The 144179-nt window shown below is 38.6% G+C and overlaps 1 protein-coding gene and 1 long non-coding RNA gene across 3 annotated transcripts; one reads left to right on the top strand and one right to left on the bottom strand.

The window, feature by feature from the left end:
* Positions 1 to 17161: 17161 nt before the first annotated feature.
* LOC144060875 (uncharacterized) lies at positions 17162 to 19558 on the bottom strand. Its single transcript, XR_013296030.1, has 3 exons — positions 19382 to 19558; positions 18551 to 18614; positions 17162 to 17430 (listed from the first exon to the last, which is right to left on the bottom strand). It is a non-coding gene; the product is annotated as an uncharacterized LOC144060875 (long non-coding RNA).
* A 28755-nt stretch (positions 19559 to 48313) lies between these two features.
* gli2a (GLI family zinc finger 2a) lies at positions 48314 to 142953 on the top strand. Of its 2 annotated transcripts, XM_077579776.1 has the most exons (14): positions 48314 to 48762; positions 68496 to 68628; positions 102133 to 102238; positions 110804 to 111009; positions 115658 to 115864; positions 124335 to 124536; positions 124691 to 124889; positions 127223 to 127333; positions 129031 to 129171; positions 131563 to 131712; positions 132159 to 132323; positions 134231 to 134512; positions 135810 to 136176; positions 136260 to 142953. In XM_077579776.1, the coding sequence occupies exons 2-14, from the start codon at positions 68520 to 68522 to the stop codon at positions 138518 to 138520; spliced, it is 4506 nt and encodes a 1501-aa protein (XP_077435902.1). In that variant the 5' UTR covers positions 48314 to 48762; positions 68496 to 68519; the 3' UTR covers positions 138521 to 142953. The 2 variants fall into 2 exon arrangements, with proteins under 2 accessions (XP_077435902.1, XP_077435903.1); XM_077579777.1 differs by lacking the exons at positions 48314 to 48762; positions 68496 to 68628 and adding an exon at positions 92971 to 94114.
* The last annotated feature ends 1226 nt before the right edge of the window (positions 142954 to 144179 follow it).

Genomic DNA, 144179 nt, shown 5'->3' with positions numbered 1-144179 from the left:
ATGACATGTCAAATCGGTATAGTTACCGAATGAACAATACTGAGCTCTAAAAAACAAAACAAGAAATGCAATATTGAATACTAATTATTTCACATCCATTACTTTTGATGTAATTCAATATTGTTGAGGTTTTTTCCCTATATTATTGCGTTCTATATTCAAAATTCGAATCAAACGCGTTCAGTATATACTGACGTATTCATTACAATTATATACAATGTCACAGGTTCTTCTATGGCAAAAATGGCTTAGTGGTTAGAGCAAATACCTGCCATTAAGGAGGTTCAAACCCTGCTTGTTCCACTCTTTAGTACAAATGCAATTTTGAATAATAATAATTGCTAATGCAGTTCCACAGGTAGAAAGCTGGTGATTTCTCAACCCAACTGTGTGAATGAGCTGTTAAATTCCTATCATCACAATACTGTACATGCCCTTAATCATTAACTCATTCAGCCCTAAATCATTAAACACTGTGTGACTGGGTGAGTACCTTGAAATTAGAAAATCCTATTTACAATTTAGCAACCATTAGAATACCCCACATTTTGCATCCAGTGTAATTCAGCAAAAATTTACATTTTAAAATCAAGTTATTGTATTCATTTATTGAAATATGGGTGGACAGCACATATTGAAAGATTAAAATCTACTTGTGTTAATATTAAAATAGTTTATCAAAATAGGATAAAGAAATTGTGATTACAAATTATGTTTCAAGTCAAAATGGGAATACTCTATATTTTTTGCGCCTTCTAAAGTTGTGATTTCGCGGTAAGCTCCTTTGGTAAATACAATAAATTGTACATTTTAAGATGAAAATGTTGTGCACACATCCACAATACTGAACATTAACGTCAAAATGGGTTGCTTTCGAAAAGACACAAATAAGAATAGTATCACTGTTGCCACTATTGTTTAGTGGGGACTAGGGCTGGGCGATAAATCAATTTTTTAAAAAATTATAAATCTTTTTTTTTTTTTTTTTAGTTGAGTGTTTTGTTGTGGATGATTAAGAAAATTATAACATTTAGTTTTTTTCCCCCTTTTGTTGCACCACACCTGCAGCTTTCGCCCCCATGGGCTTCCTTAGCTTTAACTCTGCTATGTCCTCACACAGTCCATACGGGAGGAACTCAACAACAGCAAACAAACTCCTGCTAAAAACAAACAAACAGTGTACCATGTTACCGTGGAGGAGTCATTAACACAAGGAAACACGTATGAAAAGAAAGGGGCACAATAAGAGCGATCACCAAAGCGGACACGTTGCACCTCACTAATAAGACTCGATTTCACCACTTGCTGAAAATGGGAGAAGCCAGGTATGTGCTACTGCTACCTAACCGCAAGTATATTGCTCAAGTTGCCCCACGCCATTTGTTTAGGCAGTGGTTATTTTGCCGTGACTGGCAACTCAAATGCTAGCGATAGTTTTGCTCTTAACGGCTCCAATATTGGTCAATCGCCGGAGCGAGGAATCTTCAGCCTGCTGTAATTGGATATTTTATCCTGATTGCCTTTAGACATTTACAAGCTTATGTGAATAGCACAAATGTGCACGTTTAGGTCGCTGCGTGCTCGCAACATGTACACTATCTCGCCAAGACGGACTCGCCTTGGAAGCACTTACCGGTATGAAAGACAAGCTTACTTTCACTCGCCTTGTCCATGACGCTTATCAGCCTCTGTGTCGTCCGCGACATAAAATCCTTATAAAATGTAGTATAGTGGGCTGGTAATGCTGATAACAGCCTATTTTCAGTGACAAGACAAATTGAAACGTGAAAGGAGATGTATAGGATGGAGTGAACTTGGTAAAGCGGACTAATCACAGTAAAATATCCGATTTACGACATGCCAAGACTTTCTTACTGGCCAATCAAATAACGCTAAAAGGAAATTTGCCAGTCATAGCAAAACAGCCACCCCAATTTACATAACAGTACTTGCACTTGTAAAATCAGCAGACAGTTGGAGGGGATGACAAGCTCAGACTTTGGTTCCGACATTAAAGCCAAAATGTGATGTTTATTTGTGTCATATTGAGGGACACAAGTAGCATTGTTTAGCTTTTAAAACAAAGTTGACAAAAAAAGTTGTACTTTTCTACTTTATCAACGCATAGATGTACATTTCCAGAAGTATTTGAATGAAGGTAGAAGTTTTGCACATTGATTCCAAGAGAAGAAATATGGTTACTTTTGTTAACTGATAAAATAAAAGCAAAACTTTTTAAGTTCTTGGTTTATGTAAAAAAATATATAATAATAATAAGAAGAAGAAGAAGAAGAAGAAGAATATAAAATTGGGAAAAAAATTGTAAATCGAATTTAAGATTTTATTTTTAGGCAAAATCGCCCAGCCCTAGTGGGGACGGACACACACACACACACACACACACACACACACGGACAGACACACACACGCATGGACAGACACACACACAGAGTCATTGGTGTGTGTAGAATGGTGAGCAGTGTATTTAAGAAGGCAAGACTCTCTCCACTCAACGCTCTAGGGGAGCACAGTGATTTACTGTTCCTCTCAGCGGTGTTATAAATGCTGCTTCGTTTGATAATGAGCTTCTTACACGCTGCATGTTTCCAGTGTGTTTTCCTTTTGGCTCAGTGGCGACGGCTGCCTGATTGCTGCTCCCATTAAAAGGACATTCCTGCTGACAGAAATGCATGCATACACCCTTACGCACTCCCATTTGACAATCAACAATCAACTTTGAAAAGTATTAACTCCATTTTAAAACCATCTCAAATCCACTTACAAAGAATGTATTTCCTGTTAAAAATGCAACAGTGCTTTTCAGATAGTTACCTTCTTTCCTCTGTAATAAATTAAATGTTTATGTTTCACTAAAAGTTGGAGACCCTTTTATTGTACACAATGCCAAAAATAACTGCCCAGATATGATTACGTGCCGATTTTATTTAACTTTGTACATTCATTGTACTGTATTAATAGAATAACAGACCTAAGTATTTACCTGGCCTTATCTGCAGTAATACAATCAGAATCAAATGCATCATCCAGCGAGTTTTATCAGGTAAGTATTGTTAGTAGTATTCATATTGGAACATTTTCATGTTCTGCCAAAGCGTCTCAGTTTGCAAAACTTTGGACTGAAAAGCACATGGTCTATATTAAACAAACATTGTGCAGAGGCTGCATCGTCACCTTCTTAAAATAATGGCCTAGTCATATTCGGACCAAAAAATAAATAAAATCAGTAAGCATTTGGTTCAATTGTTTTGTATTTTCTGAGCAAACTGAAAAATTACTTAGACTATTATTTTAGAAAGGTGCTGAAGTCAAAAGAATTTCAGTCACCTCAGGTATGTATGTACTGTGCATGTAAATGCAGAAGCTCCAAGAGGCAAAAAAATATTTTAAAAAATAGACAATGTGCAAAAACATGAAGATCCCATTCAAACCCAGCTGTTTTACTGGATTTTGACTGATTTTGCAAGGTCCACACATTATTTATTGTTATAAAAACATGGAACCTACCAAAAGAAAAATTAGAGTCTCTTCTTTCATCAGGAAAAAAAGTATATTTGTATCTGTTTCCGTTTTGCAGCAATTAGCATTATATAGCTAAGTTTGATCATTATTCACAAACCTGTTGAAAACACTGGCAAAAAGAGCTTGTTGCAACATGGCCCTGGCTAATCTCTTATACTTTTCTGCCACCTGCTCGTTGTTTTTTGTAATAATTAACATTGCGTTAAGTGACCTCTTCATGTCAGAAGCTACGTCAAAGCCTGGCTTCTGTATGCACTATAAATAAATAAAAAACGTTTTTGTGAGTGAAGGATAAAGTGTTCAAAAACAAACTTAGACGTTTTTGGGTTTGAATGAGTTTGACAGAGTTTGGGCTGAGTGAGACACGAACACGGGACCTTCAGCTTACAGGGTGAGCGTGCTAATCACTACACCACCACAACCACATAATTCTGTTAGCTTCAACAGTGCAGACATTTTTCTTGTAGTTTAAACAAACGTCAGCCACGGAACCTTTCTGGGAATTTAAGACAATTGGCATTGCACTTTGGCATTGCAAATGTGAAGGATGATTGATTGCTTTGAATGTTTCCTGATGAAGGCTACTTTTTTCACTATCCTGCGAGCATGGAGGTCTCAGAGAAAGTGGGCGTGTGCTTAGGAGGTGCGGGGGTTGGTCCGCACCTGATGACGTCATAGAGTGAGAGCTGGTGCTTGGAGAGCAGAATCACCTAGAATTTCTCGTACAGGGACGAATGGAGGAAAACACAACTTTGGTGATATTTTTGGTGGGGAATTAGCATTTTAACATGGCCAAAAGCTCCAAAAAGTAGGGATGCGCCAAAATGAAATTTTTTGTCCGAAACTGAAAATAAGAAAGGCCAAAAACCGAAACGGCGAAAAAATATTATGCCTATTTTTTTGTTATCATTGCATTTATTATAATTAATTAAATTATAATATTATTATAAAATATTTAGGCCTAGCACTGGCATTTTAACAAAGCACAATATAAATGGAAATGTTTCCCCACCACATACATGTTGGCGAATGGTACATTAAACACCAAACGCCGGGTGAGCAACTGAGCATTTTAATGTACAGTAGTTCGCACCTGTGGGCACGGATGTGTGCAGTGCGGTGCGGTGCGGATGGCGCGGATGTTTTTGGAACGGGACACCGTGCGGCGCACTTAAATCAGCACATTCACATATTCACGTATTCAAATGCTAGGATTGTTTGTACTCTGTGCACAAGATGGGCATATATGCAAAAACACCATTGGATTCATTGCTGTTAAAATTATTAGTAGTGTTTGTGTATGACGGCAGTTCCAAGTACGTTGTGTGTTATTTTTAGATTAGATTAGATATCCTTTATTGTCATTATACAAAGTACAATGAGATTTGAAGCTCTGGCTGGCTGCTCTGTCATTATTTGTGCGCACGCATGGTCTGAGGATACAGGATTAATTTGTTTGTACGAAGATATTGATAAATCACCCATTTCATGCTTAGGCTCGTTTTGCGCACAAATTGGTGCGTGCACACGTTCGTGAATGAGGCCCAATGTTTGTCTGGACTTAGCCCTCAGAGCTGCCATTCTGAAAAGATGCTGTCCAGATGTTATACGACACTTGCGCTCTTTCCATAAAGAATGGGTTAGTCTTCAACTACCGGTACTTGTCTGACAGTATGACTACATTGGGCTAAGGCAGTAAAGTGCTTTGGGCACCATACGGTGTAGTTAAAAGCACTAAATAAAAAGCAGTCCATTTACCTTCTCTTATTTCACATAAACTGTACTTTGAAAACATTAAAGATATAAAAAAAAAAAGGTCATTGTTACAATAAAAAGTGATGTCAGCTTTTGTTTTTTTCTTCCCAGATTGGCTTCTTAACTTTGTTTCACACAGAGGTGGACAGATGCACTGATGCCATATTGACTAAGCAGTGAAAACTCCAGACTAGAAGATGACACGGGAGTTGATTTTCACTCTCGTTCCATCCCACTTCCAAAGAAAAAAAATCCCTGTCCCAGTCCTAGACCATTGTAAATAAACATTTTTTATCCTGTCCTGTCCCAAGGGTCTAATTGGCTTGGTTAGTAAGGTAAAACTGGGTGTCATCAACAGTGAAAAGGAATGTTGAATTTGCAGAAAATGGGACCAAACATGAGTATGCTGTAAGTACAAGAAGGGGCCCTAAAACAGAACCTTGGGGAAACTCGGAGGTTGGGATTTGCACTGGCTAAGGTTTTAATGACAAATGATAACAAATACAATGTCTTATTATTTTATCCATTCATTGAGGAATTATATAAAACGCTGTCTTTGTGATTCTACTATAGATCTCAACCTACCAATGAGGATATTGTGAGGATGCTGTATTGAGAGCAAAAAGAATGAGAGAAGATAAATGTCCAAATTTATGAGGAGATCATCTGTGATGAAAGTCTTCATTATAATATTATATATTATATTATTATAATAATATTCATTATATTTCATTACCCATTATTCATCATATTATTGTAAATGTTGCAGTGGGAGCCAAACACATAAATTAACAGCACCTTAATGTAAACGTTTCTTGTCGGTACATGCATATTCAATTTCTCTCTGTCTCTCTCTCTATGTCTCCCTCTCTCTCGCTCTTCGTCCCTCCCTCCTCTGATTCATTTCCACCAATGCTACATGTGTGGTCAAGCAGCCAGTTGTTTTTGGTTAGTCATAGGCAAGGTTATTTTAGTTAACGAAAACTAATGAAAGAACTAAAACTAAAAAAATTAATTTTGTTAACGAAATAAAATAAAAACGAAAAAGCTTTAAAAAAAAGAAAACTAACTGAAACTACATTTTATTTTTACAAAACTAACTAAAGCTATAATTATAGCAAAAATGGCCTTTGTTTTAGTTTTTGGTAATTAATTTAATACATGAGCCTTTGGGATGATTGTAAATATTATTTTAAATATACAGTATTTATTTTGATATTAACCGTAATATAAAGTGAGTCACACAGAAGTGGCATCATCTAGCAGCAGCCAATAGAAGGTGTTTATTAAATATTGTGCTCAAGTAATACACATTCTTTTTTAAACAAAAACTAATACTGAAACTAAACTACAAGTAAACTAAAATTAAACATTTTTTAAAATAACTAAAACTAATTAAAATTAACTAAGTTTAAAAAAAAAACTCAAAATGATATAAAAACTAACTAAAATAAAAATGTTAAAACTATAATAACCCTGGTCATAGGATGCCTGCCATGATATTTGATGTTTTCAATTACTGTATTTCTTCATAACGAATTGGGAATTAATATTTCGGAAGTAGATGCACCGTCTAAACCCTTGTCAACAGTGGTGGACTCCAGCCTGTTTTACACATCAACACTAGTATGTTATGATAGTGATCAGTGCAGTGCAGTTTACAGATTAATAGTCAGTCCCCATTCATTTTTCTTTCACATGTTCTGTTGATGCCTTTTGTGCAAACACTTAAAATTAATATTACACATCCTGAAGACAAATGGTGGATGGATGGATCTCTGCTTAGTACTTCATAAAATGAGGTGGCCAATTAATTTTGCAAAGGGACTACATAAGACAAGGAAAGTTTATTTATATAGTACATTTCATACACAAGGCAACTCGATGTGATTTACACAAGTAAAGCAGCCAACACAGCAGTTAACAACATTCAGAAACTGGAACTCTTGCCCAGGGCCAAGCCTGCATGCTAGCCTCAACTTCATATTAGGGCTGGGCGATATGGCCCCAAATTCATATTCACAGTAAAGGTATATATCACGGTAAAGAATTAAGTGGTTGTTTTGGGTTGTTGTTTTTTTAAACAAGTAATTTTCTTACTGGTTTACGTAGTCATTTAGAGAAGCTAAATGGATTTTTAAATAAAACAATTAAATAATACATTTACTTTGGATAACAACATTTATTGTGCAAATCTCAAATCAAAATTATGCATATGCAGCATGGCTTGCGTTGTGCAGGCTAGCTAGATTTGATGGGGATGGGGGGCGGGGGTGGCGGTGAAGGAACTTATTAGGAAGGAAATATTATTAGGGCTGCAGCTATCAAATATTTTGGTATTCAGATATCCTACTGAAAATACTAGCGAATAATCGGGTATTTGGATAGAAATATATATTCTTGATTGGTTAAAGAACAAGTATAAATACAGAACACAAAAAACACATTTGCACATAATAATGAACAACCAACTGTTTTAAAAAAAAAAAAAATTAGATTATCAACTTTTTTTCTTAAAACCTAAATTTAAACTGTGCTTTAGCACCACACTATTTTCCTCTCTTTAGCACCACACTATTTTCCTCTCTGAATCTCTCCCCATAGATTTTGGTCTATGCAACGATAAATTACATCAGAACCACAGTAGCGATTTTGGAGAACTTTAGCACTGCTAGCTAGTGTAGCTAGCTTGCTTCTTGGTGCTGCTAGCTGGCAGCCTCCGTTAAACGCTGGCGGCTTAACAATCTCAACATCAATGTTAACTGAATATTGCAGGGATCTTTCCCATGGTATACCCTCTTTTTCTTTGCTGTGTTTCTATTTTATTGATCAAACTTGATCAACATATTATGTGCACAGTTCAGTCTAACTATGTGAATGGGTGAAGTTTGTGAAGCATTTGCACTGTTGTGGGCGTAAACACAGCTGACTTAGTAGAAAATGTAATTGAATTTTCTGCCTTCAATAGCTACTAAAGGTAGAAAATTCCATTTAGAATCGCTACTGTCACCTGTTGATGGAAAATGAAACTGCACATATACTTCTTCACATACACAATGCGCACATGACGTCACATCCGTAGACCATGGGCGTCACTAGGTTTCATGGAAAGGAGGGGCTTAGCCCTAAGGACAGGGCTGGGCAAACTCGAGGGCTGGAGTCCTGCAATTTTGGGATGTTTCCATTCTCCAACACAACTGATATATAATCAGCTCATCATCAAGCTCTACATAAGCCTGATAACGATCCTGTTGATTGGAATTATCTTGTGTTAGAAGAGGGAAACCTCGAAAACCTGCAGGACTTCGGCCCTGGAGGACCGAGTTCGCCCGCCTTTGCCCTAGGAGATGCACAGATGGACAGATGTAAAAGGAATACATGTGTAAAAATTAAAGTCATCATTAGACTTGAGGTGTTATTTCTGTCAGTATTTTTAATATGGTACACAAACACATAAAGCATTTTTATGAAATTAACCAAAAATATATATTGTACACATTGTCTACAGTGTACGAAAAACTATATGCAAAAAAAGGTAACTATGATGTCATAAAGTGAGTCTATCATTTTCAATTAAGATACATTGAATTCATTATTAACTGATCAACAGCTAGGCCAATGACATGAATTTGGCTCAAAGCACAGTAACTGCTCCAAAATACTTCTGAAATCACATTACATTTAGGTGCATATGTGACTAGAAGGAAAATATTACTCAACTTCTAAATTAAATATGAAAGTAATGTTAAAGTGTGAATATTTTTTATTTCAGGTTAAAAACTATGCTTTTCGCCATGCCTATGATTGACATCTTTGAAAGTTTTTAACCCCAAATTATTTTTCTTATACTGTAAGTTTTATTTACAAATTTTAGTAAGCTCTAAAATTTAAGTTTATTTCCGTCTTTTGTAGGTGTCTTTAGTTCTTTTGAGGTTTTTTGTTGTTGGTTTTTTTTGCTTTCAAATATTGTACTTTTAATTATGTAAAGCAGACCGAGTTTCCTTGTGTATGACGTGCTAAAGCTGCCTGCCTTAAATTTGTTTTAAATATCTCCACTTTCTGTTCATTACTCTCAGGTTAAATTAGTCTTAAATGATGCACCTTGACTGACATGTTTCATATTCATAATATTAAATCCACATCGAGTTGTACAGACGCTCCCCAACTTACGAACGAGTTACGTTCCGAGCGATCGTTCGTAAGGTGAATTTGTTCGTAAGTTGCTTCAGTGCTATATTTTGTATTATAATTTATGTTTAAAGAGAATACGTACAGTACTGTACTACGTATGTTAGAGAGAGAGAGCGAGAGACACACACAGTATGTACATGTACGTAATAAGATAAATAAAATGAAGTTTAACTTACTTTTGGAAGATGTACTCGATGCTCAAGGATTTGATGGAGGAGGAGGAGGAGGAAGAGGAGGATTTTATATCATGAGAGGTTCTTCGTCGTCGCTGGAATGGGCTTCAAAAGTTACTTCCTCCTCCGTAACTTCAATGTAGGAAGAAGTTGAGGGTCGCGGAGAAGAAGATGAGGGTTGATGAGTATCTTCCTTGGAGGATTTACTAGAAACTGGCCGAAAGAAGCGATCTAACTACGATTGCACAGTTTTCTTCTTTTTTCATCATAAATGATGCGGTAGCACTGTATGGCATCATTCAATTGATTTGCAACCTTTGTGCAACGTTCAATATTTGGGTCTTGCTGCTCGAAGAGTGCGATGGCTTTATCTATGAGCGACAGGCGTTTCTTCTTCTTCCTCCTCCTCGACACGTTGCTGAGGCTCCAATGCTGGGTGAGCTCTCACAGCGCCAAGCGTCGGTATTAACGGCGGAAAGAAGCACTACAGTACTCGGAAAAAGGTGCGCAATAAAAAATCTAACTTACAGCATCTCTTTCCGAACATTTTTTGACATGCGCGCATGCACGCAGACATGTTCGTATGTACCGTTGTTCGTAACTCGAATGTTCGTAAGTAGGGGAGCGTCTGTATATGATTTTTAGACTCTTACTGTCTACACTCACGTCTTCAGTAGGTATTGCTCCACACTTTCTCTCTACTCATTGTACTGTTTCCTACAATTCAACATGGGTGGAGGAGTAGTATTGTCAATGATATTATCATCATTATCTACTGACGACAACCATAAGTGAATGATCTTTTTTTACTTTAGTGTGAATTCAAGCATAAAGTTCCATTTAAAAACCCGCTTCATCTGTCTATCAGCCAGGAACTTCACATGCATTGTAGAGTAATTATTAGACAATATAGCATGGGACTTGCTGTAAGCTGGGCCGTGCCCACGGCTAACTAATTGTTACTACCAGCAGAAAGTGATAAAGACTTACTTTCAAGCAAACAAGCAGGAAAACATGGAATGGATTATCAGTAATCAGGCTCCTGGGTTTGCTCTCCGGCCAGTGGGCCCCGCGAGGCCCGGGAATTGTGCCTTGGCGCTGCCGTGACCTGGGGGGCCCTGGGGGGGTTGTGCTTGCTCTGTCCTGGCCGAGGTCAACGGCTCCCCTCTTTGGTGGTGGTTTTCATGCATGCCAGATCCACCACACCAGTATCTATCGAAATCCAAACACAATCTGCTTCTTCCTCTGGTCGTTGAATCGGTGGAGGCTGATGTCTGTGGCTCTCACTCTGCTTCATCTATCCTTCCTTCTTTTCCTCAGTCTTTCCTTTGGTCTCTTGAGGTCTCCCTAATTTGTTGGAATTTAGATGTTTCTGGGGTTGGTGAAAGATTCTGGTTAGGTGATGTCTGGTCGGTGCTGGATTTCACTTTCCTTTCTTTTCTTTGATCCTTCCTCGGGTCTCCTGACAACTTCACGACTCCAGCTGGATTCTGAAGTATTCGTTTTAGGTGAACGGTATGGGATTTTTAATAGGTCTTAGGTGAATTAATGAGTACACACTTACACGCACGCACATATGCACACACACACATGCTCATACTCACGCACATACAAAAAAGAAAAAGAGGGGGAAAAAAGGCTGACAGAGGTACGTTGAACTGCAAGCATGGTCGCAGTCGACGACGCAGTGAAAACATTGACTGCATTATTACTAATAAAGACGTTTTCGACATGATTAAGTGGAACGGATTGGATAATGACACACGAGAAGCGTGGACGACCTTACACTTGAAAGTAAAGGGAAACCAACAGATTTATGATTATATTTACATGAATAATTAGGTAATAATTAAGGTTATGTGCCTGAATATTTAGTTCACTTCACTTTCTGTATATTACCTATTTACGGTTTTTTGATCTTTTCAGGGAAAAAAATAAAAATAAAAAATATATATAGGGCTTAAGAACATTTTAGGTAGGCTTGAGCCCCGTATAATAGGTCTAACGATGCTATTGCTGCAGACAGAGGGTGAGAAATTCAAACCTGAATCCAGTCTGAAAACTCTTGGCTTGAGGCTTGCAGGAGTACCCATTGTGAACAGCTAAGGTGTTAATCTACTAATTAGAAGATGTTTGAGTCATAAATGGTCAAATAAAAAGGCTAATGTTAAGATATTTTTGGACAAATTGTTACAGAGAGCAGCAGCTTTAGATGAAATAAGGCTATGTAACCCATCTCCCTAGATTATCATGCCGAAGGCCGCTTTAATGCACGGGCTTTATCTGGACTGCAGCCCAGGGGGCTACAGTTGTCAGGGACCTATCAGAATCTTTTTTTTTTTTTTAATTAAAAAACAATTTGTTGATTTTTCTGTCAATCATGCATGAGATGACCAACCTGCGGCCGCAGATGATTCTGTGCATCACTGTGGTCGTAATAGGGTGTGTCCCAAGAGAGGGCCTATCAGAGGTCTTAACAGTTTCATATACTATTGTGCCACTTGTTTAACTGTCACTTCGCCGCTGTACCTATTTACTAACCACGCCCACTCCACCAGGAGGGGATATCAATACAGTTAATGGCAAGCAAGGACAGACAGCTATGTCACCGAAAAAAAAGTTTTAGAGCGGCGCTCAAAAAAAGGTTAAAAACAAAAAAAAGAGCGCAGTGACAAAGAGCTAATGGGCCAAAGTCCCAAGCTCACTGGGTTTTTAAGACGCAAAAACACAGGCTTTGACAAAGAAGGAGCAGGGGAAGTGGTAGGTGAGATGGGCCTAATTGGCAAACAGGCTGCCACGACTACACCTGAGACCGCCGCCGTTGCCGCCGTGGCCACGGCCACCAGCAGCTGCAGCGACAGCACCCAGCCAGTCCGGGGGAGGAGAGCCCGGGGCATTTGACGGAGGAAGAGGACGAAAAAGATGAAGCCACTCCTCAAGAGGATCCGGTTCGTCCTGCTGCTGCTGTAGGAGGGGACACGGACTCGGACGACCCTTATGACACACATCCTGCTCGATAGGGACACCCTTTAGTTGTCGAAGACAAGGTGCGTGCATACTTGGCTAAAATTTTAAACACCAAAGATGTTTTTTCTCTAGAACGCACTTTACACAAACACTTACTAATGGGGAAAATGTGCAAAGAGAATGTCTGCAATTCCCCTCAAAGTGGCAACAAATTTTGCTTTACATGCAAAGTTTGTGGGGGTGAAAAATAGAGCTAAATCAGCATTTTGTGCATCAGGATTTTCTGATTGGAAACAAGAAGATGAGCGATTACGTGAGCATGAATGGCCATGATAGCTTTTATTAACGAATCAGCTGAACACGGTGTGGTGGATTCTGAACTATGAATGTCACTACTGGTCTTGTGTGCTTTTTTTTTTGTCAGTGTGGGGACTGGCTTTTAGAGTAAGCATCCACCAATTTGGTGATGTCCACAATGGTAACTATTTGGGATGTATGAAACTGTTAAGCCAATTTGACCCCTTTTTTTTTTTTATCCCACATAGGAAAAATATGGAAATGCTGGAAGTGGAACACCCTCATATTTATCTTTAAATGTGTGTGAGGAATGTATCGATCTGATGGGGAAAAAAGTGTTATCTGAAATTGTTGGTAAAGTGAAAATGGTGAAATATTTCTCCATTAGTGTTAACATTTCCCATGTTGATCAGAAAACATTTATATTAAGATTTGTGTCACCAGATGGTTGCATTGAAGAGCGCTATGTACATTTTTTGCCAATAGTAAGGCACACTGGGGAAAGCTTGTTCCAGTCACTAACAAGTGTTGTAGAAGAGATGGGGGTTGATATTGCAAATTGCAGGGGGCAGTGCTATGATAATGCCAGCAATATGCCTGGAGCCTACAAAGGGGTACAAGCGCGCTTGAGGAAAATCAACCCCCAAGCTGTGTTGGTGCCATGTGCAGCCCACACACTTAATATGTATTGTTTGTCAATGGTGGAAAAATAAGCAGCGCATTTCGGTTAACGTTTGGGAGGGGGGCCTATATTTGATGGTTAGCCCCGGGGCCTATGAGTAGGTAAAGGAGGCCCTGATAATGCCACACACAAAATGATATTGAATATGGTTGGTTTGTCATGTTTTGGTTCTGTGGGGGTTGGATTTTTGTTTGTTATGGGTGTTCTTGTTGTTTTTGTCAGTGGTGGGTGCATGTTCGATGTTATGTGTGGAAGTTCGTGTGTCTCGTCTTCGCCACAGCCAATAGTTCGTCACAGCCAAGAGTTCGTCACAGCCAAGTCTTCGTCACAGCCACAGCCAAGCAATCGTCTCAGCCGCAGCCAAGTCATAGCCACACCACAGCTAGTCAAGGCAAGTCATGTCCTGTCACGTCACGCTCGTTCCAGTCTAGTCATGTCCTGTCCAATCATGGCGACCAGTCTAGTCACGTCCTGTCCTGTCACTCTAAGTCATGTCGTCTCGACCAGTCACGACGTCCTGTCCAGTCACCACATCCAGTCCAGTTACGTCCTGTCCACACCCATCAAGTCATGGTTGTCTGTTCACCCTTTTTTCTGTGCTTCATTAAAGTTCCACATATTGCACTTGATTCCTGTCTCAATGCCTTACCTGCCTGCATTTGGGTCCATCATCCCTCAACCACAACCATCATGACATGATTAAATCATATAAGCAGTAGAAACGATTTACTTTTTATATAAAAAAAATAACCAGGAGGACACTGTAGTGGCATTGTTTTTCACCCCATCCTTCCATTTCGGCAGAAGCATCATCTGTGAAAATCACGTAAACTTGAGTTCACAGGGGGCAGTTTTAACTTCAGCTTGGCAGAGGATATCCATTTTATCTGTCTGTGTTCAGGTTACAGTGTGTTCCTGTGGTCTCTAATCCACATGTTGATCTGGAGCATGTCTCATAATGCAGACTTTTAAGCAAAAATAATTCTGCTTTGCTGAGGACACGGTGATAAGGGCACAGACAGTGAAAACTGCATTGAAAAAACTGCGTAGAGTTGGTAAATAGCAATGCACAAATGTATAATACAGCTTAGCGAGCAGGATTCCAGTCATTCATCTCGTGTGGTGTATTTTTAGAAAGACAGTAAATCCTCTGCTCTTTCTGTCTAATAGTTATTCGGTGGTTTGATTTAGGTGGATTATTGGATGATGGTTGGCACCATGCATGTGTGTGTGGGCCTGGGTTGGTACGTGTGTGTGTGTGCGTGCGTGTGTGTGTGTGTGTGAACCTATTGCACTCTTAGTTGTATTTGGCGGGTAAAGCTGAAAAATGCAGCTATGTTTTTTTTTTTAATTTTTATGAATTACAATTTAGTACATCGCACAGATCATGCTGTCTAGACTCGGGTAGTCTTCTAATGGGATTCCAGCAGATTATCACAATAATACAGTACTTGTAATTGCAACATGGGCTAGCCAGCGAGCAACAAAGCTCCATTTTGAAGCTATATGCTTCAGATCCTCAATTAATGAGGCCCAGACTGATTGGCTTTTATTGCAGCTTAAGTGGCACAAACTGAATATTCTCAATTTAACACACAAGTTTTCGTATTGCGTATAGTATTGCATTTGGAGTTGTCACGTGTTTACTGTCACGTGAAGTCTGTGTGAGAATTCTGAAAAGCTGAATGCTATTAACTGAATACTAAGATTTGAATGCATGTGCTTATGAAGTAAATTGAAAGATAAATTACTAAAGTACTCAAATGTGATCCAAGCGGAGTTTGAACACAGGTACTCCGTGGTGGAAGGCAAATGCTCAAAACACTGAGCTAACTTGACTTGTTTGAAATCATGGCTAATAGCGTATTTATTTTGAAAAGTGTCATCTGATGCTGAAAGCTAACATGCATTTAATCATTTCAGTGAATTTATAATCCATTTCTTGATATGGTAGTTGGTATAGATGTATAACACTTAGCATAATGGTCATGGATATATTTGCAATATACAGTTGGAGGTGGAATTCAAACCTGCGACCTTTTGGTTACTGGACAATGCACTTTACCAACTGTGCCACTAAGCAGTATGAGACAGGTGGTAATTATAAGTTGTATGAATAGAAATGGGAGTGGAAAGTGCCCAATTGAAAATGAGTGAGGAAAAGTGGATATTTAACATTGAATTGTGTGAATACTGTAAGTAATGTGAAATCAGACAATATAAACCCTGATAGGCATGAATTTTTGTAGCAAGTTGAAATTTGAACTTTGTAAATCGGGAGTATTATGTGGGAGTTGTTACACGGCAAAAAAGTGTGGAGAATAAAAATCACAATAACATACTACTATTAATAATAATCACATCAGAATTACTTACACCTGGCTTGACATAGTCGCACCTGTTCAACCTGATCTGACGTATGTGTACACATTAAGCCAGGAAGGACTGACTAAACCAACTGAAGCCTTGCTTTTGTCTCTTACCCTTGATGTCTCAATTCTACTTTTGTGAAATACCCCCCAGGTGAAGAAACATGTTTATTATGTATTCATTTGATTTTGCCACTGTTCACTGAAATAGCCGATTTCAATAAAACTACTTGTGACATGCCACATTTGGCTTTGACTGAACATTTACTTGCGGGGGGGATTTATATACCATAATATATATCATATATCGTGGGCCCTTGAGAATGAAATATCGATCTCCTGTAAGTTTTACAAATATTGTGGATTGACAATAAAAGCCATATTTGAACAGAAAATACTAAACAATTGGGTTAAAAAATAAAATTAATATAAAGCACCCACTAGATAACTATAGTGGAAAATAATTTCATGTAACCACTGTTTTTTTTGTTTTTGTTTGTTTTTTGTTTGTTTTTTGTATTTTACTCTTCACATGCGTCACCTAACTGCCTGTCCCTGAGTCTGGCTTACCTGGCAAAGATTTTTAAATGTGGGTACTGTACTCCCATGTCTCTGCATGCTAAATGAAGAACCTGTCTTCTTCTTCAGAGAGGAAGTAAACAGTTTTACAGCCACTGAAATGGTAAATGTGGGGAACAAGGTCAAGACCTTATTTGGCCTAGATTTATTTTCTTTTTTTCATAAACCTTTTATTATTTTCAAGTAACTTCCCCTCCAACATGGTGTAATTTATTTAAGGAATAATATTTATTTGCTCTCAAACTGTTTCAGGTCTAAAAATAACCTTTGTTCTCACTGTTGTATTTAAAATACTAACATATACACAGCGCAGCAAAGTGTGAGCTTAGGTAATGTGATATGTAGCTGGGATATGGTATTTTCTTTCTTACAATACAGTATGTATTAATTATCAGCAGAAAATATTTCTACTACTTTAGCTTTTTTCTTCTTCTTGAACATCTTTGAATGAGTCTGTCAAACATTATAGTTTGCATGTCAATACAATTAACAAAACATGAGACATGAAGTTATGTAAGGAATGCAGACACCAAAATTTGTTTTCGGAGTGTCGGAGAGTGTAAACTGTATATTTATATCTCATCCCCATTCACCTATCTAAAAAAAACTGAGAGAGAATCTTTATTTTATTCATCACAGCTCAGGCAAGACATCACAACAAAAGAGTAAATAGGGGAACTACGCAAGCTCTGTTCCTTTACTTCAGCAAAACACCCTTTAGGAACAAAAGCCTTCAGATGTGGCACGCACATGCTCCTTATTTCTATCCCTAGCACCCTCTCCTGTCACAAATGATTTAGTTGCATTTAACTAGTGCTTCTGTTGTTGTTTGTAGAAGTTGCAGGAGGTATGGTGAGGTCTTCCAGATGGATCATATCTGAGATTGCAGAAAGATATGTGTGAGGAACTTGGAGCAATTACAATGTCTTATCAGGAATAATTTAGGTTCCCAGAAAATGTGGTCATATAAAAACAACTCACAAACTGAGCCAGTCAAGCGTGGAAGTTTCTACGCAATAAAATATAGGCCAACTAAAATTACATAACTGGGATGAAGATGAAGAAAACGGCCTTGATGTTATGAATCTTAGCCTGACGTCTCAGAGATAACTGGCTTAACTGACCCAAAACAACACTTTCCCTTCACAATATCAAAATAATCCACACTCAGAGAAAATTATATAAATATTTAATACATTTATCTTATGTATTATACTGTATTATACTTATATACAGTGTTCCCTCGTTTTCTGCTAGGGTTAGGTTTACAAAAAATACCCGCAATAAATGAAATCTGTGAAGTAGTAAGCTTTATGTTTTGCTATATTATAAATGTTTTAAGGCTCTAAAATCCCTCACCACACAGTTTATACACATTTCTCATCGAGGCATTTAAATGTTCTCACATTTTTCTCTTGTTTAAACATTCTCAATGTTCAAATCTTCATATTTTTTTTTATAAAATAGGTACATTACTGTACAAAAAAAACCATGCAAAACTGCACTAATAAAATCCACAATACAGCGAGGCCGTGAAAAATGAACCGCGTCATAGCGAGGGAACATTGTTATATATATATATATATATATATATATATATATATACAGTATATATATGTATATATATATTCCTCCCATATTCAAAACACAAATACATGGCATGTTAATTGAACACTCAAAAAAGAACAGGGGTGCTCCAGTTTGGTCCTCGATAGCCCCTCCTTGAGCACCCCTGCTCTAAAATGTCCCTAGGTGTGGTTGTGAGTGTGAATTGTTGTTTGTCTGTGTGTGCCCTGGATTGGCGTTCAGGGTGTACCCCGCCTACTGCTCTAAGTCAGCTGGGATGGACTCCATTACCCCCCATGACCCTTCCCTTGTGAGGAATAAGCGGAAAATGGATGGATGGCTGGATGTATTGACTCGCATACACAAAACCCCAAAACACAATAACAAATGATGAAACACAACAACATTTCAACAACGTAAGTGGTGTTTACGTGGCGGGAGGGTTAAATGGGTTGGTCTGTCGTGCTGGAGGAAACACCCACCATCACCAAGGCACTGTAAAAAAAAAATAAAAAACAACTCCATTCAGCTCTCCATTTCCTCAAATTTGTCTGCTGACCACTGTTAATCTGTCAGAAACATTCAGGAATCCTGAGCATTGTAAAAACATCTAACCAATGAGAGGGATGACTACCAACCACCACAGGGAGCAATGTCATCCCAGAGATCCCCAGCCCAGATTGACCGTGACTTGCACCACACAAAGTGAAGCACGCCACAATCTAAAAACTTAGTAACAATAACAACCAAATAAAAACACTAACCAAGGAATCGAGCACAGGCATTAAATTCACAGCCCGGGGCCAGGTCCTGCCCACAACATAATTTTATGTGGCCCCGAAAGGCAAATCACGTCAATGTCATATTTCTTGCACGTTAAACAACACTAAGATATGAGATATTGCAAGCAGTTTTTGTGAGCAATCCCTTCCTTAAAATATATTAAAAATAAAAAAGACCCTCGTGAAGATAATTGGTTCAGATAATGGATGGATGGACAGTTAATTATTTATGGGGTTTTGATTTCAACCAATCATCATGCATCAATTTGTTATGTATACGTGACAATATAAGGCGAGTGTGCATTCATATGGGTTTTCACAATTGAAAATGAGTTTGACACCCCTGGAGTGGACTAGCATCTCTCCAAAAACTAGTTGACATTTAGACTTTTGTCCATACATCAACCATGGCCCTCCAGCTCCAAAGCTTAAGTCCTTACAGATGAGCTACTGCCTCCCCAAAATGATTGTTTAACTTACCATTTGACCCCACTTCAATCTGCTGTAGCTTTGAAACGCTTTCAGAAAAATATTACTTTTGACACGTCGCTATGTCAGAGCATCAAAGCGGACATCTAAAGAAACAGACATTTCAAAGTCAATCGTAAAGCAAAAGACGTGAAATAAAGAATTGCTGGTGAGCAATGTGAGGGAAAGATCAAGAGATGAGGAAGAGTTTATCCCTGCCGCTTCATCTTCTGCCCTTTTATTCTCTGGGGCTCAGACCAGTGATCTGTATCTAGATTGGGCCTGCATATTTTGAAATGATCCCTCCCCGAGGTTCCTCAAACTGCCCGTCTGTGTTTGGGCAAGCTTGAAAGCGAGCTGATAGTATTCAAAGTGCTATGACAAGGGACTGACGCACACAGTCGCTGTATTTTATCTTTACATCGGCACCTGGGAATGCGATTTTAGCGCATGCCCATCGTTTCACATTTCTGCAAAAGCAATCCCAGGTGCAAAATGTATTATGAATGAGTTTCATTGGTTAGGTTCTTGGTGATTTAAGGACACTACAATGACAACATATGTTGTAGTGTAGGTCCTGAAATTTCCCCAGCTGTGTTCCCTGAGCCCATGCTTGATGGGATATCTTTAAATTGCTAACTCTTGCAGAAATCCTAGAGAATCAGTCAGATGATGAATTGATTAATCTAGTGTGGAAATGCAGTTGGTCTAATTTCAAACAGATTATCCTGGCCAGAGGACACTAAAATGTGCAGTGAGTTTAACTAAACCCAAACAAGAAGTTATTCTTCATTACTGTCAAGGAAATGGCAAGATCCACAACTGGAACTGATGTCACTAAAATCACCTCAGGTGAAAATGTTTGTTGTTTTCTCCATTCATCTTGTCACTAGCTCACATTACTGCAGACCTTTCAAGGCATTTCATTGCTTCTTTGACGACTGCTAAGATAGTAACTACATATCAGAAGAGGATATAGGACAATCGGTGATATTTGCAGAAAAGATATAGATAGTAAAGTTAGGAACAAATAAGTCTGCATATCGATGCCTTCTTAACTAATTCAAACCCAAAAACGTATAAATGTGTTTTTTTAATACTTTGTCCTTCATTTCCAAAAATGTATATTTTGTTAATGTTTTTTTTGTATGCTAGAGCATAAAGAAGGCTTTGGTGCAGCTTCTGACCTGAAGAGGTCACTTAAAGCAATGGTAGTTGTTACAAAAAAACGGCCAACAGATGGCAGCAGAGTATAAGAGATCAGCCAAGGCCATGTTGCAACAAGCTCTTTTTCCCAGTGTATATTCGAATGCTACTTGCTGCAAAATGGAAACAGATACAAATATACTCTTTTTTTCCTGTTGAAAGAAGAGACTAATCTTTCTTCCATGTTTTTCTAGCAATAGAACACAATAATCTGCGGGGCTTGCAAAATCCAGTAAAACAGCCGGGAGCGAAGGGGGTTGCTTCAGTGAAAATGGCTGGGAGTGAATGAGTTCATATCCCTCCATTATTCAATTTTTTTCCCAGGTTTTTCAGGAAGCACAAAAATTTGATGATTTATGGGGGTTGACAAAAAAATGACTTCGGCAATTATTTTAAGAGGGTGACAATATAATAAATTTTTGGTAGGCTATACGGTGGTATGGTAGCATATGGTATATATGGTAGTACTATAGTTAGACCAGGGGTGCCCAAGTCAGGTCCTCGAGAGCTCCTATCCAGCCTGTTTTCCATGTTTCTCTCCACCAACACCCTGATTCATGATCAGGATCGTTATCAGGCTTCCCGCAAATCTTGCTGATGAGCTGATCATTGGATTCAGTTGTGTTGGAGGAGGGAGACATGGAAAACAGGCTGGATAGGGACTCTTGAGGACATTTGGTATTTTATGCAAAAAACATTGCGGAAGTATTCGACGCAAAGACAAAAAAAAGTAGTAGTGTGTCTGTCAGTCGTGAATAAAACAATCATCTTTAACTTCAAAGGGTCCTCAAATTATTGTCAATTACTAATTGTCAGTGACGAATTATAATTAGTCTGACTGCACGTGAACGAAAGCTGAAGTAGCGGCAGGTGGGAGAGAGAGAGAGACAGAAACAGCGCAAGGAGAACATGCTGAATAGTTAAGAAATGCAGGAAAAGGAAAGGAGTTCTATCTGGGTCTGGACATATTTAAACTTTATTGACAGTACAAAGGCAGAATGTAGACTCTGCAAGGGGGAAAAAACAAGGAGAAACTATTCTATGATATTAATGAAGGTGCCAGTGTCTCTTATGCAAGTGTTGCAACTTGATGCTGGAATTGAGAATGAGCATTGTAGAAGCTAATGTCAGTCCATCCAAAGAGAATATTCTTCAAAACAGGGCAGATATTTTCCAACAGAATAAACCGGATCAGTTTCTCAAACCTGAGGTACTTAACTATGCAAAAGTTATCTAGATAATTTTCCCCTGTTTGTTTTACATATTTTGTGTTTCGGAGTGATTCGGTGTTGTTTGACTTTAAATAATTTTAAGCAGAGAAACGTTAAAAGCATAAATTATTAAAAGTTCAATTAAAAACTGTTAAGGTTTTTGGCACTTTAAATTTCGTTGTAGTGCTACATTAAGCAAATAAAGGAGTATTTTTTTTATTTTATTGTATAAAATTACATTCAAACATTTAAAATGAGTTTAAAATAAAGTAAAATTTACTTCTAGACAAGAAAATAAATTGTTCATTGCCTTCACACATATTTTATTTGATTCTTTATCATTATTATTATTAATTTGTTTTATTATTATTATTATGTTTTATTCTGCCTGTTTTTTGGCATTCAACTACTTCCACATTTCTCACCCCGTTCCAGTGACCCGGAAGTGGCCTAAAATCAACAGGAAGTGACCCAGAAGTGAGCTGATATTAACCAAAAGTGACCCAGAATTGACCTGACTTCAACAGGATGTAACCTGATTTCAACAGAAAGTTGCTTACTTGATTCCTCACTCTTTACTCCATTGATTTTTCTATTCCTCACCCTTTACTCCATTCCTACTCAATTATACGCTCCTTACTTCATTGCTTACTTAATTCTTCTCACCAGGGCTGGACTGGCTCAAAAAAATTGGCCCTGGCATTTTGACTTATGCCCACTGACCATACCTAACATATTGTTCTGCCACTGATATTTTGACTGATGTTGGTTCACTTTGCTGTCTATATTCAAAATGGATTAATGGACTAGTCCCTCTAAATTGTGGGCCAGACTCTTGAGGTAAAATGGAGGAGCTCATTCCAGGTCAATAAATATCATTCCTTGTCATTCAATATCATTCCATATAATTCCACAGGTTTTCATTCAGCCTCACACGCAATTTCTACTGAAATTGCATTTTCTAGTTCATTATATTGTCATATTTTTATTAACTGACACTTTGCTTCTGTTCACTGGGATTAACCTGAAAAATTAGAAATTTGCTGTTTTGCTATTTACTCAGCAAAGAAGAAGAAGAACGACAACAAAAAACATTCAGCTGGCATAGGCTCATCAGTTTGAGGACAAATGGTTAGGCTATACAAACTATAGATGGATGGATACTATCTAAAAAAAAAAAGGTCAACTCAACTATGAACTACAGATTATCCTTAGCAATTGGTCTAATTTAGGCTCGTGGTCAATGGTTATTGTTTATATCATGTGGCTTCACACTCTGGTTAATTTTCCCTTATCAGGCAACACAAATACCAAGCCAGGAGAAGTTGTTTCAGTCTTTTTAATTAAATTATGTCCCTTTTTATCTCAATATTGTTTGATCATATTGATGGCCAGTAGGAACCGGTTTAATTTTGTCAGGGTATAAAAGACTTTCAAGTGATGAATTAAATTATAATGATATTAATATAACTTTCGAAAATAAAAAATATCACCAGAACATGAAAGCAATACGCAAATCAATATTGTTTGATCATATTGATGGCCAGTAGGAACCGGTTTAATTTTGTTATTGCACTGTCAGGGTATAAAAGACTTTCAAGTGATGAATTAAATTATAATGATATTAATATAACTTTCAAAAATAAAAAATATCACCAGAACATGAAAGCAATACGCAAATTAGAGATTTTGAAACATGGTTTTCAAAGGTTGATGAAGAACTTCAAATTATAGATCACTGGTGCCTCCTAGTGGTGGTGAAATGAAATGCAGCTCCCGCACCACGAGGAAGTCTACATGAACGTAAAAGGCTTATCTATCATCTGTACAAAATAAATCCTGGCTCCAGCTGTAAAGCTTCCTCTAATGTGTGATTTCGTGACTTCTCTTTAAACAACAACATGGTATACATTTACTGGATCATTGACAGACATCACAGAAGCCTCCTCCTTTGAGACAGACTGTTTATGTGAGATTACGTGGTCGAGTGTGAGTTGGTGTCTGATTCTCTCCCACAGGCGGAGCTCCTCAGATCTACTCTGTGATTCAGTCAGCTACAGTGCTACACTGGAAGTTGACTCAGCTAGCTGTGACTGCTGTGGTAAAGATTTGGATGCTGAGTTGCCTGGGGCAGTGTCTACAATATCTGGGGTCAAGCGTCTGGGTCTTGTGTGTTTAATGTTCTCATGGCCTACGGAGGGGAGATCACAGAAAGTCCCAGAGTAAGTCATATCCATGAAACACTGCTTTGTCATCGCTCACACTGAGGATCTAAAAAAGTCTAATCTGTTAAATGCATTGAGTCCACCTGCCAGATTGTCAAAGTCAAAGAGCCAGAAATGATCATTTCCTGATGACTTCTGCCAAATGTTTTAACCGGATGTTGAAGGCAGGGTCCTTTGAGGTGGATCACGAGCCAGTGAATGAGGACAGCATTCTCCCACCCCCTCACTTGGTCCCCTCCCACGGCTTTGAAGTGGTGGCAGATTGTGCACAAACAACATAAACCGCCCTGCTACAAACACTGTGATTTATCACCCAAGGCAAGGAAATGGCCACGAAGGCAGTTGTATTCATTTTATAGGGTTGTTTTGTCGCTTTCGTACCTCCAAGTGGACACTCTTTTGTGCAAGCTTTTTTGACAAGATGGGTGGGAAGGATTTACAAAACAAATGCCAAGCCACACACAAAGTGAATCAGAAATGTTTGATACATTTTTTATTTTGATATGAGGCCACCAGAATTTACAGTAATTTATCTAATGGTCAGTCACCACTCATCAATCTAACATTTAGAGAAGTATGTAAAAAAACAAAACTATGTGTGTGTGTATATATATATATATATATAACACACACACACACAGTGTGTTTTGTTTTTTTATGTTTTTTTTTATATATATATATACATATATATATATATATATATATGTATATGTGTGTGTGTGTATTAATGTTAACTGATTGATTAATCACAAAATCCATAAAAATATTGCATTAATCATGTAATAACACAGATTAATCACACTATTAATTTGGAATGCAGATGATCCTAGCTTGATAGTGGTTGGTTATATTAAAGGTACGCAGGTTGTGTTCGAGCAATAAACATAACTACATGCATTCAAATAGAAGCATTTAATAAATGTTTGCGTATGACATTCAGAGTATTTGCTCATGTCAAAAGATTGTTTTTATTTTTATTTTAATGATTAGAAAAAGAGGAGGATGAGAGTGTGCAGTGGATCAAAAATAATGTTGAAGACGCCCTCATAACATTAAATGTAGAAAGAATTAACACATAAGCTCTTCAAATTTGGCGCGCAAAAAAATGTTGATTAAGAAGCCTTATAAATTAAGTAATTAATCATGATTAATAAAAACAATTGTAAGATGTGATTATATTTATGTTTACACACGCACACACACACACACACACACACACATATACGTATATTATTATATATATTAGGAATTGGCGAGTACAGTTACCAGGCGTTATTTCAAAGTATCGATACTAGCGACAATGGCCGCCCTCTTGTGGCCGTTTTCTTACAATCTATTCTAGAAGTTAGAATAATAGAAAATTGCCATTAACTCATTCACTGTCATTTTTAAAGCAATTACCTTCACTCCCGGCAGTTTTACTGGATTTTGACTGATTTTGCAAGGCCCACAGAATATTGTACCAAAAGAAAGATTAAAGTATCTTCTTTCATCAGAAAAAAAAGTATATTTCTTTCTGATTCTGTTTTGCAGCAATTAGCATTAAAATATAGCTAAGTTTCATCATTATTCACAAATCTATTTAGAATTGTGAGTAAAAGAGATTTTCAACATGGTCCTGGTTGATCTCTTTTACTCTGCTGCTACCTGCTGGCCGTTTGTGTAATAACTATTATTTCTTCAACCGTTCTCAGCAGTTGAGAGGCTGCATCAAAGCCTTCTGCATGCTCTAGCATAAAAAAACAACAACATAAAAACCTATAAGTACATCTTTGGGACACTTAAAACATTTAAAATAGAATAATTTATATTTTTTTAGGAGCAAATGAGTTAATTTAATGCAATTTTAAGGAGAAATGCTAAATTGGGTTAGCCTATATGGATATTTCTTTAAAATGATCTGTCTTTGGGTGATTTTCTGTATCAAAAGTACAATTAATATTGGTACTTGATATCGGTATCAGTAAGTTAAGTGCACGTTTGCAGTCTATATTACATTGAAATGATCAGGCATTGCAATTTGCTTCAAAATACGATGCTTTGTTACTGTTCTTGCTGGCCATGCCCTGAAAACCTCACTTGAGGTGTCCAAGAGGCACCCGTAATAGAGCCAAGATCAACTGGCTTCTCTCGATGTAGAAGTGTGGGTGTAAAAGTACTGTATAGGCTGCACCAATCAGTTTTAATTATCATACTGTCTCAAAACAGTTCCCACATGTTTTCTCAACATAATAAAAAGTCTAAACTTCTTTTTCAACCCTCGCTGAACTTAAACATTTTTCTCCAGAACAGTTCTGTTTCATGAGTAAGCCCCTGCTCATTTTGCCCCCTCAACTGTGGTGTGTTGTTAAAAGCAAGTGTGGTCCGGTTCTTCCAACTTAGTGATTTGAACATTGATGTACTTAGCACGTATTGAGACCCGTCTAGCAACTCTTTTCCCACTTGTTTAGACAGCAAATAAATGAAACATAGCATTTATCAAGGAATAATTGAAAACATTTATTCCCAATTTCCACTACAAACACAGACTTCAAGTGTTAAAACGTGTAAAGTAGGCCTACTGTAAATCAAAATAGCCTTCTACAAGTATGACAGACAAACTTGCAATAACTTGATTAATCGCTAGAGGGCAGCATTCTCCAAGGTACCAGAAAAAGCTCCACCAGTCCAAAACCCAGGGCTGCCTCTTCTTTGACTATGCAGTCCACTCTTTAAAAGTGACAACACTTACTGTATGATGGAGTGTATGCACCGTGTGTTGTATGTATATTGTGTTGCAAAGCAATTTTTTTTTTTATATATATTTTTAAACCCCAGTGGTTAGTTGCTTTCTCAGAATATATTTTGTATTGCAAACCTCTCTATCGACTGGTCCCAATTTTTATTTATGTATCAAAGGGACATCTTAAAAATGTATTTATTTTTTCTTTTCTTTTTTTTGGGTCATTTAAATGTTGGGCAGCACGTTGGGAGACTGGTTAGCACGACCGCCTCCCAGTGCAGAGGACGTGCGATCGAGTCCGGGCTTTGGCCTTCCTGGGTGGAGTTTGCATGTTTTCCCCGTGCTTGCGTAGGTTTTCTCCAGGTACTCCAGTTTCCTCCCACATTCCAAAGACATGCATGTCAGGTTAATTGAACACTCTAAATTGTCCCTGGGTGTGATTGTGAGTGTGGATGGTTGTTTGTCTCTCTGTGCCCTGGATTGGCTGGCAACCGGTTCAGGGTGTACCCCGCCTACTACCCGAAGCCAGCTGGGATATGCTCCAGCGCCCCCCGCGACCCTTGTGAGGACTAAGCGGTTAAGAAAATGGATGGATGGATGGTTTAAATGTTTGTAGACAAGACAGAATACAACAACGTAGTTGCCTCACAGTTTACAATATTAGGTCAGGTCATTTCTGTTATTCCGCAATTCCGGGAACTCCGATTGCCTCCCACATCTCAATAACATTCAAGCAAAGTTTTTTTTTTTAAATGTCTAAATGTGAGTTTGTACAGTATGTCTGTTACTTTGTCTCGGTGTGCCCTGTGATGCTTCTCATCCATGAACTGATACACAGTAGAAAATGGATGAAGATGCTTCGGACTGGAAAGACTTTGGGCTGGAAAATATTAAGAAAATATCTTGTGGTTTTTCATTTTTAAGACAAACAAAGTTTGTGCTTTACCTTGACTACATTTGCCTTCCTCAGAAGCTTCTGAGGAAGCTTCGTCGCCGAAACTAGTCAAGGTAAAGCACAACCTTTTTTTGTCTTAAAAAATAAAACCACAGGACAATATAGATTTGTAGCCAAGATTATTTTTTTTTAGACATGAAGAAAACATGATTACAAGCCCACTGAATTCAGGGTCACGTCCAAGGGCATCGCTACTGTATGTCATTTGATGGCTCAAGGAAAATGTCATGGGGTCTTCAATAGCCATGTAGTGCACTGACAAAAGTTGTACTTTATTCTCAACACAAAGTATTAAAAATTTTATTTATTTATAATAATTATTTGGAGGCTGAATTTTTTAATTGCATAACAAATGTATATATTATTTTCTTCTTCAATATTAAAAGCTCCATAGCGTGCTGTTTAAAAGCAACATAAAAACAATATCCAGTAAAATTCCTCTCTGCCAGCTACCATATTGCACACAAAACGGAACGGAAGGGAAAACGTTTTTGAACCATTTTTTATGATTATTATTTTTAAAAGTCACAATCCTCTAATTTCAGAATCTAACATTTGAATGTTTTCTGATTACATACCTTAATTTTCCATGTAAGCGGCTAGGTTATGATAAGAAATTCATTTCGACATTTCAAATCAAATACAAACTCATACTTACTGCAGCCCCCCCAAGAACTCTGAAAACATGTCAATGCCCGACAAAATCTTTAATCAGAACTCTGATCTACATGTAAGACTGTGTTTAAGAAGCAAAGAGGGGAGAGGTTTGAAAATGTGGGGGAGGACCATCTGTTTTCTACCACCTGTTTAGGGTCAGGGTTAAGCAGATGGCATTGTGTCAAAACCCAAAAAGTGGGTCGAGGGCCCATAAGAGGTGGGATGTGAACAGGTAGTTTAAAAAAAAAAGGGGTTTTTTGACTGTCCAACAAATGTTTTGAGGTTCAGAATGGAGCACAATAACACATGGTCAAGTGGCACAAGAAAGCACCCTCACCCTCACTAATGTACTTAATGTTTTTCATTGGAGTGTTTTACATTTAATAGAGCGGTTTACATGAAAATTAAGGAGGGTTTCAGGGTGAGGTCCCTGGCAAATTTAGGGCAGTCGGACCATGTGTCCTTGCTCCTCATACCTTCATATATCCCTCTCAGGAAAAGAGTTCCTATTACATTGAGATCAATAAAGACCTGGCCTGAAGGTGCATCTCAGCAGCTTCAGGACTGTTTTCAGATGACAAACGGGAATGTTTTTGAACATGATGACCTGGGGATTTACACAACATCAGTGATGGACTATATAAAGTTATGCACAGACATCTAAACAGTGGATCGGTCCATCAAGGTTTATCCAAATAAGAAGCCCTGAATGACTAGGGAGGTGCAGTGCCTGCTGAGGGAGAAAACCATTGCTTAAGGAGGGGAAACAAGGTGGCGAATGCTGCATATAAAAGGAGGATAGAAGACTGTTTTAAGAACTCAAGACAGGTGTGGCGCGGGATCCAACATATTACCAACTACAGACCCCTGCAGAAATGGAGTAGGAGCTATCGTGAAGGGGGAGTTTGTTAGGAACGTCCTGTCAGTAAAAAGAGTGTCAGATAGAGTGATGAGCTTGACGCTAGGAATCGAAGGTGTGATGATCAATGTTCTTAGTGGGTATGCGCCACAGGTAGGATGTGAGCTGGAGGAGAAGGAGAACTTTTGGTTGGACTTTGATGAAATGATGCAGAGCATCCCTAGAAGTGAGAGAGTTGTCATTGGTGCAGACTTCAATTGACACGTTGGTGCAGTAAACAGAGGTGATGAGGAGATGATGGGCAAGTTTGGTATCCAGAAGAGGGACGCAGAAGGATAGATGGTGGTTGACTTTGTAAAAAGAATGGAAATGGCTAACGTGAATACTTTCTTCCAGAAGAGGCAGGAGCATAGGGTGACCGAGAAGTGTGGAGGTAGGAGTACACAGGTAGACTACATCTTGTGTAGTCGGTGTAATCTGTAGGAGATCAGAGACTGCAAAGTAGTGATAGGTGAGAGTGTAGCCAGACAGCATAGGATGCTAGTGTGTAAGATGACTCTAGATGTGAGCAAGGCAAAGACGGCAAAGGCAGAGCAGAGGACGAAATGGTTGAAGCTGAAAAAGGAAGACTGTTGTATGACTTTCAGGAAGGAGTTGAGGCGGGCTCTGGATGGTCAGGAGGTGCTTCCAGATGACTGGACAACTACAGCAAATGTGATCACAGAGACAGGTAGGACAGTCCTTGGTGTGTCATCTGGAAAGAAAGGGGATAAGGAGACTTGGTGGTGGAATGAGGAGGTGCAGAAATGGATCCAGAGAAAAAGGTTAGCTAAGAGGAAGTGGGCCACTGAGAGGACTGAAGAAAGTAGGAAGGAGTACAGGGAAGTGCAGCGTAAGGTGAAAGTAGAAGTGGCAAAGGCCAAACAAGGGGCTTACGATGACTTGTACGCTAGGTTGGACAGTAAGGAGGGAGAGACTGATCTATACAGGTTGGCAAGGCAAAGCGACAGAGATGGGAAGGACGTGCAGCAGGTTAGGGTAATAAAGGATAGAGATGGAAGTGTGTTGACAGTTGCCAGTAGTGTGATGGGAAGATGGAAAGAGTACATTGAAGAATTGATGAATGAAGAAAATGAGAGAGAACAAAGAGTAGAAGACGTGAATGTTGTGGACCAAGAAGTAGCAAATATTAGTAAGGATGAAGTGAGAAGGGCATTGAAGAGGATGAAAAGTGGAAAGGCACTTGGTCCTGACGATATATCTGTGGAGGTATGGAAGTGTCTAGGAGAGGTAGTAGCAGTAGAATTCTCTGACTGAGTTGTTCAACAGAATCTTAGATAGTGAGAAAATGCCTGAGGAATGGAGGAGAAGTGTGCTGGTGCCCATTTTGAAGAACAAGGGAGACGTACAGAGTTGTGGCAACTACAGAGGAATAAAGCTGATGAGCCACACAATGAAGCTATGGGAAAGAGTAGTTGAAGCTAGAATGAGGGCAGAGGTGAACATTTGTGAGCAGCAGTATGGTTTCATGCCCCATACTCCTCAGCAGTATGGTTTCATGAAGACTGTAAGACAGTGGCGAGGTGTGCTGTAGGTGTGACGGAGGAGTTCAAAGTGGAGGTGGGACTACATCAGGGGTTAGCTCTGAGCCCCTTCTTGTTCGCTATGGTAATGGACAGGATGACAGATGAGGTTAGACAGCAATCTCCATGGATTATGATGTTTGCAGATGACATTGTGATCTGTAGTGAGAGCAGGGAACAGGTGGAGGAGAAGCTAAAGGCGTGGAGGTTTGCCCTGGAAAGGAGGGGAATGAAGGTTAGCCGTAGCAAGACGGAGTATCTGTGTGTGAATGGGAGGGACCCAAGTGGAAGAGTAAGGTTACAGGGAGAAGAGACCAAGAAGGTGGAGGAATTTAAGTATTTGGGGTCAACAGTCCAGAGCAATGGAGAGTGTGGAAAAGAAGTGAAGAAGCGTGTGCAAGCAGGCTGGAACGGGTGGAGAAAAGTGTCAGGTGTGATAGAAGAGTTTCAGCTAAAATGAAAGGAAAGGTTTATACAACTGTGGTGAAACTAGCAATGTTGTTTGGTCTGGAGACAGTGCCACTGAGGAAAAGACAGGAGGTAGAGCTGGAGGTGGCAGAGATGAAGATGCTGAGGTTCTCTTTGGGAGTGACCAGGATGGATAGAATCAGGAATGAGTACATCAGAGGGACAGCACATGTTAGAGGCTTTGGCGATAAAGTCAGAGAGGCCAGATTGAGATGGTTTGGACATGTCCAGAGGAGAGATAATGAGTATATTGGCAGAAGGATGCTGAGTTTCCAAATGCCAGGCAGAAGGTCTATAGCATAGGTGTCAAACTCCGGTCCTGGAGGGCTATAGTACTGCAGGTTTTGGATGTTTCCGTTCTCCAACAAAGCTGATATATGATCAGCTCATCAGCAAGCTCTGCATAAGCCTGATAACAATCCTTCTGATTGGAATCAGCTTGTGTTGGAAGAGGGAAACCTCCAAAACCTGCAGGATTGCGGCCCTCGAGGACCGGGGTTTGACACCTATGATCTAGAGGAAGACCAAAGAGGAGGTTTTTGGATGTAGTTAAAGAGGACATGAACGAAGTTGGTGTGAGAACTGAGGATGCAGAGGACAGGGTTAGATGGAGGCAACTGAATCACTGTGGCGACCCCTGAAGGCAAAAGCCGAAATAAAAGAAGAAGAAGACCCTGCATCCTTTCAGCTGACAATGCTGGCATAGCGCTAGCAGAAGAGTTAAACAACTTCTCCTGCTTTGAGGTGCCATTAGTGGGGGGGGGGGGGGGGGGGGGGACATCAGCACACTCACCAGTCTGCAACGGCAGCACTATTGTGGTAGAGGAGTTCCAAGTAAGGCGCACGCTGAAAATCCGTATAGCCAAGGAAAGCTGCTGGTCCCGACGGCATCTCAGGACAGGTGCTCAGGGACTGTGCAGCTCAACTGTCAGGTGTCTTTACCAAGATCTTCAACCAGTCCCTGAGCCAGGCCATTGTCCCACCCTGCCTGAAGTGTTTTATCATCACCCCGCTCCCCAAGAAAATACCATGAGCAGTCTAAATGACTATCGTCTGGTTGACACCAATCATTACCAAATGTCTTGAAAAACTGGTTCGGTCGCACATCACCTCCATTTTACACCCCCGTCTAAACCCTCTTCTGTTTCTGTTTTTATTTCTGCATTTAATACTATTCTGCCTGAAAGACTGGTGGTCAAACTGAATGAGCTGGGAGTTTCTGATTCCTGAGGAAGCTTCCGCTGACCGGCGTCCACAGGAGGTGAGAGTGGGCCCCCATATCTCCTCGGTCATCTGTCTCAGCTCTGAATCCCCTCAGGGCTGTGTGCTAAGCCCTTTGCTTTTCAACCTCTACACATATGACTGCACATCTACGCACCTCAGTGTAATGACTATAAAGTTTGCAGACGACACAACGGTGGTGGAGCTCATTTCAGGGGGGATCAGTCCCCATACTGGAGAGGAGTAGAGCGGTTGTCTGTGTGCTGTGCGGAAAATAGACTCCTTAATACCACAAAAACAAAGGAGGTTGTCATAGACTTCAGGAGGAAGAAATCAGAACTGCAGCCTATAACCATCGGTGGAGAATGTGTGGAGAGGGTTTCCAGCTTTCGGTTTCTCAGTGTGCAGATCAAAGACGACCTGACCTGGCGCGCCAACACCAGAGCCATCCTCAAGAAGACCCACCGGTGACTCTATTTACTGAGGTTTGGAGAGCAAACCCAGGAGCAGGAGCGCCCCCCCACCCCAACGCGGCCCGCGCCCCCAACCCAACGCAGCAGGACGGGGCACTGCAGGCCCGCCAGGCACTCCACCGGTCCAAGAGCCCCCCCACCCCCGCCATCCACCCCAACCCAGCCCCAGCCGCCCCCAGCCCCCCCCCCCCCCCCCCAAAAAAAAAATAGGGGGGGGGGTACACGGACAGGGCACCGCAGCACTGATCTATACTCCAAAACCTGCAGGACTCCGGCCCTCGAGGACAGAGACTGCCCACCTTTAGTTTAGGCACTTGCTGTCATACATGTATAAATATGCAATTATGTGTAATAGTGTATGTTTAAATTGCCTTATGCCTTGCCTTGGCTTTAATGTAGGTGAGTGTAAAAGGGTCATTCCAGAATTGTAGGACATTTGGGCTTCAAAATTCTTGAAAAAATAAACCTTCACTTTTCTGATTTTCTGCTACACATTCATCTATGGGGTATATGCCACGGAGGAGGCGGGACTTTCGGCGGAAACGATCATGCGCTTACTCTGTTTCCGGTTACTGTTGCGACATAGGCATGAGCGTTACTTAGAAGACATCAGATCAGATAGTCGACGCGAATGAAAAACATGAAGACATTTAAGTTGCAGCGTATGTTTTGACCTCACATGAAGAGACTTGACATCGGTGAATCGCTGCCAAAAACAGCAGGCATAGCGCCCCCCTCATTTCTGGGGATGAGGGCAGTGCAGACATACCCCAGGACGTGGGATGTCTCCTGCATGGCATGCCATCATGCCAATTTAGTGTTAATTTCGTCAACGAAAACTAAACTAAAATAATTTGGTCAACACACATTTTTCACCAGACTAAAACCCTTATTAATGAACAATAACTGGAACAAAATCTATATGCATTTTCGACTAATGAAGACGAGATGAAAATGTAGTTCACTTAAAAAAAAACAGTAGTAAAAACTACGGACATTTTAGTTCATGAACAAAAATGAGATTAAAATTATTTGGTTTTGTAAAATATGCTAATCTGTCACTGTGACACTTTGATAGACCCCCTTTCAAATCTGCAGCTAGTGAGTGCAACATGCACAAACACATGGAGCAGACAGAAGGTGGATTCACAATGAAAGGTTAAGAAAAAAAGAGTCAATTATAGTTATAACATTAATCCAACGGCTATAATGTTCCAACAATAATGTTAATCCGACCGCTAAATAATGCTGGCTAACTTGCTATCTTATAGCATGCAGCCATAGTAGCTTGCACTTGTTGCTATACTGTAATTGTGTGTGAAGTTGTTTTTCATCAAAACATTTTATGTGAAATAGTTTTACATCCGAAATGTTCAGCATAATCTAAAGTTTTTGTTGACTAAAACTAGATGAATAAAATTATGTTTTCTTGGACTAAAATAAAGACTAAAATGCTAGATTTATGGTTGACTAAAATGGACAAAAAAATGGGTTAAGGTTGACTAACTATGACAAAAACTAACAAGCGTGAATGAAACTGGACTAAAATTGAGACACAATTTAAAAATGGCGGATAAAATTAACGCTACTTACAACGTCATAGCAGAGTGCCACTGGCACTGTTTCGAGGAAAAGTGTTTTACCATGTGAAGATGGACCTAGTAGGACTCCCTCTCGTGGGTTCACTCAGCTCCACTACCATGGTGGACAGGACCACCATATACTGTAAATCAGTGGTCCCCAACCACTTTGGACCAGGCCGCGGCGGGCCGCACAGTTGAAAGAATAAAAAATGTACTATACTTCCAGTTAATTGATTAGCCAAGGCTTAAAAATATTTTATTTTAAAAAGTGACCAGATTCTCTCTGTTTATGACGGACTCTTGATGCATGTCAAGATGCTAATTATCTCAGTCGCCCCCTCAGTATTAGTATTAAAACTAATACTGAAACTAACTAAAACTAAACTAAAACTAAGCAGTTATTAAATAACTAAAACTAATTAAAAAAAAACTAACAGAACCACCCTAAAAATTTATTAAAACAAACTGAATTTAAAAAACAAAACTCAAACCGAAATAAAAACTACCTAAATTAAAAATTCCAAAACTATAATAACGCTGGTCCGTGGTGGAAAAAAGGTTGGGTACTACTGCTGTAAATGATCCCACAAAGGGGGACTCTTCATTCTGAGAAGAGATATGACTGGAAGAAGCAATTGAGAGTCTAGCAACTGTTATAAATGTACATACATTTTATGTTTTGGATTACAGTATTGGAAATTAGTTAATTGGAACAAAATGTATCTCAAGCATGGGGTAGATATTAATGAGTTAAAAATGATCAAGCTACAGTATGGTCTCACTACTCACTAGTCAACCTTAAGTCATCACCATGTTTTCTCCCCGCTTTTTCCCCCTCTCCTACTATGTCCCATTTGCGTTACATCACAAAGTCCTCTGTTTTACTACATTGCAGAAACATTCTTCTTTTATAATCCGAACGCTCCAACAAACTCATTAAAATTCCTTCTCATGAGAGTGTGTACTAGTTGCATGGGTGAGAGGGCCAGTGTGCCTGACACCGTCATTCACCCTCTTTTGAGGACATGCACAAGCACAGAGACACAGGGAGAAATGAAGGCCATTCATGTGCACAGGCTTGTTTTGAAAATGTGCACTCAAGCGTGATGCAATCACAGTGAGAGACAATAGGTGGCAGCACCTCTAGTCCTGACACCAACCAAGGTTGCCGGTCCCCATTCAGACTCTTCATTCCGTCCACTTCTTTTTGCCTCCTCGTGTCTATGCCAAGTTTACATGTTCTTTACACACATTCAAGGGTTTTCACTGCATATGAAGGACTAGTGGGGTCACTTCATTATGTACTTATTTCCCATTTGATTGTTTCATTTGCATGACTTATTCACATTTTCAATTTTTTTAAAAAAGTTTTCTAGGGTTGTGAAAATTAGTGAGTTCATTTTGAGTTAATTTATAGATGTATCGTGCTGTTTAAAAAGGTCATGTTAAAGCTTTTTCTACATCATGCATGCTTCACCAATGCCCAGATGAGTACGAAGAGCCCTGACTGTTTTACTCTAACTGCATTTAACAGCTTTTATCTTCCCTTTATAGTAGAGTGTGCGTACCAACGCACTCCACAGTTTCTTTGAGGAGGAGAGGGGCAGAGTTTTTTTTTTACCTCATTTTAAGTCATGTTTGTTTGTCAACTGTGGCTGTCGCTTTAAGATCGTGCACGTACTCACACGGGCACCATGAACTAGTCTGACACAGATGCTGCAGTCACGCTTTGGGCCAGAGGTGGCAGTCACGAGTAACAAAGTGACAAACTGCACAAAGATCCTTTAAAGTTCCTTTACGCCACAAACTTTTTTAAATACACGATTAATGACCGCCCCTTACTTGGAAAGCCTGTACTGGGGGAATTCCAGTCACAACGTAAATGTAGCAAAATGTAGCTGTAATAAATGTAATAATAATGCATATATTTGTGGACACTGGGGTAAAGTTGTCGTCTACAATTTTAAAAATGTGCAGAATTTCACAAGTTACTTCATGTTAAAGATTAGATAGCTCTTAATATGAAAAGAAAATGCACTGAGCTGTTACCAATGTCTTACAAATGCAATCATACCATTTAGTGGCAGAAACCTCAATACAAATCTAAGTCACAGGAATGAAAAACATTTTGGTTTGTTGAGATTGTATTGCTGTTATTGTTTTATGTTGTGTTTCTGTAAAGCGCTTTGTGACAGCAAATGATTTGTCTTGACTCGTTTTTTACAGTGACTAAAAGATGCAGCCATGTTTCTTTTCGTTTAACATTTTTTCCACTTTTATATTAACAAGAGTATGAAAACTTGGGGGGGGGGGGATTTATTGAACATTTTATTGTAAATTTAGAACAGATCTAAAGTTTGTGCTTAATCACGAGTTAACTATTGAAGTAATGTGATTAATTATAATTACAAATGTTAATTGCTTGACACCCCTAATGTTTTCTCATAGTCTATAGTGTGCAGCAGCTGCCCAACTCTAGTATCTTCTTGATCCTTTAAAATACACACACACGCGCGAGCACACACACACACACACACACGTGTGTTATGTTATTTCTATGTAAGTGGTTTGCAAACCATACTTTACATTGTCATTTTACTTAATTTAAGAGGGTACTTTTTTATAACTTGATATAATCATTCTATTATTATCTATTATTGTAGTACTTTATCTTTTCTAAACAAACAACTGCAGAGTACATAACATTGTTCACAAAATGATATAGTTAACTTAGTTTCTTTGATTCATGATCACTTAGATCAATAATAATAACAGCAGTACCCAGTGCCATATAACAATAAAAAAAGAGTCCACTATTCTTACTCTTACATGCATAAAAATGCATTAGCTGTGTGTTTAATGTACTAAAGTCCAGTGAAATCCAGTGTTCCGTATCAGAGCTGTGTCAACACCGTTGGGCCTCAAATGAGTGGCTCTGCCATTTCAACTGTTCCAGTTAAACAGATATGAATATGGTGGTGTTACTCTCTCTGTAGTCAGCTAATTGCCGTAACATTCTGTTACGCCTTTCTGTCTCTATGCTGTTTACATAGAGTGACAAGACCTTAAACGTTTGTGTAAACAGGGCTATTACCTAAAATAACAACAACAGATGTTTAAGAATCAACGCACGTAAGACATTTTTAAGGCTGTACGTACTGTAACTTGAATCTGACAAAAGTTATAATAAATAAAACCAAAAAACCTTTCCGTAACAGAGGGATACCAGCAATTGCATACATAACTTATGTACAGTACATACAAGTGCATAATGTCAAGCTATAAGTAAGTGGCAAGTAAATTGGATGCAAGTTTGTAGATCATAAGCAGAAGAAGAATAAAACATTTACAATAATTTTAGGACACAATTTATACCTACACAATCAACTGAAAAGAACATGCATACTCCTCACAGGAAGGCTAGAGCACCAGATTTGAACCTACAATCTCTGAACTGTAATGCAGATGCACTAACCTACGGAGCAACTTAAGTGACATGGGGAAAAAACATATATACTGTATGTTTCTCATTAGGACGAGAAAACGCTCTCATTCTAACAAGAAAGTTTTCTTGTCTGTAAGGGAAAAATTCTCGTCAGGATGAGACTCTTTCTAGTTAAGATGAGAAAGTAGTCCATTGCATTGCATGTGAGACCTACACTGTAAAAAAAAACTGTAATATAACAGAATTTTGCTTTTTATTTTGCAATTTTTTCTGTATTTTAAAATATCATTTAATTTACAAAAATAAACAGATTTTAGATGTCAAATGCAAAACAACATGAAATCACTTTAACTGTAAAAACACACAATAATTCAGTTATTTTACAACAACAAAAAACTCTCTTAGAAATACATATATTGATTGTTAAAATACGTTCACAAATGTATCGTAATTACACTAATATTTGTCTGTTATTTAATAGAATGAAATGTAAAATTCAACTTTAAAACCCTTATGTATGTATGTATGTATGTATGTATGTATATATATATATATATATATATATATATATATATATATATATATATATATATATATATAAAAATTATCAATTTCTGTAATGTCCAAGATGGTAGCATTCATTGTATTAACATTTATTTTGAAAGGACATCAAATGAGATATATGTAAAGGGGAAAGCTTAAGAGGGTGAATAATACACAAAGCAAAGAATTGGACTTACGGATGCTGCAAGTATACATTTCATGAGATGTAAAATTAAAAACAACAGTGGCAGCGTGTCAGTGATAGAGTAGTCGTCTGGTATTGCTGAAGTTGTGAGTTCGATCCCCTTGGTAAACATGTTGCAGTATCCTGAGCAAAATACTGAACTCCTAATGCTGTGTTATCAGAAGGTGAATGACTAGTCAAAATGTAAAGCAGTTTGAGAGCCTCGTAAGGTGGAAAATTGCTAAATGCTTTTCAACAGTTATTGGCCATGTTTTGAAAGATTAATCAAAATTTTTTTGTCATATACTACTATATTATATACAATCTTGTTCAAATTACAGTTAAAACTGTACTTTAATTATGGAAAAAAATAGTTTTTACAATAAAGTAATTTTCTGTTATATTACCTTTTTTTTACGAGAAAGTACTTTTCTTTTATTTCACAGTATTTTTCTGTCGCCCCAGCTGCCGGAAAACTTGAGTTTTTTATTATTATTTTTACGAGAAAGTTATTTTCTGTTATTTCACAGTGGGGGGTTTGGTGCCCCACCTGCTAGAAAATTACAGGTTTTTTTATGAGAAAGTAATTTTCTGTTAATGCACAGTATTTTTCTGGTGCCCCAACTGCCTGAAAATTAGAGGGTTTTTTGTTTGTTTTTATGAGAAAGTAATTTTCTGTTATTTCACAATATTTTTCTGGTGAACCAGCTGCCGGAAAATTTGAGTTTTTTGTACGAGAATTTTTTTTGTTTGTTTTTTTAGTTTTGTTTTTTAAAGAGAAAGCACATTTCTGTTATTTCACAGTGTTTTTCTGGCGCCCCAGCTACCGAGAATTTATGTTTTTTATTTATTATTTTTTTTACAAATTACAATTTGTTTTGTTTTTTACAGTGCATAACAGGGAATCCTGGTCCTCAAAAGTCGCTGTCTTGCCTGTTTTCTATGTCTCCCTCCTCCAACACAGCTGACTCATATTATCGGCGCATCAGCAAGCTGTGTAGAAGCCTGATAACGATCCTGTTCATCAAATCAGGTATGTTGGAGGAGGGAGACATGGCAGGAGAGTGGCTCTCGAGGACCAGGGTTTCCTACCCCTGCCCTAGAACTACATTTCAATTTTGCATTGCATGAGAGACATGTAAAACATCTGAAGTCTTGTAGTCTGCTAAATAAGCTACTGCTCGTAAGTGAACATGTTTTCTCGTTAGAACGAGCATTTCTCGATTGAATGAAAACATTTCTCATTTCGATGACAAAGATTCTCATTAGGATAAGAAACTTTCACGTCCTGTCACTTTCGGGGCTCTGTACTAATCTAATACTAATAAAAGCCACCAAGCAGCCCAGTTTTACCACATATGACAAAAAGTGTTTTTTATTTTGTTTGTTTTTCTAAAGCAAATGCCCCCTTTATTTCTTACATGTAACACACACTCGCACGCACGCAAACACACGCAAACACACACACACAGGTTTGTTTTATTATCTTTGTGAAGACATCTCATTGACATAATGCATTTCCTAGCCCCTTCCCCTTACCCCAACCATCAAAAATGATTGCCTACCCCCATTCCTTACCCTAACCATAACCCAATTCAAACCTAAACTCTAAAACCAAGTCATGACAGGTGGGCCCCACAACTCCTTGAAATCCCGAAATGTTGGCCCCACTATGTAACAAAAACAAAACCACACACACATTCACACACACGCGCGCGCACACACACACACACACACACACACACGCACACACACACACACACACACACACACACACACACACACACACACGCACACACACACGCACACACACAGAAAATTAATGTGGAAGTAGGCTACATGTATTTGTTTTATCTAACAAGTACAGAACTATTCATTATTCAGTAAAAATCTGTGTAAAAAGTAAAAATGAATAATGCTCTCAATTTAAACAAAAAAACAACTGCAGCTGAAACAAAGTTCTGTTCATAAAGATTAAATATTTGAACTGTTTTTCATGGAAAACACTTTTTGAGGGTTTATTCCTATTATTTCAAGATTGTTTTGGGTTTTTCTTTTTCAATTACTTACTTACTTACATTAGGCAGCAATTGACACAGACGTTCACTATTCACTTGCCTATCCCTGTCAATAATGAGCGTCCTGTTGGTGATGGATTATAAATATCCATCCATCCAATTTCTTAACCGCTTTTCCTCACAAGGGTCGCGGGGGGCGCTGAAGCCTATCCCAGCTGGCTTTGGGCAGTAGGCGGGGTACACCCTGAACTGGTTGCCAGCCAATCGCAGGGCACACAGAGACGAACAACCATCCACACTCACAATCACACCTATGGACAACTTGGAGTGTTCAATTCTGTCTGTTCAAAATGTCATTGGAATGTGGGAGGAAACCGGAGTACTCGGAGGAAACCCACGCAAGCACGGGGAAAAACATGCAAACTCCACCCAGGAAGGCCAAAGCCCGGACTCGATCTCACGTCCTCTGCACTGGGAGGTGGACGTGCTAACCAGTCACCACTGTGCCGCCTGATTATAAATATACGAATTATAAAAAATTAATTAATTAGTATTTTTGAAATTTAGCAAGAAAATATATTATAGTAAACTACTGCAAAATAATAAGACTTGTCAAAAATAACCTGGAAAGTCCTAAAAGAAATCTTAAGTAAGGAAAAAAATTATAGAAATGATCCATGTTACTTGATCTCTCAGTAATTGTCATCAGGGAAAACAAATTGATAGCCGAAAAATTTAAGGAATACTTTTTGAACGTTGGAAAATCTTTAGCTAACTCCATTCAACCTTCATGTACCACTGATGGTGTGAACATTAATATCACAAATAGTAATCTACATTCAATTTTATAAGATAAACTGATGAAGCAGAAATAATAGATATTGTTCACAAATTTGCAAACAAAAGATCCACTGATTGGAATAGATATGACATGTCGTTGACTAATCCTTTAGTAATCCTTTAGTTAATATTTGCAATCAGTCCCTGATGGTAGGAAAATTCCCCAAATCAATGAAAATAGCAAAAGCCATACAATTTATAAATCGGGGGGCAAACATTTGTTTTCCGATTACAGGCCTACATCACTCCTATCACAGTTTTCTAAAATCTTAGAAAATATATTCCTTAAAAGGTTGAATGATTTTCCTAACTAAACACAAGATTCTCAATGAGCAACAATATAGATTTAGGAGAAAAAAACAGACAACTTCATTTGCCCTGATTGATTTGGTTGAGCAGATTGCAAAAGCTACAGAAATAAATGAATATTCAGCAGGAATTTTCTTGGATCTGCAAAAAGCTTTTGGCACTATTGATCGTAAATTGTTGTTAAAATTGCATAAGTATGGTATTACAGGACTGGCCTATGATTGGCTAACTAGTTATTTAGAAGAACGGCAACTGTTTGTTTATATTAATACCGCAAATTCAAAGATTATTGATGTAACTTGTGGTGTTCCACGTGGATCAGTTCTTGGACCTTTACTTTTTATTTTCCATATAAATGATTTATATTTGGTTACCACTTCATTGAAGTGTGTTTTATTTGCTGACGACACGTTTTTTTGTAGTGGAGATCACCTGAAACAACTCTTGAATATAGTGGAGAATGAATTACAAATTGTAAAAAAAATGATGCAAACAAATACATATCTCTATATACTGGCAAACAAAATCAAATGAGCACAGACAGATTAAAATTAATGAGCTTGAAATTGATATTGTGACCGAAATTAAATTTCTAGGGGTAATAATTGATAGTAAATTATCTTGGAAATCTCATATAAACTATGTAAAAATTAAAATGTCAAAATCTATTGCTTTTTTATAGAAAGCACAACATTTTATAACCCAAAACTCCCTGAAAATATTATATTATTCACTCATAGTTCCATATATGACTTACTGTATTAAGGTTTGGGGAAGCACAAAACAAATACAAATGTTATTTTCTTGTTGCAAAAGAAAACAATACGAATCATTAGTCAAAAAAGTTTAGAGAATCAACCGATCCACTTTTTATCCAGTTAAATTTACTCAAATTTAATGACATGGTAAGTTTTAACAAACTCCAAATTATGTTTAATGCAAAAAAAAAAGGGACAGTTACCACAAAGTATCCAGACGTTGTTTAAAGTCAGAGACAAAGAGTATAACCTCAGAGGATCCTTTCTATTTGAAAAATCAAAAATACGTACAAATGTCAAAAGTCACTGTGTGTCAGCAGCTTTAAGGTTTCACATTTTACATGGTGTGGGAAATAGTTATTAGATTAGAGAGACAAACATGATTCCACTGACCAGTATGAACGTCGGGATCAGGGGAGCAGATGGGATTTTGGAACTGTGGGGGAATTGGACCAAGCTTAAGTTACTTGTATTCAATCAGCATTTTTTTTCCTGGATTGGAAATGACAGTGTCTCCCAGAAGATAATAGTGAGGCATCACTGTGAAAAATATATATATTTCTCAGCTTTTAAATACATTTGAACAAAAAGTGGCACATCCAAAAATATTGCCACTGTCTTATGTTCTAGCCGGTGCCAGTGTTAGAGTAAATGTACATAAGTTATCCCATATTTACTCTTATATTATTATATTTTTCATGGACTCTGATCACCAGTCTGCTCATGTCATTAAAAACTACCTCAATTCTTACTCTCTGCCTCCTCTTTGCTTTTGGGTCCACATTTAGTAAAGCCATGGTAGTCAGTTAAAGGGGAAGTCAACCCCCCTACCCCCAAAAAAATTATTGACAAAAATATGCTCTATGCAGCCCCACTAGTCTAGTACGGTATTCTGGTTAATATTGCGTTAGTGTAATATGAGTTAAACAGCAAAGTCCAGCAGTTTTTATCAATATCACAAGGTGGCCATTTTGCCACTTGCTGTCGAGTGAAAATTACATCACAGTTGCTCAGGTCTCAAGTAACAACCAATCACAGCTCAGCTTCAGAAAAAAAGGTGAGCTATGACTGTTTTTTGCCTGAGCAACTGTGATAAAAATGGCTGGGTTTTGCTGCATAACTCATATTCCACAAATGTAATATTAATCAGAATGTCATGTTTAGACTAGTGAGGTCACATATAGCATATTACTGTCAAGAAATGTTTAAGGTTGACTTCCTCTTTAACTCATTTGCTCAGAAAAACGTATAAATACGTTCATTTTTAAATATTTTAAGTGTTCCAAAAGACCAAGTTCCAAAATATTTATATGTTGTTGTTTTTTACGTTTTTCATGCTAGAGCATACAGAAGACTTTGATGCGGCCTCTCAACTGCAAAGAATGGTTGAAGAAATGGTAGTTATTACATAAACGGCCAGCAGGTGGCATCAGAGCAAAAGAGATCAACCAGGGCCATGTTGAAAAAAAAACCCTCAATTACTCAGAATTCAAAAACAAATAGATTTGTGAATAATGATGAAACTCAGCTATAGTCTAATGCTAATTGCTGCAAAACGGAAACAGATAGAAATATACTTTTTTTTCCTGATGAGAAAAGAGACTTTAATATTTATTTTGGTAGGTTCCATGTTTTTATAGCAATAGAACACAATATTCTGTGGGCCTTGCAAAATCTGTCAAAATCCAGTGAAGGAGTGAAGGGGATTGCTTCTGTGAAAATGTCTGGCAGTGAATGAGTTAATATGGCTAAAGGCTCAAATGTGTTGATTTTGCATGATACAGGCTCTTTAACTTTACTTTACTTTATATATATATATATATATATATATATATATATATATGTATAACTTATACTTAGGGTTTATGTTTTGCCAAAACTTCCACAGTAAAATGTGAATTTAAAACAGCATGTGAATATCTGTGATACAGTAAAAATGCAACAAAATGTAATTTATTTATTTTTTTGCAAATGAATTTAATAATAAAATAAAGTTAGGGGCTACTGTACTCCTTGTAAAAAATAGTTAGTCTGGAGCCCAGATACATATGAAGAGAAACTGAAGGGGGGGAAAAAATCCCCCAGATTGCAGCCTTTATGATTTGAAAATTGCATTCTACTAATTGCGATATGGATTTGAATTAAATGATTTGGTCAGCCCTATTGAGAAAGACAATTAAAAAAAAAAAAATCCAGTAATAAACTGTTAGCGTTAGCTGCAAATGTTGTGTATATAACATGTAAAATAATTAAAGAATTGAAAATGGTGTGTACTTTGCTATATATCAATATATCAAGTACTTATATGGAAAACCAGTGGCGTCACTATTCAAAGCAGACAGTCTGAAGAGTTTCTTCACCAAGAATGGGCCTAAATACCTGTCAATTGGTGTACAAGTCTCAGTGACAACATTTACATGTCAATATTTGTCAAGTGTGTTGGTGTGAAGCTCTTTGAGACTCTTTTATGATTAAGGGCTGTATAAATAAATTTGACTTCACTCTATTCACAAGGAATCTTGGTCTTATGAGTACAGGAACGACTTTATGCGGGATTGAATACATTTGAATACATTTAATTTCTCTGCAGTGTTTTCAAGTTATTTTCTGTCTCTGCAATGAAAATGTCAAAATGTGTATATATCGGGTTATCCCGAATGTTTCAGAAACTGGAATTTTGACCATAACCCGCATATTGACTCTATTTAAACATTGTCATTGATTTACATAAATCGTTTAATTGTATCAAAGAAGAGCAGAATTGCTGAACCTTGGACCACAAAGAGTTTCTACAAAGAATGATCTATAATACAGAATTTTAAAAAACAAAGATGCACATATAAAGTGAATCACATTGGAAAAATACTCAATCAAAAGGTGCTAATGACAGAAAGCTGACAGGAACAGAATAGTCCTTGCAACGTACAGAAATCAAATAAAATAAAAGTGTTGGACCAAGGCACGGGAAGCAAATGCCAAATGAACAAAATCTTCTAGCAAAACTGGACCTACGCAAAGAACGAAACACTCCGAAATGGAAATACCAGAAGAACTCAAAGTAACCAGAAGACGAGGAAAACTGTAAGCACAACTGAAGGATACGATGAAATTATACGCATATGGAAGATACAATCCTACAAAGTGATCTACAATTTGACATTACTTTTGTTAGTTTCATTTTGGTGACCATTTATTTATTTATTTATTGTGGAAAGAATATAAATATAACGCACACAAAATGCTCATTTGTGGCCATTTAGTACAAATTTAGTTTTTATTTTTTTAAGCTCCCAACAGTTGGGTAAGCAAATTGAAAGCTATTTTTAATGGAAATGCTAAGGTAGAGGTAGAGGTAGAGGAAAGAAAGACAGTGGACAGAGATATCGTCTTCTCACTATACAATCAACCTATAGAAGCAAATTTCCAGGATCTAGAACAGGGGTGGGCAAACTCTGTCCTCAAGGGCCGGCTTCCTGCAGGTTTTGGAGGTTTCCCTGCTGCAATGCAGCTGATTCCAATCAACAGGAACGTTATCAAGCTTATGCAGAGCTTGCAGATGAGCTGATCATATATCAGCTGTGTTGGAGAAGGGAAACATCCAAAACCTGCAGGACTCCGGCCCTCGAGGACCGAGTGTGCCCACCCTTGATCTAGAAGAAAGCCCGACTACAGCGAGGACATACAATCTCTACACAAGAGAGCCTGAGCTGAGAGTAAGACTACAACCTAAATCTACAACTTCCCTGTACTTCAAAATATAACACACATCTCATAATTTTACAACACAACATTGAACAGAGAGCAGAATTTATGGCACGCGAAGTCAAAAGTTACGATTTCAATTAAGCACACTTAGCTGCTGAAATTGCAGCACAGTTGTGATGTATAGCAATACATTCTAGAAAACCTTTCCATTCCTTTCTTTTCCATCCCCAAGAGCTAATATAAGCATACTGTGAAAAAAGAAAAAGAAAAAAAAGTTGTCCGAGTATAGTTTGGGGCTTAATTTTGTGGAATATTTTTTTTTATTTGAGGTGACAAGGATGCAACACAGGACTCAAAAGCTCGATTCACAAGTCACAAAACGACTGATTTATTCAATAGTGGTTTGAAAGTATCAACAAAAACTCATAGCCAGGCTGGACTCAAAAACAATGCAAGAAAAGTAACAACTCAGAATCACAGCAAAACTGGAAAAAGACTAAGACAAAGTAGCAACATAAATTCACAGCAAAAGGCTGGAGGCAAAAACTGACTTTAGCAATTATTAAGAAAAAGCATGGTTACATGAACATGAAACAAGGCACCGCTTACTATGACAGTCTACCTAAACTCTGACTATTTATACACAGGGTGTTGTCAAAGGTGGAGACAATCAGGCCAACGAGGAAACAAGGACAGGAAGTAAAGCTACTGACATATGAGAGAACTATAACTACAAAATAAAAGCAGGCACAACTTCAAAAAAGACAGGACTAAAAACTAAGAACGTAACATAAACGACGAAAAATAACATGATGTTTTGTGTCATAATTATTTTTTCTGTTTTCAGAATATTCCTTATCCTGTTTTTTTAATTGAGTTTTTTTTTTAAATCTGCCATAAAAAATATATATATATTACAAAAAACATGGGGGGGGGGGGGGGTTCCCCCAAAAATATTCTACCATAGAACATAAAATTAAAGAAAAGAAAAAACATAGTCAGAAAAAATGCCCAGAAAAACACAGAGAGAGAGAGGGAGAGAGAGAGAGAAATAGAAAAATAGAAAAACAGAAAAATATTTAGAAAAACAGAAAAAGATATTCAAGAAAAACAGAAAAAAAACCATTTTGAAAACAGGAAAAAAAAACTCAGATCAATTCCTAAACGCATATTTTTTTATTTGATATTTTATGTCATAATTTGTTTTTCTGTATTTTTTTTAATGGATTTTCCCCTCCGGAAAAATTCCTTACCGAGTTTTTTTTTAATGTGTTTTCCGTCATAAAAAATATATTACAAATTTAATTATTTTTAAGAAATCCAAAAAAAGAAAAATACTCTACCATAGAACATAAAATTAAAAAAAGAAAAAATCATAGCCAGAAAAAATACCCAGAAAAACAGAGAGAGAGAGAGAGAGAGAGAGAGAGATTCAAGGAAAACAGAAAAAAACATTTTTCCCCAAAAAACAAAGCAAAAAAAAAATATCAAAAACAGCACATTGAGTGTTATGAAATGTGCTATAAGCTGCATTGCCTTGCTTACACATTTGCGACCGACATAAATTAAAGTTAGTGTACACAATGTTAATTTTGCTACCACGGTATATAGACATACTCCTTTTAAAATCGTGGAAATACAGCAGCCTATTTACCCCTGTACAACATCAACAACATGCATCCATTTTAATGTCAGTGATAATTGAATTGGAATTCATTTGCAACGTTCATTTAGTGTCTAGGTTACGATTTCTCAAGTAACTAAGTGAGGTCTTAAAAAATTGAATGAAAAAAAACGTAACTTTATCTAACTCACTCCCTGACAAGTCTGCAACTGCTGGATTGTTAGCCCGGCCCATCTGGTGTAGCAAATGTCCCAACTCACCAGGGAGCACGGGGAGGGAGAGAAGCAGAGGGGGAGGAGGAAGCGGGAGAGCAGGGGGACGGGTTGAACAGATCAGCAGCCCTGATGATCTCAACATCTCCGCATGTCCTCACAGCAACTGTCCGCCAAACAGTTTCGAAGTTCATTTTGCTCGCGCTAACTTTGAGCAAAACTCTCGCGACTGTTGGCTGAAAGGAGCACAAAGCGAGCGCCACGAAGCGCACACCTTTTGGTGTGGAGGAGAGAGAGAGATAGAGAGAGAGAGAGAGAGAGAGAGAGAGAGAGAGAGAGAGAGGATGGCTTGCAAGAAAAAGTTGGACGCGACGTCTTCGGTTCCGCTTTGAGGAGGAGTGTGCATTTTGGTGTCGTTTCAAAACTTTTTCGAAACTTTGTACATAGAGTTTGGCGTCACTCTCGAAGACGCCAGTTAGCGCCGCGACCTTCCACTTGTGGGACTGGATTGCCGGAGGAAGCAGACAGTCAAAAGTTAACATCGGACAAAAAGAAGTGTGAGAGCCTCGAAGTGAGCGATACGACTGTGGAGGTAAGAAAGTTTGTGGTGATGCATCACGCTGACAGCAGCATATCTCGGGCGAGAAACTTTCACTTTGCTTTCTTTTGTCACCAATACGACCTTTGTGCATGCATTTCAAATCGTCAGAAAATGTTCTGCTGCTGGTTGCAATCATCCTATAACTTCGTTCCTTTTTTGCCTCGCGCAGATGAGGAAGGCAGCTTTACATCTTTTTTGCACTTTGAACTTATCTGACATCGGAATCCCAAAAATTTGTCTCTTGCAACTTGATCCATAAGGGAAGAGATGTGATTAGAAAGCTAGGCGCTAATGCCCCGCATGTAGCTGAAATGACATTAAAAAATGTTTTCCATTGAACTGTAAATAATATACTGTTATTTAAGTTATAATATTTTAAAACTATGATGTAAACCCCCCCATTATAATAGGCATGGTTAGTCCTCCCAGTTGTGTTATGAAAAAAATAAGCGTAATAACACTATCACAGTTCCCAATCTCTTAATGCTACTAAGCCAAAAATAAATAAACATCAGAGTGTGTGAGGAATGCAGTGGCAGCAACAACACATAGTGCATCACAGAGCTGTGGGATGTGTGTACATATTTTTGAAAGATTCAAAGTTTACTGTTTGCTCTTCAGCCTGAGCAGTCTTGACATCTTTGTGGGCCCTTTTAGCAGCCATATTTGCCGTCGGCTTTACTATTATCTCTTAGACACTGCTAATGATCTTCAAACTCATCTTTGGGTTTATGGCTTTCGCTTTTTATCTTGATGTTAATGTCAAGTTATTTAACATTCAAAATATATCTGCAGTTCTTCAGTCAGGTTCACGTTACACTCTAAAAACAGTTGGGTCAAAAGTAACCCAATTATGGATTTAAAAAAATGGATCGATCCACTTAAGGGGTCAATTTGACCCAACTTCCTGGGTTGTTTTATACAAAAGAACCCTTTTTTTTACCCAAGTAAAGGATCTGACAAATATTTAACACTAAAAGACCCATTTCTTGACTCAAACTTGGAGGATCGGTCCATTTTTAACCTGTAGTTGGGTTATTTTTTGACCTAAGTGTTTTTAAAGTGTAAGGAAACCAGATGAACCCTACGTCTACAAAGTTCTGACAATAATGTTCCAAGACATATCTCATAATGTTTGGAAATAAAGTCCGCCCCGCCTCTTAATTTTCTACTGTTTTGCCAACTCAGCTTCAAAACAATGGACATGTATCTCAACACTCTAAAAACAGTTGGGTCAAAAATAACCCAACTATGGGTAAAAAATGAACCAATCCTCTACTTTGAGTCAAGATAAGTGTCTTTTAGTGTAAAACAACTAATAAACATTGGTCAAATCATTTACTCGGGTCAAAAAATCAGGCCATTTTGTATTAAACAACTCAAGTTGGGTCAAATTGACCCATAAAGTGGATCGGTCCGTTTTAGATCCATAATTGGGTTACTTTTGAGTTTTGACCCAACTGTTTTTAGAGTGAAGGAAAGCAGTTTTGGCACCATTTCTACTTAAAATAAGAAATCCTAAAAAAAAAAAAAAAAAAGTGAATCAGTCAGTTAAAAAATGCGATTAAAAAAGGGTAACCTAACATACTGTATATGCTATCTATCCACTTTTTGAAATGAAGAGAATGTGTGTTTTCCACTTCACATGATGACATCCCCAGTCAGGGCCGAGGTGATTTGCATGAGTGAAAAAAAGAGTTTTAGTGCATTTGCCTATTGTGAGGAATGAAGAGTTCCAACAGTTAAAGCCTACGGGGAGTGAAAGGAGTAAAGAATGGCTGAGCCTATTCAGCTCTTTCACTCTCAGTTTGGGGGCTCTGCGCTGCAGCGTTCACAGACCTATAGTGGTCATGTCACTTTCATCTTTGCAGGCCGGCCTCTCTCTGTGAGAGTCTGTGTGTGTGCGTGTGGATTGGATGTACTGTATACGTACTGTATGCTGCTCCAGCCCCTATTTTCACACATCACTGCTCTACACATATCCTGCTTTATTGATCAGCTTTCTTTTTTGTCTATTTTTTTAGGGGAAGTATGTGACAGTATGTACGTGCTGGAGGGGTAGAGCCCAAGAAGAAGGCAAATGAGAGGAGGCGGAACAGCTTTTTTGAAAGCAAATACCGATGAAGTCTAGCGTACAGGGACATAGAGGAGGGTTAGAGGAGTGGGGTGAGCACTATGTGACTCGAAGGTGGGGGAGGAGCACCCTCTTCTACTACAACCACCCACTCCTGCTGAGTGACCTCAAAAGGAGAAGGAAGGCGAAGGCGTTCAAACCCAAGCCATGTCTATCCACCTCTTCATTGAGTCAAGTCACAAATGAAGCCATTCAGGCGGCCGTCGTAACAAAATACAGCTTATGTAGAGTTGTTGAGGTTTTTGTGGTTTGGTGGAAAAATTATTTGTAGTGGCATTTTGCGCTTAAAGAGATGAAATGCACATTTTCCTCCAACTTCGGTTTTATAGAGTTAGCGTCAGCTCAAAAAGTTTAAGTTGTAGGTAGGAGTTGTAGAGTGGAGAGTTGTCGCCCGGACCCTATTTAAAGTACACTATAGCCATGCCAAAGTACCACATGTACGTTTGCATGTACAGGAGGGAATACACGTGTCTGCAATGGACATTGGGTGAGAGACACACAATCTTAATATTCAGTCTGGACTTAAGATAGAGGGAAAATTGGGAGGGTGAGCAGGAGATGGTTGCTTACATTCATCTGTAGAGCACTTCACTGAATTCTGTCTGTCCCCTTTGCCTTTGGCATGTGGACAGCAGCGGACAACCCTTGCTTGTTTTAACGCCCGTTGTTTCACTCTCCTCAAGAAGTGCTACTCATTCTTCCTCAAGTGTGAAGTTAAATAGACACCCATCATATCCTGGATGGGGAGACTGAGGTAGAGGGAGCGAGGTTGAGCACATTTGAACCCTCTCCTACTTCTACCTCATTACCCTAGAGCAGCAATAAGAGAGCACTCCAGCCCCAGAAGAGAAACTGAGATCACCCAGCATTGTACCATTGTGCCAGGGAAATGGCAATCATGAAAAAATAGGTCTTTGAAATACAGTGTGTGTGAGTGGAAAACATTTTAACTTTTTTTCCTTTTTTATTTGTATTTATTCATTTTAAACAGATTTATTGAACCATAGAACAAGTACAGAACAGTATACCTGAAATGAAAAAACAAATAAACATTATACATCTATTTTAAAGTCTTAATTTTTTTAAATTTAGTTATGTATTTATTTATTTATTTATTTATTTTTTATGAAACGTCTTAAAAAAGTATTTATTTATTAATTATTTTTTTAAACAGCTTTATTAACCATAGAACAAGAAGTACAGAACAGTAAACCTGAAATAAACAAAATTAAACATTATATAACTGTTTTTACGTATTTTCAAAAAAAATATTTATTTATTTTTCATTTATTTAACTTTATTATTTTTACAATTGTATTTATGTATTTATTATTATTTTTAAACAGCTTTATTGAACCATAGAACAAGTACAGAATAGTATACCTGAAATGAACAAAATTAAACCTTATGTAACCATTTTAAAGTATTTTTTAAAACATTTTTTATTTTATATATTTATTTTTTATAATTTTTTAATTTTATTTATGTATTTATTTATTATTTTGTAAACAGCTTTATTGAACCACAGAACAAGTACAGAACAGTATACCCGAAATGAACAAAATGAAACATTATATTTTAAAGTCATAACCACAAAAAATTGGTTTCTGTATACTGTACAGAACATGTATTATGTATCATCACAATAAAGTAAAAGAGTCGGAACGGCAGATACTGGGCAAACTTTTCACATCCTCCCTGACTTGCATGTGGAATAAATGCAATTTCATCAGCAACATCATCATTGTCTATTGGCTTACAAAAGAACAATGATGACTGCAGCACTAAAGACTTTTGGGGAAACCCTGCCCAGGTCATGGGAGGTCAGGTAGTTTGTGAATGGGGGATGGGAAGACACATTTCATTATCTCAACACAAGATTAACTCTCCAGACAATGGACAATGGAAAGTGTCAGATTCTTATTTCCCTCTCCTCTTTCAAAATAGGAGGTAAATCTAAAGCATTTGAATACATTTATTGTCAACTTGACTTCTTCCCTCTCATTTCCTTTTTGCAGTACATGGGTTTCTGTAATATTTATGTTGTACATTTTTGTAATTTCTCAGTTTTTTTTTGTTTCGTATGTTGCAAGAAGGGTTCACTCAATAGAATAGCTTGATGTCATAAAACATAAATATCTTTCATTTCGTAACGTGGGTTAAATTCTGGTGAGCAGACAGTGGTCAGAAAAAAAACCTTCTCATAATCTGTTGTATGTTAATTAATAGCTTTCCATCTACTAATTAAGTAAACTTGTTAGTCATTGTCAGTTTGTTAGCTTGTGTTGGTCAGACAGTCTTGTTAGTCACTGCGGCTACACTCAGCTAATGTTAGTCTTTCACTGACAGCATAGAAAGTTCATAATACACTGCCCAAACTTTGAATGGTCCTCACAGTCCTCACAGGTCATACTTTTAACATACAAATCCAAATTTCAATTAAGTTACACTATGTGTAAAACATAAATAAAACCAGAATACAATGAATTGTAAATAATTTTGAACCGAAATTCAATTGAATACACTAAAGAGACAATTTATTTAATGTTCAAATGAATAAACTTGATTGATTTATTTTGTAAATATTCATTCATTTTTAATTGGATCCCAGTGAGGACACAGATTGTTGAAGCTTTTTTCAGTGGAAATCTTTCTTGTTCTTGCTTGATGTACAACTTAAGTTGCTGTATGTAGCTTAAAGCATTAATGGTGCCTACACAGACGTTCTCCACGCCATGGACACGAGATAGCAATTATAACACTAATAAGTGCACTTTTATGTCGTTTAGAACATGCAATCTGAAATAGAAAAGATAACACAACCAAGGTACGCTAACATAGTTAGCTTAGTTAGCAAACTCAAGTCCGCTAGCATAAGAGGCTAACGGATGCTAACATCCACAATGATTCGTTCTTAACACATTTTTACCAACATTTGAATTCCCCCAAACATTTGACTTGACTTATTAGCTCTTTATAGTTTACTAATCAAAGCCTTACGTGAGCCAAAGCTCCACCGAGTACGTGTTGCTCTTCAGGAGTGTCATTGAAAACTGACGTCAACTCAAGTGAGTCAGACGTAATACACATTTCACCACTAGAGGATGCTAAAAGTCAACATAAATCACTGCAAATACAATATAACAACACTATAACATTACAACAATAATATGTTAAATGTACCTCACCAGTCTAAACATTGTGATTAATATTACATTTGTGGAATAAAAGTTATGAAGCAAAATCCATTTGTTTTTATTCATCTCAGGGGGCAGCCATTCTGCCACTTGCTGTCGACTAAAGATGACGTCAATATTGCTCAGGTCTCAGGTAACTACCAATCACAGCGCAGCTTCAAAAAACAGGTGAGCTGTGATTGGTCGTTGCCCAAGCCCTGAGCAACATTGTTGTCATCTTCAGTCGACAAGTGACAAGATAGCCGCTCCCGGAGATGGATAAAAACGGCTGGATTTTGCTGCTCAACTCATATTCCACTAACGAAATATTTACCAGAACACCATATTTAGACTAGAGGGGCTGCATAGAACATATTATTGTTAAGATTTTTTTTAGGTTTACTTCCTTTTTAAGTATGTAATTACTGATTTAGCAGTGTCTGTTATCCAACCTGCGAAAAAACAAAAGGATGAATGATGAGGAATTTCTGCCATTCTACCAAGGTTTTCAATAGGGCTGTGTATCGATTCTAATTTCCTCCATCAATTTGTTTTTTGATTCACAAGAGTTGAGTTTGATTTTGGTTTTTTTCCCGATTCAATTCGCTTCAATTCAATCCGATATTGATTAATAATGGCACATCAATTATTCTTAAACGTCAAGGACATGATAAAAACTTCACAAACATTAAATTCCAAACAAAATTTTGCAGAGGCAGCAACACAAACATTGACATCAGCAAGGATGAGATGAAAATATTTTCATAATCTAATTCAATAACTGTAAATATAAATTGAAAAGATTCTGAATTGTCTTAAAGTGCAATAAGTCAGGTCTTTCATAAATGTAAGAAAATACTTTTGCATTCATTTGAATAGTACATTTCAAGAAAACAGTATAAGATACAAAAATAGTATCAGCCTTTAAAATTCAATATTCTTAAGAATTTACGGGGAAAAAAGAGATATATAAAATAATCGATTCAAAGTTTTATGAATTGATATCAGACTTGAAAAGGAAAATCGATTAGATTATTCAATTTTTTAAACTCAGCCCTAATTTTAAATGACTGTTAGCTCTTTCAACTCACACAGGGTCTCCAACAATAGTATGCTGCCTCCAACATTTGCCACAGGCCTAATCAGATGCAGTAGATGAGACTGGGGCCTTTGAATAAGCGGTTGACAACAAAATGCAACCATATGGATAAGTTATGATTTATATTGAGGCCTTTCATTGAAACAGGCAGAATGCAGCCTAAGAGCTGGACAGATGTTTTCCCCCAGTGTATCTATATGTTGGGAGAGACTATATTCTAATTTGTACTGATGAAGTGCCAGGCCACAGACGCCTCTCGGATAGACGCTTGAGACAAGAGATGAGAGAGCCATAGTTGCACTTGGATTTACAGTAGACATGTGGTTGTCTTTAGTCTTCAAACTTTCTCTTCTTCTCTAAAAACATGTCTGTTGCTAGAATTACCTCCATGTCTCGAGGCAAATGAGATTTGCTTATGTTATGCAAGAACCTTAGGAGTCAGAATTTGGATGAATGTTACATGTACAAACGTCTCCGTATGTCTGGCGGAACTTAGAAGTGACAATAGGTGAGCTCAAAGAACATTCCAGGAAAAACATTGACATTGGTAGAACTGAATTCCATGCCATTTGGTCAGTGTTGACAGGTGCCCATTTTAAAAAAAACATTTTTAAACAGATTTAATGAACAAAAAACAAAAGCTTTCATAAGACATTTTGGACTACTACACGCATGCATGGGTGTTTGTTTTCACTCTGGATTTTATAAACTTTATTATCATACCAGTGTACATTTACACATGGCACAACATTATTATCTGAGGTCCCAGATTTAGCTCAGTGAGTCCCAAAAAAAGACTCATACATTTAATTTTTTTAAATTAGTTTCAGGCAATAGCAAAAGCAACACAGTCAGTGTCATAGTCTAACAAAAAGCAAAATGGTAACAAAGTCAAATTCTGCCTGAAAGAGAAGAAAAAAATAAATAATCCCACCCATATCTCCCATTCGAATTACGATATTTGCTACCCTGCTACTAACCTTAACCCCTTCGGACCCATAGGTGATTGCAGTGGACATATATTTTCGTGTCTAAACCAATAAAACGCATAATTTGGATTATGTCAACACGTCTGGTTCATGATTGGATCTTAGCTAACAATCACAAGTTGATTTGCATGATGTTCATATTAAAAATGGTACATACAAGTTTGGTAAGTTTACAACACGTTACAGCTATTCTATCCTGGTGTCCACTACAACAAATAAGAACATGAGTTAACCCCAATTTTTTCCCCCCATGTTGTGAGAAAAGAGAAGTCGAAAGTCGAAATGAGTAAAAAAAAAAAATTAAAATAAAATTGGCCAGCAGAAAAAATGCGGGTCTTAAGACTCAATGATAAGCAAGTACCCAGAGAGCAATGAGTATTAAATAACTGAAAAAAAAAAATACTAAAAGGATTTAGCATGGTGGCATTACCATAGGGAACAGATAAGTGTTACATTTTCACAACAGTATATGGGTGGCAAACAGTACCAGCAATGGTAATAGACAATATATCAACAATGGTATGGAACGAACAAGCACATGTTTACACAGACAGCAATGATGTCATCTTAAGAAAATATATTCTCTAGACCGTTATGTTTTTTTCAGGGCCGGTACAGATGATTATTAGTCAAGGAGGCCGATAACCAATATTTAAAGCCGATATACATTTTCAATTTAAAAAAAAAAAAAGGGGGGGGGGGGGGTATTGACGTAAAAAAAATGTAAAATACAAATGCCAATCTTGACTTGATGTCTTGTTGTAATGTCTTATAGCATTATTGCTTATTGAACATTTTTTCAGACTTTTCAAACTGTAAAGTTTTTTTTTAAATCTTAGACAATATACTTAATTTTACATTTCTAAAAAAAAAAATGTTCAGGGAACTCCTAAGGTTATCAATACGTCTTAAAGAGTTAAATGTTAATTTTAAGAAGCAAATACCATAGCTCTGTTTTTTCCTAAATTAAAACAATCCTGAAATCTTAAACTTTCACATTTCTTTGTTTGAATGTCAAATGAAAACAAAAGGTTGCCATGGTCAGCAGCATCTCTTATAAAGTTAACAGAAAATTTAAATAAATATTTCCCTGAGATTATAATAGTTTTAGTTTGACCTTTTATTGGCCATCAGATTTTGAAAAAAGGCAGATACGATATTCGTCAAAATGCCTAATATCGGTGCCGATAATCGGCCTGGCAATGTATTGTGAACAGACCATTTGTTTAAATAACATTTTGAATCTGTGAAATTTTGCATTGTTTGTGATGTCAACAAAGATTATTCCAAAGTTTCACACCACATATAGACAGACAACAACTTTTTCAAGAAGTTATACTTTTTTTGTAGTGTCAAATCACCATGATATCAAATGCAATATAGAAGAATAAAAATAATTATCAAAACTATGAAAGTAATGCTAAACATAACAACCAAACCTAATGAAAGCCATTTCCAAAATACAGATTAGATATGGGCAACTAATCCAAAAGCATAAAAAACAGCTACTTTGTGTATTTATTTTTATGTTTGAAATAATAAAATTAAGAGGAAATTGTGTTTTTAACAAGATGTATGTACACTGTGTTGCTACCTTGTCACTTAAAAACATACTAATATATCCTGCAGTTACAGCCCACTGTATACTGTATTCCTGTATACTGTACATAAACTATATTCTCTTCATTTTTGTTGAAAGTAGTAGTTTGGTTTAACTGAAGTCAGCTCAGCACGATCCTTGTCTAAATTAGTTAGAATGCTCTCACCTGGTCTCCTCACAGTTTGTGTTGTCACAGATGAACACAAATACGGCAACAACTTTGAAGGTGTCCCTGCCAGCAAACGCCTTAGATCTGACATGGAAGTCGAAACAGCTGGGCTACAGCTCTCACAAGAATTCCGAATAGAGTGGTAAATAAACTGCAGTAACAAGGAGATGTACTCAAGTGATACGTGCGAGAAATGTTGTGGTGTCTTGTCCTGCAATCTGAAAAAGTACTTTTCTGACATCTGGAACATATTTGAACATAAAGAAGATTTTGCTGTTGTTTTTAACAGCTGAGAGGGTTCGAGATTGAGTGTGAACAACACATTTAGGCTGAATGTCCAGGGCCAAATGTTTCAGCGAGCTCGAGTCAGCAGTGTGCAATATGGCACCAATGACAGATGTAACTTTAAACACACAGCCAAAGGGTTATTTAAGTGTTAAGTCAGCTGTTACATTCTGTAACACATGTTTACTTTGTTGAACCTTATGTAGCTTTGACTATAAACTTTATCGTCATTAACAATGTTTCCCAGGACCTCGTGCTTGATATTTCAATTGATTCATGTAACGACTGATTGGACCGCTGGCTTAGCACCAAAATGACAGTGAGAGATTTACATGACATCTTCATATCTGATGTTTTATTCACCCGAAGTTAATATAAGTTATTCACTCGGCTGGGTTTGTCTAAAAAATTTGTCTCTGACAATTATATGTTTCCAATTTTGTGGGTACACTTTTGGGAAGGCCATTTTCTGCTCCAGCATGGCTGTGCCTCAGTCCACAAAGCCCATAAAGGCATGACTCTAAAAGTTTGGTATGAACTCTGCTTTATAATTGTCTCAGTTATGCACTTTTTTGGAATTATACACCACTTTGTTAATGTATTGCAAATTATTTCATAACCCTCCAGAAATCTTAAGACTCAATTAGTTGCTAGTAAGTTGCTCTTGAGTTTGGTGTAAAATCATCGAGGATGACATACTCTTGCTCTTCTCTCAGGCATGTTGTGGCCTGGATATTTGTACTATATGCGTGCCAGAACGTATACACATATGTACTTCTCACACAATACCATAACTTAAACTGTGACATTAAAGGGACATTCAGTGATCCCTAGAGCCATCTAGTGGTGAGCTAATAATTCATTCATTATAAAAATGGACTGTTTATGTCAATAGTATGCAAAAAAAAATATGTTGCGTCCCATAAACATATTTTTTTCAAATATATAATCGTAGTGTCGGACCCAATGGGTCGACCGCAGCTTACCTTCCACAGCTGGGGCCTGCAGGTGGTCGTCACTAACTCCCATGGTTCGGGCCCGCCGTCGCTTGTCACTTTCTGCTTTGGTATAGCGAGCTGTTACTAGCTTCGAGAGAAAAATTCATGGAAAAAGGCCAGATCATCATTATTAGGGGCATATAAATTACCAAGTGTATAAATTAAAGTTTTTTTTTAATTTTAATTGCATGTCTTCAATGCAGCACGGTGGCTGACTGGTTAGCACGTCCGCCTCCCAGTGCAGAGGACGTGAGATCGAGTCCGGGCTTCGGCCTTCCTGGGTGGAGTTTGCATGTTCTCCCCGTGCTTGCGTGGGTTTTCACCGGGTACTCCGGTTTCCTCCCACATTCCAAAAACATGCATGGCAGGTTAATTGAACACTCCAAATTGTCCCTAGGTGTGAATGTGAGTGTGGTTGTTCGTCTCTGTGTGCCCTGCGATTGGCTGGCAACCAGTTCAGGGTGTACCCCGCCTACTGCCCGAAGCCAGCTGGGATAGGCTCCAGCACCCCCGCGACCCTAGTGAGGAAAAGCGGCCAAGAAAATGGATGGATGGATGGATGGATGTCTTCAATAGTTAACTCACGATTCATTGCAAATTTCATATCTGTTCTAAATGTTTTCATGATCTTGTTAACATAAAAGTGGAAAAAATGTTCAACTAATAGAAATATGGCTGCATCTTTTAGTCATTGATACAGTAATTTCCTCATAATTCATAAAATTGAGTTAAAATGAAAAAGATGTACTGTACTGTAAAAAAGTGTGATAATGATTTGTGTCTAGGTCATTTTTCATAATTGCATTTGTAAGACAGCTCAGTGCATTTTTCTTTTCATATTAAGAGCTATCAAATCTTCAACATGAAGTAACTTGTAAAATAAAATAAAAACGCATTTTTAAAATTGTAAAATACATTTGACCCCAGTTCCCACAAATATATATGATTATTATTACATTTATAACTGCAAAATTTTGACGTGGATGTGTCTGCTGCATTGTGACTGGAATTACCCAAGTACAGGTTTTCCAAGTAATGGGCGGTCATTAATTGTGCATTAAAAAAAATTGTGCCGCTAAAGGAACTTTAAAATTAACTCAAAATTAACGCAATAATTTTGACACCTCAAATTTTTTTATTAAGGTTTATTGGAAAATCTGATTTTTTTTTCATTCTTGGGGACAGTAATATGATGCTTTTTTGTTTGTTTGTTTCAACAGCAACAGTTCTTAATCATTGACCTTTAGGAATTGACTCAGAATTGTTTACTAAGAAATTATTGCAAAATAAAAGCTCAAAAGTGCATCCTTGTAGATTCCTTGTGTGGTAGAATCCCATTAGCTTCACATCTGTTTTCAGTTGGTTCAGGCAGACAAAGAGATCAACGACAGGATATTGCTTCGCAAGGAAGGTTAGACTCAGGGGTGGGGTAAGAGCTCATCCGTGGGGAAGTTTTCACTGCTGTTTTAGACGCCTGTTACATGACATCAATTATTATCTGTTCAATAGACTTTACCAGGGGTGGGTACACTCGGTCCTCAAGGGCTGATCATAAGAATCAGGTGTGTTGGAGGAGGGAAATATCCCCAAACCTGCAGGACTGAGGGTGTATATTTCTGCATGGAAACACTATTTCTTGTTGGGCAAAGACTACGTACAGTCGTCAGAATCTTCAGTGTCTTGAATTGCGCTTTGAAAAGACTACTACGGGTAGCAAGTCTGTTATCCGTTTATTTAAACTCACTAATGAGTGAGTCCAAAAATCCTGATTGGCTCATTACTCAGAATTTTCTGTAAATTACTGATAAGGACAATTGCAATAATGGAGAGATAGAAGGACAGAGGGTCAGATTGACTGGCTGTTTGAAAGACTAATTCTAGCTCAAAAATATATGCTGTTGAATCATGTTTGTAGCTGGTAGGAATACAGTTTACAATGTGGTAAACCATACAACAAAGTTTTAGATTGTGGTTTTCAAATTAGTTGCTTGCTTGGAACTGCCACAGTAAGGACTTAACATGAACTAAAGAAGGAAGTATTTGGTTAGCGAGCAGTGCTCACATTGAGAGACTAAATGGTAGGGTAAATTAAAGGGCACTTTAAAATTTTGCACAGTTTTAGGTACGCATCTGTGCTGGTCAGAGTTGGTAATTTGAGGGTATATACATCAACAGTTGTATTTTGTCTGAAATATACAAGGAACACTTTGGATTTAGATTGTGATTCAGATATGATGCGTAAGTAATTTTGAGGGTTTTGAATTAATTTATTTGATTTTAACGTTTTATATTATTTGTGAAAGGTTAGGGAGACAATCAAAGTAAAACTTTAATTGATCTGAAATACTGTTGTTGTTGTTGTTTAACTGTGCATATGACAAATTGAATCTTGAATTTGGCTGGTGATTGCTGGGGAACCAGGAAACAATGAGTCTGTGTGGCAAATGAATGAGACCAAGAAGAGCAGAGAAGACCAGTTTAGGACAAAGGCAATTTGTTTTTGTTGTTGCCATTGGGTGCGGCCAGTAATGTTTTTCTAAATAACCATTCTTGAAAGAAGCAATGTCTTAGTGCTGCTGACAGAAAACTACAATATTCCTATTATTACTCTGTTACTGCTATGTTCCATCATTAGCAATACAATAGTGCAGGAACATTTTTTTTTCAGACCAATACCAGTACGAGTACTCAACAGTTGAGTAGACACTGATCCTGATACCAAGTACCGATGACACAAGTACTTTTGATACATAAAATGCCATTCAAAATACAGGGTGATTAAAAAAGAATACACCAAAATCATGAAACGATATCTCAAAAATGAAAAACAATAGAAAACTCTAGCTTGACACATCTGTGGGTATTTCTTTAAAATTATTTGTCATTGTTTTTGGGGGGGAAATTGTATGTATCAAAAGTACTAGTGGTATCGGCACTTGGTATTGGTATTGGTGACGACTCATGAGTTGAGTACTTGTACTGGTATTGGTCTGAAAAAAGTGGCATCGAACATCCCTAATAATAATTATAAATTTGATATAATGATTTTCAAGTAGCATGTGAGATAGTGGATCTTATTTGAGTGGGTTTGATCAGGTTTCCTGGTGTACACAGTATTGAATGGCTTGGGTCGGAATTGGATCTTGAAAAATTTACTTGTTCAGGCTTGTATACTGCTCTCTCGACACCCGCCCGCATGTAAATTAAATGTGTTGGTCGAGGCATGCCTTTATTTTGCACATTAAAGTATAACCCCGGAAAAGGGTTAAGAACCTCAGTTCATCAGCTGTAAAATTGATGACGTGTGTACCACAAGTGAAAGGAGCATTTGAAAGCTGTCTAAAGCTATTATTCGCTAGCAGCAACCCTCCTGTGAGGAGATTGGCCTGCAAAAGAACTATTCTGTCGTCCGTTTCGTGGGTTGTCACATACCAATAGTCGACACTGGGTTCTTTCAGCCATGACCAAAGGGCTCCTTAACTAAGCAGAAGGTTAATCAAACCTTTACCATGGACGCGGTGAATCTTATCCAAAGGTAAATTATAATGGCTGTCATGACTAATCCAATCCAAAAGGGTGCTGGGGAGTTTGGAATGTTTGACACATCTGAAGAGGTTTGGCTATGCACAGGGCTAGCTTACAAAGTGCAGTGAATTATTTTCATTATCGTTAATTAGGAAAAAAAATTCTACAAAAAAAAAAGATGTAAAGAACACATAATCGCTCCTTATCTTTCAGCTTGAGTTGAAGCCAATATGATAAAGACACAAAAGTATGTAAAACAAAGCTATATTTTGACTTTTGAATGCTGTTTTGATAACCTGCATACTTGTCACCTTCAGAAACCCGAGTGTGGAGGTCTGCAGGTGGCAGACCTTTGCTATCCATCTCCTGCGCTTGTCAAATAAGCAGTGTGTGTAGCAGCAGCTAGCGAGAACGTGTGTGCTGTCGGGAAAAAGAGTCTACCAGCATGCGGATCACGCTGACTGAAAGATAGGCAGGAAGAAAGTAAGAAGCCTGGATATCTTCAAAATGAGAGGGCCTCTTTTGATGTGTGTTTTCATTCCTTTCAGTGTTGGTGAAAGGGGAGCCGTTGAACGGTAGTAGAGGAGAGGAACACTTGAAACTGAACGAGGCTCTAAGAAAAACACACAGCATGTTTTAACACAAGTCTCAGGCGAAGGTGAAGAGAAGACAAAGGGGGAGAGGGAAAAATTGGAGGTGGTGATCCTCTATAAATAATCAAATGTTAGAAAGGGTTTATGAATGGTAAATTACTTGAGTCTGGTTTCTTATATCTACAAGGCCGTATTAGGGCCACGTATAAATATATGTTTTTTAGAGCGTGGGGGCAATATTCTGAGAAAAAAACTCTTTATAAATTGGAAAATTTGTGAGTTTATAAAGTGGCAACTTTGCCACTTTCTAAAATGGCAGATATGCGAGAAAAAAACTCACAAATTTGCATCTTCATAAAGTGGCAAATTTGCAATTTTATTAAGTGGCAAATTTGTGAGTTTTTGAAATGGCAGATTTATGAGAAAAAAACTCAGAAACTTACGAGAAATACACGTAGCGTACTACTCGGATTTTTGTGCCAATACTTTTCGGTGGGATTTTCAAAGAAGGAGATAGTAATTGCTTTAGCAGAGATTAACCATATGATGTTACGCATACGCTCTTTGAAGCGTTGGGTACTGCCAGCGACAAAGGGGAGGATCAAGCATTTAAGTTAATTTGTCAAAAATTTATATTTACTTGTACATTTATGTTTCCAGAATTATTATTTACACATTCATACATTTTAGTATTTTTTTGTACAAGTAGCTAAGTTGATACAGTGGTACCTCGGAGTTTGAACATAATTCGTTCCTGCGTGTTCAAAGTCCGAATTGTTCAACCTCAGAAATATTTTTTTCCCATAGGAAATAATGTAAATGCAATTAATATGTTCCCAAACGACAAAAAACAGAAAATTTATATTTTAATTTTTATTTATGTTTTTTTTACATTTACACCCTGTACAGTATTTAAACAATAAAAAATACCTTACCTTTTTTATTGTGGTGTGATGGCATCAGTGGATGATAAATGCTATTTTAATGCTAGCTTTAGTTCAGTGCTGAGTTTGTGTATTTTACATTGGGCATATTGTTAGACTACTAAGCGGTCCTTGCGTGTGTTGTTTAACGTCAGGCATGTTGAACAGCTAAGGGGAGTCCTTGTGCCAGTATTTACAGAAGTAGTCACGGTAGTTACAATGGGGCGATAATCTTCTTAATTCCACTGTGGTTCGTAGCATTGTATGCTTTTCTTTGCTGCCACTGGCATTGTTGTCTTTCTTTGGGTCCATGGCGAAGAAAATTGTCATGGAAAAATCAAAATGCACTCGTGAGTATGGAGCACATCCAGGAGTATTCACGATCTGACTGGAAATGAGCAGTGCATCGTCTCAACTACCGCAACGTGAGCATTCGGCATTGCTCGGCCTCGCTCGGCTTCACTTGGCTACCCGTTTTCAAAGTACGTTCGGCTTAGCCTGCTTTGCTTGGGTGTTCGAACTCCGAAAATGAGGTCAAACTCCGAGGCATTTTTCTCTCAGATTTTTTAGTTGAAGTCCGATTTGTACGAGTTCCAAGATGTTCAAACTTTGAGGTTCCATTGTATATCGAAACTGCTACTCTCTCACATTCACTTGCATTTACCCAATGTATGCTAGCTTCTGATTGGTTAGTGTTAGCCAGCTGATAGGGGATCAGGAAGTGAATGAAGTTAAGAATGAATCTGTCTCCATCCTGCCTTTTCATTTTGTAAACAGTGTCCCATTAACCACCAACAAATCCTGACATTAGACTATAGCTACGCTACGTGTATTTCTCAAGTTTCAGAGTTTTTTTTCTGCCACTTTATAAAGTCGCAAATTTGCCACTTAATAAAGTCGCAAATTTAGGAGTTTTTTTCTCTGAATTGCCCCCACCTTTTAAAAAATATATATTTATATATGGCCCTAATACGACGTCATATATATCCATACCAGTGGATTTTTTATTTTTTTTTTGGACAAGGAATCTACCTACCACTTAGGGAGGTGACATACCACTAAGACCACTACCGCTCTCATTGTACTTTACTGAAAATAGTATCAATTACACAGACAACTAAAATAATTCATTATTCATTTCAAAACGTCACATCTGAAATAAAAATGCAGCTAATCCAATAAGGGATGGCCATAATTGATTCACTAATTGCTGTAAATCTTTGCCGATGTGTGTAATTAATCGAATAATAGAATCTTGAAGCAATTGAAGAGAAATTGTGACCAGCAGTATATCTCAACTAGTTTGTGATATATAAAGAACAATTTGATATCAGAAATTGGAGGTTGAGCTACATTCACAAAGACCTTTGTCATGCTGCATTTATATTATAGAAATTGAAACTGAGGCAGATTCCCAAAATATTCAGTTAAAAATAATAATAAATAAATAAATGAATAAATTTGTCAATGAATGTCCCTATTTACACAGGTATTTATATCAACAGAAATAGGTTTAACTGCAAATTTTGCAGTCTTTTAACTTTGGAAATTCCATTGTATTTAGTACATTTACAGTAAAAATAAAACACATAAGCCTCAAATAATGTCTTGATTCTTCTAGTTATTGTGTGCATTTTGAGAGTGATCAAAACTTACACTTTTTATTATGCGCCAATATTTTTTCCAATATTTGCCAAACTACACTTAACTCTTAAACACTTATGACTTTATTGCACTAGTGTCAGTGTTAAAAATTTAACTCAAACTACACACTCTGGTAAATGGTACTTCATTTATATAGTTTTTCCTCCTTACAAGGCCCTCAAAGCTTTTTACATTTTGCCTACTGATGACACAGCATCAGGAGCAACTGGGCAGTTCAGTATCTTGCCTTTGACATAGTCATACTGGCCTGGGATCAAAGCCACGCTCTCAGGGTTGCAAGACGACAATTCTATCACTGACCCATGCTGTCCCAACATCAACTACGAGATGTATCGCTATTGAAATGTTGACAGCGTGCTGTAACATTGGAAAGTTTCTTCTTCACCGGAAATGAGGGTACGGTCGGGCCTTTGAGCTTCGGGTACCGTGATAGACTATGTGAAAACTTAGTAAGACTTGAAGTAAATGTCCTTTTTTCTTTTTCAAAATCTAGTTATGCTCCATTTTATGTTTTTGTGCACATTTATCACTCACTAATTTGCTAACCTTTGTCCTGTTTTCATTACATTCTTGTGAGCCATAAGAGAGGAGATTGTTGTGAACAAGGTTATTATTGTTAGTTAACAAGATAACTAATACTCTAATTGAAAAAGTATTTGTTTCAATGACATAAAATAATAAGGTCATTTCTTAAATTTTTTTTAACTACATCTATCTTTATAAAACTAACTAAAACCAAACATAATTGTAGTAAAAATGTATGTTTTCGTCTTGGTCAATTTATATCACACATAAGCTTTCAGGGTTCATTTTAAATGTACAGTATTTATTTCGGTATTGTATGTCCGTGCAGAAGAAGGGAGATCAACTAGCCATTTGAGAATTGTAGTTTACTTGTTTCATTACACAATACTTATTGACATTTTCTTTTAAACTTTCACTTGACTAATTGAACATATGTTAATAACTAAAACTGATAAAAACTTAACTAAAACAAAACATTTTCAAAGAAAATATAAACTAATAAAAACTAACAAACGTGCTGTAAAAATTTATTAAAACTAACTAAAAAACAAATGTCAAAACAAAATAAGAACTATGTTTCTCATGCACAAAAGCGCATAGAAAGAGTGTGATAATACAGCCGGGATAGTTTTGTGATATGAACTTTTAATACCCATTATTCTCTATCTACAATTTTAGACATTTTCTTATGTTTTGTATTTTTTATTGTTTCCACAGCAGGCCTAGTTAGTCTCATTGAAATGTTTTCCCTCTTTGCAACAAGGTGCCAACGTGTGCAGACATTTTGGCACAAGTGTCTGAAAATAAATGATGACCAGCAGCTTGCATGACAGTGTGGTTTGCTTTACTCCCAGGACTGCACCAAGTCATGTTTGCTTTTTAGCAGAGAATGATCCTACCAAGTCAAACAAGTGGCACGTTGCCACGTCACCAGTCCATTCGCACACACACATGAAGAGGTATTGACACAGTGTGCGGCTAAAACCTCAGCACTAAGGGCCACTCACATCTACAATTGGAACAGAGCGAGCCCTGTGAACTCATTACATCAAACTGAGAAACCCATGTGTGTTTAGGGATTGACCTGACATTATTTACACTGCCAGAATAAATATGTCGACAACCATAATGAAATAACCATGTAAACATTAAATTACATCTGCTCTTGCCTTCTCAATTATGTGAGAAAAACGCAAAACCTTTGCCCCTTAGTAATTTATGCAACTGTTAGGTGAAACAGCAAAACACTGTGTTGAAGTGATTTTTTTTTTTAAATTGGATACTCCCAGCAAGTCACAATATTAACTCATTCACTCCCAGCCATTTTCACTGAAGCAACCCCCTTCGCTCCGAGCTAACGTGGAACCAAAAGAAACATCATAGTCTCTTCTTTCAGCAGGAAAAAAAAGTGTATCTGTATCTTTGTATCTGTTTTGCAGAAATTAGCATTAGACTATAGCTAAGTTTCATCAATAATCACATTCCTGGTAAAAACACTGTCAAAAAGAACTTGCTGCAACATAGCCCTGGCTGATCTCTCATACTCTGCTGCCACCTGCCGGCCGCTTTTTGTAATAACTACCATTGCTTTAAGCCACCTCTTCATGTCAGAAGCTGCATCAAAGCCTTCTGTATGCTCTTGTATAAAAAAACATAACGTTTTTGGGAGTGAACAGCAAAGTATTAAATTACGTCTTTACACATTTTTGGGTTTGAATGAGTTAATGCCGCAAATATGCATTTTTGCACTTTTGGCTTGTCCCGTCAGATGACAAAGAATGACAACAAATTACTCGCATGATTTGTTTGGCACAGTTTATACATTGAATGCCCTTCATGGTGCACCCCCACCCATTTTTTAATTTTTATTTTTAAATTTTATCTGGGCTTGGGACTGTTCAAAGCTGAGAACTGGATCCCTCGGGCAGGAAATTGTGCTATGTACAGTATCACTACACCACCAACATTTACAGCTAGAATTGTAAAATGTATTATTGCTTGCACTATCAATACCCAACCAGAATTGTCCTTCCTTCTGTTCAGGTTGTCGGACATTGAAGAAGCAGCATGGAGACATCAGCTCCAACTGCCACTGAGAAGAAGGAGTGCAAGGGCCCCGGTTTGGATGGAAGCAGCTTCTCAGAAATTCCAAAGAAGCCCTCTCCCACCTCCAGAGGTACAACATTCTTATCATGCCTTTTGTCTACAAATTGAAAAAAATATTGACTATGTGGAAAACTAGACACTTTTACTGCATTTCCACGCACAAATATATTGTAGATCCTGTTTCTATTTCCTGTAGAATCGTGTTCCACTGTGCAATGAGCATAATGTAAAACACGATGACTCGCATAAGCAATTGGGTGATAAATGAAAAGAGATGGGGGCTGCATCATTTAGAGATGTCAGAGAGGAGATGATGAAAAAATGCTATAATGAGGTCGAAAGACCTTGTTCTCACCTCCCGAGTGTACATTTCATGAATTACTAAAACAGGCTGGCATAGCAGTGGACGACATGTTGTATCTGAGGCCCCAGATAAAGTCAGAAAAAGGAAGGGCCTTTGAAATGCAAACAAGATGTCTTATGATATTGTGGTATTAGCAATTTTTTTTCTTAATGATGATCTTGGTGGCCTGCCACAAGAATATCCATGAGCTTTAATTGTTTAGGGATGCGGGGTTGAAAGTAGGGCGTTTCAGTGCACCCTCCCTGGCACCTCAACAAAGAGTCTACAAGTATTTTCAAGCAAAGAAAATATCTAACTAGCTTGGAAATTAATTATTTATACGTATGACCATTGCACATTGTGTAGATCTATAGGGGATGACATTTCATTACCTTGCACTACTGACAAAAAATAATGCTCACATATCAACAACTATTTGGGGATGTGACGTAACATAGAGGGTGCATGCTGGGTCAGTCACAAAATAAACATAATGAAAAGACGAGAGCTCATGCTTTCATTAGCGAATATATGACGAAAACTGGGCTTAACGAGGTCGCAGGACCTTGTTCATGCCTCTGAGGTACCCGTGTTATAAATTACTAAATGCTGCTAGTGGACCCAGCTTGTCGACTTTGAAAGCCCTCAGAGAGACACAGAGGCTTCATCTAAGGGCTACTGCAGGAGCAAATCATTCATACCATCATAAAGCTGACTTAAACACTCAGGGAGAAACAAAAAGTAGAGCATTTGATTGTCCTTAGACACTTGCCCTGCTTTTGTTGTCATTTAGTTTATTTGTTGTATGATCCAGTTTTTACTCATTCATGTGCTAAGGAAATAGAGCAAATGTGTATACATCAAGAATCCCTTTTAAGATGACATTCTTCTTAAATGGGCACTCATTATTTAGGTTAGTTGTGTTTGGGAATATCAAGTCCAAAGCACAGAGACTACATTAAAGTCTACAAGTTTACAAAAGAAAAAACTAAACAAAACAAACAATAACAACAGAAGCATTGAGCATTGTTTTTTCATCCACACTCTCATTTCTTTACTTTTAAGAAGGCATGCCTTGTTCTCTTTTAGCTGTTCTATGTCTTGGAGCATTAAGACATGTAGTGTGTATAAATGTGGTCAGTTATGAAGAATGCTTTGAGTTGCAAGTACAAAACGTGCAGGTTAGCTCTAGTCTGTGAGATAAGATTTAAACTGCTTTCTTAAAGCCTAGTTAATGGTTGTAAATGGGCCCCCGCATTTGGTGGGACAGCCTGCATCTTTCTCATAGCTACAGGGCTTGCTTCCACAAGCTTGTCACTTGCAACCTGACTCCAAAGCCCCGGGATTTACAAGCCTGCGTTAACCTGAGCCTTAACTATGTCAGTGTAACATATGTTCAGATAAGGTGCCTGCTTCCAACACAGTAAACGATCAAACCCTTTCTAAATGGAAAACTGAGGAAAAAAACATGCCTTCTTCCATACTTAACAACAAATACTGGATCATGTGTGCTGTGTTTGTCACCTATTAGGTCAGTTTCAATTACAGCTGTTGTGACTCGTTTTACAGCCTTATATTCTCAGTCTGTACAAGGCCACTACTGATTCACTATTTATCTATCTATCTATCTATCTATCTATCTATCTATCTATCTATCTATCTATCTATCTATCTATTCATCCATCCATCTATCTATCTCTAGAACTCACAAGTTGAATCACGGATTTGACTGGGTCACTTTTTGGATTAAAAAAAGATTAAAAAAACTTTGTCGAAGACGATATAGTGCCTTATATTGCACTTCCAGTTGTGTACCTAATTCTAAACACCCATTTTTGACATTTTGAGTTCCCAAAAATTTTAATGGCCAAAAATGTATCATAGAATGATTTTTTTTAATGAATGAAAAAGACCTTTAAACATGTAAAAAAAAAAAAAAGCAACAGCTGTCGGAATACTTGCTTTTTCACACTTATGCATTTTGTGGCCGGAAATATGTAATCGCTGTGGATCACGACTTCCGGTGTATTGCACAGCGATTGTAACAATGCCGCAGGCTTAAAATAAAAGCCACCTTATCGTACCGGGATGCTCTTCATGTGTTTTAAACTTTATTAAAGCAGCCTTACGCTTTAATTTCATTTGTTTCCCTGCGACACGGAACTAAAACAGAAGTGGGTTTGAGCGATTCAGCGGGAGGAAGAGTCGAAGGACGCAAGCGTACGGTAGCATTTCACCTCAGACGCTGTTCCAAGCCTTTTCCCTTGAAAAAACACCACAAGGGAATCTGTTTGATTGATGCCGCAAACAAACGAGCTCCACAAAAATTTGGCTGTTCAGTACATATTGGGATTATGACACCCGTACAAAAACACCCACACACATCACACGTTACTATCATCATAATTGAAAACACATTTAAATAACGTCCTCTATATCCTTATTATGAATTAGGCCAACAGTTAGCAGTTACCTTCTTACCTTACGAGAGACTGTGTGGGGGGGAAATAAAAAACAAAGCTCGTACGTGGCTTTATTTCAGAAAACTACAACCAATCGTTATCAAAATTCACATGCATATATCTACGTATGCCCACAGTAATCTCTGAAAATATGAAAGCGATCGACGCAGTATTTTGGATTTTATAGGCATATACTGTCTTGCTCTCCATTTGTGCGCACATTTGTCACGTCGCTTAATGAGGAAAACGCTTAATGTCCATAAAATTCTAAAAACTATAGAGCTGATCATATTGCTATTTTAAGAGATTGCTGTGGGCTTAAGTTAGACGTGCATGTAAATTTTGGTGGCGATTGGTCGTAGTTAACACGTTAAGCTTTTTATAGTGAGGGTCTATGGGGAGGAAGGCTGAATGCTAATATAATCCAAAATACTGTGGCGATTGTTTTGATATTTTCAGAGGTTGAACTGGGGCATAAAACGTAGAGATGTGTGGGTGAATATTGATGACCATTCATAAATGTTTTCTGACCTTAGGCAACATACACGCACATGGAGCTGTTTAGAGTTTCTCATGGAAAAATGTGTACCCTTTCTTCATTCTTTTTTTATTCCCGATGGAGTTTTCTTGTACAATATTAAAATTAATATATAATAACATATTCAAATTTAGATTAGAATAAATGTATAAGGGTAAAATGACTAAAACTAGACTAAAATGATGAAAGTTTCTGTTGACTAAAATTAGATGAATAACATTGTTTTATTTAACTAAACTAAAGACTAAAATGCTCGACTTATAGTCCACTAAAAGGTTACTAAATAAAAATGGGATGAGGTTGACTAACTATGATAAAAACTAACAAATAGGAAATTGGAAGTTGAAATTGGACTAAAACTGAGACTAAATTTAAAAATGGCTGATAAAATCAACACTTGTTTTCACGTGGACGTTTTTGGGCAACTTTTTTTCGAGGACCATGTGCGGCCCGAACTGTGGTCCATGATCCGTACAGATCACTGATCAAAGATGAACTGTTGCACTACTTTCATGACAATTACTAATGTAATGTGGCATTAAATCATTTTGTAGTACATATCTGCATTGTTATTCATAGCTGTTGTGTATCTGGAGTGGGTACCGATGTGGTGCACCACAACACACCATGCAGCATCCCATCCTTCTTTTACTTCAACAACATGAACACTGATTCAATATGCTGCTTCTTCTGAGAGTTAGGTATAACGCAGATGGATGAAGAAGCGTATAATGACTGTTGCTCGGAGTAGAGTGTGGCTTTCAGATAAAGCTTGGAGTGTTAATCACGGTATCGTGGCTGCATTTCAGATGCAGCTCAGGCGCTTAACCGTGTTTCTTCGGAGGGCGCTCTGGAGCAGGTCACGGCCCCCTTGGCAGAGAAAAATGTCCCAGAGAAAAAAACAACAACAATGCCCTCCTCCCCACTCCTTGCTCTATCCAAAGGCCTACTCCAAGGGGACAGCCACTAATCTTCCTGAGAAAGAGAGTTCTGCCTTTCTTTCTATGCTCCTAAATGAGGCTCTTATGCCGCTGTGGTGTTCACAGACTGTGTGAGAAGGAGAGGAATGGGGTGAGGGCTCAGAGGTCAGCGTTATGCAGAGATGACCGCATGCTCGCCAGATCCCTTTGCCCTATTTGGTTTTAACTTCTTGGCCCTCAACCTTAGCTGAAAGAATCAGCAAATTCCTCTTCTGATGCACGAGCATTCACAAAAATAAATAAATAAATAAAACTTATTTTAAAGGCCACAAAGTTCATGACGGAATTATTTTTTGGTCTAAGACAAAATAAAACATAATTTTTTAACCAAGGGAATGCTTTATTTATCAACTTTATTTATATAGCACATTCTGCATACAATGCTGTACATTGATAAGTACAACTCCCTTTGGCTTAATTTTTAACTAGGGATGTTCAATTAAACTCTTTTTTTAGACTAATATCGATACCGATACTCAAATCTTCAGTACTCACCATTACCAAGTACCGATACCATTAGTATTTATGATACATGATACGAGGCAATTAAGCGCGCGAAAAACATAAGTGAGGCAATTAAACACAGCGAAGTTATGTGAGCTACAAACATTAATGACACACATTGAACCACAGATATAGGTGATATTGCTCATAACAAGAGTACTTACTTATTTTCAGTAACACACGCAGAAATGGTGCTGCCGGAAGTAATGAAATGAACAAATGTTACCATAAGGAGACACACAGGAAACGAACGAGACGGAACAAAAATGTTCGTTCCTCCCAGTATCAATATCCGTCGCGAGTACCGACACCATGAAATGTGGTCTGGTATCGGCCCGATACCGATACCTGCTATCGGTACTCGCCCATCCCTATTTTTTAACCCATATTTAAAATTATAAGAGAAAATCAGGTGTCATCGCTAATAACATTTAGTGATAGCTCCTTGTTGTCCTACAGCTGCATAAAAAACACAAGAATGATTGATCTCGTTTCTTTCTTGCATTGTCTTTTTTTGAGCCATACTGTATATTCACAAACCTTAGTTTGTGAAGTCAGTTCCCGCCTCGATTTGTTGTCTACTCATGCATAGAATGGCTGATGTCAAACACATGTATTATTTGAATTCTGGGCTTTCTATTCACTAGCTCTCTTTCCCCAAAATCCTCAAAAAGGATTCAAACTTTTATGTTACAGCAAAATTTTATGTCAGATAGCTCAAAACAAACATGTTGGATTCTGTATTTCTTTTGGTCATGTACTGTACAAGTTGGTTCATAGTAATCTACCTAAAAATGTGCCAACCATGGTCAATAGTCAAATAAAGCCCTGTACCAAATGATTGTAGACAGTCTCAGGGCATAAAGAACATGTTACATGCCATGCCATTTTACAAGCAGTGGGAGAGAAAAGTGGTAAATCAATATATGGATGCTTGTGGGGATTAAGCAACACCCCATCAGGCAGCTTTTTCCTCCCCATCCCTTGAGTCTCACAATTCTCTTTGGCGTCTACTTCCCCCTTTTCTCGTTCTTTCCCAGTATGTGAAGAATAATCCATGTCCCTGCTTCTAAGACACTTCCTGCCTGTTTTGTTTGTAGAGCTGAGGGGAATTAGTGCAATAAGGTGCACAGCCCCCCCTCCTCTTAGGTGTCATCTCAGACCAACAATGTATTTGACAGGAACGTGTTGTGAAAGTTTTCTTCATATGAATTTGTGTGTTATGGGCTTGCTTCTGACCCAGCCTAACCTTCGGTCTGGGATAATTTGATTTACTCGCGTAAACCTCACAGTAAGAGAGAGACAAAATAAACATGTGAAGAGTTTAGACATGGAAAATTAAAAATGTGTACTAACTGTAAATACAGGCAGGAGGCGCTTGTGTAAACTGACCCTATTCAGCAGTCGTGAGTTGATCTAGACAAGGACAGTATGTGGTCAGCCTCGTTGCCCCCACCGAGGATTGCGGACTTATACCCTCGCCTGGAGGCACAGCTGTGGTCCACCCTTGTAGAAACATTACTGGGGAAAAGAATTAACCACAGTGCTGCACTCTGAGGGAGCTCAACCACCCAATTTCCTCCCCCAATTACCCCCCCCCCCCACATTTTTGATTTTGATTTTGATTTTTTAAAGTCCACTAGGTTGAACGTGAGTTGAATTTAGTGGATATAAATACTGATTGTTCCTTATCTTCTGCACACATGCACATATTAAACAAACACCAACAAAATTTGCCTATGCTTAACAATTAACAATCATGATTAGCATTAGCCCTGAATAATCTCGAATTATTTACTTATTGTACTTTTCCTGAAAATCACTTAAATAGTAAATGGAGTGCACTTAAATAGCACTTTATCTTCATCATATGTTTACTAAGCCTGACGCAATCCCTTGTCTCGTTCAAACATTTTGAGTTGTCGAAGCCTACACTGGCCATTGATGCAGCATACTAACCACACAGAAAGGTTTTTCAAATAACTTACTTTATGCTCCCGCGCCGTCACCCTGGTGTTTTTCTATAGTTCTATCCCATTGTAAATTCATAAACGTCCTCGCTATTGTAGCTTTCTACTTGATAATGCTACTTGTGAATGCTAACCTAGCCAATGGTATTGCAAAGTGAGTTTGTTTCTAAGGTCCGCCAGGGTCCGCATTTTTTGGCTCGGTTATTGCACATTTGGTGGCGTAAAACCGTAGTAATAGTCCTTATGGCAAATGCTGGATGGCTTGAACGCTACTTGGAGGGGTGAAATAATCCTGTTGCTGACGCACGTAGGGCCGCCATCTTAAGTGTGTTTGGCTCCAATAAATTCATTAGAACTCTTTTATTGATTTAGTGATTTTGACGCAGATTGTTTTGTTACAAACACAAGACATGTATTGATGCTAATGTTCTCCCTTTTCAGTTTAAAGAGACCACAAACAATTCCTAAGAAGCATCTTAGTTAGTAGTGGTGAATGCTGGTCGGAGTCTGGCAGCAAAAAGTGTCCGTGCAGAAGCACGAAATATTGGTTCCGGTAACTTCCAGGTGCCACAAATAGGTTTTTGTTTTTTTATTATTAAAATAGCTTCGACACATGCATTTTTGCGTCGACCAATTTTTGTGGTCGACCCAACCAACTTGTTTGACCCCCCCCCACCCCTAGTGTATATATTGTACTATAATATAACACACCGGAAGACTCCAACATCAACGTTTGTTAAGTTTGACATTCTGTTTAGTGTACACAATTAGACCTAAGTTACACGGGATAGTAATTGTCCTACAAGTCAGTTGAGTGTAAACGTAAATACTTGGTTCATAAATGAAGAAAGAATACTGCCGACCTTTGGGCTTTGCCGATTCCCTTAGCTATTGTGGCAAACTCTCTTCAGCAGTGCTGCTTGTTTGTATGAAAATATAAAATCTTGTGGTGGCCATATCCCTTGGAAGGTGCCCCTTAGTCCTGGTAGAGAACACAGTCATGTGTCATGGCAGCCTGCTCATAATGCCTTCCCTCCAAGGATATGACACGTCAGTTGTAGTAAACTGTGACTGGCAAAATAAGCAGATGAGTGATGACAGTGGATACAGGTACAGTATAACACACAAAATGTATTTCTGAATATTGACATTAGGCTCTGCATCATAGAACAAGTTTTTTGTTTTTTGTTTTAACACTTGTTTATCTGAATGTCCGAAACAAAGTCTACCACATTTAATACATACTGTATTACATAAAGTGGCGCTAATGGTTTTACACAATACGTGCTAGTGCTGGGACGATACACTCTTGTCACAATTCAATCTGCATCCCAATACTTTGGTGGTGATCCGATACGTATTGCAATATTTTTTTGGCGGGGGGCTTTTAGCCTTTAATTGTCAGGACAGCTGAAGATACGCTAGGAAATGGGAGAGAGATATAAACGACCTGCAGGAAAGGACCGCATGGCCCGGGAATTGAAGTGGGGTCACCTGTTCTGGGGACGAGCCTGAACATATGGTGCAGATGCTCAACCAGTGAGATAACGATTGGCCCATGTATTGCGATAAGTATTTACCTTAAAATGTGTATTTAAAAAAAGGGGATAATATGGCCGGGATGGCCCAATTTCACTCATAAACTGTCTTAATGTATTTTTTTCTCATCCATACATGGATGGATGGATGTTTTGGAGAATCAGTAATTATCATTAATGATCTATACCCATTTTTGCTCCATTAGCTAATATCTTTCAAATTGACGTAGGAAGAAACATAGACACTTTTTATTCCTATTCCGCAAGTGCGTTTCGTTGCCTTTACTTTTTTACTTTTACTTGAGTAACTATTTGAGTGACTACGTTTACTTTAACCAAAGTTGTTTTTATACCCAAGTAATTGTACTTTTACTCAAGTAGAGAATTTCAGTACATTTCCAATCTCTGCCTCTATGGCGGCAATGTCAGCGGCAAGCCGGCGCACCCTGCTGGCCGGAGGCGAACACTTACTTGTTGTCCCTAAACTGGGGTGGCGCAGTGCTGCCCTCTATCGGCTTGGCAGATTAACATATGGCTAGTAACTTGACATGAAGGTATTCATTACCTACAGTTATCAGAGGTGGCAAATCCAGGTCCAGAAAGTAAAAACCCTGACACAGTTTGGCTTTAGCCATTGATTCTAGCTAGCTAGCTATCTCCCTAGCAAGAAGACAAACACCATGGGAGATATTTAGCTAGCACCTGGGGCTAAAGCCAAACTGTGGCAGGGTTTTTACTTGGTTTTCTTAGAGAAAAAAAATTCTTCTAAATATTCCCCAAGATTCAACCCCCCCATTTTCTGAACTGCTTAGCCTATCCCTGCTGACAATGGGCGGGAGGCTTCCCCGAGATTTAAGATTCCTTTAAACAGTACTGTATACAATACATGATTATGAGTCAGGGGATTTAGTCTGCATTATTTGCCAGGCGATAAAACCCACAGATCGACCTTAACCTGTGAATTCTAGTCTCAGGCTTCAAAGAGCAGCTGCATCATCCCCTCCCTACAACAGTGAAAATGCACAATAAGCTGGTACAAGCACATTAGCACAATAGTCATTCTTTTTTTTTTTTTTAATGAGTCCCCTCATGGTGGCTATTGTTACAAAACAGCATAAGTATACCTAGATTGCATTCATAGGTTCAACACATAACTGGTATAAAATAGTGTAAATATCTGACTAATACTGAAACCTGGGGTGGAGGGTGGTCAACCAAACAAAAAGAGGGGCATTGTTTACATATCAAGAATGTTCTACTAATTCCCACGAAAAGCAGTAATTTGCATTGTCAAGATTTACTATTAAATGTCTCTGTTGTCCAAGGGATAACCTCTGATTGTCGCTGAGGACGTTGCCATAAGTCCCAAAAGGAAAAGGACTCCCAGAACCTCCTAACAACTTGGACCCCATTCCTCTTGTTTCCACTTTTCTAGATCTAAATTTCATTATTCGTAATGTAGATATTTGCTTGTCCATTACCACTTGTTGGGTGTTTGGCTGCTCACCAATTAGCATATTTGTCTTGGCAACATTTCAACCCCTACGAGCTGTATTGGTCAAGACTTTTTGGCATCTGAATTGACATCAACCATCAAACATTATTTTACAAATTCTGATCCAAGTCAAAAACATTTTTGTTGAGACACAGATAATGATTCCATGTTGACCACAAAAACTGAAAATGAATTCCTCTTGCAGCCTTTTTATCTGGGTACATTTAAAACTAACAGATGCACGTGGAACTTCTTCAAAAAGTTTCATGAACATCCTATAGTGCCTGGAGAATCCTTATGTTATTACATTTGGAGAAGGTAATTAATCTGACAATTTATTCATGTAGTCAGTTACAAGACAAAAGTAAAATCAGCACTTTATATTTAACATTTTACAGCTGTTCCGAATCTACCAACCACACAAAAAAGATTTTTCCAAGAAAACTGTCGTGTTACTGAAATCAGTCCATTGAGAATATGGCCCTATTTAGTAATATTATCCTTGTTTGCACGCCAAAAAGCTGAGGAAAATGGTTTTACGTGAATACCGCATTCAGCTTGTACAGCTGTATTATACAAGTTATCTTGTGGTGTGCCTCAAATAGAGAGAAAGTCAAGGGAACCTCAAACTAAGCTACAACGGTTCTGTTTTGCAGATAGAGACAATTTGTGAGTAGGTCTCAAATAATTTTATACAGTCACGTGTGTGATGGGGCGAGAGTCATTTTAAAGTCAGTTTAACCGCACTATTTTTATTTTTGCTTTTGGGTGTATGAAGTCATCATTACACATTGCATGACACACATACTGTTTGTAGCACTTTGTTACAGCTGTGATTGTTGTTGAGTTAAATTCTTTTCAAGTACTGACCTCACTCACAAATCAGACGCAAAAAAATCCCAAGTGGCTTACAGTATTATTAAAGATTTGAGTGATAGCCTGTCGGTTTAATCATATAATGTTTAAGTCCCTATGACTACAGGCTTCCAATTCAAAACAGGTGGATTAGTTTGACAATTCTTTGAAGCTGTGTTGAAATTCTTTAACGCACGTGCACATTCAGATTGATGACACATTCATCAGCATGTACAGTAGCTCTGTTCCATGTTGCTTTCTACCACCTACATGTGAGTTCACTACTCTTACGCTATCATGATTTCAGGCTATGACCATAGGTGACATTAGTCAGTTCCATACAATTGTTTCAAATTTTTTAAGCAAATTTACTGAAAATGCGTAAAACAGAAATGCGACTATTGCCTGTTTCCATCTGTTCTTTTGCGAATATTGAGAGGGGACTCTGCCGCTGTAGGTGGTGGTATACACCATAGCGATGGGATCCACCAGTAATTTAAAAGAAGAAGAAAAACAGGAAGCAACTGCACCGTGCGATGACGTCGTATGAGTTTGCTTTTGTAATTCTTGATGAAACCATAGCGTTTCTTTGCTGTTTTCCATCTAAAATTGCATTAATATTCACTTCTTTAATTAATTCCAAAGATATTTTGTCATCTCCCCAAACATACCTTTTTTTATCGTCCGCCATTGCTTTGTGACTGCAAACATACGTGTGACGTAATATCCGGTCAAAACGTGCGACGTATCCGGTCTTGTTGATAGCCAAAATTGCATCATCGAAGGGAGCAAGCCATTTTCAACACTTTATATTGGTCAAGGTCAACAATTTGTAAAAAAAAAAACACACCCGCACTAGTATATATTTGTGAAAAATGTGAAATTCTGCAAAATTTCACTTGGGAGGTCCTGGCCCGACACCAGCAAAATACAACACAAAGTAACACTGTAATGCCAAAACAGATACATGTGGAGTCTGTCTGTCAAGTTGTGTTTTAAAGTTACCTTCTATGTTCTAAATAGCTCACTGACGTCTGGCATTCTGAATCCTGTTACGAATTCAAAGAGCTACAGGTTCAAACACTTTCCTTCATGTCGAACGAGTGTGAATTATTTCGCGATAAGCATTCTTGTTCCCAATCGATTAAGTTTGACGAGGCATGTTTGTATCGTGATGTACAGCGATGATGGTGACAATTAATGAAGACATTATATTTTGTCTGCGGAACTGAATTAGGGTTCAGAGTGTTTTTTGTTTTTTTCTAAATCACCATTACTACATTTACATGCAGGTAATAACCCTTTTAAAACCCAAATATTGGCAATATTAGGGTTTCGTAAGGCCATGTAGGCCTAAACATGCGCAATAACCCCAATAACCTTATTTGATTTGCAAGGAATGTTGGTCTATGTAGTCGCGACTTGTATGCGCAGCTCCATCCTACTTGCTAAAGGAGCCTCCCTTGAATACATTGATTTCTTCACTGCGTTTTCATGTTATCTTGTGCCTCTACGGCGAAAACGTTACAGTGTGTTCCTATATACACATACAGTAAATGCCAAGTATATAAATCCGTGCTTGTGTTGTAACCCACCGGAAATACTCAAGCCAGTGTCATCAAACATGACACTCGCAGCAAAGAACCACACTTCTGGAGTGAAGAGGAAACCGACTTATTTAGCGTGGTGAGTGACATAATATAATGTCTTTCATTAAACGTATAGTAAGTTAAAAACGGAAATGACATTATTTACGTAACTACATTGTCCGCGCATCACGGTCCGAACGGGTTTTTCCAATCAAGCACAAATGAGCATGTAAACGACAGTAACTTGGTCCCCCACGCATATAAACATGTTATCTCAATTATTTCAGAAATCGGAATTCTGACCTTAACCCGGATATTGACTGCATGTAAACGTAGCCCATGTCATCAGTAGCACCGTTGAACCCCCAGAATAGTCTGTTCTCCAAACCCCAGGACATATATACACACATATAGATGGACAAACAAACCCAAATACAAAGTTCTCTGGATTGTTTTCCCTTTTTTTTGTGTTTTTTTTTACTGGTTCAGTGGTTCTCAATTGCGGTCCTCGAGTACCCATATCTAGTTTTTCATGTCTCCCTCAGCCAACACAGGTGTTTCAAAGTTTCAAGTTCTGCATGAAGCCTGATAACGATCCTAAGCTGTGTTTATCATATGAATCGCTATGACAGCGGTGTGATTGACATACACATGGCAAAATACAGGATACGGGACCTGCGAGTTAACGGGACAAAACAGTGAGGGTGGTGAAATCCGCCGAGACTCAATGCTCCAAATCCAGGCTGTCCCGGTCAAAACGAGACGTCTGGTCACCCGAGTTTAAATATAAGTTTAAAAAAAAAAAAGAAAAAAAGTGTATTATCCAAAGATTAGAACCAGTTTGTAAATGTCAGAATTGACACAATTCTTTCAAAATGACACTGAAAAGCAAGAGGATCGTCAAAAGTTTGGCATTGTTAGACTGCATCGCCAATTATTTGTTGCCTAACTGTTACAGTACAGAATACACGAATGTAAAAAATGTTTTTCAAGTTAACAAATTGATTTCATGATTTCCTTACATCTGTGTTGTTGTTAAATACCCCCTTGCCCTTAAACCACAGTGTGTAGTGCTACCCCGCCTGGTGTTCTTGCTGGCAGGCTCTTCATGTGGTGCATTTCAGAGAGTATGAAGACTAATTCAGTAGTAGCACGTGGCACCCTGTCCCCACAAAGCGTAAAGGGTTAGTAAATGAATTATCATTATCAAAAGCCAGGCAGGAATTCCTAAAACTTCTATCAACTCTTAGATTACAGCTTTGAAAGGGAGGGGGTGGCATGGTCGTGAAGGCACTGCAATAACATAAGCCACAATGCCCAAACTCTTTAAAGCCTTCTCTCAATGAAGGAGCCAGATGTAAGCGTACAAGCTCCTTAGAAAGCCCTTCAAGGATTCTTTTAGTGGTTCAAAACAGAAACATTGAAGACATTCAAATGTAGCCAGCAAGTCAAAGGTTCCAGGAAATAATCTCAGCATCTTTCTTTATGGATTGTGCATGTTTTCCCCAATGTTTTCATGGGGGCTCCCTCTAAATAGTTATCCTTACATATTTCAAAAACATGCATGCTACTTAAATTAAAATTTTCTCTGACTGGCATCCAATCCAGGGTGTACCTTGCTTTGCCTAAAGTCAGCTAGACTCAGCTTGCCCGACCGATCGTGATGGATGGAAATCTGGTGAATACATTTTGTAGTACACGTGATTGATGATGAGGTTTTCCAAAAATATATATTAATAATAATAATTGTTTACTGTTCCTTCATCAATTCAAGCTGAACAGGCTCTACCTTACAATTGCTCCAGAGTCTGGAATTTGCCCTCCACACTGTAATTGCTTCACGATGCAACTGTTTATTTTCGACTAAGACTAAGATAGCACATGGAACAGTGTTTCCTCCTACTAATGCTATTGTGTTTGTATTTGTTTATGTTTCCCTTTACAAATATGAAGGTAGCTATTCTTTTGTTATTGTATACTGACACTGGTCAATCCATGCTGTGCTTCAGTCCAATTGACACCTAAAGTCCAGGACTTCTGGCTAGTGTGAATGTGAATGCACTGAGGCATGCTCCAGTTTGGTACTCTCTAGCACTCTTGGCACTCACCAATTAACTTCTGCAATATAATAGACTGACAGATGAAATAGACAGAGGCTGGAATAATTATTTTCCAATAAAATAGCATAGGTGTAATTTATTTATATCTAATTACATTTACACGTTTAATTATAATTATATTTTTTATATTATATTATATTTATTTAAACATACAGGTCACCTTACAAAATGTGAAGCAACTTCTCAGTGACCGAGGGGTAACATCTCCTGTCATGGCACACAAGGGAAGCGACATGTTGAGTCGTGTGATAACACAATGCATGCTTTTTGTCTGTTCCCCCTCTCTTACAAATGAGTCCTTATCTCAAGTACTGTTGTTTGTTGTTGTCAAGTAGGACGCTCCAACAACACGGCGTCGACCCTCAGATTCATGTACGTGTTTAGTCAAAGGCAGACTTACACTATATATACAAGCCAGTGGACTAGCAAATGCAATCTCACACAAATATGTTTATTTTATGTGCATAAACACTGCTGTCTAAAAATTATAACTGTTGTTAACTTTCCTATGTGACTAGTTTTCACCACTCAATGTAACAGTCCCTCCATTTACCTGTTTAAAATCTAATGAAGACAGACATGTAAACTAGCATGGGGCAAGTTTTGTTTTGTTTTTTTCTGTCAAAGTCACAAATCTTTCATTTCTATAAACAGTTCAACCTTCCTTGCCAAGAAGGGACTGTTGAAAGCAACATGTGTTACTCATTAAGCCTTTGTTTATTTCATTTTCTTATTTGTATTAAGATAAAGTAAACATGAAGAGAGAATGAAGAAGAAGAAGTATTATTTCATTTCCATCAAGTGGAAGTGTCCTTGAGCAGAGGTGGCAAATCCAGTTCCAAAAAGTAAAAACCCTGCCACAGCTTAGCTAGCTAGCATCAAGGGCTAAAGCCAAACTGTGGCAGGGTTTTTTACTTTCTGGACTTGGATTTGTCACCGCTGTCATTGAGAAAGACACGGAACCTTGATTTCATCCAACGGACCTTGCAGCGCCCTGCATGGCAGCAGCCGACCAATGGTATGGGTGAATGGGTGAATGTGACCCTTTGTAAAGTGCTTTAGGCACCATATGGTGTAGATAAAAGCGCTATATAAAAAGCAGTCCATTAAACACATTACATATTGACCTTTTTTTATTACAGAGCATTAAAGGCAGATGCCAGCTTTTGCAACTTTGATTCACTCTGGCCCTTAAGGATAGAGTTTTCCCACCCCTCTTTTACACTGTCAAACAACGTTTGTATGATTCAAAGCTACTGTGGTAAATTCAAATGAGTACAATAATTTGTTGATTAACTGATACGGGCATAGTCTGGAGTTAAAGAAGACCAGTTAACTTTCATGCTAAACAATGATAGGTCTTTAGCATTATAACATCCCATCGCACAATGTTTCTAGTACTCAAGCTGGTGATCTTGCCAAGCAAATGAGAGGGGCACTAGTGTTTGTATTACAAGCCTTTTGCTTTGAGGTAAAAGTGTATCCTGCTATCTTTTTCATTTTCATTTATTAAATTGATTTCATCTCCTTTGTTTCTTGCCTCAATCCTGAATGGTTGGGTCATTGTTTTTGTCATTTCAGTAAGGGGAAAAAAATGATGGCGCAGTCGAAAAACTACAGTGAGGTGTTTTTATTTACACCATCACAGCATCAAAAATGTGAAAAATATTTACAGTGCAAGTCCAGTGCAAAAACAATCCCAACAATATTTACAAGTTCCATTGGTCTTTTCTGCAACTTTTTGTGGTAGCCAGTCACTCACCATCCCACTTGTCTGAGATCTCCCCTACAAATGATTTTGGATCCCTTTAAATATCCCCAGCCCTTCCCTCCGGGCAAACCATTTAGCCAATTATGTGGTATAATACCAAAAAGTAACCAGAAATGATTCTAGCATGTAAATGAATAATATTTGCAACAAATATTAACCATAACAAAAATCATCCATTCACAATCAGTAACTTAATCTCTCAAAAAAGAACAAACTCATTAAATAATAAACCAAACTACTTTTGTGGTCTATAGTCATGTGACACTTCAAGCGCGGCAAAAAGCGCTATTTAACTCTTTGACTGCCAGACGTTTTCAGAAAAGGGATGCTGTGGGTGCCAGCCGGTTTAAGCATTTTGACTGATCTTTCAAGGTCCACAGAAAATTTTGTGTTTGGACTATGGAAACACACATACTACCAAATGAAAGATTGGACTTTCATCTTTCATCAGAAAAAAAGTTTGTTTCTACCTTATTCCGTTTTTCAGTAATCAACAATAGAAAATGGTTAGTTTCACCCAAATGCTGTTTTGAAACAAAATACAGAGAAATCAAGCTTTTTGTGAAACAATATTATTTTTATGCACTCTAGTGAATTTGACACCTTTTTTTCCCCCATGAATGATGCCACAAACACCTAAACAGTGCTTTACTTCTGTAAAACACTACCACCAACAATGAAAAAGTTTTTTGATAGCAAAATATGTTTATTTACATTCAACAGTGTAACAATTTGACAAAACAATTTGGCAAATTATTTACAAATGTGTGCAACCGTGGTACTATTTACAATTGTGTGGATGTTTCAAATACAGTTTTTCTTTTTGTAACACTCCCCTGCGTGCAAGGGGACGCAGCAGGATTTGCACAACAGATTAGTTTCACTGCGATTGCCCCTTCGCGTGCAGACGCTACACTTTCTTGACGGCTTTTTTTTTCCGGGGAATAGCAAGTATATACTGCAGTGTGTGTTTGGCCATGTTGCCATCAAGTCTACTCTCAGGATCATGATACGGTGGTGTTACGTCTCGCTTCCTCATGTCCTTCAGTTCCTATACCGGGTGGTAGATCCATCTTATCCACTCCATTCATGGTGGCATCGTAGTCCATAATCAGTGTCTTCTCCGTGATCAGACTGTACCCACTCCTCCGATGAATATGCATTGGACTCGGAGCACTCTTCGTCGTCCGATTGAACGTCCGCCTGTGCAGAAGTGCTCGGTTGTGCTCCGTGTTTTCCGGCGTTAGCATCGCTAGCCTGTGAGGCTTTATGACATGATCATAGCCGCCGCGTCAACGCTTCCAACTTCGGCGTCAACCTCGGAGTCACCATCATCATCATCAATGTGCTCTTTAGCATTGGTCGATGCTTTTCGTCTTTGAAAAAAATGCTCAAGCGTGAGCTGCTTGCAACCGGTCGTCGGTTGTGCTCCGCGTTTACCGCCGTTAGCATCGATAGCCGGTGAGGCTTTATGACGTGTCATAGCCACCGCGTCAACGCTTCCAACTTCGGCGTTAACCTCGGAGTCACCATCATCATCATCGTCGTCATCAATGTGCTCTTTAGCATTGGTCGATGCTTTTCTTCTTTGAAAAAAATGCTCAAGCGTGAGCTGCTTGCAACCGGTCGCTATTTTCGCTTCCTCAGCCATTCTCTCCTCAACACTCTAGCTCCGCCTCACGTCTTCTACTGACGCCTACCCCATCTTGTCCAAAGAGAGTCATCGCTGCCATCTAGTGCCCAAAAATAGGCATTATACTAACTAGATCTGCTTGATACTTTCAGCACAGCTGGCCAAGACTTTCCTCCACCCATTTCCCAAAAAAAAAAAAAAAAAACAGTGAACGTCTTTTAATGTCTTTGGCAGTCCTCCGTAGGATTTTACTAAACGTTATTTAAGGTTTTTGGCAGTCAAAGAGTTAAGTGGGAATCAGGAAGTGCTTCGGTTTGGTCAAGTGTTCATTGTCCAACAACCCCGCAGAATGCAGATGAGCGTTTGCGGTGCTTGTCATGCATCGTGCGTCTGTGTCTGTGTCGAGTGTGCACCCTCGGCACCAACAGCGGGGAAAAGTCCAGGCGCCAGGTGAACAGTTTGTGAAAGTGTCGAATTACGGGGGGAATTTGTGTGGGCTGTGTGAAAACAGTTTAGACGGAGCTCGTCTCCGCGAAAACAGAGCGAGCAGCGGCTGCTCCTCTCAGCCAGACGGCAGCGCGCCCCAGTCGGGGAGTGGCGGACAGTCACATGCACTCCGTGTGACATGTTCCTCTGGAACCAATGGAATTAAATGTGGGGTTCCCCAAGGTTTAATTTTAGGCCCATTACTTTTTAGTCTTTACATGCTTCCCCTTGGGGAAGTCATCAGGAGACACGGCATCAACTTCCACAGTTACGCTGACGATACACAGCTGTACATCGCCATGTCTCCTGATGAAATGGGGCCTATTGATACCCTTTTAAATTGGATTTTAGATATTAAGTCATGGGTGGCAGAACATTTCCTGAAGCTCAAGCAGGACAAAACAGAGGTTTTAGTCATCGGTCCTGAAGGTCAGAGAGAGAGACTTTTACCAAAACTACAAGATTTTAAACCCTCACAATGTGTGAAGAATTTAGGCGTCATTTTTTACTCTGAACTTAGTTTTATTCTTCATATTAAAAATGTAGCCAAGATAGTTTTTTTTTTTAACCATTTTAAGAATATTGCCAGAGTCCACCCGTTTCTCCCGCAGGCCAACACGGAGGTGCTGATGCATGCTTTTATTTCCTGTCGCTTAGATTACTATAATGCCCTGCTCCCCGGTCTTCCCAAAAATAATATTTCAAGCTTACAGCTACTTCAGAATTGAGCTGCACGTGTGCTGGCGGGGACCAGAAGGCAGGAGCACATTACACCAATTTTAAAATCACTGCATTGGCTCCCTGTGTGCTTCAGGATTGATTTTAAGGTGTTTTTATTAGTTTTTAAATGTCTTAACAGTCTTGAGCCATCTTATTTATCTGACCTGCTTTTACCGTATACTGTATAACCCTTCGCGGCTCCTTGTCATGTTTTGGTTCTGTCATGTTTTGGTTTTGGTTCTGTCATGTTCAGTTTCTGCTTTCCTTGTGTGTTTTCCTTGTCTTGTTGATTGTGACCCTGCCCTTCCTTGTGTTGTCCAATCAGTGCCGTCAGCCACTTGTGTCTGGTCCAGGTGTGTCTTGTTGCGTCATTAGTGTTGGTGTATTTAGTCTGCTGTCTCTCCTCTGTCTGGGTTGGTGCATTGTGGTATGTATGTTTGTCCTCATGTCATGCTGCCTGTTTTCTGTTCCCTCCCAAGTTTTAGTTCTAGTTCAAGTTCAAGTTCATGTTTTGTTGCTGTCTGTTTTTTGTTCCCTCTTTTGTTCAAGTTCATGCTTTGTTTTATGTTTTTGAACTTTGGAAACCTTTTTGTTAATATAAATTAAATCCCTTTTTGTTGGACTACACCCCTGCCTCCTTGCTCTGCCTTCCCGCATCTGGGTCCTAAAGCCCCCCGTTTTGACAGAATGCACCAACCAGAGAAGGACCCAGCGGGAGTGCTGAAAACCATGATGGGGAATCAGGAGGCGCGCCTGTCGCGCCAGGAGGAGCTCCAGCACGTCATGGCCGCCCAAATGGACCTGCTGTCCTCTTTGGTTAAGGGAGTTGGGCGTCGTTGGGCTTCAGATGGTGGCGCTCGGAGTCGCCAGCCACAACTCCCCGAGCCACGTCTGCCTCCGCAGCCCCAGGTCCCCGTGTCGGCTCCGCCGCAGCCCCAGGTCCCCGTATCGGCTCAGCCGCAGCCTCAAGTACCTGTCCTACCACGCCTGCCGCCGCTGCCTCAAGTCCTCTGCCAGGTCTGCCGCCACAGCTTCAAGCCTCTCTGCCAGGACTGCCGCCGCATCCTCATGTCCCTTTCCCTGCCAGGACTGCCGCCGCAGCCTCAAGTCCCTATCGTGCCACGTCAGCCACGTCCGCCCCAAGTCCCTATCGTGCCACGTCAGCCACGTCCGCCCCAAGTCCCTATCGTGCCACGTCAGCCACGTCCGCCCCAAGTCCCTATCCTGCCAGGTCTACCGTCGCAGCCTCAAGTCCCTATCGTGCCACGTCTGCCACCGCTGTTCTCAGTCCCCGAACCACGTCAGCCGAAGTACAAAGTCCCCGAACCACGTCAGCCGAAGTCCAAAGTCCCCAAACCACGTCGGCCGAAGTCCAAAGTCCCCGAACCACGTCGGCCGTCGGAGCCTCAGGTCTCCGAGCCACGTCGGCCGTCGGAGCCTCAGGTCTCCGAGCCACGTCGGCCGTCGGAGCCTCAGGTCTCCGAGCCACGTCGGCCGTCGGAGCCTCAGGTCTCCGAGCCACGTCGGCCGTCGGAGCCCCAGGTCTCCGAGCCACGTCGGCCGTCGGAGCCTCAGGTCTCCGAGCCACGTCGGCCGTCGGAGCCCCAGGTCTCCGAGCCACGTCGGCCGTCGGAGCCCCAGGTCTCCGAGCCACGTCGGCCGTCGGCCATCAGGCCCAAGATCCCATCCCGTTTTCACGTCAGCCCCAAGATCCCGTATCAGCTCCGCGTCAGGCCCAGGTTTCCGTCCCGTTTTCACGTCAGCCCCAAGATCCCGTATCAGCTCCGCGTCAGGCCCAGGTTTCCGTCCCGTTTTCACGTCAGCCCCAAGATCCCGTATCAGCTCCGCGTCAGGCCCAGGTTTCCGTCCCAGCTTTGCGGCAGCCCCAGGATTACGGATCAGCTCCAAAGCAGCTTCCGGCTCCGCGTCAGCTCCAAGTTCCCATATCAGCTCCACAGCAGGCCCCGGACTCCGTGCCGGCTCCGCGACAGTCCCCGGACTCCGTGCCGCCTCCGCGGCAGCCTCAAGTCTTCGCGCCTCGTCGGCCGCCTCCACGGCAGCCTCAAGTCTTCGCGCCTCGTCGGCCGCCTCCACGGCAGCCTCAAGTCTTCGCGCCTCGTCGGCCGCCTCCACGGCAGCCTCAAGTCTTCGCGCCTCATCGGCCGCCTCCACGGCACCCTCAAGTCTTCGCGCCTCGTCGGCCGCCTCAAGTCTTCGCGCCTCGTCGGCCGCCTCAAGTCTTCGCGCCTCGTCGGCCGCCTCCACGGCAGCCTCAAGTCTTCGCGCCTCGTCGGCCGCCTCCACGGCAGCCTCAAGTCTTCGCGCCTCGTCGGCAGCCTCAAGTCTTCGCGCCTCGTCGGCAGCCTCAAGTCTTCGCGCCTCGTCGGCAGCCTCGTCGGCCGCCCCCACGGCCGCCTCATGTCTTCGCGCCCCCACGGCCGCCTCATGTCTTCGCGCCTCGTCGGCCGCCTCAAGGCTTCGCGCCTCATCGGCCGCCTCCACGGCAGCCTCAAGTCTTCGCGCCTCGTAAGAGCCACTAGCGCAATGACAAATCCAGAGAAGTAAACATTTTACATATTTGACACATCTGGCAAAACACCGCCAATGCGGAGAGAAGGCCAACTTCAAAATCAACATCCGCATACCAAGGAATATGTGGTGCGCAATGCCAATCAATGCTTTTATTTTGAAGTTGTTCTCGGAAGCATTTTGCCAGTCGCGGGCCGCGGCGCAACGGATGACTTGTAATTGCCGTTCTTATTGCTGGCGTAAACAATTGTGACCAACGTCAACAAAACAACTTTGTACAGAAACCACATTCGATCACCAATTAAGGGCACTAAAAGAAGACTTAATTATGCTGACATTGTATTGCACGGTGCCTGTTGCCAGTGTTTAGGGCATCTACAGTGTTAGCGTGCGTATTAAACCGCGCTCACTCAATTGTGCCTTTGACGGTTGGCAAAATCCCAACTATGATTCTGATGTCACTTTATCTCTCAGACAAAACTACTCAATTTGGAATGTGAAAGTGCTGTACATGGAGTAAAAATCAGTCCTGGAATAAAGACAGGTAAAACAAAAATAATACCAAATAAATTAATAATTATCTTAAGTGGGTAAATGAATAAGTCAATAAAATAACACAAGTAGGTAAATAAATAAAATAAAATAAATTAATATGAAAATACAGCAGGCACTATAAAACATTGAAACAATGAGTCTCATGCCGGGTCAAACGCCAAAGAACAAAGATGTGTTTTAAGAGTGGGTGGAGATGGAGGTTGCCTAATATTTAATGGAACGTCATTCCAAAATCCATGGGGAAAGATTTGTCTAAAATCCCCCTAACTTTCTAGAGAGGAAAATACTGTGCTGTTAAGCACAATTAAATTTAAGTTAAAAAAATAATAAAGTTGATTATCTAGAAATGAAAGTTGGTCGATTGTTAGTAAGTGGAAATATATTTTTAATGTCTTCTGTATTCATAATTGTTCTTTCACTTTGCGAAAATATTATTTTTATTTAAATACCTGATTATTCAATAGAATTTTCCGTAGGATATTTTAATACAAAAATATTCAATAGCTGCAGCACGAGAGGGGACTGCAAGCCGCAGTGCTATACTTAATATAAACGGATAATGAAAGAGACTACCTGACACTTGGGGAGGACTGGCCATCAGGAATTTAATGAGTTTCCCAAATGCCCAGTCCATCCATGGCGACAAATCGAATAGTAATTAATGGCTTGATGTTGGTCGAACAACAAATCGGCACGTTGGGCACTGCTCAACCGCTCCGGCTCAGGATTTTTTTTTACTTTAAGCCCTGGTATATGTACAGTATCTAATTATCTAGTAACCGCTATTGTTCACAAAAATCTGCTGCTCCTAACGAAGTTTGGACTAACATGCTTTGCAGAGTCCACTCACAGTCTCTATATAGGCCTACTGCCAGTCAACACACAGGTAGAAAGGGTTGCACTTTAGAACCCAATTTCAAAAAGGCTTCTTTTAAAGCCACCATTACATTGTTGCCATTTCAGTCAACAGCCAACAGAATTCTAAACTGTGTAGCAGCTTGATGAAGACCAGGCCAGGTTTAGCCAGTGGATACTTCCCAGCCTCCCACTCCCGCTTGGAGCAGTTTCCCTCACCTCAGGGTGACTCCCAGCAGAGACGCTCTAGATTGATGTGCACTGCCTCCTTTTCACACACATTGTATTCTGTTTTGGGTATTTCCCCTGCTATCCCCCGTCTTTCCTTTAACAAAAAAAAAAAGCCTTGTTTACAAGTCGAGGAGGAGGGGCATGCCGAGCTTGCACCAAGAATGTCGCGAGAAGGCAATGAGGACACTTTTTGTGTGAACTGGCAGCTTCTCAGTCAGCTGTGTCTGTGGGGTTAAAGGGCTCATGGAAGATGGCGAAACCTCTGGCCCCTGAGTTCCCGTTGTTTGAAGTGAGTTGGCATGATTGGTGTTTTGGCCCTAAATGTCAGGGAAACTGATCACCAGATCATGCAAAAACTTTGGATCTTCTATCACGTGATGACCCTAATCATTGGAATTCATAGTGTGGTGAGCTAACTTAACTGATCACATATGATTTTACTCAACACATTCACTGCGGATAATTTCCCAATGTGAGATCTGGTTTTCATCATTTCACTTGAAACTGGCTAACAGTTCATTCTTACTCTTGCCCAAACAATGCACCGCCTAGTGTGTTAATTTCCCGTTCAAGCTTATAGCATCGCTCTCAAGAATATCCATATGGTAGACCATGACGCCTTAAATCGACACTTCATCATTCATCACAGCGAGGACCACTTCCCGCTATTTGAGGCATCCTCATCCAGACTGCTATTCATATACGTGAATACAACCAGCACTATCAGGCCTGGTGATTCATGACAATCTTTACATCCAATATACTATGTATGGCATCACAGATAAATGAATGATGATGATTAGGGCTGTCACTAGCCAATCTGTTTGAAATCTATTATCCCACTGCTGACCCTATATATATATATATATATATATATATATATATAAATTGCTCTCCATGCAAGCTGGCAAGAATTCCTTGTTCGCCGACCCACTCACTCAACCATTGAAATACAGTTTGCAACGTAGGAGCCCAACCCAAGATACTTATTTATTTATTTCTATTTATATGTTTATTTTTGTGTTTTATTTCAACATTTATTTTAACACTTATTTGTATTTTTTTATCTAGTTTTTTATTTTTATTTTTTACTCTTATGTGTTTATTTAGGAATATATATTTTGTTGTTTTTATTTCCATTTATTTTGAATGTAATTTAAAAAAAAATTATATCTGTTTTTATTTTTACTTTTATTTATTTAGTTAGTCATTTACTTTAATTTTGAAATTTTTTGGTCCTCCATAATCTGACAGTGATAAAAACACCCCTAAACATAACACTTGAATTTGAGAAACTTTTAAACACTATACTGACTTCAAAGTAAAGAGAAATTTTATACTGCTTTTTAAATAAGCCAGTGTCATTCACAATCAAAAGTGCCTCTCTGCTCCACTGACAGCGGACGTAACAACTTATCAAAAAAAAATGTTTTTAAAAATCCAGCAGCAACTGTCCTGCTCACCTGGTCTTTGTTTATTTTTCTTCTACATTTCCCACAATAATCACGGCACGTTACACTCAAACTAGATCACTGCATAGGCATGTAGATGTGCTTTGGCGCGAGCTATGCTAAGCTAGAGAAGCTTTAACTTGCACGAGACAAGTTGAACCGTGCACAACGATTTAATGAAAGATGATGCTTTGCTCCCCGTAAAGTAGTGATGGGAGGAAGTATGGCAAGTCTTCAGCCTTTTCGGTGTTAGGTGCACTTGTTTGTGAGAGCCTCAGAAGCATTTCAGTAAAGGCCACTCACACAAGTGTCATTCGCAAAATGAATACAATATAGAGTGTAAATGGTAAATGGAGTGCACTTATAGTCTACAAACACCATACAGGTGTAGAGTGCGTTCTAAACTAATAACGGTAGGATAGATTACATTATCTAATGAGTAAACATTTTACCCAACGTAGTAAGTAGTAGTATCAGTTGTAGTAGTCATAGTATTATTTTGAAAAACATTTCATATTTAAAAAAAATATATATATATATATATATATATATATATATATATATATATAAAAGTTAAGGTGGGGGATCCACATCCCTTCCAATGGTACCTTTTTTTTTTTCTTAAACTGTACTACCAGCTAATGGCATCCCAGGTGAGACGGAGTATTAGGAGCTCTCGAGCTGTAGAACAATTAGGTGAGATGACCTAGCACCTTGGAGCCTAAAGTGATGGATCATAATTGCAGGGCGTTTGCAGGGTTGATGTGAGACTTGGAGGTGATAAGACTCTGGCAAGTGTGTAGATTCGACAGAGACTGATCACAGAAGATAGAAGCCAGCTGCGTCTGCATGAGTGGGATCTGTAAACATTCACTGGCCTGGACGGAAAGAGGTCGACATTGAAGCTGTGATACAACAACCCTTTAAGATGGTACGACATACATTGGATCATTGATGAGGACTGCTATACTGTTGCTAGTCTATAAAAGAAGAGCAATGAGAAAATGTGTTTTTAAAGGTACTGATTGTACATGAAAAATAGTGAAGTTATCAAATTAAATATAGACATATTAACTTTTTTACTGCTGAAATAGTTAAATGAGTCAAGTATCCCTTTAAGAGATGAAGATAATGACAAGAATATGCTTATAAGATGTGAAAGCAGTAAGACTCACAAAAAAGTCATCATTTGCATCGTCACTTGTTATTATCGTATAAGGCACCCATTTTACATTAAAACAATTTCACCGCACCCAACAAAACAAATAATATCACAAAATAGTTTGAATACTGTACTGAAAAAGTGAGGGTCTCATCTCATTTTACTCACAAATTGAATTACTCCATGTGAAATCTGGACCTGTTTAAACAGAAAACTAATATACTCCCAGAAAGCCAGGGCTTATTTTGTTATATGAATGGCAACAGGCTTTTTGTACCTTCTGCCATCTAATGGAAGAACATTTCGTTAATCTGCCTGTCACATTATGTCGCTGGCATAGATATGTGATGATTGTATTTGCGATTAATAAATAATTATTTTTGGACAGAGTGAAATGTGATCATTTCCTGCAACACCTCTGATGATCTCTCACGGCAGAGTTGCATTAGATTACCACGGGACCCCGGTTGAGAATCACTGAGTTACATCTGTCATCATACATACTGTATCAGTTCCAACTGAGTTCTGGCAGACTTAAGAATCATAAGAGGGTATTTATTGAGCATGTCAGAACATGTATGTAAACTCTGAGGATGTTTAGAGGGACAAGTGAATTTCCGCTCAAATGATTGTAGACCATTGGACTAATCCACTCATGTTCTGTCCTTCTACTGATAAAAGAAAAAAAAAAAAAGAGTAGCATTTTACTTAGCCTCTGGGCTTTTAAATGTCTTGTTAAGATTTCCTCTTGGATGGTAGTTAGTACTTGCACTGCTGTAAACTCTTAATCCCTGGGTCTCCATTACTCGTCCTTGTGCTGCCCTGGAGGAAACAATGTCTTTTAAAGTAAATCTCCAGGATTCACAAGATGTTTTGCAGCATGGAAGGATTAACATATACTGTATACAGTACATTTCTATTAATGTATGTAAATTAGTAATGTTTTTCAGAAACACATTTAAAACCCCAAATTGTATTTAATATTACATTTACACGTCTGTTAGCCCCATTTGACTGTTTACTAAGAGTGAACGGCAGAACAAATCAGAATAAATGTGCTGTGTGTACGTGTTTGTGGGTATGCGTGTGCACGGGCGCATGCACACATATGAGAATTTGTGTATAGCCGTTGGCACTGCGCTGTGTAGTTAGGAACCCAGCCAAGTTTTCCTGCTGGAATTTCCTGTCTGAATTGAGCACCCCCACCTCTAGTACTACTTTTCTGCTCTGATGATTTGATTGATAATGATTTCTTCTTCAATTTATAGATGTGCAAAGAATTGCCATGATCTACTCCAGTCTGACTTGCTAATGCTAATTAGCGCGCTACTCACGGCACTTTTATCTCCCAAAAGAACGGCTATTCATACAAAACGCTTCAGAAATGTTTACAGAGAAGCATGTTAACATCACTCACCGGCATATCCTCTTTCTATGCTGCAAAAAAAAAAAAAACTTTTATTGGCATAACTTGATCGTGACTTTTTCCTTCTACTCTCTTATGTGGCTACAACTTAACAGTGTACAGTGTATCAAAACGCGTGGAACCACACTGCCACAAGTTGCCAAATCATGTACAACATGTACATCGCTCCCAATAAAGGCACACACAAATAAGGGCAAGACAGTATAAAATAATTTAAATAAAATTGATTTAGGGACATTTAAAATGGCTTCTGAATCATATTAAATGAGAATTGCGATTATAATGAGAATTGTTTTTTTGGTACACCCCTACTTAGCATGTAAATTAATTTACATTACTGTACATGAGTTAAGTTTGTACAGTGAAACTGCATACAAAAGTTTTCTTTTAAAATGTTTGTCCTGTGGTAGTTTTATAATACAAACCCAATTCCCAAAAACTTGGGGACACTATACAAATTGTGAATAAAAACTGAATGCAATTATGTGGAAGTGCCAAATTTCAATATTTTGTTCAGAATAGAACATAGATGACAGGTCAAAAGTTTAAACTGAGAAAATGTATCATTTAAAGGGAAAGTTGATTTAAAATTTCATGGTGACAACAAATCTCAAAAAGTTGGGACAGGTAGCAATAAGAGGCTGGAAAAGTCAATTGCACTTACACAATTACACACACAAAAACAGCTGGAAGACCAGTTACCACTAACGAGGTTCATTGGCAACTTGATTGGAGTATAAAAAGAGCTTCTCGGAGTGGCAGTGTCTCTCAGAAGTGAAGATGGGTAGAGAATCACCAAATCCTTCAATGTTGCGCAGAAAGATAGTGGAGAAATATCAGAAAGGTGTTAACCAGCGATTAATTGCAAAAAGGTTGAAGTAATCATCATCTACAGTGCATAACATCATCCAAAGATTCTGAGAATCTGGAACAATCTCTGTGTGTAAGGGTCAAGGCCGAAAAATCATACTGGATGCCCATGATCTTCGGGCCCTTAAACGGCACTGCACCGCAAACAGGAATGCTTACTGTAAGGGAAATCACAGAAAGGGCTCAGCAATACTTCCAGAAAACATTGTGGGTGAACACAATCCACCGTGCCAGCCGCCGTTGCCAGATGAAACTACAGTACAAAGAAGAAGCCATTTCTAACGCAGACCAAGAAGCACAGGCGTTTATCTAGGCCAGGGGTTATTTAAAATGGAGTGTGGCAAAGCGGAAACCTGTTTTGTGGTCAGACGAATCACGATTCGAAGTTATTTGTGGAAAACTGAGGCGCTATATCATACTGACTAAAGAGGACAAGGACAACCCAAGTTGTTATCAGCACTCAGTTTATAAGCCTGCATCTGTGATCGTATAGGGTTGCATGAGTGTGTGAGGCATCGTCAATGCAGAAAGGTATATTCAGATTGGAGAACAACATATGCTACCATACAGGCATCATCACTTTCAGAGACGATCTTGCATTTCTCAACACGATAATGCCAGACCACATGCAGCACCAATTACAACATTATGGCTGCCTAGGAAAAAGATCCGGGTATTGAAATGGCCAGCCTGTTGTCCACTTCTTTCACTTATAGAGCACATTTGGCGCATCATAAAGGAGAAGGTGCAACAAAGAAAGCCCAAGACAGTTGAACAGTTAGAGAGACGCGTGTTAGACAAGAATGGGACAGCATTCCTATTTCTAAACTTGTCTCCTCGATCCCCAGACGTTTGCAGACTGTTGAAAGAAGAAGAGGGGATGCCTCACAGTGGAGAAAATGGCCTTGTCCCAACTTTTTTTTAGATTTGTTGACACCATGAAATTTAAAATCAACATAGCTTTCCCTTAAAATTATACATTTTCTCAGTTTAATCTTTTGACCTGTTCTCTATGTTCTTTTCTGAATAAAATCTTAAAATTTGTCCCAACTTTTTTGGAATTGGGTTTGTAATTAAAATTTCCTTCTTGTTATCGTCCAATTTATTATTTTATGTTGACCCTCCTTTTTTGATGTGCGTTAAAAGGGTTCCACTATTTAGTGGTTTTCTTTTTTGTTCTGCATTTTTAATTACTGTGGAGATATTTGGTGACGAATCTCATTGTGTGAGCACCCTGCGCTTTTTGCAAATGGATAATAGAAAGCAATGACTACACACACAAAGGTCTCATGCATCCCATCAGCATTTGTCACAAAGGGCTCTATTTTCACAGTGTGTGCATGCAGAAATGTTTTTGTATCCTGATTTTTTGTGCAGGTGAAAGAGTCGCTGTCCTTGTTTGTCAATTTGGCAGACCGCTCTGCGCCACGCTCGTTCTGGCGTAGCGAGGGTGTGTCTTCAAATATACAACTGGCGAAATGACAATTTGGTGGCAGAAAGTTGGACCAAATTTACACCAGTTCAGACCACGTCTAAACAGTGGTGCAGCTGATCCAACGCAATTTTGGTTAACTTGATTGGGGCACATGCAGGCAGATCCTGAGCCACTGCGTCGATGTTATTGTAATTCATTCATATTATATATGACAACACCGAGAAGATGCCAGTGGTTATCACCAGTTCATTTAATGAAGATACCTGTTGATGTCAGCACACAATAAAATTAATTCTTTAAAAATCGATAAATATGATGAAACAAATAATCCAGTGACCAGAAAAAAAGTCCCAATTAAAATATGTGGTTGTACAACTTTTTAAGGAATACAGTGAAGTGCAAAGAATTCAATTCAATACAATAGGACAGGGGTGGCCAAGTTCGGTCCTCGAGAGCCACTATCCAGCCTGTTTTCCATGTCTCCCTTCTTCAGCGCAGCTGAATCTAATAAACAGCTCATCAGCAAGCTTTGCAGAAACCTGATAATGATCCTGATCATGATTCAGGTTTGTTATTGGAAAGAAACATGGAAAACAGGCTGGATAGGGGCTCTCGAGGACCGAACTTGGCTACCCCTGCAATAGGGCTTCAAGTCATTTAGTAATATCTACCATGTTAAGAATTAGGGCTGGGTTTAAAATATCGATATATCGATATCGAATCGATATTGCTTTTCATAGCCCAATATCAATTTCTAAAACCATGTATCAATACATTTAATACGGCTTTTATTAAAAGTTTAAATTAATGTGCCCGAGGCGAGCACGTACTCGTTCAAAACCTCGTGTGAGCGTTGTTCAAATGTGCCCCTCTGTTATTCAGAGTACCCCAAAAGGAGCCCAGTGCTTACAAAGAAAGGAAACAGCTCAAGCATGAACTGCTGATTGCTATATAACTTTGAAAATGGGCTACGTTTTAATGCAAGCGGATCGCATCGCGGGTCTTCCTCTCAAAAAATACACACATGCAAACACACGCTGTTTAGACAGATGCACTATGGAAAAGCTTTTGTTTTTGCAGTAGTTTTAAATGGCTTACCTTAACTAAAATTCTGTGTCACATTGGAGCCAAAAGTAGAATCCTGATCGTTATCTGCGCATTTTGCTGCTCTAAATAGTAAATAAGTCATACTACACTATAACTTACACAAGACTACGGACTGCTTCTCCTACTTCCATTTGATGGTTGTCAAATACTTTTGGTTCATTAGCGCGCCCTTCTTTAGCATAGATACCTATGGCTATGAAGAAGGCCACTGGCGGTAATGCACGACTTCTTCTTCTTTCTTATTGCGGTTGTCAGGTGCTTTTGGTGCATTACCGCCACATTATTAAACGAAGTGCATGCATGTGGCACTCATTAAACTGTACATTAAATGAAAGAAAAAGCAAAAGACTGAACACAAATATCCCCCAAAAGAAGTAAGGTAAGAAATTGGACATAAAAACACAAAATGTGGATGCATAATTATGGACTATGACTGTGTCTCTTATGTCAATTTTTTTTTATTTATTAACCACTGGAACCTTAGCATAAAAACCGTATTTACATACTTTATTTACATAGCACTGTAGTTGTAATTTATTTCAATTATTATTTATTGTTTTGATCAGCTTATGGTCAATGATTAATCTAACTGCATTGGATTCAATTATAAATGTAAATATTCATATTTTTATTAATGCACCAAGTAAGAGAAATAAGTTTCAACCATTTGCAAGTCTTCCAAATAAAAGTAAAATTAGTACTGCGCGAAACCCTTAACTGAATTGAAAATCAATGTGAATCAAATCGAATCGGGCCCTTCTGAATTGTGTAACGATTTTGGAAATCTGAATCGATACCCAGCCCTATTAAGAATTCCTCAAGCTGTTAACTGTGTGATGTTTAATTATATCTTGCTTTGAAATCCATGCTTTTAATTTGGAAGGCTGCTCTGTATTTCCGTTTCCTGTTTCACATTCTCCGTGCGTCATTCATCTCTTTTAGTATACATAAAACTCAAAGGGAAATGAAAAAGCCACATTACAACTATAATGTAGTATGTATAAGAGCTATAATCAGCATCTGCGAGAGCCGTAAAATGGCACCATTCTATTTTTAGCACCGCAGCTCGACAACGTTAATAGACAATTAAGCGCGCGGCAAACATAAACGAGGCAATTAAACTCAGCGAAGTTACGTGAGCTACAAACATATATAACACACATTGGACCACAGATAAAGACGATATTATTCACAACAAGAGTACATACAAGAGAACAAGTGTTAACTCATAACAAGACAGAAAAAAACTTTTGTACCCCCCAGTCTTTCTGACAGTTCCTGGCCAAAAAATGGAAGTGTCTTGTAAACTAGTGAGTCTCTAGCACACGTATACATTCATAAAGACAAAATAAGATCAGCTCTATTGTGTCCCAAATAAGTTCTGACTTCAAGTGGCTGTCTATTGTCATGGTGGAGTCTCTTGGGCCCTTCCTATCCTGTCCACCCGAGAATGTGACAGGCAATGCAAAGTATGCAGCGTCATTCACAGAGTGCCCAAACGTCTGGTCCCACTTGTGAAAACAAACTCACACCCCTTTTTCCATGCACTTATTTGCACTCATGCATTTATGGAGTGCCTCTCTTGGCTTTGTACACGTGTACACATGTTGACTCGGCAATTGCTGACTGTGTCAAATACAAAAGCTGGAGAGAGCCTCTGGCTGACATCCAGTGGTAAAGATCTCAATGGAAACGCAAAGTCTTTGGCCTACTAAGTGAGTGCAAAGACAAGTGCACAGACTGAAAGGCAGGGACTGATGGTGCATGTTTGAATTTTACTGTTTAGGGTTCATTTTATAAGCGAAGTCTGAACTTATTTTGGATCTCGAAAATTACTACAAATGTCATATGAAATGCTCCTGTGTGACACAGGCTTTAATTGTCATGAAAACATCATCATTGTGTACTGTAATTTGATAAGGGAGGTTCATGAGCAATGTTAGTTAAATCTAAAATGAGTTCTAAACTAATTAAATATTGTCCAGTTAAAAAATGACAACGTAAAACCTTCATTTTCAGTATCCTGTTTAAATGCTCAAAACAAAATACAAAATTTGTGATACTGTAGAATATAAAAGTGTACAATTAAAAAACAAGACATACACTTATATGTATATATATATATATATATATATATATATATATATATATATATATATATATATATATATATATATGTTAGGTTTTTTTTCAAAAGTACAGGGAAGAGACTTTACAAGTTGTATGCAAGGTGTCCCATCCCTTAGCTACATATAGTACATGCGATAGTACATTCCTTTTTGCTTTTTCTAGCTTATGAAGCAATTATATGATCTTTTATTTCTTTATCATTTCATTTGTGTTATGCTCATCCAGTAGTAGTGCAGTTAACCCTGCCTTGTTGAGTGCATGTAACCATAGTGGTTGAAGTTCGATACATACATACTGTAACTATTCCTCCTGTAAAATGCCACATTAAGAAAAACGGGGTAACTATTCGGATTTTTTACATGAAAATAAATTTGGGGACGAGCTCTCCTAAACTGAACTCAAATATTTTTAGAATCTCGATGCAGCTGTCATGACAACGATTAATGAACATCAGCTGTGTGTTGTTCTAATGAGGCTTCCCATAACCGTCAGACCATTTTATGACAGGAAATGGTGTTCGTGCAGTCTTTGTCTCACACATAAAAACACTTTCATTGTTGTGTAAAATCTATGTTGGTATTATTGGATACGAAAAGCCATTAATTAACTGTAGCTCTTCAGGCATTAGGCACCGGCAGACTAGAAGGTATCAATTACTCATGGCTTACAGGAACTGTAAAATGGTAGTTCATCTCGTGCTGTGGTGAGGACACTCCCCAGGATTTCTTGTCTCTGGTCGTTTGATGTTTAGCTTTTCCTCTTGCATTCATTGTTTTTTTTTTTCCTTTTTAATCTTTTCAATGCTGTTTTCGTTTACAGGTGTCCACCATATCTTCCCTACATTTCACTCACCCATCCCAATTGACATGAGACACCATGAGGGGCGGTACCATTATGAACCACACCCCCTGCACACCATGCATGGGTAAGTTTTCTTCGACTCCATTCACGCTGCCCATCAAATAGACATTTGTTTTTATAAAACCTGATCAATAGAAATCCTGATGTTGACGTCACGCGTCCCAAAATGGGCATTAGCGACGCCATTTTGTCAGCATAGAAAACGTGTCTGCTTCTTTGAGTAAGCGGCAAACTGCACACTTTAAATATGATGGACAGCTGTTGTGGACCAGCTGCCACAACGAGAAGAGGCAAAAAAAAGGATTGAGCATGCTCTAGGCTACCAAAAGAGGAACCAATGCATAGCCAATGGCGCACTTGGAGCACATGGTGGCTGAATCAGCAGATACTAACTGTTACAACACGCAAAATGTGGGGGAAATAATCATTGTTCATTTGTGCTGCTAATAGATATTACACAGTTGAATTTAATAACTGACCAACACCATAAAGAAGACTTTTTGCAGCATAAATGATGGCGGTCGCGGCCGGATTAGCAGCTGCTAAATTGCTAACGTACATAAATTACACTTCCAAGGCTTGCATGAAACTGCTAATTTCGATGGCATTTTGACCACACATAATGAGGTAATAAATCCGGATTGTACAAACTTGTAAAGCTTTTGTATGATTAGATTTGAAAGCACTTGCCGGCATGAGAGTAGGTAATTCCATGTAGCAGCGTCGCTGAGTAAATAAAAAAAAAAAGCCCTCCTCCTCATCGGCAATCCAACATTGTCCACCTTGCGCACGGATAAACGCTAGTTTTTGTTTAGTTTTAGTTCTAGTCCTCACCATTGTAGACAGAATCTGCGGTCCAATTAGCAGCCGCTAAGTTGCTATCGTACCCAACACACCGTAACACTGCAAGACTTGCATGAAACTGCTAACTTCATTGACATTTTGACCACCCATAAAGGGGAAATAAATCCGGATTGTACAAATTTATTAAGTCTTTGAATGATCAGATTTGAAAGCACTCACCGGCATGAGAATAGGTAATTCCACGAAGCAACATCAGCAAGTTGAAAAAAAAGCCCGCCTGACACTTCATGGGCAATTCAACATGTCCGCCTCGCGCATGTATATCATGTCTTTTTTATCAAAGTGAGTGTCAATGCTCTTGGGCGTAAAGTTGACGGATACGTTTTAGCCCTCCTCGCCATTTTAGTCCATTAATGTGGCGCCGCTACTTTCCTGCCGCAGGGGGGCGGGCATGTTCATAGAAATAGTCACATGACATCCGGATCTCTATTGTCTTGTGACAATAGGACTACGAATTCATTCAGTACAATTGTCAATTCACTAACATAATTGCTACACAGTGTGGTAGCACCAATGAGAGCTGGCTGAATTTTGTATCACTAAAATTAAATGGATACTTTAGGAAGTTACGTGCCATACCAACACAGTTGATGTTCAGTTATCTGATGCCCTCTGATACTACGCCGAGAAAGAGAAAGTAGAGTTACTTTACTCATTCTGTTTTGTTAAATGTGATTCTTTTGAGACAGAAAACACCTCATTATCACCTTCATCCAGCTGTTCTTCCTCGGAGTGTCAAATACGACTATGGTGTGTCATCCTGGCAAAAAAGGGCAGGACGTCTGTGCAAGACATTTGGTCGAAAGACTTCAACAGCTGTCGGCTGCTTTGAGGTTAATGGGTTTTAGGTCCTATGAAACATCAAAAACAGTATGTAATGAAGGCCCAAAGGCAATTGTTCTCAAGTTGTCATCAAGCAAGATTACTTTGGTACATGCTGTTTTGTTACAGAAGTTGCTGCTTGGCTGAACACACCAATTAGGGCACCATGTACGAGCTAACCATTCCAACATTTCGCTTCATGCCAGATTTGCTATCCAACTTACTGTATCCAAATTACTGAGATGATTAATTGTGGGAATGCTGAAGCATTCCCAGATATGTTATTGTGATTTTTATTCTCTACACTTTTTTGCCATGTAACAACTCCCTCATAATACTTTCGATTTACACCATTCAAATTTCATCAAAATTCACACCTCCTGAGTATATATAGTCTGATTGACATTACTTACAGTATTCGCACAATTTAACGTTAAATACCAACTTTTCCCCATTCATTTTCAATGCGACAGACTTTACATACTGCTCAGTGGCGCAGTTGGTCAAGTGCATTGTCCAGTAATCAGGAGGTTGTGGGTTCAAATCCCACTTTTGACTGTACATTGCAAATATATCTATGGCCATTATGCTAAGTGATATACATGTAGCCATCATGCTAAGTGATATACATGTATACCAACTGTCTATCAGATTAGGAAATGGATTACAATTTCACTGAAATTATTAAATGCATGTTAGCTTTTAGCTCATGATTTTGAACAATTCAAATTAGCTCAGTGGTTAGAGCAATTGCCTTCCACCACAGAGAATCTGGATTCAAACCCTCCTTTGACCACATTTTAGTACTGTAGTAATTTATCTTTCACTTTACTTCATAACCACATGCATTCAAATCTTAGCATTCAGCTAATAGCATTAAATTTTCAGCATTTCCATGGAATCTTTCTGCAGAAATTCAAATTCTCGATTCCTTATCATGATTGAACATTGCATGAAAACTGAGAGTGGATACATGGACCAATAGTACTGTTGTATTTTGTCAGGCTCATTAAAGTACTGAAGAGAAATGTATTGTTGTTTTTGGATTAGGGATGACCGAGTAGAAAGATACTCTGGAATTACAGAGGGCCTTGTCTGTAAATATTAGCTTTTGTTTAGTTTTTGTTTAGTTTTTTTACTCTTTATTTTTTTTAAACTGATGTAGGATTTTGATGGACTAATTTTGCCGTTTACTTTAGTAAGTGTTTTTTATTGCAAAGTAACAACTCATTCTTGAGTACCATTTGGCTATTCTACCCACCTCTGAATTGTTGTGATATTCTTATATATATATATTTTTTTTTTTTTTTTTGGGGTCACGCTTAGAATAATAATAAAATATTTTGCGCCCACCCCAACTCTCTGCCGTATTGATAAAAAATGTCATTTGTCTATATAAAATTTTTGTAAGTACTCCTTGCACTGCCACCTACTGTAGTGGATGTGCAATTACACATTATTCTAGTACAGCAAAAAAAAGAAGAAGAAGAAGTTCCCTGAGGTCACATGCGTCCCCACAGGGGGCCGGAGTTGAAAATGGAAGCAATAGCCCCCTTGAATATAGCAAAGTTAAAATCTGATAAGCTTCAAGTAGACAACATTGTGCCTGCCAGTCTGTAATCAACTAGCAGGAAGTCAAAGGTGATTAGGAGGTTGTCAGATAGGAGAGAATTTTGTGTGAATGGTATTGTTTTTAAATTGAAGGTCATAAGTCAGAACAAGGTCAAGTGTGTGATCATGAAAGTGGGTTGCTCAATATACTATCATGCTTGCTGTTCAGCACCCGCAGATTCAATAATTTTTCATTTTGTTTTGGGGGGTTTCCCCCATTTCCCCCATTGAATATACAGTATATTTATTTATTTATTTTTCATTTATTTGGGCATCTTTAGTGCAATCTCACAAGCCGAGAAAGCTTGCAACCACCATGCCACCATGTTTGATCAGGTAGTCACCATACAAACTCCAGCCCTTTCCTTCCAGAACCTTAACAGTGTTGCAGTAGGTGAGAAAAAAGGATCTTCTGTTCATTCCACAGTTGGCATTTCAGCATTTTGGTAAGCAGTCACTGGGCACACTGAAAACCCGAAATATGACCAAGGTTTCTGTGTGTAAGGTCTGTGGCTGAACCTGACCTAGTACAAAAACAGATGTGGTCCCTCTCACTAGGCAATCATTGTACACAAGGCCAGTTGCACCACACTGAATTAAATACAACTTGTCGATGAAACATTTGGCTGGTGCACTTTCCCACTTCATTGTTTTGTATTGGTTTGTCAAGAAGGGGAAGCTTGAGGACCCAAATACGGGAAGACAGGGCGAGTAGGCAGTGGTTGCAATCAAAAAAGGGATTTTAATTACTTCAAACAAAAGGTGATCTTCTAAATTGCAAGATAAACCAAAACTAAAACTAAAACCAAAACTAAAACTAAAACCAAAACATGGGGGTGAAACAACAAGAAAAAACCGAGCAGCATGACATGGGGAAAAACAATGAACCCACACAGACAGGGGGGAGACAGGAGACAAAATACACAGACACTAACGACACAACAAGACACACCTGGGCAAGACACAAGTGACTGAGGGCACTGATTGGATGACACGAGGAAGGGCAGGATCACACTTAACAAGACAAGGAAGACACACAAGGAAAACAGACTCTAAACATGACAGGTTAACATGACGCAAAGTTATCCGGACATGTCTTAGTGCATGCTGTTGCATGTTGGATCCAGGGTCAGGCCATGTTATTGGTATACATGTGCACCGCAAGACGCATTGATTTCGTATCGTGACTCCTGAGGTTGTTGGCAATCCCTAGTAAAGCCACATCATCATGAAGCAGTTTATCAGCTTCAAAGAAAATGTGAGCTGTTCAAAATTATCTTCTTTCACCTTTTTGTTTAAATCACTCTTTTTTTCTTACTAAGATGTAATGATGCAATCATTGCCTCATCATGAGTATGTGTGTACTATGAGGTGAACAAGCTGTGCCATGACCAAATTTTTTTCTTCAAATAATGCCACGCAATAACAAACACACATTATCTCACATTTTCCTCCCATCCTTGGCAGTACAAACAAACAATTTTGATTTTTAAATGTATGTCCATTCTTAAAGTACTATTTTTGTCCCTGAGTGAGCAGCCACCCATTGTGTTGAAGTATGGTGGTGGTTTCTATAAATGGCAGCTGCTGATTAAGAGACTATTTCTCTCCAAGGGCTCTGAGGTCCTCAAACAGCCTCCCATTCAACCTCTGGGATTGAAGCCTTTGGAATTTACACAGACTTCAAGTAACATCTTGTCAGTTAGGCTTCAATAATGGTTCTTACCAGGCAAGACTATTATTTGAAACCTCTTGGCAGACAGTTGTAAATGTCACCTTATTATCAAGATCTCATACCCACTTTTTGTCCTATGAGTGATTTACACGTTTGTGTGCACTAAACATGTGGGCTAGCTATCAGCCAAGAAACAAATGATAAACATAGCTTTACAATATTGTTTAAATAAATGTACATAAGTTATCCCATATTTACTCTTATAGTATTGCAAAGCATGACTCATGCTCTTGCAGCTGCAGAAAAGGAACTGTGCCCTTATCACAAATAAGGACTGAAACATGTTGGAACGCCCTGTAAATAAGAGCGGTTAGGAGATTGTAGCTGAGCACATCGCTGTCTGTTCTCCTCGCGAGTAAAAATAATCAAGTCTTGTCTTCCTTTCTTGTCTATTGTTTATTAAATGTTCTAGGTTGGCTGAACCTGACAAATATCTGTGTTGTCTTTTCCTTAGTCTTTCCATTGCATACAATTATATTTGCCTTGTCCATGTCATTGAACGGTGTTGTTCATAAAAAAAAAAATGTTTATCATTAATAGCTTTTTAATACCTCGTGTAAAATACAAGTCAATGAAAGTATTTAAATAATTACATTACAAGAGCTAGTTCCACCTAAGCAAGACCTTGAGTGGAACAGCCAAGCTGTCGTCTGAGGAGGCAGTGTCAAACTTTCTGTGTGCAGCTTTGATTTGGACCAAAGGAAGTGTGTTTTTGTACATTACATGTGGTGAATGTTTCTTCTCACTTCTAGCCTCTCATTCGAGACAGAAGGCTCTCTATAGTTGTTTGTAGGTGAAGACTGGGCCTGATGGCAGAAAGTTGGCTCTCAGACAAGGCCGGCAGTCTGCAGACGCTTGCTGGAAATGGAACAAGAGCCAAAGCTCTAGGTTGGTTGGCCCAGCCTGAAGTAGGGAGGGTTTTGTTGAGTGCGGGGATGGGTCAATGAGAACCTGATGAGTGCAGCATTCTTTACATGACAGACTGACAGACAGACAGACAGATAAATAGCTAGATAGATAGATAGATAGATAGATAGATAGATAGATAGATAGATAGATAGATAGATAGATAGATAGATAGATAGATAGATAGATAGATAGATTCAGGGCCCACAATATAAATATTACCTGTATTAATTTATTTATTTTTACATAATTTAGGCTTCCAGCTCATGAAACCCACAAAAACAGGAATTCAAAGAAATTTGAATACTGTGAAGAAATCACCATGTACTTCTCAGTTTTTGCAGAAAAAAAGGGGAAAAAAATAGTACAAATATGGTGTTTTCAAAACAAAAAAATTGTCAATCTTCCAAACTTGGTTTGGAATCCCTTTGCCATATAATTTCTTGATGCCCCGTGGCATTCATGCAATCAGGGTGTGGCATTGCCTGGGATTTTTGGAAGCCCAGATTTCCTTGATGCTTGTCAGCTCTTCTTTGTTTTTGGGGCTAGCATCCCTTATTATCCTCTTGATAATACACCATTACAACTTCAAGTTTATTCTGTGTATAATATGCTGATTTTCATACCCATAATTCCTATCAGGAGCCCCTTAAGGCTACCGGGTATTGTTACCACACACAGAGGAGCAATAGGCTGCTTATCAGTGCTGAAGAACATTACAGTATGTCGAACAAGTGTTGAAGCCACTGCCAGCGGCCAGGGACTCGCTTGTGTTTTACCCCTTGGCAGAAGAAGTATTAAACTACTCCTACATATTTCTTTTTCAGCTGCAGAGCTTCTGCTTACTCTCTAGACATCGCAAATGTAATATACAGCCCACAAAGAAAGGAGGGCTATCTTAGAATTCTAGCAAGGCTTTCTGTTTTGCCAAAGGTAGTTAGAGGCAACTTCTGAAGGATTTTATCATCTACATTGTAATGCCTGATGTGATTTGCCAAAGCAAACAAGACTTCCTGACACACAGATGAAAGGTTTTAGTCTTGACTTGTCTGCACCCTCAGGGCCCAATAAGAGAAGGCGAACAAAAAGGATTACTTTGTATTAGCTGAAGGAACTGGTGAAAGGACAGAATGTAAGCAGATACAGACACAAATACTTCATTGTCACTATAGTTTGCCTGTCATTGTACCAAACATCAGTCTGAGCTCAGTACATCATGTTATGTTCCTTGATACCACATCTTATCACTTTGTCTCCCTTTGTCAACAGTTTATCTGAAATTGTTGTTTTTCTATAAGCGACTTTCACTTTGCAGTCTGCGATACCAATAAATTGGTACATGTACATGTAGATGACTGGGACTTTGTTCCATTTCAGACACAACTAGCCAAAGAGTGCAATTCTCTGTCAAAAGAGCATATAATAATTTTTTTAGACAGTTTATGCTGTTTTTTGTTGTTGTTGTTTTTTTTACTGTATTGCTTCCAGTACGTCTATGTGGAATTGTGAATGTTAGAGTTTGTGTGTGTTTCCATGTCAATCTAATCAGCAATGGCCCTTCAAAATCAGTAGTTCTAACCAATGTAACTTAAACTACTGTATGTTAGCACTGGACCTTTTTCTTCAACCAATCAGATTTCAAATTTGCCACTCTTTTACCCTCTGATTTGGTTTGTCAGAACAAAACCACTTGACTAGCAAAACACGGCTGTAATGATCTGCACAAATTAATACATTTACTGGCCTCTGGCCCAAAAAAAAATTAATTAAAGAGTGCCAAATACATCTAATTAGTTTCTCCCTGGGTAATTCTGGGCTGCTGAGTCCAAAAATGTTATCCGTTTGTTTGAATTGGCTGTAGTTTTTGAGATATTGATATGACAATTAAGTGATTGATAATATGCTTTAACTGTTGGCTGTTGATTTTAATATTTTTTGATCATTACTAAAAGCAGTGTTTGTGCTTTGACGCCCCAATTTTTTTGCATTTGTTTACTGATAATATTACCTAATTTTCTCAGAATATGTCTTGATTTGGGGCGGCGTGGCTCAGTGGTAGAGTGGTCGTTTCCCATCCGCGAGGTTGTGGGTTCTCTGGCTCTCTGCAATAATGCTTGTCGTCTTTCAAAATATCACATCAAGAATGAAATAATACTGTATGGATATGCTTGAAATGACAAACCCAGCCTGCTCAAAGTTGGAGCAAAAAGAGAATACCAATGCCATAACTTGCGTATAGTTAGCACATTTTTAAACAAAAATGTGCAATATCTCAAAAATTAAAGAGCCAATTTGGGGGGGGGAATGTCATTTTTTGATTTAGAGACATCAAAATGCCCTAAAACCATTGAATCATTCTCATCCCAAATACTGTATGTGTGTTGGCTAGTGTGATCAGCAGCTGAGTGGGATGTGTTTGACTTATTTTTCAAAGTTTTGTTTGTCATCGATTCTTTTCCATATGTTAAAAGTGGCACAGCTGTATGCTGTTGGGTTTGGTTTTCTATAGTATTAATACTTTCTATAACTGCAATTTGATTTAGTTATATAATGGACCCCCGCTGTTCGCCGGGGACCGAGCCGAGCCACAAATATCGAAAATGCGCAAATTGATGGCCCGCCACTTACAGCGGGCTGGGAAAAAGCTTTGAAAATGCTGATTTAAGGACTGTGTGTTTCCTATCACCACAGAGGTCCAGGACTGACTGGCAGTCCAGTAATCTCAGACATCTCCTTGATTCGTCTATCACCTCATGCAGCGACTGGGCCGGGTGAGTCTCCATTCAGCCCGCCACATCCCTACGTCAGCCCCCACATGGAGCAGTACCTTCGCTCAGTGCACGGAAGCCCCACCCTCTCCATGATCTCTGCGGCACGAGGACTGAGCCCTGCCGATGGTGAGACCTACCATGTACCTGCAATGTAGAATGAAACAAAATACAAAAATAACAAAAGGGATGTTGCTTAAATTTTATTATTATTATTATTTATTTTAAAGTTTTGCACTCACTCTCTGAAACTTTTTTATGAGACCCAAGGGCTGCTCAATTATGTGAGAAAAAAATATATAATCACTATTATTTTGGCAATAATTGAAATCATGATTATTTAGTTTTTGTACAAAACAAGAAAATGTTTAAGAATTTAAAAATAATGGAAACACTATAATTATGTAAGTTCCTTTTGGACCAAACAGAATTTATAAGTTAAATATAAGTTTGTAACAGCGGACATTTTGACCTGACAGAGCGTGTGCAGCATGAAATAAATAAATATGAGAGCAGAGCGTTTTTATTAATGATTGATATTTAATTCTATTTATATATTTATTTTTGTATATATTTAGACATTTATTTAAAAAAGTCTTCTTTTTTTAATCTTTTGTTTTATTTTTGTATTTATTTTTACATTTATTTATGGAGATACTGTATAGTGTTTTTTTATTTCCAATTAGATTTATTTTGTTGTATTTAATTTTTGAATTATATTTTTATATCCGTTTTTATTTTTACCTTTATGTATTTATTTATTCATTCATTTGGTCCTTCATACAGATATAGCATTGTGAAAAAACTGCATTGGAGTGTTGTTCAAGTCACTAAAGCTAGTGATTCTTTTCTTCTAATCACGTGGATAATACAAAGTTCTTCTTCTTCAAGATCTTCTACCCCCACCAATATATATATATATATATATATATATATATATATATATATATATATATATATACATATATATATATACATATATATATACATATATATATATATATATACATATATATATATATATATATATATATATATATATATATATACATATATATATATATATATATACATATATATATATATATATATATATATATATATATATATACATATACATATATATATATATATATATATATACATATATATATATATATATATATACATATATATACATATATATATATATATATATATACATATATATATATATATGTGTATATATACGTATATATATATATATATGTGTATATATACGTATATATATATATATATGTGTATATATACGTATATATATATATATGTGTATATATACGTATATATATATATATGTGTATATATACGTATATATATATATATATGTGTATATATACGTATATATATATATATGTGTGTATATACGTATATATATATATATGTGTGTATATACGTATATATATATATATGTGTGTATATACGTATATATATGTATATATATGTATATATATATATATATACGGATATATATATATATATACGGATATATTTATATATATATACGGATATATTTATATATATGTATATATATATATATATATATACATATATATATATGTACAAAACAAGAACATTTTTACACATTTAAAAATATTAAGTTGTTTGGACCAAACAGAATTTTTAATAAAAAAATATTTATAAAATATATATATTGTTATTACTATCTATTTTTATGGTACAAAACAAGAAAATGTTTAAACATAAAAAACTAATAAAAAATATTAAGACAAAATTCTTTGAAACACTATAATAACGCAAGCTCCTTTTTGACGAAACAAATTTTATTAAATTAGTTTTTATTTTTTTATTGTAAAAAAAAAAATGGAAAAAATGAGCAAATGCATACATTTAAACAACTCAATAACTAGTATTAATAATCTTTTTTTTTTTTATGATGCTGATTTTGTAATTGTGGAGTGTAATAGAAATTGTAATTGCATTTCGATTACCGGTAATTGCACAGCCCTATCAGACCCTATAATCCATTTTCAGGGCAACTTAAATCAGACGTAGCATTATTATTCAAGCAACTACAATTACATAATGCAAAATAAGACCCAATTGTAATAAAGTGCTTAAATTCCCATAATATCAGCATAAATTGTACAAACTAATATTAATGATGACAGCCATTTGTAATAAATGAATAATTTATTACAATTGCCAAAACATTTCACCTACTTGATGATCAATAAAGCAGCTTACAGGCATATAATGCTGGTAAAAGTGTCTTTTTTCTTCTTTGCTGTCTAAGAAAACATTCCCACGTCTGTGTTTATTAGTTGTGGGGAGCCAAGGAAACCACAAATGTAACCTGCGGCTTATTGTAATTCACAGATAACCTGGTCGAATATGTTTCCGCACTGATAGGCTTTGGGTCAACATAAAAACAAGTTGAAAAAAAGTGAAACTTTGTTTTTAATTATTGTTGATGAACAATTAATGTTTTGCAGTACTGTAGCTTCTACCATTCATTCAAATTATCATTCTGCTGTGTTTGTTGATATGGTCATATGCAAACAATTCAAAGCCAAGAGTCACGCTGTATAACTAGATTACTACTGTTAGAGGTTGGTGGACAGACAGCTTATGCACTGCATAGACCTATTGTATAAAAATAAGTGCAGATTGATTTTAAGTCTGAAACTTATCACCAGTGGGGTGTGACAGGAAATGCGAGAAAAAGGAATGCAGGCATCAATTCACAACAGATTTTATTTCAAGGCAATTGACGCGTTGAACAGGTTAAGACCCACACTCCTCATATATGTGACCCACTATGCAATGAGTGGGAAATCACATTAGATTAGGTTAGATTCTGAGATACAACGCAAAATTGTTTAAGTAGGCCAACATTTTCAAAATTTGCATTTCAAAAAATGGGACTAAAAAGGCTCAGAGAGGATGGACTTAGTCCTCAGTGCCTCCAGTCGTGTCTGGTCCGCTGACCTGAGGCACTGGGCAGTTGCATATTAGTGGAAGGGCTCATAGAGGTATGGTGGGGCAAGACCATTTAGAAATTTGAAGATGAATTGAAGAATTTTAAAAAGAACTCTAAATTGCAAAGGAAGCCAGTGAAGAGAGACTAAAATAGGGGTCATGTAATGTGCTCCCTTTTATGAGCACCAGTTAGGAGACAGTCCAGTTTTGGACCAACTGGAGCAGGACTGGCTGACTACAAAAGTTAAAGTGCTTCACAGCATGGATTACCATTTTTAAGAAAAAAGAAAAACCTACTGATGGTCCCATGAACATGCTTTAATACTCTCGGAGACCGGTCTTTCAAAACTACTGCCCCCCTCTGGAATGATCTTCCACTGGACTTTGCTCCCTGGACTCAGTGGATACTTTCAAAAAACAATTACGTAAAAACTTACTTGTTTAAGAATGCATTTTAGTTCCATAAATGTGTTGACATTCTTTTCCCCTCTTGTATTTTTCATGCTTTATGTCATGTTTTTAAACCCTGTAAAGCAATTTGTAACCTGTGTCTGTGAAAAGTGCTATACCAATAAAGCTTATTTACTTACTTACTTCAGTGCTGCTAAGAAAGGAGTCTTAAACTTGGCAAGTTGCCCAAGATGAAAAAAGATGGATTTGACAACAGCACCAATTTGCTAGTCCAATTTAAAATCACTGTCCATCTTAATACCCAAGTTCAAGACAGTTGGCTTCATTCTTTGGTCTCAAATTATAGTAAAAACAATCGCTTATTACCTTGCGGTTGTCGTAGATATGCACGTGGGGAACCCCCAACATGCGGTATTGGTCGGGGTATCAGTATAAAGCTGACAATTCCCTTTTGTCAATTTTGCAAGTAATTTCATACCCTCTTAGTCATTATGAGTTCAAGTTTAGGTTGAGAATCCGCAGGATTTTTCATAAACAAGAGCCTGTAAACTCTTGCCAACTTCGAAATGGCTTTAAAAAAAGAATAATAATTGGGGTGCGTTTTGAGTGGCCTTGTCATCCAGACTTATAATTGAAATAACCTTAAGTTTGAAAACTATCCAAATAGGCAAAATATCGGCAGACGTGTGAAAGACTCACTGCCAATTATAGAAAATGTCAGTTGTTGCTGCTGAAGGTGTCCCAACCACCAATTGCTAGGTTTAGGGTCAAAGTATTGTTCCAGTCAGAGGCAGGTGCTTTGAATGGTTTTGTTTCCTTAATAAATAAAATCCATTTAAATTGTGCATTTTATGTCTACTTGAGTTATCTTGATCTAATATTTACTTTTGTTGATCTTAAACATTTAAGTATGAACAAATAATTTAAGAAGAAGGTAATTACATTTTCACTATCGATTTGTATAAGGAAACCAACTGGCAAGCACTTGGGGATGGAGGCAAGGAAAAGGAAGTAACCTCAAACACACTAAGACTGGTGGGGTTGAGATGGGAGACAGACAGCGGATATTACGTATTCTCATTGTAATGTACTTAACAACAGCAAAATTATGTCAAAACTAAAAAAGGAAAGATACACACCTTTTGCTGGCCCATCACTGTGACGCCTCCCTTGACTGCATGTATGTGAATATGTTCTTTGCATGTTGAAATACATGAAAAAAAATACAGTAGACACAATAAAATTTTCCTTTGATGATTAAAATTACTGATAAAAAATCAATCCTCTGTTATGATGGAACTGCTTCTTTTTATTGTGTTTTACAGAGATTTAATATTGATGTTTCAAACCGACCTTGATTTTGTGCTTCCCATTTCTCCGTTCTCAGCTACCCACGAACACTTAAAAGACCGAACGCTATTCACACTCCCTCCACCACCACCAGGGGCCAACCCCACAGAATACTACCATCTGATGGCCAGTGCCAGCCAGCGAAACCCATATGGCGACCTCTTGATTCAGAGCGGTGCGGCGGCGGCGGCAGCTGCAGCAGCGGCGGCAGCTCATTTGCCAGATTACATTAATCCAGTTGACGGTAAGAACCACTTACTTTCAGGTGGGGTTAATGAGTTAACTCATTCAGACCCCAAAACGGTATTAATACGTATAATATTCTGTCCTTCACTTCCAAAAAAACTTATTTATTTGTTATTTATGGGGTTTTTTTTATGCTAGAGCATACACAAGGCTTTGATACAGCTTCTGACATGAAGAGGTGGCTTAAAGCAATGGTAGTTACTACAAATAACGGCAGCAGGTGGCAGCAGAGTATAAGAGATCAGCTAGGGCCATGTTGCAACAAGCTCTTTTCGCCAGTGTTTTCAACAGCTCTGTGAATAATGTTAAAACTTAGCTACACCCTAATGCTAATTGCTGCAAAACGGAAACAGATACAAATATCCTTTTTTTACCTGATGAAAGAAGAGACTCGAGTCTTTTCGTAGGTTCCATGTTTTATAGCAATAGAACAGAATATTGTGTGGACAAAATCAGTCAAAATCCAGTAAAACAGCTGGGAGCGAAGCGGGTTGCTTCAGTGAAAATGTCTGGAAGTGAGTTAATAACTGCAAAGAGAGTCAAGAATAGCAAAAAATTATTAAGAGGTGTTATTTTCTTCCTCCAACCACCTTAGTGACCACCACTGTGCTGTCTACGTGCACTTGTTTGAACAGACTATTTACTCTAATACCTCCAAACCCCACTACTCACTCCAATGTGGTGCCCACACTGACTGTCACCATCCCAGTGACTTTTATTTTGTGTTCCATCATGTGAGTGGTGATCATGTGGTCAAGATTTGGCCTTGTATTTGTGTGGAGGCCTTTGCTTTGCGGCCTTGAGAGTACACAGGGCCCATATAGAACCAGGCAGCCATCTAATGGCCTGCACTGGCAGCCACAGTCTCAATCAAAGACCTTATTTACTGCCAGGGTAAGATAAGACGAGTAGAGGCTGAGGTGGTAAATATGTGCTTCATCAGACGGTGTTTGCGTTGGACGGCAACACAGATAAGAACATAGCAAAAAAAAATACTTTACGTCTGCAGTAATATTCAGTAGACCCACCGCAAAAAGTATAAGACCTCGGTGACCCCAAAGTATGGCTCATCAGCACCTTACGCATACTGCTGGTTTACTTAAGAGAAAGTACTTTTCGAAACCTTTGATTGAACTCTCTCACAGTGTTCTCTGTATGGCTTGTTCGAGAAGCAAAATTGTATGGTTTACATGTGTTGTAGACCAGGGATGGGTAGCATTAATAATGAAGGCGGCCACAATCTTTCAGCAATGCTACTGGGGAGCCACATAGCACCACACTATATATATATATATATATATATATATATTTCTGAATCCAGATGATTTTATTGTGTGCAACCAGTTGAGGATATACTGGCAATTCAAAACACAATTTAATTTCATCAATGTAAAATTATAATAGTTATTTCACCTGTGGGTGCACACTACAAAATCAGATCCAGAAACATATTTTAAGTAGAAAAAGTAAAAAAAATTGATCTGAAGCCAGATGATTTTATTTTGTGCAAAGAAAATCGTGCATAACAATTGCCATTTAAGAACGGTAAAAAACTGCTGAACAGCAATTGAACAGTGAAGGAACTCATTTTGTGCATTATTCCACAAAAAACAGCTCACATTTTTAATTATTTAGGTATTATGTTTGTCCTGCATGTCATTCGAAATCTGCAAAAAAAATATTGGTCTTATTCACATTGTAATATATGGCAATATACAATCTGGTAAGCCATGTCTGTCATCTAGTGGTGAATGGTGATATTACTACTTAGAACTACACATTGGAACTCTGCTGTTTGATGTAGATAGAGACTGGGCCGGGGGGAAAAAAACTATTCATTCGTTTATTTATTTATGTGGCAAAAGCACAATAAGAATAAAAGACTAAAAATGTATTTCAAAAGTTTCAAGTCTGGAGAGATCATTATTTATAATTAATGCAGCTGGATTAGCAATACATATGATGTGCAGTATATACTGTATAATATACACACAATATACGCACATACTGTTGTCAGGATGAGCAGGTGGTTGTGGACCCAAGTGCAGGGAAGCAGGGCGAGGAGGCAGAGGTTAAGTCTAAAGATGTTTTAATCAAACAAAACGGGGTGGTAAACAAGGCGCTGGCAGGCAGACACAAAAACAACAAAGACCATAATCCAAATGATAAACAACAATGGTTCGACAAGGACAACCAGGAAACCAGGAAACAGAATACACAAACACTAATTGACATAACGAGAAACACCTAGGCAAGACACAATTGGCTGAGGGCACTGATTGGTTGACACACGATGAAGGGCAGGCGAACACAGGTGGACATGATCAGGCTTGATGAGACGCGGGGAGATACACAAGGATAACAATCAAACCACAGATCATGACTGACTAAGGCCCCGTCCACACGAAAGCCAGTTTAAATGTATTCTCACAGGTTTCTTACCGCTTAGGCCGTTCATCCACACGATGGTGCGGTTTCGGAGCTTGAAATCGATCACTTTTGAAACCGGGCTCTAGAGTGGAAAGATTTCAAAACGCGGCCCCGTACGCGTCCGACTGGTCACCATATGCATGATACTCCTCCGGTGATGACGTAATGGTCACAGCTCGATGACGACGCGTTGTCGCAGATTGATGACGTATGCGCCAATTCACGCGTAACTGCGCTCAAACCGCCAGTCTGTCAACAACAATGGCGGATCGGCGTGCCGTAGTCGTTTCGCGCAGCCTCCTTAGCTTGCTTATGTAGCAAAATATTTGCTTCTTTATTCCCACGTTCAACAAGCGTGTTGTATTTGAATCACCCGCCATTGTCACTTCTCCTGTGTTCGTCTTTTTCATGTTGTTTTGATACATGCAGAGTCATTTTGTTCTGTAGATTGCAATAAATAAAAAGTATAAAAAAGTGTCCGTCTTTTCGCTGATTCTTCTTCTACGCCTTCGGTTAACTCCATGTGGCTGCGCTACAGCGCCACTTCAGACTTGGCATAAACATTACAGCTGTTAAACGTCTTCAGCGTCTTCTTTTGGACACACGCAAGTCTTGAAATGCTTCTGTCTGTATAAGATTTGTTTTAGGAACGAAGCCGGCTTTGCTTCCGTCTGGACGGGGCCTTAAGAAATATGAGGACAAAGGCCCCGTCCACGCGAAAGCACGTTTCAATTTGTCCGCACCAGTTTCTTACCGTTTGGGCAGTTCCTCCACACGGCGGCGCCGTTTCAGAGCTTGAAACCGATCACTTTTGGACCCGGGCTCCAGAGTGGAAAGATTTCAAAACGCGCACAAATATTTTGCGTGATGTTGTTGTAGTGGAATCACCTGCCATTGTCACTTCACCTGTGTTCGTCTCACTGATCTAGCCCATACACGCTCGTGCACGCCGTTGAAGCAACAGGGCGGCCATCTTATTCCTCCAGACTAGTGTATAAACGATGCGTATACGTATAGATTAGACATGTACAGCTCGTAGGTTAATATATATATATGTATACTGTAAATGTATAGGATCGTATGCTGAGAAACGTTTTCTGGGTGGAGTAATATGGCGGCCTCACAGCATCAAAAGTCTTGGCCTATCGTCTTCTTCGCTGATTCTTCTGCTACACTTTCTGTTAACTTCCTGTGGCTACAGCGCCACTCCAGACTTAGATTATACATTACAGCTGTTAAACGTCCTCAGCGTCTTCTTTGGGACACACGCATGTCTTGAAATGTCTGTACAATATTCTTTTCTCCCATGTGAACATCAAGCAAAAACCAAACTAAACCCAATCCGTGACAGAAAAAAACAACAGAACTAACGCAAACCACAGTATAATATATTATACTGTAGTTAAAAGAGCACTGGGTGGATGGGCCTGATGGCATTGATGATTAAATAATGATTAACAAGAGCGCTGGTACGTGACCATCCCTATAAAGGTAAATGAAAGACAATTTATATATTTTAGAAAAAGAGGCATTCAGAATCAAATTTACCATCGAGGGTGTAATGGTTGGGTGGGCAGAAAAATATTAGATTGGCTTTTAGAAAGTTGTTGAGGTTCCCATGACAAAAGCAGCAGCCAAGGCAAATGTCCACCATTTGAGGAAAGAAAGATTTCACTGTTGATGCAGCAGTTGGGGAGAGGGAGATAGTTGTGTGTACTGATGTGGTGCTGAGGCCATTGGGAGGAGGGGTTTTTACTTTCAACTATATACACAAACACTTAACTATATGTTGGTTCATGAGCACATGGGTGTGAGTGTGTGCATAAATACACTGTTAATCACAACAGCAGTGTTTGGCTTGGACGCTAGGGGCTCATATAGGGATCAATGCAAGTTCCTTTGCTAATAGAAAATCACTGTGTTAGTATTAGTCAAATTTACCAGGGAAAATATACATTTCCCCCCTCTGGCAGCCCGTAGAGTTGGCTGGCTGGAGATGTGGAGGTCTTGAGTCCTGCTGGCATCAATTCAAGAAGTCTAGCAGGGGTGTTGCTCTAATGTAGAGTAGGTCCTGTTCATCTCAGAGGGGGAAGATGTGGTTTCATTTACCTATGTCAAGGTCACGGGGGACACGCCAAAGACTATGCACTGTTTAAGGCCACATAGAGCTCTGCTGCAAACTTTCAGAAACGTTATAAATGAGTCATTATGGCTACATCTCTTACACAAAACACGTTTCACACACACACACACACACACATATATATATATATATATATATATATACTGTATATATATATATATATATATATATATATATTTATTTATTTATTTATATATATATATGTGTGTATTGGTGGGGCGGCACGGTGGCTGACTGGACTATACAGTATCTGTATGAAGGACCAAATGAATGAATGAATAAATAAATAAAGGTGAAAAAAAAGGATATAAAAATATAATTCAAAAACTAAATACAACAAAATAAATATAAATGGAAATAAAAACAACAATATATCTCCATAAATAAATATAAAAATAAATAAATAAATAAAAACACAAGATTAAAAAAATTAAAATTAATGTCTAAATAAATACAAAAATAAATATATAAATAGAATTAAATATCAATCATTAAATAAAAATATTAATTTATTTCATGCTGCACATGGTCTGTCAGGTCAAAATGCCCGCTGTTGCAAACTGCCTTTCATTGGTCAAGTGAGCGAGTCGGCGAACAAGGAAGTCCCGCTGGCTTGCCCCCTCATTTGAATAACATTTCGACCTGACAGAGCGTCTGCAGCATTAAATAAATAAATGTGAGAGCAGAGCGTTTTTATTTATTGATTGATATTGATTAATTATATTTATATTTATTTTTGTATCTATTTCAACATTTACTTTTATATGTATTTTATTTTTTGAATCTCATTTTTAATTTTTTATTTTACTTTTATTTATTTATGGATATACACATATATATATATATATATATATATATATATATATATAGTTGTTTTTATTTCCATTTATAGATTTTTTGGTATTTAATTTTTACTAAAAAAATGTTTTAATTTATTTTCACTTTTAGTCATTTATTTATTCATTTATTTTGATTTAATTTTGGCAGTTTTGGTCCTCCATATATCTGCTTTAGCAAAAGTCTAAAATAAGCACACACTCTTGCATGAACACCCCTTACTTACTCTGCTTGGTGATATTATTTTTTCCTGTGCTATATCAGTGTGTGTGTGCATGTGCCTGTAATTATGACTCTACATAAATGGGGGTTCCGCAATCAGAACGGGCTTTCATTGTAGTCCCACAGGGCAATTTTTCATGTGAGTCAGCCATGGCCTGCACATCTGTTTTCTTACTCCCTGCCGGAACCTGCTAACCCTTTCAATTATTGGCGCCACCAATAAAACACTCATTGCCAAGGAGTGACAATTTATTCCATGTAAAATCAGTTATTGACAAATGACATCCATGGGTACAACCCTAATCTTAGAAACAAGTCTTTTCATGTGTTAAGGTTGAAGAAAGTCACATGACTTGTTTACTCGAGCCATTACAACTTCTTGAGAGTTGGTGTATTGCTTCAAGCGGTGGTTTGACAATGGGGGAGAGCACTTTGATTTGCGCAAAGTACCAAGAGGACCGACACAGGCGCCAGGTTACCAGGCTGCCAGACTGCGAAGCCCGTTTCCTGCTTTATAAGTCACAGCAACCACAAATGCCTAGCTCAAGTTACCTATCTAATCATTAAGAGCCTTAATCTAACAATATCCTGATCTAAACAGATGGACATTATTACACAAATAGATATTATTTCTTGTATTAACTATCTAAGACACTATTTTCACATCACTCACCATACTAATAGAGTAGTCAGTTTCCCCCTCGCTCAAAAAGTGTGTTTCTGTGCTGTATTGATTTACAAGTGGTGTATTTTAATCGTTTTCATGCATTTAAAAACAAGTAACGACCTTGTTTTGAAAATGTATCGAGTAAAAAATTATACATACTCATGTTAAAATGTAACGGTTAAATGTAAAAAGTAGACTAAAAAATGGTTTTTTTTTCTATGTTTACATGGCCTTTCAAAACCCAAATATTGCCAATATTTGGGTTATTAACTCATTCACCGCCAGCCCAGTAAAAATGGATCTTTGACGTCTATTACCGTCAATGGCAGTGAATGAGTTAATGTAGTCCATGATTCCTAATAAAATACTTGCCACATTTTATATGTCTCTATTAAATTAGACTAAATTGTTTCTTTACTCTAGTGAAGAGGTATATGAAGGAGCACTCTTGCTTTTAAAATACTTCTGGGTCTTTGCTTTTATTTGTCTTTTTTGTTTTGTTTTGGGGTTTGTTTGTTTGTTTTTGCTTTTATCACCAAAACTACTGATGGGTTCCATAGGTCTTTTAACTAAGTGCATCTGTTTGTACTTTACGACACCCACTTCCAAACATAATAGTTTTGGGAGTAAGCCCCTCGTTTATGGCTATGGGTCTGGCACAGTCATTATGGTGCCAGGATTCATTTGGCTGCAAGTGTCGTGAGAGCCAACGGCTACTCTTATTCAGTCATATTGACAGGAGTTGAGGTGTAGAAAGTGTGTATGTGTCAGGTTGCTGCATGTACTTAGGTAAGTTTTGATATGGCCATTAAGAGCTTCCTGCCTCTCGCACCTCTGATAATGTCTGCTGTAAGGCCTAATTACATGTGAGCTCAAACAAGTAGTCCTGCTTTCTGTCCTCTCACTATATAAATCAGCAGCTGTCGATCCAAACAAGGGATTTGTCTCTGGGAAAGTGTGTGTGGAGGGAGGGTCATGCCTCAATCATTTAAAGCACATAAATGAGCAAGACTGAGGGGCGATTAGTGTGTATGGAAAAATAAACAACATTTTATTCAAATTTATGAGAAAGCAGTCCCATTATTTCCTACTGTGTGAGATAAAAATACTATAACAACTAAATCCAACAGCTGGCTATGTGCCCGATCTGTCTGAGTCAGGCTTGTTCTTTATAATGGTATTCTGCGATCAATTTGTATAAATTGCCTCCATTTAACTTTCCCAAGTGAAGTGGTCTGAAAGATTGTTATCATGGTAATCGCTGGGAATGATTGGTGGGCTTTCATTATGCATAAGAGGATACAAATGTTAAACAGGGAAGCTGCTTGTGTACGTGAGAGATGCAAGAGATATTGTAGCCTAGCATGGATGTGACCTCCATCATAGTACATAAGATTTATTTTATTCAAGGTAAACGTTGGCTTCTATTGTATTTAGTTGAAGAGGAGGATTAGTATGGAGGACCAAGTTTGCCAACATTAAAAATAAATAAATGACTAAATAAATAAATGAATCAAAGTGAATAAAAGTGAAAATAAAAACATATATAAAAAAACAAGATTCAAAAAATAATTGTCGGGATAAATACAAAAATAAATATATAATGAGGTTCATTACATATATAAACATAAATATATGATATATATGATTGCAATAGCAGAGACCAACCCATTAATAACATTAATAAAATTTTGACCTGACAGAGCATCTGCACAGCATGAAATAAATAAATGTGAGAGCAAAGCGTTTTTATTTATTGATTGATATTTAATTATATTTATATATTTATTTTGACATTTATTTTTTTGTTTATTTGTATTTTTTGAATCTTGTTTCTTATTTTTGAAATTAATTTTTACTTTTTTAAATGTTTATATATATATATATATATATATATATATATATATATATGTTTTTATTACCATTTATATTTATTTTTTTGTATTTAATTTTTTAATTATATTGTTATATCTGTTTTTAATTTCACTTTTTTTTATTGATTGATTTAGTCATTTACTTATTTTTTATTTTGGCAGTTATGGTCCTCCATTGGTCATGCATGGAAATTGGCTCGAATTTTCACTGAATCATTTAATTGTTGGACGCCATATTGTGGTTAATTAGCAAGCATGCAGGTAAGAATAAAAACACTTTTTGGTTTGTGTACAGTTTCGCGTTTCTCCAGTCCCCGGATGACACCCCGATTGAGCAGGAAGAGGGCGCTATCCATCTCTCCACTATCAGATGCCAGCATTGACCTGCAAACCATGATTCGCACCTCACCCAACTCCCTGGTTGCCTACATCAACAACTCCCGCTCGAGTTCGGCTGCCAGCAGCTCCTATGGACACCTCTCAGTTGGAGGAATCAGGTATGTGGAAGCAATCGTCAACACATCACACAGAGAACTGTAGAAGAATCAGGTAAGGTTCGACTCATCTCATCTTCCAAGAGCACCCTCATTTTGAGCACTGACTTTTTTGTGTGGAGACCAAAATGTGTTTTTCCTTTTCTTTCTATGCCAGCCCTTCATTCAGCTTCCCTCATCCCATTAACCCGGTGGCGTATCAGCAGTTGTTGTCGCAACAGAGGGGTCTGAATGCCTTTGGCCACACTCCCCCTCTCATTCAACCGCCACCGTCCTCATTCTCTGCCCGCCAACATTCCCTGGCTACGCCGCCTATGTCCACCTCACATAACAGCACCAACTCAGAAGCTAATCAGGTGGGACTGGACTGACTGATAAATCTAAATGTTTGACCAATAATGTCGATGGATACAGTATATTCTCAAGCTTACTAGAGAGATGTTAATAGGCACACCTGTTCTCTAAACAGCATGGATTAGCAAGCCAGTCAAAGATACTCAACTAAACTCTGGTTCACACGGCAAGATTTTGAAATTGTCGGCCGACTTTCAAACTCTGAGAGACACCACACGCGAAGAGAAAAAAATCACGGGAGTAACAGTTTTGAACGTACCGTGTGTGGTGTGTAGCCACACTGCACACCACACACGAGCCAAATTCATTCATGAATGTGACGGAAAGTCTCGCAAAACCTCTCGAGATTAAACGTGATGAGGCAACAAACATGCAGGACCAGTTGCGATACTTCCTGGTTTTCAGCCGAAAACGCGGCATAAAAAAAAAGGCGTTGTTTAAAGGAGTGTAAATGGGCCTCTGGGTGGTGAGGCATCGCTTGCCCTTGGTGCTGGCAGCGGGGGTTCGCGTCCCACCCGGAGACCACGTTTATTTGTGTAGTATGTGTGTGCGTGTATAAAAAATTAAATTAAATTTAAAAAAGGAGTGTAATAGCGCGGACTTTCTGCTGCGTCATGACTGTTTTGATTTTGGATTCGCCATCGGATTCCTCGCCGGCTCGCTTTCAGATTGACTGCGCGTCACTGTCAACCGGCTGCACGGTGGTTTGTCCTTGCGGCACACCGCACCGAAAGCGAAGTCGGGCCAAAACAATCCAACATGTTGAATATCCTCGATTTCAAGTCGGAGGTCCTTCCGAGCACCGATATCGGGATGCGCCGTGTGTGCTGTCAACACACACGGCAGGATTATCTGTGAAGATTATTGTTTGCGTGTCGGCGTGTCCTTGCGATTGTTGGGAGAGGAAATTCGGGGCTAAAATCAGGCCAATTCTCCTGCCGTGTAAACCACAGGCTTAAAATGCCAAGAAAGACATATTTTTACTGTCACTATATTTCCTATCATATACGAACCAATTGTTTCATCTGTTATTGCAATCACTGTTTTTTTGTTTTTTCAACTCATTCAACAAACTAAATACATTTTTTAGTACTTTTTCCTTTGCTCCCAAAAACGTAGCATTCAGAAGGCTTTGATACAGTTTCTGACATGAAGAGGTCGCTTAAAGTAATGGTAGCTACGATAAAAATTAAAAATAAAAACGGTCAGAAGGTGGCAGCAGAGTATAAGAGATCAACCAGGGCCATTTTGCAACAAGCTCTTTTCCCCACTGTTTTGAGCCCAGGTCCCAGCTTTTTTGGAATGTGTTGCAGGCATCAAATTAAAAATGAGAGAATATTTTGGCAAAAAATTAAATAAATAACATTAATCAGTTTTAGGGATGATGGATAGCTGTTTTTAACAGACCAATGCCAGTACGTGTAGTCAAGTCTTGAGTAGTCACTGATAACGATACCAAATAACCGATATCACTAGTACATAAAATCCCCCCCAAAAATCAATGACAGAAAATTTTAAGAAATACCTAGTATATATCCCAATATTGCATTTTTCCTTAAAATTACATGAAATTAATGGCAATTTTCTATCCTTATAATTTATCATTTCTAATTTGTGATCGTAAAAAGCCTTTTTAATTAAGCGATTAATCATAATTAATCAAAATTCTATGATGTGATTAATCAGATTGCAAATTTAATCGTTTGACAACTCAAATTCACATACTTACGTCTTTATTTTTTAATTATGTCTCAGGTTCGAATTATGCACAAGACTCCCTTGAAGTTCCATCAATGATGCCTTCCTACTTACTGTCTCTTTTTAGCAGCCCACTGTTAACACTAGAGACTCCTCATGTAAACTTACCTCTCAGTGAATTATTTTGCAACATTATTAAAGGTGTAGCTGCCCCGACTTATTTTCTTATAGCAAATGGCAACAGTACCCATGTGAATGCTGAAATCTGTACAGATGCCAATGCTAGTAGGGCCCGCCCACTCATACGCACATTTATAAGCTGGTTTACATTTACCAAAGTTACTTTTTTCCCCCAACTCCATTAGAGCTTTAAAAAGCCATGTGTTTCTTTGTCTTTTTTATCAAGTTCAGAATTTGTCAGCAGATCAAAGCCCCCTCATTGTTAATATAAACAAAAGGCCCATACCCCTCACTAACAAGGGTAGTAACTCCTTTTCTTTCATATTTCCCTGTGGCTTGGGCGATCATAAACCAGTCTAAATTGTTTAGTCTCCACAGCTGGATGTGGTCTGACTTATGGCTTCCTCTTCACGTCGATTGGAAATGAACAATGTCTGTGACGTTTCTGCCTTTTCAGAATGCGAGTGGAGATCCAGCAGTAAGCAGCACAGTCAACCCATTAAACTCCAAAAGGACAAAAGTTAAGATGGAAGTCGAAGGACCTCTGCCCATCTCACCAACCTCTCTGGTGAGAAAGTCCCAAAAAAAAACATGTGAACCTAACCCTTGTGCAATTTGAAAGTAGAAAAACAGCATTCCAATAACTGTTAATTTTATCCGCCATTTTCAAATTTAGTCTCAGTTTTAGTCCAGTTTCAATCACGTTTTTATCATAGTTAGTCAACCTCATCCTGTTTTTATTTAGTACAGTTGTTTTTTAGTTTTTTTATTTAATCTAGCATTTTAGACTCTATCTTAGTCCAAGAAAACTATTTTATTCGTCTAGTTTTAGTCAACAAAAACTGTCAACGCTTTAGTCTAATTTTAGTCAGGACAATTATTTAACCCCTGTATTTTTTTTGTCATCAGATTATGTTGAACATTTTGGATCTAAAACTATTACAGATAAAATTGTCTTTTATCTTTTTGATGAAAAACAACTTCACGCACAATTACAGTGGCTACTATGGCTCCATGCTATGAGTTAGTAAGTTAGCTTGCATTATTCGTTAGCCTATAACTATAAAAAAATAAAATAAAATTTACCTTTCACCGTGAATCCACCTCCTGTCTGTCCCATGTGTTTGTGCGTGTTACACTTGCTATCTGATTTGAAAAGGGGTGTGTCACTATGTGTCACATGACAGTGTCATAGTGACAGATTAGCAGACAAGATTTTACAAAATTATATCATTTTCATCTCGTTTTTGTTCATGAACTAAAATGTCCATAGATTTTAGTCCAGTTTTATACTGATTTAGTCCCAGTTATTGTTTATTGAGGAGAGTTTAGTCTAGTCTAGTCTAATTTGAGTTTGGTGAAAAATGTGTATTGACAAAATTATTTTTGTTTAGGTTTCATTGACGAAATTAACACTCGTTCCAATACATGGTCAGTGGGCTTCAAATTTCTAATAATATTCCCCTTGTAAAGTGGGACTAAAAAAACGGTTATTTTTAGAACCGGTTCATATGAAATTAATAATACAAATACCCCCAAAATTTTAGGGAGTATTTGGGGGTAATCTTGCGGCCGCTCGCATATGTGTCACTCCAGCATGCCCACTCGAAAAAGTCACCGCTCGCCACTGATGGAACCTACCAAAAGAAAGATTAGAGCCTCTTCTTTCATCAAGAAAATTTGTATATTTCTATCTGTTTCCGTTTTGCAGCAATTAGCATTAGAATATAGCTAAGTTTCATCCGTATTCACAAATCTATTTACGTAGAACTGTGAGTAAATGAGCTTTTTTCCAACACGCCCCTGGTTGATCTCTTTTGCTCTGCTGCCACCTGCTGGCCATTTGTGTAATAACTACCATTTCTTCAACCAGTTGAGAGACTGCATCAAAGCCTTCTGTATGCTCTAGCAGGGGAAAAAAACATTAAAAACATATAAATACGTCTTTGGGACTTAAAACATTTAAAATAGAACATATTTATAAATTTTGGGGAGCAAATGATTTAAGACACTCTCAATATTATGTCAAAAGTGCTTCATGTAAATTGGAGATTGAACCCACAAGTAACATCAAGACTACCAGCTGAGCCTAGATGGCCCAAAACTATACAGTAAATAATCAAAAAAATATGTCTCTGAGAAATTCAACAAAAGCCTAATAAGCAGGTTCACCTGGTGCGCGGGTACCATCAGGTAAAGGAACACCTGCAGGTTGTAATAAGTTGTAATAGTACATTTCAAAGAATGACAAAGTTGTGTCTGTAGGACCAGAGTGGAGGGATGCTGGACCTAAGTGAGGAGCTTGATAAAGATGAGTGCAAACAAGAACCTGAGGCCATATATGAGACCAACTGCCACTGGGAGGGTTGTGCCAAAGAGTATGACACCCAAGACCAACTTGTACATGTGAGTATGTCTTGAGTCTTATCAAATAGTCGTTATTTAATAATATCCAGGAAAAGGTTTTAATTTAGCTTATTTTATCAGCCTCATCAATTTGTTTGCTGTGGTTACATTCATTCAAGTTAGAGCTTCAACTTGTTAAATTCTTGTTGAGTCGAATCAGAAAACTGTCCAGATTTTTCGCCACTGTTCCTTTCCTGTTGAGTTGACACATTCAACATTAATAAAGCTTCCTGCTCTCGCCAAATTTGGGCCAAGCCTTGCACCTGTGTGCCCCTGACCCTCAACCCCTCCGCGCCCTGACTCGTAACCCTTCACTTCACCCCCTATTCCTGAAGCCCAGAGGGGCACTAATAAATCCATCGTCATGCCAGCAGCTCTGTGGTTTAGAAAACTTGGGCTGCCCCATTTCTCAACAGACATTTCAACACTTTTTGACTGACTTGTCAGTCACCTCAGCGCTCTGTTCAGAAGGCATGCGCAAGGCTCACAGACTGAAGGAAAAGAAAATGGATGGAACATGGACTCAAGACTGAAGTTGCATTGAAAAACCTTTGGCTCAACTCCTGACACAACCTGTGACAGTTCCCAGACAAATTATATGAGCTTTACAAACTTTTAGCTGTTACTGGGATTTATCCCTCCAAAAAAGTACTCTGTGGTTTCATATGCACCTGTAAGCGTTGGTTTCTGCGTAGCCAAAATAATCTGCTTTTTAGAATCCCCAAATAAAGGAGGTGGTGTGCAACCTGAAAATAGAAATAGAGGTCTCTGCTGAACTACACACTTGTGTTTCCATTCCTCTTCCTCCACCCAAAATAGATCTCCACAAAACTGCGCACCACTAAGCGGTTTTAACTTGCAAAAAAATGGAGGGAGCTTTGCGAGCTACGGTGTCGCCTCAGGAAATGAATGATTCCTCTTTGTATGCAGATATTTCGATGACGGCATATTAGTGCCATGTACAAATATATATATTTTTAGAGGGTGGTGGCAGGATTCAGAGAAAAAAACTCGAAAATTAGCCACTTAATAAAGTGGCAAATTTGCGAGAAAAAAACTCGGACATTTTCCACTTTATAAAGTGGGAAATTTGCGAGGGAAAAAAACTTGTAAATTTTCCACTTTATAAAGTGGCAAGTTTGCGAGTTTATAAGGTGGCAAATTTGCGAGAGAGAAAACTCAGAAACTCTGAAGTTTTTGCCAATACTTTAAGGTCGGGTTTTCAAATAAGGAGATAGTAATTGCTTTAGTAGAGATTAACCATATGATGTTAAGCATTTGCTCTTTGAAACGTTGGGTACGGCCAGCGACAAAGATGCCTCGGGGCATGCCTCAAAGGTCCACACCCTGAGGAGCAAGCATTTAAGTTAATTTGTCAAAAATGTATATTTACTTGTACATTTGTTTCCAGAATTATTATTTACACATTCATACATTTAGGTATTTTTTTGTACAAGTAGCTAAATTCATGTGTCGAATCTGCTGCTCTGTTATTCACTTGCATTTACCTAAAGTATGCTAGCTTCTGATTGGTTAGTGTTAGTCAGCTGATAGGGGATCAGGAATTGTTGTCGCACATTTGCCAAAATTCGCCAATTTACGAGTTTTTTTCTTGCTGATTTACCACTTTATTTTTTTTCTCGGAATATTGCCCCCACCATCTAAAAAGATATTTATACGTGGCTAAGTAGCTAAATTGATGTGTTAAATCGGCTGCTCTCTGTCATTCACTTGCATTTACCTAAATTATGCTAGCTTCTGATTGATTAGTGTTGGTCAGCTGATCAGGATGTGTTGTCGCTCTAACTGCCGTGTATGACGAAAGTCACAAATTTGCCACTTTATAATGTGGCAAATTTGCCAAAAGTGGCAAACTTAGGAGTTTTTTTCTCTGAATATTGCCCCCATCCTCTTAAAAATATATATATACTTATACGTGGCCCTAATTTGCCTTTGTATAATTGGATGCAGTGCATGTGATTTGAGTTTTGGAGTGTTCCTTTGTTTGCAATAAAAGTTATGTTATTTTAATAATCCCCATCTTTAGAGCCATAATTAGGTAAATTGAAGTAAGATAAAAGGAAAGGGAGATACAAGCTGGTGACAAATCCTTTACTAAGGAAATCCCCATTTCTTTATCAACACACAAGCTTGCAGACTGCCTGTATAAACATACACTGTTTTTATAGTTGTTTTTTGTTTTTACTGTTGACAGAGGCACAATGCCTGCCAGAGATTATTTATGGCAGCGTTACTCACAATGTGTGTCATTATTGTGGGAGTGCTTGTAGGAAAAGACAAGAATTTGCTGACTCATTTTTGTCATCAAGCAATGAATGTGTACCCCTGTAGCGCACATGCGCCTCATTGTGATTTGAATTGTCCCTTCAGCACATCAACAATGACCACATCCACGGTGAAAAGAAGGAGTTTGTGTGTCGGTGGGTGGAGTGTTCACGGGAGCAAAAGCCCTTCAAGGCCCAGTATATGCTGGTGGTCCACATGAGGAGACACACGGGCGAGAAGCCACATAAGTGCACCGTAAGTACAAACACTGGGATACAAAAGATAACTAACAAGCGGTATTCGATAATCTGAAAATCAACACCAGCTTGTAGATGATATACACCTGAATATAAATTATTATTATTATTATTATTATTATTATTATTATTATTATTATTATTATTATTATTATTATTATTATTATTATTATTATTATTATTATTAAACCCTTTCACAAACAAGCAAAAACAAAATTAAATGACTGTTTGTTTGTTTTGCCTGACTTTGGTCCAGGAATCATAGGTTCAGTTCCACTTAGTGACGGTCTGAATGGTTGTCTGTCTCTACATGTGCCCTGCAACTGACCAGCAATCAGTTAAGGGTGTAGTTCACCCAAAGTCAGCTGGGATACGTTCCAGCTGCCCATGACCCTGAACAGGATAAGTGTCACTCTAACAGTGTGGCTTTCTGTCTATTTGCAGTTTGAGGGCTGCGCAAAAGCTTACTCTCGCCTCGAAAACCTCAAGACCCACCTTCGGTCCCACACTGGGGAAAAGCCCTATGTGTGTGAGCATGAAGGCTGCAACAAGGCTTTCTCAAATGCTTCAGACCGGGCTAAGCACCAGAATCGCACACATTCTAATGAGGTACGTCAACTAGCTTACTGTAGAGTACAGCTTTCACATATGTTACAATCACCGCCTCTAGATCTGAATATTTGTCTATTTGTTGGTGACGGTATTAGTTCATTCACTCCCAGTCATTTTCACTGAAGCAACCCCTTTCGCTCCCGGCTGTTTTACTGGATTTTGACTGATTTTGCAAGGCCCACAGAATATTGTGTTCTATTGCTATAAAAACATGTAACCTACCAAAAGGAAGATTAGAGTATCTTCTTTCATCAGGAAAAATATATATTTCTATCTGTTTCCGTTTTGCAGCAATTAGCATTAGAATATAGCTAAGTTTCAACATTATTCACAAACATGTTGAAAACACTGCGGAAAAGAGCCTGTTGCAACATGGCCCTGGCTGATTTCTTATACTCTGCTGCCACCTGCTGGTCGTTTTTTGTAATAACTACCATTACTTTAAGTGACCTCTTCAGGTCAGAAGCTGTATCAAACCCTTCCGTATGCGCTAGCATAAAAAAACATTTAACATATAAATACGTTAAAGGGAGTGCATAACAAAGTATTAAAAAACGTTTTTATACATTTTTGGGTTTGAATGAGTTAATGTCATGATTCATGTTAAAGGATAGTTCAACACTAAATAAACTTTTTTTTTGATGATAAACTGTATAAACTGGTGTCTACAAATGCTGTCTACATGTCCTGGTCATTACTTTGACATTTTAGTGCATGTTAGTTGAAAGCTTAAATCTGGGGCAAAACCTGTGTGTTTGGCGCCATCTTCAGGTAACACACTGGGGTAAACCCAATTTGGCTGTCCTCTCATTACTCGAGACGATACATACTACGTCACTTGTTCCGCATGACGTAGTCGCCCCCGCCACCAACCGGCTCATTCTCATACACGACCTCCTTAAACGGCTTCTTAGTGAGTTGCTTCGTTAAAGGATTACAGACGCTCCCCAACTTACGAACGAGTTACGTTCCGAGCGATCGTTCGTAAGGTGAATTTGTTCGTAATTTGCTTCAGTGCTATATTTTGTATTATAATTTATGTTTAAAGAGAATACGTACAGTACTGTACTACGTATGTTAGAGAGAGAGAGCGAGAGGCACACACAGTATGTACATGTACGTAATAAGATAAATAAAATGAAGTTTAACTTACTTTTGGAAGATGTACTCGATGCTTAAGGATTTGATGGAGGAGGAGGAGGAGGAAGAGGAGGATTTTATATCATGAGAGGTTCTTCGTCGTCGCTGGAATGGGCTTCAAAAGTTACTTCCTCCTCCGTAACTTCAATGTAGGAAGAAGTTGAGGGTCGCGGAGAAGAAGATGAGGGTTGATGAGTATCTTCCTTGGAGGATTTACTAGAAACTGGCCGAAAGAAGCGATCTAACTACGATTGCACAGTTTTCTTCTTTTTTCATCATAAATGATGCGGTAGCACTGTATGGCATCATTCAATTTATTTGCAACCTTTGTGCAACGTTCAATATTTGGGTCTTGCTGCTCGAAGAGTGCGATGGCTTTATCTATGAGCGACAGGCGTTTCTTCTTCTTCCTCCTCCTCGACACGTTGCTGAGCCTCCAATGCTGGGTGAGCTCTCACAGCGCCAAGCGTCGGTATTAGCGGCGGAAAGAAGCACTACAGTATTCGGAAAAAGGTGCGCAATAAAAAATCTAACTTACAGCATCTCTTTCCGAACATTTTTTGACATGCGCGCATGCGCGCAGACATGTTCGTATGTACCGTTGTTCGTAACTCGAATGTTCGTAAGTAGGGGAGCGTCTGTACTCACTTCCTGTTGAGTAATCCTTTAACCAAATAGATATTTTTATTATATGCTTATTCCTGGCTATGTGATGCAGAACTGCAATTGTGTTCAAACATATTGTGTTCAATCTCCCCTGACAGAAACCATATGTATGTAAAATTGCCGGTTGCACCAAGCGCTACACAGACCCAAGCTCTCTCAGGAAGCACGTTAAGACTGTTCACGGACCTGAAGCTCATGTCACTAAGAAACAGCGAAGTGACACTCCTCGAGGACTTCAACCTCCCAAAGACAATGGAGAGAATGAGTTCCATTCCAAGAATGACACAGGAAGTATGGATGAGAGAACTGATGCCAAAGGCACCACAAGAAGCATGGAAGACTGCCTACAAGTCAAATCAATCAAGACTGAGAATTCCATTGTGAGTCCTGATTTTACACTTCAAGTTGTCATTGTCATAATTTGATTGAATGCTGTACTTGCATGACTTGTGTCTCTTTTTCCTCCCATTTACTAACGACGCTGATTAAATATTTGACTGACAGTTATCTGCGTCCTTAAGTCACACTTTGTAGTTTTGGCATGAACATGCTTTTCTCTTTCCCTTAAAACCTTCGTAATGGATAGTCTTCATTGAGGTGAGCACTCCAACAGTTTCTTTTGTGGCTCAACCTGCAGGAGTTGATGCCTCTTCATGTCACGCTCCATTTGTCTTGTTTCATTTGAATCAATCTGCCAAATTTCCAAAACTGTTCACATCTTCGGCTGCCGAGCCGTTACCATGTGTACTACCACCACTGGACATTGTGTCTTAATTGTACCACCAAGCTACACTGATTTCCCCCTTGGGTTAAAGGGGAGGTCAACCCCCATTTTTTTGGGCAATAATATGTTCTGTGCAGCCCCACTAGTCTAAATATGGTATTCTGGTTAACATTTTCACTGAAGCCACCCCCTTCGCTCCTGACTTTTTTACTGGATTTTGACTGATTTTGTGTGGCCCACAGAATATTGTGTTCTACCTACCGACCTATCAAAAGAAAGATTATAGTATCCTCTTCCATCAGCAAAAAAAGTATATTTGTATCTTTTTCCGATTTGCAGCAATTAGCATTTGAATATAGCTAAGTTTCATCTATATTCACATTCCTGTTGAAAACATTGGGGAAAAGAGCTTGTTGCAACATAGCTCTGGTTGATCTCTTATACTCTGCTTCACCTGCTGTCCGTTTTTTTGGAATAACTACCATTGTTTTAAGCCAGTAGTTCTCAACCGCGGTCCTCAAGTACCCATATCCAGCCTATTTTCCATTTCTCCCTCAAGGAACACAGGTGTTTCAAATGATTGGCTAATCAGCAAGCTCTGCATGAAGCCTGATAAAGATCCTCAGCTGTGTTGGCTGGGGAGACATGGAAAACAGGCTGGATAGGGGTATTTGAGGACCGGAGCTCAGAACCAGTGCTTTAAGCGACCTCTTCAGGTCAGAAGCTGCATCAAAGCCTTCTGTATGCTCTAGCATTAAAAAAATAATAATAATAAAATAAAGAGTAGAAATACGTCTTGGGAGTAAAGGACAAAGTGTTAAAAAAACGTGTTTACACTAGTGAGATCACATATAACATATTATTGTCAAGAAATGTTTAAGGTTGACTTCCACTTTAAATTATGGCGTTTATAATTTACTTACATACATTCTTCCCTTGCTGTTCCTCGCTAGATGTATCAGTCCAGTCCTGGTGGTCACTCGTCATGTAGCAGTCAACCATCACCTCTCAGCAGCACCAACAACAACGACAGTGGGGTAGAGATGGCCATCCACAGTGGGGGCAGCTTCGGGGACCTGAGTGCACAGGATGAGTGTCCCATGGTTGACTCTACTGTTGCTGCTGGGGGTCAACTGGCAGGGTTGGGACTTCAGCTGAGGAAAGCAGTGCATCATAGTGGCACAACTACCGTCAAAATGGAAGCTATCAAGAAGGAAAGGCTGAAGACAGTGAGTGACTCCTGCCCATGGGTCAATTCAGCACAACAACCCCCACAGGGCCAACAAAACAACACAAAGCTGCCCCCAATACCTGCAGTTGGTAAGTTTAAATTCTGATGTCTTGACTAAGATTCATTCAATATGTAATTATGAAAGCCGTTAATCATTCCTTTGCAACTACAGGTTCCCAAATGGAGAACTCAAACTTAACAAGTAACCTGAACAATTTACACAATGGTCAGCGATTGGGAGACCAGTCCTTGTGTGAAGTTACTCTGCTGAACCAGCTGAATGATCGACGTAATAGCACAACCAGCACCATCAGCTCAGCATACACCATGAGTCGGCGCTCCTCCGGCATCTCGCCTTGCTACTCTAGCCGACGCTCCAGCGAGGCATCACATTTTGGTGCTAATCGTCATAACAATATCAGTTCAGCTGACTCCTATGACCCAATCTCCACTGATTTATCCCGACGCTCCAGTGAGGCTAGCCAGTGTGGAGGTGGTGGTGTCGGTGGAGCAGGAGGAGGAAATCTCCCAAGCCTTCTCAGTTTGACTCCAGCTCAGCATTATCGTCTCAAGGCTAAATATGCTGCTGCCATTGGTGGAGCTCCACCTACCCCGTTACCTAATATGGAGCGAATGAGCCTTAGGACTCGCATGGCCCTCTATAGTGACTCTCAGGAATATTCATCGCACCAGTACCACCACCAGCCACTCCCTGGAACTGTTCCCCGGCGATGTAGTGATACTGGATACGGCAACCACAGCATCATGCCCCATGAGGTGCCTGCCAACCTTCCACGCCGGGCCAGTGATCCAGTGCGTCGTCCCACCCTTGACCCTCTGGCCTTTTCTGCAGTCCAGCGCTATAACAGTATGAACAGCATGAATACTTCATCAGAATGTCACCAAACATCAGCAATGCACGGTTACACTCGTTCTGATGGCAACCTGCAACGCTACCCATTTACCCCCAGACCACCAAGCATTTCCGAGAACGTAGCTATGGAGAACATGACAGTAGATGGGATGGGGAGTGGGGGCGAACAGGCTGCAGAGGATGAAATAGTTCTTCCAGATGACATGGTGCAGTACCTGAGGTCACAAAACCCTGGCACCCAAGGTCACAACTTGGGACATGCGAGCTACCAATTCAATAACCAGTCTCAGGGCTATCAGACAGGCATTGCCCCACAATCCTCATTTTTTTCCCAAAGAAGAGTTCCATTGGTTGATGCCTGCATGGTGCAGTCTGGTCAGGATATGGATCATAGTGACACTCAACAGCCTTTCTCAGCATCTTCACATATGAATAAGAACAATATGCCAGTCCAGTGGAATGAGGTGAGTTCAGGGACCGTGGACACAAAGCTCCCCAAACAGCAACAATCTCTCAGGGGAAACCTCGCCGTTGTTCCACAGAGGAACAATTTTGGTTCTTTCCAGGCCCAAGGTCAAGGCCTTGGCAGCAACCCGCAGGTTGTACCTGTGAGTCAAAATATGTATAAACAGGGCTATGCAAACCACAACAGCAAGAGGCTGAACACTCATCATCAGCAAAGACAGTGCAGCAATTTGAAACTTAGTGATCAAAGTTCCCTGCAAGGGTTTAGCCAAGACACAATTCAAAATTCTATTTCTGCAAGCAATAATATGAGACCCATTCGCAATGTTTTGATGGATCAAGGACTGCAAAGTTACAGAGGAAGGACACAAGCTGATGAATATTCTCATGGCAACCATGTGATTTATCAGCAACAGCACCATAATATTTCATCCCAGCTCAGCAATGTACAGAATGATACCAGTGGGATGTTACCACCAAGACCTCCAGCAGAGCCCAAGCCTGGTGGCAGACAGCATCCTGGCTCCTGTATGATACAAATCAACAGAATATCCAAGTTATCTGACGTGGGCCCCAGTCTGCGCAATGACACGTCCGAGGCAAGTCCAAAAAGGCCCAATGGGTCGGCGACTCTACGAAACAACTCTGAGAATCCAAACTCTGCGATGTTCTACACAGGGGAGATCCATTTGTTTGAACAAACTCCTGCCACCTTGGATGCTACAATGTCCCCCAATGTAAACCTGACCCCTACCAATAACATGGCAGCAAGTAACATGGCATCACCAGGAGTCGACCAGGTCTCGAGCAGTACTGGGGATTCTTCCACAGGTAGAAACGGTGGTGCCGAACACACTCAAATAGATTTTGACTCCATGTTAGATGATGGGGATCACTCCAGCCTGTTGTCAGGCACACTAAGTCCTGGCCTTTTGCAGAGCCTCTCGCAGAATTCCTCTCGTCTCACCACCCCTCGCAATTCTGTTACACTCGCATCGGTACCGACTGGAATTGGCAACATGGCCATTGGTGATATGAGCTCAATGCTCACAGCGCTGGCTGAAGAAAGTAAATTCCTCAATATGATAAGTTAGGAGCAAAGACAGCTTTAAAAGGAACCCAACTGTAATGACAAGTTTGCTCTATATTATTTATTTGGTTGTTACTAACATAACTATGAGATTTATTTTTCACAATCCATTTCCAGTTGAATACATTTTGTAGAAACTTTATTTGGACGTACGCCGCAGTTGTTATTTACGTCGCAACGCATTCAGTGTGTTGTGACGTAGAATGGCGGCTGGCTCTCTGCCAAGCAATGTGAAACGCCTAGATAGTATTCACTGGCGTCACGGGATTGTGAGTCCGCCTCTCATGGTGGGTCAACTTGTTGCAGCTGTGTTTCGATTGTGTTTACACCAAATGTTTTTTTGTTATTGATGAATGTCACCCTCAGCATACCCTGACGTTACTAATGTTACCAAGATGTATGCGGAAGGTTTAGCTCAATTTAAAACGTTTGATTAGTGAATCGATTGGATTACAAACATTCGCCGATGTTACTGCCTGGACCAGATTACATGGCAACATATGCTCTGAGGTAGGATGGCTCCCAAAACCCGGACATTCTTGTGTCTTCTGTACTTTTGGCTTTTATTGATTGCTATTTGCATTTATCATTTGTGAATTTGAGATGATTGATTGATTGATTGATTATTTTGGGTTATTTTTAAACCAAGTTAGCTAGTTCCCCGACTGTGCTAGCTACTAGCGCTATCATGTTACAACAAAAACAACAACAACATTGTTGATTCACCACTTATTTCCGTACACTTTAACAACAATTTCAAGTTTTGGGCTGCTGGGAAAGGAAATGAGAGACCTTAAGGAGGGTATTTGGAGAGATCTCAAAATTTAACATCTTGACCACCAGATAAATTTTTAGTGGCTCACATAAATCACAATCGCATTTTGGTAAAAGCATTTTTACCATCTTACAATGTCACTTACCTTAATCAAAATGGTCAGAAAACACTTTGGTAGACTTTGTCGGTTTGGAAATCCTTTCGATTTATCTTTGCCATTCCGAACACTTATTTGTCTGTTCCCATGGACCCGTGTGCACGGCACACAATGTGGGGCAAATGACGTCATGTGAATACTTTGTTTCATATCTTTGCTCGCCCTATTTTTTGCACCCGTGAACGGCACACGTGTGTACCATTGTGAAGTGGTTCGTGAAAATCCGGAATGAATGAACAAATGAATGAATCAAAGTAACTTGTAGTAAGCAACACAAGCGCTCCTCAGTATTTGCTTGCATTGTCTCGCTGGCCGCAATTGTTTGCCACACAATTGTTTGACCCTCTAAATGGCTGCCGGGTCAATAGGTGGGGGGCGATGACGTCATGTAAATACTGTGTATAAAGAAAGCAAGGTAGCGTTCCTAAAGAAAAAACTGAGAAAGTCACCATCCCCCACACCGTGCTCTCGTCATTTACCAGATGCATTCAAAGTTTTGATCGTCCCTTTAGGAACGCTACGGAGACTTTTGGCTCGAGCCGCCATTTTCCGTCAGTACGCACTGAATGCTTAGTGACTTAAATAACAATGGCGGCGTACGTCCAAATAAAGTTTCTACAAAATGTATTCAACTGAAAAAAGATTTTTGAAAAATGAATCTCATAGTTATGTTAGTAACAACCAAATAAATATATAATATAGAGCAAACTTGTCATTACAGTCAGGGTTCCTTTTAAGGCATTCAGTCTCAGTAATTCACACACATCAGGAATACATGGACTAAAAGCACTGACTGAACAATGATTTAGTGGCCATTATAGTTGTTTTATTTTCACTGTCAGTATGATATCATTATGATATTCTTGTTATATTTGTATCAAACTTTATATATCAAGAGTCTAGTAGATAACGGAAAAGACTCATTCATCATTTACACATGCACACACATGTGGGAGGAAGTGGGGGGTATACTTACTGTATATAGTGGTGCACTGAAAGCATTTCACATTGCCTTGCTAAGGAAATGGATGGACAAGTTGGGTAATATTTTCCAGTGAAGACCAAGTTTTTAGTATAATACTGTATTGGTACGCCCTTCAAGTTATGGCTTTTGTAATTGTAATGTTTTCTAATGACTTATACATACATTTATCATGCCGTAAAAGTAACCAGTATGCCTGACAAGCCATTGACATAATGACATAAGAAGTATAGATTAGAATTATGGTAAAATATATGAAACTAACATCAGGGTCTAACAGACTTGCTTTTTGATCATGGTCTGAACTTTTGAGGATGCCCTTGTGGATCAAAGGCATGAATTCTCAGTGGTGTCAAATCCACAAGGGTAAATGATTGAAATGGACAAGGGTATGCTTTGGTCTATCATGGAATTCAAACCCCTGTGTGTGATGGGGAACGTTCTCTAAAAGAATATACAAGTACCTCTGTGTGTTCCTAATGGGATCCTACTCTAATTAACACATCCACAACATCACCCCCCACCACCACCTTTTTGCTACAACCCATACCTCCCCTGGGCTATGGATGAACTGCAGAATGGTAAATTTAGGAAGGGACAGACTTTGATATTCGAAATCCTGTTTGGGCATACTAGCTCAGGAAAATTCCAAGTTTTCATTTGTTTCCTGTATTTCTTAGTAGCCTATAAAAGTGTTTGTATTTACAACTACAGTATATGCTTTTACAAGTTTGTTTAGTTTTGTGTGTATATAGCCTTTGTACATTTCAAATAAACTATGACCTTTTTTCTGTGTAATGGCAAATTCTTCACACATCAATCACAGTGGCATTTATAGCAAAGGACAATTTAGACTCTAAATTAATAGACTGAGAGGTGTCCAAACTTTTTCATTTGTGGTCCGCATACAGAGAAATGAAAGGATGCAAGTGGCCACTTTTTCAACTTTAATTTATTGAGCACGCTAAAAGTAATCAAGTAAGCAATTATGTATTATATTTTCCAGTTAATTTAATAATTGCATAACAGCATTCTATTAAGATTCTATTTAAGATTTGGGGGTGGCTGTCAGTCCTATATCCCACTAGACTTGATCCACCATTGCACTGAACAGCAGCTGAATCTGATCTCCACAATCAGAACCAAAACAAGAGTAAACTGACTATTTTTAAAACAGTTACTTGAGGGTAATTCATGTGATATCTTCATAAAACGGATATTGACAAAGCAGAAAATGGAAGACACTAGTTTTCCTTCTAATATATATACCATTTTTTTAGTAGTAGTGGCACTTATTTTTTTTACACCCTCACTTCAGACGCAGCCTCACCCCCAATTTTAGCTTCTTTTTTTTTGTTATGTCGCGGGCCGCTGAAAAATGAATCGTGGATGGCCCCCGCGGCTGTAGTTTGGACACCCTGATTTAGAGTCTCCCATTAAGTTAAGATGCATGTTCTTTTGAATGGCGGAGGAAACTGGAGTGCCCAGAGAAAATCCACACAAGTACGGGGAGAACATGCAAACTCCACACAGGAAGGCAGGAGCCACAGATTTGAACCTCCCACCTCAAAAGAGGAAGATGGATGTACTTCCCACATTTTGCACTGTTCAACATCTTGTGTTCTATGTCACCCCAGAATTGTAAATTTGAAATCAGGTTGAAGTGGCCTTTACAATTAGACCTCGCATTTTGACAGATTAGCATTTGCAAAATCCTTATTACTCTTCACCTAAAATTAAGACTACGCCATAAGAAAAACGGTACACTAGGGATCCTTTTTTGTTGGTACCTACACCCTGTAGGGTTCACAGTTGAACCCCAAGGTGCAATTATGTACTGTTATGCTTAGAAAATAAATGGTATAAACTGGCAAAGGGACCATTTCTGTACCTTTTTGTTGTAAGTTGTAAGCTTATGTGACTATTTTTCCAAATGAGTCCATTGTTGTTTGAATTTGCTTGTGCAATCTGCTGTTGACATTGTTTTAGCTTGAAAAACACTACATCAAATATGAAGAAACATTTGGAATTGCAGCACAGTATACATTCAAGGTTAGAGGGGTACTCCAACTATGGTGTGTGAAGCAGAGCTGTGACTAATGCAGGGGGTCCCTGAATTTAATACATGTATTTATAAACAATGTACATCACACGTTTTGCCATTGTACAAGTGTCCACTATTATTATACTGTAGTCTTATCAGGTAAAAAAAAAAAAAAAAAGTATGTTAAGTGAAGCCTAGAACAACTTTTTTTTTTTTAAATATAAATAAAAATAACGAATGATTTCAGTAAAGTCTAAAAAGACTTGTGAGTGGTAAGGGATTCCAAAATACTATTAAAACAAATACACTGGGATAAGGCCTAACCTAATCTTGTTGTTGGGATTCCTGTTTTGCCTCAGGTTACCCTTGCCTTGGGTTTTCCCTCTTATTTAACGTGTTTATTCGCGTATATATGCATATTTCTATTTTGTTTCTATTGTTGTTTGCATTTAATGGTCTGGATTTTTTGTATTGTTGGTTTGTCAAAGCACCTTGTAAATACTTGTTTTTAAAGGTGCTATACAAATAAAGTATATTATTGTTATTATTGTTGTTGTTGTTGTTGTGGAAACAAATGGCAATATAACGTGTGCCCATAATGCTAATTTGTGGCTAGAGGTGGAGAATTAAGTAAAAACCCTGTTACAGATTGCCTTTAGCCACAAATGCTTCTATTTAACCAGCTGCCGAGCGTGTTTATCTAGCGGTTGAGTAGAAGCATCTTGACAAAATTAAAACACTTTATTAATTAAGTGCTATAATTTTTGGACCAAATATTGGCATTTCAAAGAGCCATAGGGTGCTGCTTACCCTTGAAACAGTTTGTTTCTTAAATAAATCAGTTGTTTGGGTTCAAAAGCACTTCTGTTCAACATCAGCCTAATCATGATCATGATGTTAAGTGTTGAGGAAAGAGGGTGGAGTCAATCAGTGACATCTCATTGTTTCCAGCTCAATTTTCTGTATTCCTGTATGACTGCGATGATGTCAAGGGAGATGCCCCCCTGAGAAAGAGAAAAGTAAGTATAAAAGAGTGAAAAGTGAGTATGAGTTTAGAGTGAGAACACAGTGAGTAAAAAGTTATTAGTTAGTTAGTTATTAGTAGTTCCATTATATCAGAATGTACAAATGAAAAAACTGATGTCCACATTATATCATTAGAATGGAGTGTGTTGCATTCTGCTCTTTGACCTTAGAGGGCAGGTCATCAAAATTGACAAATTGTTGTCATCAGAGACTTCCGGCATTGAGCTGTATGCCAAATGAGATCAAAAGGATGTGACCCATGTCTGAGTTTGGGGTTACCTATAACTTTTGGGGCCATCCTGCTGCTGCAGAATAGGGTCAGCTCTTATTATGAGACAAGAATTATGATCATCTTGCCCGAGGATATTGGCCATGAAGGGCAGTATTGTGGCTCTCCTCGGGGGGATTCCAGGGTCAGTCCCAAACCCAGGTCATGACCTATCGTAGGTTATCCTCTATTGCCAGCCACAATAGCAGGCGACTGATCTGAGAGCCCTGTTATAAGAGGGATGTTGAAGAATGCTGCCATTTCATTTAAGTCTTTTGATTAAAAGCTTATGTGTTGAAGAGGGAGTGCTGGGAGGATATGACCTCTTCTTAGTTCTTGGTTTGCTTCAGTTTCAGGCTTTTTATATTTTTCCTTTTCCTGTTATAACGGGCACAAAGAATGGACACCCAG

The sequence above is a fragment of the Vanacampus margaritifer genome, chromosome 11 (genome assembly GCF_051991255.1).
Source record: "Vanacampus margaritifer isolate UIUO_Vmar chromosome 11, RoL_Vmar_1.0, whole genome shotgun sequence".
In the NCBI taxonomy this organism is placed as follows: domain Eukaryota; kingdom Metazoa; phylum Chordata; class Actinopteri; order Syngnathiformes; family Syngnathidae; genus Vanacampus; species Vanacampus margaritifer.
Note: the sequence above shows the minus strand (reverse complement) of the source record. Positions and strands in the feature narration are given on the sequence as shown.

Bases quoted from the DNA above. Each gene is read 5' to 3' on its own strand.
- gli2a (XM_077579776.1), top strand. From the start codon at position 68,520: ATGGAGACATCAGCTCCAACTGCCACTGAGAAGAAGGAGTGCAAGGGC. The intron at 132,324-134,230 runs GTACGTCAACTA...CTCCCCTGACAG, and splicing joins ATCGCACACATTCTAATGAG to AAACCATATGTATGTAAAAT. The intron at 136,177-136,259 runs GTAAGTTTAAAT...TTGCAACTACAG, and splicing joins GCCCCCAATACCTGCAGTTG to GTTCCCAAATGGAGAACTCA.